The sequence below is a fragment of the Rhinolophus ferrumequinum genome, chromosome 21 (genome assembly GCF_004115265.2).
Source record: "Rhinolophus ferrumequinum isolate MPI-CBG mRhiFer1 chromosome 21, mRhiFer1_v1.p, whole genome shotgun sequence".
Lineage (NCBI taxonomy): Eukaryota > Metazoa > Chordata > Mammalia > Chiroptera > Rhinolophidae > Rhinolophus > Rhinolophus ferrumequinum.
This window is the reverse complement of record NC_046304.1, coordinates 42,497,869-42,619,764: the sequence shown is the minus strand read 5'-3', so window position 1 is coordinate 42,619,764 and position 121,896 is coordinate 42,497,869. Positions and strand designations below refer to the sequence as shown.

The 121,896-nt window shown below is 47.1% G+C and overlaps 4 protein-coding genes across 10 annotated transcripts in view; 3 read left to right on the top strand and 1 right to left on the bottom strand.

Moving 5' to 3' along the window:
• The first annotated feature begins 508 nt into the window (after window positions 1–508).
• On the top strand, window positions 509–80,137 carry ERN1 (endoplasmic reticulum to nucleus signaling 1). Of its 4 annotated transcripts, none has more exons than XM_033089933.1 (23): window positions 509–761; window positions 14,714–14,792; window positions 24,942–25,062; window positions 42,599–42,632; window positions 43,633–43,705; window positions 46,994–47,066; window positions 49,450–49,572; window positions 52,665–52,766; window positions 53,614–53,875; window positions 55,153–55,231; window positions 56,268–56,433; window positions 60,353–60,468; window positions 62,922–63,113; window positions 64,569–64,836; window positions 65,595–65,685; window positions 65,979–66,168; window positions 67,041–67,140; window positions 67,392–67,591; window positions 70,800–70,947; window positions 72,029–72,156; window positions 74,218–74,341; window positions 74,793–74,860; window positions 75,543–76,334. In XM_033089933.1, exons 6-23 carry the CDS (start codon window positions 47,063–47,065, stop codon window positions 75,753–75,755), a joined length of 2,574 nt encoding a protein of 857 aa, XP_032945824.1. In that variant the 5' UTR covers window positions 509–761; window positions 14,714–14,792; window positions 24,942–25,062; window positions 42,599–42,632; window positions 43,633–43,705; window positions 46,994–47,062; the 3' UTR covers window positions 75,756–76,334. The 4 variants fall into 4 exon arrangements, with proteins under 4 accessions (XP_032945824.1, XP_032945820.1, XP_032945823.1 ...); XM_033089932.1 differs by lacking the exons at window positions 509–761; window positions 14,714–14,792 and adding exons at window positions 7,988–8,117; window positions 9,169–9,314; XM_033089929.1 differs by lacking the exon at window positions 14,714–14,792 and having other exon boundaries at window positions 540–761; window positions 75,543–80,137.
• Window positions 80,138–89,290: 9,153 nt separating this feature from the next.
• ICAM2 (intercellular adhesion molecule 2) lies at window positions 89,291–101,809 on the top strand. 2 transcript variants are annotated; one of them, XM_033091121.1, is made up of 5 exons: window positions 89,291–89,477; window positions 96,498–96,602; window positions 98,386–98,652; window positions 99,841–100,161; window positions 100,843–101,809. In XM_033091121.1, the coding sequence occupies exons 1-5, from the start codon at window positions 89,471–89,473 to the stop codon at window positions 101,028–101,030; spliced, it is 888 nt and encodes a 295-aa protein (XP_032947012.1). In that variant the 5' UTR covers window positions 89,291–89,470; the 3' UTR covers window positions 101,031–101,809. The 2 variants fall into 2 exon arrangements, with proteins under 2 accessions (XP_032947012.1, XP_032947013.1); XM_033091122.1 differs by having other exon boundaries at window positions 89,299–89,477; window positions 100,944–101,809.
• An 89-nt stretch (window positions 101,810–101,898) lies between these two features.
• Window positions 101,899–104,377, bottom strand: PRR29 (proline rich 29). The gene is made up of 6 exons (XM_033091123.1): window positions 104,294–104,377; window positions 103,889–103,964; window positions 103,624–103,730; window positions 102,442–102,665; window positions 102,234–102,304; window positions 101,899–102,039 (listed from the first exon to the last, which is right to left on the bottom strand). The coding sequence occupies exons 1-6, from the start codon at window positions 104,351–104,353 to the stop codon at window positions 102,011–102,013; spliced, it is 567 nt and encodes a 188-aa protein (XP_032947014.1). The 5' UTR covers window positions 104,354–104,377; the 3' UTR covers window positions 101,899–102,010.
• A 7,459-nt stretch (window positions 104,378–111,836) lies between these two features.
• Window positions 111,837–121,896, top strand: part of SCN4A (sodium voltage-gated channel alpha subunit 4) — a 43,508-nt gene continuing 33,448 nt past the window's right edge. The window contains exons 1-2 of one of the 3 annotated variants that reach the window (XM_033091018.1): window positions 111,839–111,890; window positions 112,014–112,072. The gene's annotated coding sequence lies outside the window, so the exon portion shown is untranslated. Of the gene's footprint in view, window positions 111,891–112,013; window positions 112,073–115,304; window positions 115,358–121,896 lie in introns of those variants that run through there. The other 2 variants (XM_033091019.1, XM_033091020.1) reach the window with 2 other exon arrangements.

The window sequence follows — 121,896 nt, the reverse complement described above, 5'->3', positions numbered from 1 at the left end:
GCGCAGCTGCAGCATCTGGAGGACCCCAGGGCTGTGGACTTGTCACCTGCTGGGCGCAGGGCAGAAGCGCCGTTTGTTGGAATCGCCTGCCAGCAGCTGCCCCTCGCTCCATAGGTCGCCGTTGATTCCACCATGGCGGGAAGACGAAGCGGGGGGTGGGGTGGGGGGAAGGTTTGGGTGGGGGGAAGGTTTGGGGAGGGGAGCTTTGGGCAGCCGTGACCGCCAGTCTCTTGGCCTTTTCCCTGATCAAATCTGACGCAACCAGTCCGTCAGCGGGGTTAGTGGAACCGCATCGGGGAAGAGGTGCTGCCGCGTGGTGGGGCTACCGGCTTCCCCCCGCCCTCGGACAAGCTCAGCGCCCCTAGACGCGGGACGCCTAGGCCTGGTCCTTCGGTCCGCAGCCGGCGCCTCGCGACCCGGGGCTAGCAAGAGGCCAGCACCGCCCTCGGCCCCGCCCAGGTCCCGCGACGGCCCCGCCCCTGGCCGGCCACGCCCTCAGTCCCGCCCCGACCGGAAGGAGCACCGGCACCGGCGCTTAAAGGGTCGGGAATGGGGTTGCCTCCACTGCCTAGTCAGCTCTGCGTTCGCTGAAGCCCGGCCACCACCGCGCTATCGTCGCGGCGCCCCCGCCCCGTCCTCAGCCCGCCTGCCCGCACCGCCCCCCTGAGCCGGCCGGCGGGGCCCGGAGCCAAGACAGAGTCCTCGCCATGCCGGCCCGGCTACTGCTGCTGCTGCTGGCGCTGCTGCTGCCCGGCCCCGGGGTGAGTGACCGGGGATCGTGGGGTGGGGGACATCTCGGGGCGGCCGGGATTCAAGCCGGGAGCGGGCGGAGGCGGACCCAGGCCCGGTGCGCCCCGGCGGAGGCTCGGGCTGGGCGTCGGAGGCGGCGCCCGGCGGGGAGCGAATGCCTCCTGGCCGGCCAGAGTGGCTGCTGCTGCGGCCAGCCCCGCCGAAGCGCACGCCACCCGAGGGGCCTCGTGGGCCAGCGCGGCTGTCACGGGCAGCGCCTCTCCGGGCCTCGTGCGCAACTCTGTCGTCCTGGAGGCACCTCGGGGTCTCCAGAAGGCCCAGGACCCTTGGGAGGCCGCCCCACCTGCCGGACCCTCCCCGTAGGTGGGCGCCGACTCTGCCTGGCGCTGGCGGCGGAGGAAGGACTGAAAGGGCCGTGTAATCTACAGGAAGGGAATGTCTTGCGTTTATAATCCTTGTTGGAACTTTTAATATGAGAGAACTTTGGGAAACTAATGCATCCGGGAGAAGGAAGGCATTTTTACACAAGAGCTTGATCCCGCATACCTGCCTTGCAGGTTTCTTGGAATTGCGAGGCAGGAGGCTTCCTTTTGTGCACCAGCAGTTCGTTAAGCAAGTTAAGCTGTGGGAATTGGACTCTTTTAAGACCCCATGTGGGACAGCGGTAAAGCCGCTTCAAAACTTTACATGAAAGACTCTTCTTACGTGAGATCACTGTGGGGCTGTCGGAACCTCTTTTCATCCTTTTCTGGAGAGAAGCGCCTGGTTTATATTTATTTGACTATTTAAGACCTTTCACTCAGGTTATGGATTTTGGCACCACGGCTGGGAGGACATTTTGTGGACAGCCTTGGCTTTTTTTTCTTCTGGTTAGAAGAACCTAAACTAGCAAGTGGTTTTTTAACAAATGTATCGTTCAGGATGTGGGTATGATACATTGGTGCAGGTTGTTTAATGACCTCCACTGTGTACTCTTTAATGTAGGATATCATGTACCAGGTGTCCAGGTGGAGAATTGATGTGTGTACCAGAGTACCACAGCGTGAAGTCTTTGGATGTTATGCATTTTAGGTAAATAATAGTCCGTGCTCTTGGAGTAGCAAGGATTTGGAAACAGCTGGAATAATATGTAAGGCTACTTTTGTCAAATTCAGGGGTTTTTTTTAAAGGAAAATTTGTGCACACTTTACAATAGAACTCATGTAAGTGACGTTTCTCCTCTAATTTAAGGGAAAAAAACACTTTCACAACGAGGGTCAGGTTTTGAACTTGAACACTACATCCTGGATTGGTTAACTGCTGCCTGGCATTTGTTCACACGGAAGAGTTTAAACAGAAAGACCAAACGTATGGCATGAAAGTTGATCATTTTGAATCATGAGGGCCAAGATGTATATGGTTTTATTTGCCACATCTTTCCATTTGCTGTTTTTTTCGTTGGATTCTAGTGTTTTAGTTATTGAATAACTTAGGCTTAAAGAGTCAACAATAACTATTTAGCTTTAGTTAGGACTATAGCTTCAGTTCATGTAAATATTTGCAAACTGTATTTAGAAATCCAGACTTCTCAGAATTCATGGTAAAATATTCCAGACCCTTATCAAAAGGTTATGTTTTAGTGTAACTATTTTACAGGTAAAAGTTCAGAATTTCACTCCCAGAATTATCTGCCAGTAAAAATTTCAGCCCCCAAACATAGTGAGAATTTTTATTCGAAAACTAAACAAAACCCATTACAAAGTGTGCAGTTAAGCTGGACAGCAGTGATATTACTATGTAGAATAATACACTGGCTGTAAAATCAGACAAACCTGAGTTCTAACTGGTCACTTGGTAGCTGTGCCCTCAGGCAAGTTATTTTACTTCTTAGAGACTGTGTTTCTTGATATGTGAATTCCTGATAAGGGGATGGCTAACATACTAACGTGCCTGAAAGCACCTTGCACATCATAGATGATAACTACATATTCTCCTTGTCCCCCACCCCCCCACAGGTGCTTTTTACTCTGTCATCATTTTTTATACTACGTATCTGCAAGGAGCATGTTACGATGCTGTTTCTTTTTGTTTGACGAAATAACTAGTAAATTGGAGGCAATACATACTGTGATTTTCTTTCAGTATGTGTCTGATTGAGCCAGACATTGATTTAGCAGAGGCCGAAACTCTAGGCTACAAGATCAAAAATGCAATAACATCAGTGTTATTAGGGATGTAAGGTTGTGTTTTGTTAATCCAGAATGTGCTTATTTAGTCAGTGAGTTTTTCCCTCCTTCCTCGACCTGGGTCTTATACCTAATGTTGGTCTGTGTTCCATCATTGCTGTCGCATCATCACTGTCATGTAATTCTCATTTTAAAATGTTTGGGTTCCACTTTTCTCCAGTACCAAAGAGATCTGTAGCCTGTGTGGCAAACTACTTTTCTGCAGTTATAATATATACAATTCCTTTTATTCAGCCCCTGTTTGGGTTATATTTATTTGTTTATCTTTAAATTGATAAAAAAAATTGTCAGTTACAGTTGACATGCAATATTGTATTAGTGTTAGGTGTATAACTTAGTGATTAGAACCAGTGTTTTGGGTTTAGAGTGGAATAAAAAATGTCTTAGAACTCTAAGGACCATGCGTGTACAGAAACACTGAGAATATTATCTGAGACATGAGTCTTAACTAGACATGTCCTCGCTTATCATGTATGCTGATAGTTACCAGCTGCATGAATTATCCTAATAGAAGATATCAAGTATTTATACTCAGGCCACGAGGAGAATTAAGCTCATGTTATCAGGGCTGCTAATCATGAAATGAGACTGTAGTCCACATGTGTATTATTACATTAACTCGCCTGTCCACTTGGCTTTCCACAGTCACATATCTTCTAGGAGCACAAGAGAAAATGTGTATGAGATTTCAATGGCAGACCAATATAAAATCAGTGGGCTATGTAAAGATTTCTTCATGTCTGGACAGAATAGCACCACCTGCATGGGCCTGGGGGGTATAGTTATTTTGCCTGTCTTATCTTTTGATTCAATATCATATACTTTTTTTATAATGATCAAATGTTCTTCCTAAAGAGATGATATAGAGGAGAAAAGCCTAATGTATCATTTTAATGGATTCAGTTTTCATTATGCACAAATAACTCAGGGCCTGTAACCTAGCAATGATTAGAGTGTGATGCTGGCTTAAAAAATAGGGACAGTGAATCATAGTCTGTGAATAAGAAACATGCTTGTTGGCTATATTTCCCAAAGACTGGGGATTTTTTTTCTGTCTTTATCTTTACCTACATCCCATGTTTGTTTTCCTGCAGAGCAACACATTCTCAGAGATATTTAAACGAGTGCAACAGACCTAACACAGACTGGGAAAAGTAGAATTTAAAAAAGCAATCATAAGCTCCTCGCTTGCATTCCTTTTTTAAAATTGAAGTTACGTTTAGACAGTTTCTGTATCACTTCTGATTATCTTACGATCTTTGTTCATGTACAAACATACAACAAATACAACAGTGTAAAAATATGTGTTCTATATTTTTGTTCAGGTTTTGGGGTTTTTGTTGTTTTTTTCCCCACAGAATGTTTCCCATAACCTGTTAGGAAATATTCCGAGTATGCCATCACATTTGATGTATGCTCACTTTTAGGAGCAATTTAGTAAACCATCATCCATGGCCAAAGCATTTGAGCCTTCTGTTCCCAGCCCCAGGTTGGGGCCTGGGGTCATAACTGACCAGGGTTCCCTTGGTAATAAGCCATGCTTTGCCTAGTGATCACCCTGCTGAGACTACAGGGGTTGTTCCCAATTTTTCCACTATTATAAGGAAAGGTGTAATTCCCTTTTTTTTTCAAACCTTGTGCGTGTATGATAACATGGGAAAAGTTTTGTATGATAACATGGGAAGATTGTTTTTTTAATCCTTCAAAGTAATCATATTCATTGTAGAAAAGTTAGAAAGCGTAGAGAAGTCTAAATTTACAGAAAACAACAAACCTTTAATCCTACTACCCAAATATTACCTCTGTTAACATTTTAATGGCTTTATTGAAATATAATTCACCTATCATATAGTTTACCCAATTAAAGTGTACAATTCAATGGTTTTTAGTATATTCACAGAATTATACAACCATCACCACAATCAATTTTATAACATTTTCATCATCCCCCAAAGAAACTCCATACACATTAGGTGTCACTCCTCATTTCTCACAAACCTCCGAGCCGCTGGCAACCACTCATCTACTTGCTGTCTTTGTAGATTTGTGTATTCTGGGCATTTCATAAATGTGTAGTCTTTTGTGAGTAGCTTCTTTCACTTAGCATGTTTTCAGGTTCATCCATGTTGTAGTGTGTGTCAATGCTCATTCCTTTTTAAAGCTGATAATACTCCGTTATATGGTTATACCACATTTCGTTCATCCATTCTTCAGTTGATGAACATTTGGATTGTTTCCCCTTTGGGGCTATTAGGAATAATGCTGCTATGAGCATTTGTATACAAACATTTGAATGGCCATATATTTTCATTTTTCTTGAGCATATATACCTAGGAGTGGGATTTCTGGGTCAGATGGTAACTGTATGTTTAACCTTTTGAGGAACTACTCGACTGTTTTCTAAAGTAGCTGCAGTATTTTACATTCCCACCTGCAATCTCTCCACATCCTCACCTAGTGGGTATGAGGTGGTAACTCATTAAGATTTTGATTTGCATTTCCCTAGTGGCTAATGTACTAACATCTTGATATATGTCCTTCCAGATGCTTTTCTGCGCACAAATTTGCATAGATAACAATATTGGATGTTTTAAAAAGCACAAAACTAGCCTTAAATTGGGTTTATGATAGCAGTTTTAAAGTAAACTTTTCTTTTGGCAGTGAGGATTTTAAGTCAAGGGAAAGTAGAATGTTTAGATTTTATTTTGCTTACATTTTAAAGACGTAAGTAACCATGACAGTCTCTTGATGACACCTTATGTACCTAAGAGCTAATATTTTATTCTAATTTGTTAAATAACTTATATGCAGGGCCCTTGGTCTGCAATGGTTTCAGATCAGCTCTCTGGCAGGTGTGGCTCCCACGAGCACCCTGAAATACCTCGGGGTAATCTGAGTTTGGTTTTGAGGGTAGCCTACCTCCTACAGACAAAATCCTTTCTATAGTCGGCTGTGGGGCCATTTACAATTTTGCCTCAAGACTGTTCCATAAATCAAGAGTTGATGCACTGCTTGTCCCGTTGGAGGCAGCTGTTCTTAAAGCATACAGCTTGCCCCTACAGATGTTTTTCCTTGGAAGGTTAAAGTACCACGTGACAATAACATAATGCCTTTGGTGTGTTTTGTTTTGTTTTTTTCCCACAAACATACCTAAACTTATTCATCCAAAGGAATGTTGTCACGTTCAAAATAATCACCCCTTCAGGATCAATGTTTATCTCAAACAAGTCAATCTTCTTACTTTTGAGTATTTCATTTAAGAATTTATTTAATTTATTTAATAATTCAACTTTAAAACACAAAAAAAGGAACCCTAAAAAAGCAAATATTTACTTTTACGCCAAAATTCTTACACAACTTAAAACATTTCCCAATTACCTTCCTATCTTTGCTTGACTATAACTTTTACACTGAAGTTTTGATGAAAACTATTCTTAGCTTGATTGCACAATTTACTGAGGACGCTTGGATATCGTTTTTTGTGTATTTCTAAAAACCACCTAAAGACTTTCTACCATGTAGCAGATTTCAAAAATATATTCTTTGAAGGGAATTTCAAAAAAAATCCAGAAATATTCTGAGTAACGGGAGCATACATGGATAAATGCCTCCCAGGGTCACTAGAATCCGAGTAGGTTAGACAGCTAGAAGAGATCTGGCTGGTCTAATCCCATGAGCCTCAGCATTTTCTCCACCCCAACCCCACATAAGGAACTGGATGCATGTCAGTCAGTAACAGTGGGAGCACATTAGAACCTTCCAGGGTGGTGTTGGGGGCATATGCCTCTCTATTTCAGTCATCATCTTCCCCTCCCAAGTTGAAAAAAATCACTGCCCAGCTCTGTTCCCCTGAGCAGACAAATGAGGAAGTTGAGGCCAGAGAGGGTCGTGGAACCTTGGACCTGTCCAAGGTCATGCGTCAGTGGCGGAACGGAACCTTGAACCTAATCCTCCTGCTTCTCTTTGATGAGCAGCCCCCGCAATGCTTATGTTCTGATGCTGTTGTTAGAACAAATCCGTCCAGCTTCCCCAGTTGCATCCTGAGGAGGTGACCCAGCCATGTTGCAGCTGAGAGATGGGATTTAGAGAAGGACGGGGAAAAGAAGAAAGTAGATTTGTAAGCTTCAGATAATGCTTTTGGATCTCCCGCAAGAGTTGTGGCCTCTTCCCCTTTGTTTCAGGAGGAGAAAATGCAGCTTTGAGCAGGAAACACTGCCTTCACCTGAGACTGTCCCTCAGCGACACTGACTCTTAGCTCTGGAGCCAAATCCAGCAACGATCATAGAGAGTAGAGATGAAGAGACCTTTAAACCTAATTCACAGTTTAAGCTCGTTTCTTTGCTTGCGGTCTAATAATATCCAAGCAGGTGCTTGTTTATCAGTAAGATCTCAACCAGAAATGTTTCTGAAATAGCAACCCTGAAACTTCATGTCTTGAACCAAACCTTTAACCAAAGCTGCTCTTCCATAGTACGGTCACAGCCTTCCTCAAGGAATCCCGAAAAGATGGAGCTCTCTAGTTAGCAGGCCTGGCCTGGGGTGCTTGTTTGCCTTTGCAGGGTCCCCCACGTCCCAAGTGGTTCTGGCACCAGGGAATGAGTCTGTTATTGACAGGAGAACGACAGTGGACCTTGGACCCTGAAGGGACTCAGGTTAGCGTAGGTGGGTCTCAGAAGAGTGTAATGAGGGGGAGAGGAAGGGGCCAGGACGGTGCCTTGGGTGGGGGTGGGGGTTTCACTTCTCCTGCTGGTTTGTCCTAGATGGCAAGGGCCCTGTCTTGCTTATCTTCTCATCCTCTGTAGCGTTTGGCATGGTGAATTGGCCATACTCACTGTAGTGGGCCCTCAGCAAATATCACTGGAATTCTTCTTTGAGGCTTAAGACCAATAAAACAAGGAGATGTTTTTATCATCAGGCAAGTGGGGTGTGGATTTTTTTGGAGGGGAGGCACATGTTGCGTTAGCTGTAATCTAGCTTCTTAAATGGGATCTCATCAGTGGTGTTTCTTTCCACAGAATGAGAGCAGCTTCCTGGATATCTGCTTGGGTGGACAGGACCCATAGTGTGTGGTGCCCTCTTGACGGGCTCCTCATATCAGTAATGAGATTAATTTTGACATTGCCAAACCCCAGGAGATAAACGGTTTGTGATTATTCCAAGTCAGTTTCAGTTTTCACTCAGCATGATGTTTCACAGTTAAATGAACCCTCACTCAGGGTTGTCCTCTTATGTATTAAACATGATTTCCCTAGTTAGTAGACTAATTTATAATTATAATTCAAAACCACCCCTTTCTCCAGTGGGTTATTTTCCCCCCTCTGTTTCCGATGAGGATAATTGTTTGTCTGGGCCGCAGGAGTGTTTGTCATGGAAACTGAAATTTTTTCATACATTTTCTGAACAAACAGTGCTGTCAAATCCCCAGAAGCTGACATTGTCATTTGATCTCCAGTTGGGTCAGAGGAGTTTGTTGCTCAAACTAAATCAGCTCTCTTTTCTCTTCAAGCAAATGGCCCATGACTCCTGAGGGGTTTCTAGGAGTGAGAGAAACACCTGTGGAGAGAGGCCACAGCTGCAGCTAGGAGTGTGTGACGAGGCAGTGCCTGTCAGCCTGGGCTGAATTAAGTCACCTTGAGTCACCTGGGGAGCTTTTTAAGAGCCCTATGCCGAGGCCCCACCCCAGGTGAATGAAATCAGAATCTTTAGGAATGGAGGCTGGCATCCTTTCTTTTAAAAACAATTTTTTTAAAGCCCCAGGTGACTAATGTGCAGCCAGGTTGAGGCCATCAAGTAATTCCTGTGCCTTAATCCTGGACAGAGCAAATGTGTCTACCTGTGCGCCGGTAATCACAGCCCTGGACCAGACCGGAGAGAGCTTTTGGCTCATTTTATAGAGAATTGGGATCACTACATTCTGCTGGTTAGCAGCAGAACTGGAACTAGAGAGCCTAGCATTGTTATTATTTTTTTTTAATATGTTGCCCAACTCTCAAAGAGCAAGTAATTCCAGACAGATGGATAGTTTTTCTTTGAGTACTAACTACTGAAATTGCTTTTTAAAAATCAGCTTTGACTGATAGCTGACCTTCTATTCAAATACACTTTGAATGTATTTGAATTATACAATGTTTATAGAATTATCTAAAGTTACACTTAGGCTTACTTATTGTTTTTGCCTTCTCCATATATTAAGAGGCCTAAGGAATGAAAACAATACAGCATCCTGGCGGGTGAAACCATCATCCGAATTTTTGTCACCAGAGTGAAGAAGCCAAGGGGCCTGGGTATTGAAGAAATTTGTGGGAGAAGTTCAATACTTAAAGCACAAGAATGAAGCATGTAAGCAAAAAGGAACTTTCTTATCAGGGTGAGAGTGTGTATGTTGGAAGCAAATTGTAGGAGGGGACAGTTTGTGATACTCTCCTTCCCCTTTTCATGTGAGAGCTGGATATCTGTCAGCCTCGCAGCAGGCGCACAGTTGAAAGGTCTGTCGGCAGAACACAGCGCAGGACGTGGCTAGTCAGCTGTCTCAGCCACTGGACTAAATTGTTACTCAAAGAATCCTAACAGCTGGTGTAGAAGCAAGAGGAAACTCACTTGAGTGTCGCATTGACGGCTGGATCAAATCTAAAGCTCTTTGGGGACCGTGTTGCGAGACGTCAGTAGAACTGGAAAGTCGCTCTTTGAAGTCAGCCTCTGAACAACGGGGTTCGGCATCTGACCTAACAGACCTGGGTAAACGTGGGGACCAGGGCTGTGTTTCCCCACGGAACTTGATGCTGAAAGGAAATCCCAAGTGGCAGCTCCAGTTCTGCCCTCCTCGCATAGATAGATAAGCATAGTTTGTCATTGTAGCTGTTTTGAAATGTAGATTATAGGCAGTCTTTTTTTTTTCATACACGCTTTGACCCATACAATAAAAAGGTAGTGGGAGAGGAGAGATGAGGCGGTCGGTACTGGCCAGCTAGGAAACTTTGGGCAAATGAGTTATTTCCTGTTTCCCCATTGGTAAAACTAGACCATGGAACTAGCAAATCACTTACATGGGCCTATTTCTAAGTGTCTTCCCAAATTAGGAACACCGTTTAGGTTAGGGGATTCGTCCCCAGCTGCAGCGCTTCACGTTCACCTGAGTGGCGGAAGATGAGCAGGCTGCTTTGCTTTGAGCGTCCCAGCTCCCTAGCTCCTGGATGTAGTGATTCCCTCTGTTCATCCGTTCATTCATTCACCAGTTTTATCGAGTATATATTATATGGCAAGCTCTGTTTGAGGCTCTTGGGACACAATGAACAAAACAAAGACTCCTATCCTCATGGAACCTACATCTACTTGGCAGAGACAGATAACACATTGTGATAAATACACACAGAATGTGAGAAGGTGATAAAATTCTATGGAAAGAAAGAAAATAGAGCATAGAGCAAGGGAGACAGCGGCCTGGAAGTTGCCACCATAATGAGCTGTGATTTCATTAGGTATCGCTTCCCTGTCCTGTAGGGCCCAGCCAATGTGTGGGGCCCTCCCTGACCAGTGTCCTGTCCTAGATGAGAGCCCTTCCCACCGGCCCTCCCCGTGGCATCGCATCTCTTACTGTTGGGGTTAATGTGCAGGTCTGTACTCCAGTTTGTTTCTCATCCAATCTTCTGGAGGACTGGTGTTGACAGCTCACATATGATTGACAATCCTGAGCAAATATGAGATCTTGAGTGTGACTGTTGTCAATTCTTAATGACAACATAATAAGGGGAAATTGAAAGTTGTGTCAAGGAAAACTCAGAAACCCCTAGGACTCAGGGGAGAGAGCCAGCAATTCCTTGATTTTTGTGATGCCTCTTCTCCCAAATACACATGTGGTATATACAGTAAGTAACCCTTCACTTAACATTGTCAACAGGTTCTGGGACTCGAAGCAAAACTGTGCATAACGAAACCAATTTTACCTAGGCTAATACAAGCAAGAGTTAAGTTTCTATGGCGTCTCATCAGTGTTAAAATAAAACAACATTATTCGAGGAGCTGCTTGCTGTATGTATGTATTTTTTACAAACAAAATTAGATTTTTTTTCTCATTGTGGAAGTATTTATAAGAATCTCCAGATAAATTCAAATACTGCCAGAAAAGTGTAAACCCAGTTTCAGGGAATCTCCGACCTCAGGCACCACCCGTCTCTGAACAATCCAGTGGCCTACTCCTATAGTTAGTTCTGTTAGGGTTCATTTTCCACCTGCTGTGGTCTGGTTTTGCAAAGCAGAAAACGGTTTCCTTTACACATAGAGATTAACAAGTTTATCTGTAGTTTTGTTATTCAGCTGACTGGGAACCAAACCACAGTTGCTTCTAAAACCAACCCTAAATCATCTTTCTTAGTCTGATGGGTTCAGTACTTGGAAATCTCTGGGGCTTACGGTACCTGGGTAAAGTGCAATCACTTATCTGATTTGTGGCTTGGAGAAGAGTAGAGACCTCCCTTTCAGTTTAGGAGTTGGTTGGTTTTAGAGTCTATAGCATGTTCCATGTTTCCCCGAAAATAAGACGTAGCTGGACCATCAGCTCTAATGCGTCTTTTGGAGCAAAAAATAATATAAGACTCAGTCTTATTTTAATATAGTATAAGACTGGGTATAATATAATATAATATAATATAATATAATATAATATAATATTAGACCAGGTCTTATAATAATTTTTGCTCCAAAAGATGCATTAGAGCTGATGGCCCAGCTACGTCTTATTTTTTGGGGAAACACGGTACTATTCTTGGGAGTCACCTACCTCCTCCCACATAACATTAGTTGATTTCTGTGGTGTTTCTACCCCCCCACCTCCCCACCCTGAATCTTAAAATGAGTCAGATTGTTACTAATTTCCAGTGTTGCAATATTTTAAGATAAGTGGAGACACTGGGCTGTTGAAAGACCAGGATTGAGTGTGACTGTGTCCAAAGGTGTTGAGACTTCTGAGCTCTCTCACATTCTTGGGTGGGTTTGGCATGTTTTGACTGGTTGGGGCTAAAGCCTGTGGAGAGATGGCAAATCATGGACCATCACACTTCTGAGCTAAAAGCCATATCCAACCCCATCTTCTTACTTTATAGCATCAGTTACTTCTGCTGGGAGAAATTTAAGGACTTGCCCAGAGCCTGAATCAAGACACATAGCCTGTGTCCCGTCCATCTTCTTTTAACTTCATTCATGACCACCCCCCCCAAAAAAAACACACATCTGATGAGCATGTGCCAGGCTCGTGGGGATACCTGAGGAACTTTGGATTTTTTTAACATGAAGTTTTGAGAGGATGATTAACAGGCTTTGAAGTTACACAAACACAGGATAAGCCAAGGAGTGCGAAGAAGGCCTGAGCGGGAAGTGTGGGCTCAGATCGTAGGGAACTGCTGTGGGCACGGCCTGGGCACACTGCCAGCTCAGCCTTCAGGAGGCATGGTCGTGGAACCTGCCGTCTCCCCTTGGGAAGCACTGTGTCTCTGCTAGGTGGTAAACTCCTTATGGGCAGGAGTTTTATAGGCCTTACACAGAACAGGACCGTTCTTCCTGTGTATCTGTAGGTTAAAAGAGAGTCCACCCTAGAGAGGGAGGGTTGAAATAAGTGAACTAGCAAGTAAGTTAGACATGGAAGAGTCAGCCAACAGGAAGAGGTGTGAAACAGGGAGTGCCTGGAAGAGATTGATAAGTCCTTCATATCCTTGCCAACCTTCTTGAGTAATATGAAACCGTGATCCAGAGACTTACTTTGTTCTATATGGTTAGAACCCCCATGATTCTACCTATTGTAGCAAAAATAACCTGGAACTGACTCTGGGTCCTGGGGAGAGGCACCCTGGGAGAGTAAAAAGCAAGGAGGGGTATGTTTCAGTCCTTGGGCCTTCAGAGGGAACTTTCTGATCTGTGCGTGGTGGCTGGCCAGAGAAGTCCCTCAGACGAGGGGGCTCAAAGCAAGACCCCTTGCGGTGGAGTTTGTTCCTCAGGCCACATTTCATCACAACAGGGTTATTATTAAACTCTCCCATGAAGTTTTGGTGTATGATGCTCATACTCAGCTGTAAGTCAGCCAAGCAACACCAGTCTAACGTTAGAATAAATTAAAACACCAGAGAAGACTCACCTAGGGTGTGAACACAGATTGTGTTCGATATATCAGCCCTTCACCTTAGAGGACTGTTTTTTTTCCTCCAGGTTTGCTTTACATCAATATGGACAGCACACCTTCCTACTTTTTCTGTAAGCTGCATAGGTCAAAAGACACGTAAAGAAGATTCTGATTCTTGTGACCCACTCTTCGTGAGGGCACATTTGGTTTCTGCCTGCGTCCCCAGCCCCGCCTCGTCCCATTGTCCCCTCTGCTTTCCGCAGCAGCAGTGGCCCACCAGCAAACACAGTAAATTATCGTCAGTCCTAGGGCCTTTGTATAGGCTGTTCCCTCTGCCCAGGAAGGTCTTCCCTTTCTTCCCCCCTTCCTATAGATCTTAACTCAAATGTCATTCCTTTCAGGAAAACCTTTGACACAGTAATCCCTTGTCCCCCCCAACATAAGACCAGATCACCTTCTCTTGCTATGCTCTCATGGTTCCCTGTATGTCTCTGTCATAGCACTCACTGCAACTTGTCACCCTATTTGTGTGATTATTTGACTCCTGTGGTTCCTGTAAGTTCCACGAAGACAATAATCAGATCTCTAGTGATTAGATCCTCATGTCTTTCACAGTTCTTGATTAATCATCATAATAACTGACACTTACATGGCGTTCACAGTATACTGGGTACTGTTCTAAGAGCTTTATGTATATTAACTCATTTAAATCTCCTAGCAACTCTTTCAAATAGGTATTATTATTATCCCCATTTTTTACGAGTGAGAAAACAGAGAGGTAAGTGACTGCCCAGGGTGGTCTGGCTCCAGAGTTCACCCTTCTAACAACCACATTATACTGGCCAGGCACTACACTGAAGCTTAACAGATAAATACTGAGGGTGCCAAAAAAATGTATACACATTTTAAGCGATGTTATGTATGTCTTATTTTTCAAAGTTTAATTGAATTACAGTAGCAATGTGTCGTATGATGCTCGCTCAAAAGATGGCTTTAATCATGTGACAGGCAGGACAGTCAAAGAAAATGGCAGAAGGTTGTCATTTGAGGAGCTCAAGACCATTTTGAAGTGGTATTTGAAATTCGAGAATGTTGTGGAAGTACAGCGACAATGGAGGTGTGAGTATGCAACAGAACCTCCAACACACACGCCTAACAATTGCACGCATTCGTGATAACGTTTGAGAGGCCTGGTACTGTATGAAGAGATTGAAACAGCAAGCACAGTGATACAAGTGGACACTTGGTCGAAGTTGCTTAAGCGGTAGTTCGCCGTAATCAGAAGTGTCTGGACGCTGATGGGAACCACTTTGAGCACTTCTTGTAATTGCAGAAGTCAAACGTGACTTGTATTCATCTTTTGTTGTTGGTATATATTGAATATTACAATTTTAATACGGTTTTTTTCCTTTCTTAAAATGTGTACATTTTTTTGGCACCCTCTGTATATGTTGAATTGTTCAGCATCATCAGAAAATGAAGGGTACTATGTAAGTGATTTTCCAGATAATTCAAATACAATCCCAGCACATAAAATGTCCTGTTTGGTGAAAATCTTTTCAACAGTTATACTCTTCTTCCTTCTTAAACACCACAAACCAAACATATTTTAACCTTTTCTTAATTGTTCCAGATTGTCAGCAGCAGCTGTTACATTATTGCCATCTGTCCACGAGGGGAAGAGATGAGGAGCGATTGAGGTTTGAGTCACAGTGAGTGGATGGTCAGGTTTTTGAGTTTACTTTCCACTGGTGTCTTTGGCTACCACCAATTTCTTCAATGAAATGATCTTCCCTAATAGTTACATAATTTTTTGAAAAATCTTAGTATTAATTTTGTTTCCTCAGCAATTAAAGAGATTGCTATTCTTCAGTTTTCAAAAGAAAAACCAGATTTGGAAGCTTAGCCACTTTGCCCACAGTTCAGAGGCCCATGTAAGCCACTTTTCTGACCTGGAGAGATTGACAGTAAGCGTGCATGACCTCCAGACCAGGCAGACGCCTGACCAGGATGGTGAGTGTAGGAAGAGCGATCCCTGGGAAAATGGAGCCCTTTGGCAGCAGAGTGTGTCCTATAAAAGCACTTCCCCTCCCCCATCCCTGCCTGGGCAGCCATTTTTCCTTTCTCAGGAGAGAGTGCTGTTCTCCTTGGTATCTGAAAGGGCTTCTTCCTTGAACCCAAAGGCTTGGTATCTCCTTTTCAGGCATTCTTTCCTGCCTCTGTTTCCTGCCTGCCCCTTGATAAGCTGGAGGAAGCTGCGTTACTTGATCTTGCTTCGTGCTTGTTTTCGACGTCCTCGGTTTTCCCACCACAACTCTGTAGATTTGGTTGTGCCAACACAGCCTTCCTTACAGTTTCTGAGGCTTTCCTGTCTCTGCCCAAATGTGTGAGAATTGCATGGAGATGTTTACATTTGCCTCTCAGAGGAGTCTGGGAAATAGAAACCTATGCTGCAATTATGGAAATCTGGGGGCATAAGATTTTTTTCACACGAAAACGTCGATATTCCGAGCCGCGTGGCCTTCCTATTTTGTGAGCATCAATTCCCGCGAAGTGAAGCCGTCATGGCTGACGGTGTGCGGCTCGTCAGTGTATGGTTGGTCATTAAAATGGTCCTTGCTGTTCAAAGGAGTTGTCTTGTGCTAATCAGTGATGTACGTTTCCTTGGCATTGGCATTGAAAGAATGACTCACTTCATCAAAGGAACTGGCAGGGGCTACTGTGTCGTCTTCATCAGCAGCAAAGAGCTTTTCTTTTTTTTAAGCCATTAGAACTGAGCTGGGATAAATGTGTATGGCAGGAATTTTTTTTGTGGTGGCTAAGGCTGTGACTTGACTTTCTGTGGTGTTATTCCCACCCACTTAGATCTACAGTGGGATCTCGGGACTTTTTACCCAGAACATTTGTCTTTTCAAGACCCCACCCTGTATAATTTGCAGTGCCGTTTGGTACGTTGGGTGTGTATGTAGAATCTATAGTTTACATTTTGGTCTCATCCCAAAGATCCTACCCCCGCCTGAGAGCCGAGTGCTGATCTGCCCCAGCAGGATTCAGAGGGGAGCTCCAGGCCTGAAGTAATTTAAGGTTATGGTTCTCAGAGAACCATGATTTAAAGTATTGAAATTACAGTTTGGTGTAGTGGGCAAAGGACCAGACAGGGAGATGGAGACTTTGGGTCCAGTCCTGTGTCTACGGTTAACTGTGGTGCCTTGAGCAAGTCACTTCACCTCTCTGGGCCTTGACTTCCTGTCCTGTGAATGAGGGGGCATAGGTACAGTGATCTCTTCAGCCCTTTTCATCTCTAAAATAACCTATCTCAGAAGCTGTAAACAGTCCTACTGTTTGATCTGGGTCATAGGGAGCCATATGGACTTCAGTGACTCTCCAGCGAATTGGAGATGGGAAGGCCGTCTGGTGGACTGGGCCAGTAGGGAAGTGGATAATCCTCAAATGGACTTCAAACAATGGGGATTCTGGCTAGGGGAAGTCAGTCTGGCCAGGTATCTCAACTGCAGGCGAATTGCATAGTGTTTAACTTCTCTTATAAACCCTGGCAACATCTGGCAAGCGTAGATGGCAATTATGTCATAAATACAGTTGTTTGTAGATAATTTTTATTTAACTAGAGCCTGTATCCACTTTCTACTTGACCCTTCCATTCCCCTCCCCCCAAAAAAGAATTCTCTGACCAAGTGTAAAAAGCAAAATGGACAGTTTCAGATGAGTTGCTATTATCAGGACTGAAAAATTTGCTATCTAATTGAGTCTTTTTTTTTTTCCCCTTGGGGTTTTCATATCAGGACTTCCTAATAGTACTTTTAATTACAGATGAATATATGTACTCGAATGGATCAAATCGGACTTCTTATAAGACTGATAGTCAGGAATTTTTAGTCTAAGTCAGACCTTTATTAGCGTAGTTTGTTTATGATGTTACTTCCTTAAGGTAAGTGAGCTAACAGGTTTCTCGGTTTTTATAGACCTAAACGGACACTCTTTCGTTTTAGTGAAGACAACAATATAATTGTGGCAATCCCTGCCTTCTAAATCTCAACCTCTAAATGACTGTGAAAGCTTGAGTTTTAGTTTTCATACCTACAAATTGCTTAGGGACCTTCGGGATTTGATACCACCTTCAGCACAAGGCTTGCTTTCTTGACCTGTGTGGTGAAAGGTTTCATGGAACACCTTTCATGCCCAAATGTATTTCTTCCTCCCATGGTGCCAGTATCAATTGATGGCAGAGGGACCATGAAGAACAAGGGAACTGCCAGGGGATTGAACATGGACACGTAGCCTGGGGCCCCAAACCCAGTTTTGGGGAAATATATTCACGTGTTGTGAAATTAGCATACCTTTGTGCTCAGGAGTAAAGTGGACTTACGAGGAACCTTTTATCAGACCATTGAAGGAGTAGTCTAACTGAAGAATTGTAACTGTCTTGGGTGGTGGTTAATTACACCACACACACGAATTGCCGCAAATACTTAGTTTAGCTCTCTCAGTTGCTTCGTTTGGAAACCACACAGTGCTGTTCAGTTAGGCCTTGCCCTTTACTGCTTCTCAACCAAACACTTGACTCCCATCCAAAGCAAATGACGTGGTTACCTTTGTTGACTTAATATCAGGAAACATAATAGCCAGTGGGCTGCTTAGAAGGAACTAGTCTATGGCTGATGGATTGTTGCTGACCTACACGCAGATGGAGGAAGTATTACAGAATTTGGAATGATTCTAGTAGACTGCAATCATTAAAACATAGGCACAATTAAACAAGAGAAGTCTCTTAATATCACCAATGTTTTAATTCTGTTCTTAATAATCTTCATCCCAATTCAGTAGACAGAAGATGAGACACAATGAGTTTTCTGTGTCACTGTGTACAGATGGCTGCTTAGACAAGTCTATATTTGGGGAAGAGTACTTTACTGTTGGATCAGGTGTATAAATGAGATGGGGGTTGGAGAGCAGGGTTTGATTAGGATAAAAATCTTTGTTGTGTCGGTCGAATCACGCCTTTACATAAGATCCCTTCAGAGGGAGGCCTTTGGGAGCTGCTGGTTTAGCCCCCTCTCCTGAGCGGGATAAGGCGTACACTTCTGTGGGCTGTTTTCCGACAAGAGACCTTTATGTCGTGGGTGTGTGTCAGCATTTGCTGGGCACCAATTTCAGTCTTACGCTGCTCTGGTGAATTCTTGATGGTTGTTTTGGCCATCACTGGGCACAGTCTTCTACCTTGTGATCAAGTGGCATTAGAATGACAGTACTCTGCTGGGTACTTTTGTAAAGAAGCCAGAATTGCAAAGAGTCAGGCTTTGTTGGACTTTATAATCTGAAGTAGACACAATTGCTGCAAATAGAAGAGTGGAAGACACATGTGCCCTTTTTAAAATATCGTTTAGTGCCTGCCAAGGGACTGTGTCTCAGAATGCTATTTTGAGGTGCTTCCTGCTGAATTGACATATTAATGCACAAGTTGACTTGATTTTTGTGTGAGTGTGAGAAGCGCTATAGTACTGGTATCCCATTATGCCACACCCGGAAGTGTTTTACTGATATCTCTTAAAATCAGCTCATCTATCCTGTGGTTTTCACTAATTATAGCCAGGGGAACAATGAATGCCCTTCTCACCTCCGAGGAGTGTTACTAAATTAATAATTATAAGCTCTGATTCCTTAGCACATTCTAATCCTTTTGAAATCTATTCCACATTTGGTGACATGAAGTTTTAATTGTTCTCAAGATTTTTGTGTCCTAAGTCCTAGTAAAACAAAATACCTTGGAAATCTTTCTTAGGTAATCCTTCTTTCACTTGCATACTTGTTTTAAGTCTTACCTGTAATACCATAATGTGCAGTATATTCATTAACCAAAATGAACTCTGAAGTCACTACACCTTCCTTTTACCTCTGTGGCCACTGCCCGGTAGATTTGAGCCCTGGCAAGGAGCCCTTGCACAGCAGAAGGCAGACTGGGTGTTGATGGCAGGCTGTAGGTTCCAGGAATTTACGGACATACTACATTGTGTAATAATATTCTATGGAAACATGCAAATATTCTTGCTAGAGTTATAGTTTAGTTTGGAGGAATGGTTTTATTAATCTTAAATAAATAAAACTAAAGTTAGGATTACACAATATAACACTAATCCATTGAACATAGAGGAAACATTATTTAAAAACAAACAAACAAAAACAACCTCTGAACAAATCCTGGAAATTGGTGTGTTACTCCTAAAAGAAAAAAAATACCATTTTTTTATTAGCCAGATTATTGTATTCTAATGTTATTATAAATACTGTGGTCTGTTGGAGTGGAGGTAGGGGAGGGGGGAACATTCACAGAAAAGATTTTTATTTTAACTATTTGTACTGTTTTTACTTACCCTACTAAACTAACACTACAGTATTGCCATATAAATTTAACTTTTGGAGATGTTCCATTGGATTTGACTTGATCGATTGGCAGGCCGCCTGAGAAGTATATGGCTCTCCTGTTCACAGTGGTGGGTCTTTGTGTGTGTGTGTGTACACCTTTTTGGGGGGAGTGCGATGCATCAGTTTTGTAAATAGAACCGATAAGCTGTGTATGAGACACGCGTGTGCATGACACTTCTTCCCACTCACTTGGAGATGAAAGGTCTGTGCTATATTTATTAACCTTATTTCTGACCCTTGTTATTAGGTAGTCATTTAACTGTGGACCATTTCTTGAAACGTGTGTCCGAAATTTAAGAATTGTGTTTCTCTGGTAAATGCAGCATTCCTGAAAGCCCTGCTGAGGAGCAGTGGGCATTCCTGTGTTCTGCATCTTAGAGGGAGCTGGCAGTGTGCCTCGCGGCTGTTCTCCCTCGAGGGCCGGGGGTGAGTGGAAATGAGCAGTCCCTCCAGTGACAGACGTGGCAAGACACCAAGGCCAGGGGCTTTGCTGGTGGTTCTCCAGCCACTGGTGAGCCGCCTCCTGGCCTGCCCCATCCCCAGTACTAGTTGGAAGTGGGGGGCTTTTGTTAGAGGCTGTTTCATTCATTTATATGTGGCTTAACCACATACCTGTCCCTTGTCCATAATGCTCTTTACCGGTGACTTTTTCTAAACAAAGATATTTCAGAACTCATTTTAGAAAAGTTTTTTTTATTACCTGAAATATAAGGAGTGGAATTAATGCACGTGCAACTAATAATTAGCTGAGTTTAGAATACTAGAGAATGAAACTGTCGGCGACTTAACTGTTAATCATCTGTGTAAGTGGTTGGTGGTCGCTTCCAGGTCTTTATGGTGAAGGCAAAGTGAGCGGAGCATCTTATGAACCGGTGTAGCTGCCGGACTCTGTGAAACCTTGCTTCATAATCAGAACATTGAACATGAGGATCCAGCCCCAGGGTGGTGTTTGTTCTCATAGGTGGGAGTCTCTTGATATCCCAGCTGAGCAGGCCTGCAGTGAAGACTGCTTTACCACTGCATCAACCGAAGTGAAATAAGCTGGTTTGACCAGCAGCCACTGCGCCGGCACCATCTGCCCTGAATTGCCAGGCTTCATTGCCCTCAGGCTGGACGTTTCCAGAATTGTTATCTCAGGATCACCTCGTGCGAGAGGGTGTATGTCAGCCTTCCATGCAGACCAGTTAGCAGATGGATGTCTCGTTTTAGGCTAGGCTAGACTACCCGCCATTACCATTCTCCCCTCCCACGGTGCTACTGTGCTTACTTCTTAGAAGTCACCATCGAAGCCAGGAGTATATATGCCACTAGCTAGAAAAATGGGTCAGATTTCCAGGTAGTCAACTTGAAACACATCTGGAGAATCAGCATTTTCTTTCCACTTTTCAGGCTCTCTGGAAACTAGTGTGTATGTACCTGTAGGTCCTGTTGCCATTTCATCCATCATAGAGAAAAGGGAGCGCTGACGACTGAAATGGCTGAGTGGAGGTAATGTGCAAGGTCATGACTGTGACGCAGTGATTTTAGATGTTCAGGAACAAATAGTTCTCAGCGGTGCTCAGTATCACAAAAGGCATCTAGAAGCTTATTTAATTCATGTGAGTTATAGCAACTATCTTTGAAGGCAAGCATTTTCATGCTTTAAAAAAATGCCAAGGTAGAGAAATTTTGTAATATGAATTTGCCTTCTGAGAGAATAACACTGTTCAGAGTGGCTCTTGGGCCATTCTAATTTGAAACCGCCAAGAGCCTTCAAAAAGGAAAAATCCTTCGGGTGTGATAGGGTTTGTGACATCACTGCGGATGTTGTGATTAACTGTCAGTGCTCTCAGTTGCTAAATTCAACGTCTAGCCCAACCTGGTATTTCTGAGATTTTTTTAGATGACTATGTTACTTATGTGATTAGGATTTATTTCGATTCACTGACCGACCATAGACAATTGCTCTTCCTGTGATTTCCAAGCTGCTCAGACAGGCAGGTAGCTTTTGTTTCCACACGTAATGAAGCAGCACTGATATATTTTATTAAACATTAGCCCTTTTTAATAGTTACATTGTGTTAAGATATCTTTGGGGCATTTAGTTCATTCTAATTGTACTGTAGGGTTTTATGACAGCAGCAAAACTCTTCTGTTCTTGGATATACACATCTTACCGGAGACCTCCGTGTTTCTAACTCAGGTCCCTTGTCTGCTGGACGTTAATGATCAAAAGTGGGTGAGTTGCCTAATGTCCTGACACGGAAAGCGCTTTGCCTGGAACTTAGGCGCTTGTCGAAGCTTCTTTATATTCCAGCTTCTCTCCCACCTGCTAACTTGTCCATCTCCTTCCTGTTTTATGAAAAATTCATTGTAGATTACATGATCACATTAGAGAAAACTTAGAAAATAGAGGAGAAAAAGCTAGTGCTATAATTTTGCACTGTAATTTTTCCTGTGTATGTATTTTAACAGCTCTGTGTGCACGTACGTGTGTATGTTAGGACTCGATTGCTTGTGAGCCACAGAAACCTAGTTCCAACAAGCTTCAGCAAAGAGGGGAATTTATTGTAAGGATGGGGTGTCTCTGAGCCAAGGACAGGAACTTGGTGAGGCCTGAGGAGCAGTGGAAGGCAGGCTACACTCTCCCAGTCTTTCGGCTGTGGTGTTTGTTTGTTTGTTTGTTTTAATGATTTTATTGGGGAAGGGGAACAGGACTTTATTGGGGAACAGTGTGTACTTCCAGGACTTTTTTCCAAGTCAAGTTGTTGTCCTTTCAATCTTAGTTGTGGAGGACACAGCTCAGCTCCAGGTCCAATTGTCGTTGCTAGTTGCAGGGGGCGCTGCCCACCATCCCTTGTGGGACTCGAGTAGTTGAACTGGCAACCTTCTGGTTGAGAGCCCACTGGCTCATGTGGGAATCAAACCGGCAGCCTTCGGAGTTAGGAGCACAGAGCTCCAACCGCCTGAGCCATGGGGCCGGCCCCTTGTTTGTTTGTTTCAGTCTTCTTTCTCTGCTTCTGCCTGTCTTTCTCTCTAGCATCCAGTTGTTTTCCACATGGAGGAAAACGTATTCACAGAAATCGCCCAAGTTTAATTTCTTATCACGTCATCCATCCAGAGAGTGCAACGTGATTCTTTTGTGATCCCAAGACCTATTGTACAAAATAGTGGTTCCTGGGGTTACTATTTGATGGATGGAGGGGGGCTCAGCAGGGATTTCCACCTCTTGGCTCCAGGCATGCATCCATCTTCCCTTTTTATTCATTCAGTCCCCAAACTGCCTCCACCTAACATAATCCTGCCATCTCACATCAAGCTGCAAACCCACCCCCTTTCTCAATGGTAGACAGCCTTAAGTCTCATTTAGCTGCAGCCCCAGTGGTCTTGTCATAGGGCCACTGTTCTCCAGGCCAGGCGCTCTGGGCGATGTACTCTCTTCTAGTTCAGGTGTGACAAGGTCCAGGAGAGGCTTGTCACCATCTCTTCCCTGGGCGTCAAAATAGTTGTAACCACCCCCAGAACAGTTGGTGTACATAACCTCTGGATTGCCAGTAGGGCAGGTACCACCCTTGAGGCTTTTATTTTCCTAGCCAGGTCAAAATAAGACTGATTTCTTAGTTCCAAAGATGGAATTAAAAGCACACTCTTCCTCCTCGAGCTTAAGTCTTTACCCAGAGAATAGACTCAGCAAGCAGTGGTGAAGCTTGCTGTTGTTTCCCCCATTCCGGTGAGTGGGCCCTGGCTGTGGGTAAAGTAAAGGCCAGGCACAGGCAAGAAGAGATGAGAGGAGCCAGGTTCTGGCAGATGCTTCGCCCCCTCTGCCAGTTGGTCTGTACCATGGAAGAGGAAGGCAGGCCCTGCAGTGTTTGTGCTGCCCCTTCAAGTTGCCCTGGAGATAGCGACTGGGCTTTCCCTTCTAAGGGGTTAACTAGGTGACATCCCAGCTCTTACCAAGAGTGAACAGTATTTGGGGGTCAGGCTCCCATGCACAAGTAACCCCCCAGTCTTTTAGGTTCAGTGCTAAAATCCAACCATATTTTTAAAATAGCATTTGTGTCAAAATTCAAGCTGTCTCAGTATAAGCAAGTTGGGCTGTTTTTAATTCAACACCTACAGGGACCAGTTAATTTGCGGGGCAGTATAGTGACAAAGGAAGAGAAAATCTCAATACAAGGTGGCATTACTGAATGTCCCCATCCCTCAAAAAGATGGTCCTAGGAAACCTTACCAGCTATCACCTGCACGTGTGTGCAGTGCACACACACACACAAACACACACACACACACACACACACACACACACACAGCTATTCCCATGGAAACCATGTAGATGAGGGTTCAGTTCCTAGCAAAGCTAGAGGACAGGCAAGCAAACAAACAAAATCTGTCCAGAATAAATATAAATACAGTGTATATTAAATTTTGGATTCTGTATTTTTCATGTGATAATGTATATAAGTATTTTTCTCTATTGTAAATTTTTCCATGTGCTATTTTCTTGATTACATAATAGTCCATTGAGTGATGTGTCATAATTTATTTCAGCCATTTAGATATTGGAAATTCAGATCTCTCTAGTTTTTTGTGTTTATAAATGGGATGTAATGAATATCATTGTGCACAGAACTTTTTTTTACCATATCTGTAATTTTTAGGATGTAGAAGTAGAATTACAGAATTAAAAATATGAACACTTTAATGCTTTCCAGAAAGACTGCACTGAACTTATAATTTTCATTGCCACCAGGAATGGGTGAGAAAGTGAATTTCACTATCTTTGGCTATTTTCTTTAAAAATATATGTTTTTAATTCATTGAACATAAAAGGTACATTTTAATTTAAACTGTATTTTGATTATGAGGAGCTACTTAGATTATATTTTTTATACATTTTCTTTTATAACGTGTCTCTTTTGAAATCTTGGTGTTTAATTATCATATATACTCTTTATCTGAGAGCTTTTTTCCCTATTTTGTTTTAAACATTGTCCCCTAATTCTTTGCCTTTTAAAATTTTGTAAGTGCATAGGGGTATGTGTAGGTATGTTGGCATTCTTTTCTATCATGGAGTCTTGCAAGGTGACCAGGTTTTAGAAAGTGAAATATAACTAAGAGAAGGTCAGTATACTTTCTCCCTCTATTTCAGTGGAGGCTGCTTGTGGATTATTTCTAAATCCATGTGTTAGGTCGTGATGTTAGGTCATAAACCTGTCTGTTTGCAGGAGGGATGACCACTTAGATAGAATAAGGTGACCTGGGTTCTAGTCCTGACTCAGCTGTTGTCTAGACATGTGCCCTTGATGGGAATTTAAGCTCTCCAATCTGAGTTTCTTCATCTGTAAGGTGGTGGGGTTTAGAATATTTTGTGGTGGGGGGTGGTTATACACGCCCAAGGTGACGAATCCTGTTGACCTTGAAGATGCTTCTCCATCTCATTGCAGATTTTTGGAAGTCCCAGCACAGTGACACTTCCTGAAACCTTGTTGTTTGTGTCAACCCTGGATGGAAGTTTGCATGCTGTCAGCAAGAGGACAGGCTCAATCAAATGGACTTTAAAAGAAGGTAATTTGGATTTGGTCTGTGGGTGAGGTGGACATTTTGCTCAGCTGCTTCTGAAGAAACATATTCTAGAAAGAGAAAAATAGTTACACGTTATTTAATAAAATAAAAAAGGATAATGGAGTCAAGGAAAGGGAATTATACTCAAAGGGTATGTTTACAGCTTGAATTGTGATAATTTGCTAAGTGCATCAGTTGAAGAGGCATATTTTCTTTTTTTTTTTCTTTTGCTTCTGTCCAGATTTCATGTTTAAATGGCTCTAGGCTTTTCTGTTAATAATTCTGGCGTGGTGTTTACAAAGACATGCTGCATTGAATTTTTTTTTGTTAAATTCTGATGATTAGATTCTTGTAATGACAAAGTATATTCTCTAACCACAAATGCCTCATTTGTTTTTATAGAGGCTGGAATAATTGAGGGCTGTAAGATTTGACATTCATCCAAGTTAGCTACTTTATTGGTTCTTTACATTGAAGGAAGCAAAAGACTGAGCTTGTTTCTCATTTAGCAATCTCCCACACTTCCATTGTGTGATCTTGTCTTCCTGATGATAGTTAGAATAGAGTCCTACAGCTGGGAAATTGTATTCGATTTCCCAAGTGATCTTTCTGGGTAAGGCCATGCAAGTCGCAGGATTTAGGTCTTTCAGTGTCATCCTATTATTCTGTCTAATAATAATCTCATTTGGCTGTAGATTGAGGTCTGACCGGCATGTTCTCTTTCATCACTAATCTGTGACTCATTATTTTCATGAGCACAGCAAGTGTTTTTCCTTCCTTAATAAAATGTTCCAAAACAGTATTTTAGATGGAAAAATATGGGCATGTGTCAGAACGTCACACGTCACTTGTCAATACGGCAGCAAACCTAGTTACCATCCATAGATGACGGCAGCTTGGGTACCACAGGCCGTCCTGCCTCACCTGTCTGGGCCCTGCTTGGATCAGCAAGAACTCTGAGCAGCTGAAAGGACCAGCTCTCAAGAATGATCGACCACAAGAAGACGCAGAGCTGCATTTTGGCATTGCACTACTGGCTCCCAGAATGCCATCTGTACCGTCTCTCCTTCATGTTTTTAAGCCCTTTAATGTTTTTAAAACAGAAGCAGCGTTGTTTGAATTTCATAATTTCTGATTTCATCCAAAGATAGAAATCAGCAAGTCACAAAAGGATGGTGACTAACATTTTCACTGTTGAGTGTTAAGGCTGTTCCCTCAGTTTCAGTATTTCTAAGGCAGGGCACTTTTGCCCAAGTCACTTCATTCTTCTGCTTTGCTTTTCCCTGCGTGTAGTGTTTTAAATTGATCTTCTCCAAGACTTAATTTCTACAAGTATCCTCGCTGTATCTGGCAAAACTGTGTCCTGCCTTATTTGATACTTAGTCGGACATAAGAGTCAATCTGTTCTCCCCCTAACTTAGAGCTTAAAGAATTTGCCTCCTTTTTACTTCATTTAACACGTGTTTACAGAACCTAGTCTGTGAAAGATACTGTATGGGGCACAAAGAAGAAAAAGATAGTCCTTGCCCTCAAGGAGCCCATATTCTGGGAGAGAGAAATGACAAGTGCACAGAAATTCCACACAGAGCAGTGTTGTAACCACCTCAGAGAGGTGCCCGGAACTGCTGGGGAGGGTACAGGAAAGGCTTCGTGAAGCTGGGGTGTTGGAGCTGAGCCTTGGTGGGTGGATTGGGTTTCAGTCAGGAGGAGTGAGTCCTGGAAAGGAGCAAAGGAGACAGCAGGGCGGAGTTAAAAGACACTTAAAGGAAGAATTAGAGAAAGCGCATTAAGGTCTAATAATTTCAAGTAATATTCAATAGGTTCTAAGTCTCGTTTTTCTGAGAATAAACTGGCTTATTTTAGAGAAATTCATCTCTAGCTATCAGTAGAATCTCTCTCTCCATATATATATATATGTATGTTTTTTCCCCTTTCTTCCGCCTCCCCCCCCCCCCCCCCCACATTCCGGTTCAAACTGTTGTTTCTCAGTCTAGTTGTGTAGGACACAGCTCCCTGGCCCATGCGGTATTATGAGCCTTGCACTCCCCTCGGCTGAGGCAGTCGGTCGCCAGTTGTTGGCAGCTCACAGCAGCTCTTGTCAGCTGCCAGCCGCTCACAATGGCTGCTGTCCACTCACGCTGGCCACTGGCCGCTCATGGCAGCACACGGTAGCCCACGGCAGCACTCAGCAGTCCGCAGCAGCTCACACCAACCTCTGGCTGCTCACGCCAACCTCTGGCTGCTCTCGCCAACCTCTGGCTGCTCATGGCAGCCCAGCTCCAGGGAGAGCTGTTGTTCACAATCTTAGTTGTAGAGGGTGCAGCTCACTGGCCCTTGTGGGAATCGAACCAGTGACCTCAGCATTAGGAGCACCGCGCTCCACCCATCTGAGCCACCAGGCCGGCCCCAATATATATTTCTATGCAAAGATTACAGATGGTAATGCATGGAGACCCTGAGTTTTCAGTTCAGTTTTAATCTTGCAATTATAACTAAAGATTTCAAAATTGGTATTTCTAAACCATGAATATGTCAATATATTATGAAGGTATCCAGATATTGTTCTAGGCCCTGAGGATACAACTAGTGAAGGAAACAGACAAAGTCCTTCCCCTCATAGAAGCTTTTGATCCTAACGGGGAAACTGATAAGGAAACAAATGACACAGTGGTTGTAAGAGCTATGGAGAAAAATAAAGCAGGGAAGTGGGATAGGGACTGCCAGGTTGCAGGGGTCGGGGGTAGGTGGGTTGCAAATTTAAACAGACATGGCCCCACTGGGAAGGCTTCATTCTGGAAGAACTCAAGGAAGGAAGGAAGTCTTTAGGCCGAAGGCATAGCAGGGGCAAAGGTGGCATGTGCTTGGCATGGCTGAGGAAAGGCACAGACATCAGAGCAGAGTAAGTAGGGGAGGAAGGAGAGTACTAAGAGACGAGCGGGGAGGGCCAGTCATATAGGGGTGCAGCGCTCCCTTTACATAATATTTATTATAAAAATGCCCCCACTACTGTCCTGAAATGAAATTTATAGACAGTAACCTACATACACACACAGTTTTAAAGAGCAATAAATGTATTACCCAATTAGTAATCTGAAGTAATAGGAAAGTAATTTTTAATCACGTATACGTCATTTAACATGCAAATGTTGAGACACATACTGATCTATACGGACACTCCACCCCTCAGTGAGTGCGATGTCTGTTAATGCAGACAGATAAAAATGCAAACGAGGATACCCAATACCTATAGTGACTGGGTTTCCAAGATGGTGAGCAGTTCTTGATAACGTTCCAAACAAAAGTACAACCTTACCTGACTTAAGACAGTAGTCCCATTCTGAGAAGATTCAGTGCATAAAATTATACAAAAAGTGCCTTTGTGCTTTTAGGTGAAGCACTTAGGTTGTAGGCTCTGATAAATATTAAAAGTTTGGGGCCCCTGTGAGTGATTGCAAGAGCATCAAAGCAGCCTGCAGATACGGGGCAATCTTAGGCTGTGCAGGGCTACCTAGTGTCCCTGGCCCCCCCATACTTAGTGCCTATCTCACCCCCACCCAATCCCTGTGAGCACCAGGAAATGCCCTCAGACTTCCTGAGCACTGCCCAGCGAGCCGTGCGCCCCCAGCCCTCCATGGAGACCACTGGTATAGCACCTGGGGGCTGGTATAAGGACATTGGCTTTTTGGAAGCCATCGCAGGTTTCTGAACAAAGGAGTGCCATGCCCTGGTGTTATGGACTGATGTTTATGTCCCCCCAAAACCCAATGTGATGCTATTTGGATGTGGAGCCTTGGGGAGGTGATTCAGTTGGATGAAGTCATGAGGGAGGGACCCCATGATGGGATTAGTGTTCCTATGAGAAGAAAAAAGAGACCAGAGCTCTCCACCATGTGAGGACACAGAAGGAGCCTCTCTGCAAGTCCGGGAGAGGGTTCACACTAGCCCCCAAACATGCTGACACCTGATCTTCGACCCCTAGTCTCCAGAACTGTGAAAAATAAATATGTGTTGTTTAAGCCGCCCGGGTTGTAGTATTTTGTTGTGGAAGCCCGAGCTGACTAAGACACCTGGCCTCCACTTTACAGGATCAGCAGGTGCTGTGTTGAGACTGAGCCGATGGGGCCAGGAGGAAGCAGGAGACCAGGCAGAGGCGGCTGCACCAGTCCAGGCAAGGGAGGCCGTGGGCCTGGGCCTGAGTGGCAGCGGGGAAGCAAAGCGAAATGCAAGAAATGTGCCAATGCAAACAGACACCTTTAACTCATCAAATTGGGGTTCTGCAGAATATATACCTGTTATTCCATCTCATGGTTTCCTAACTGTTTACTTGTTTCAGGGGCCAAAAAAACAGGGAGCTTTTTTTTCTTTTTTTCTTTCCACAGAGTGGTTTTGGCAGGTGCTTTTGTTCCTCACCCAAACATGTGTTGCAGTTCCCAGAAACAGATTTCTTACACCATCGTGGCAAACTGCACCTAGTACAGAAAACGAGTTTTATTTGTTTTCAGAAACTAATTTGAGCTCTGACATTTTATGCTAGGTATGATCTTTTTGAGCTGTGATTTTTGTAACTGGAGCTACACCACTGTCTGTCTTTCTCTGAAATTTCACTAGTGAAGATGGCTGAGTATGTTTTATTTCTGCACTTTCAGCCCAAAGGCAAACTGAGAACGTTGCTGTCATGCTTTATGTTAGATTAGTTTTTCAAAGCCTGCTTTGGCTCGCTGGGGTTGAAAGGACTTTCTTTGGTATTACCGGGACTGGTTTAGGGCTTGGTGCACTCAACTTAAAATTCTAGTTAATGCTGACTTTTGACACTCGAATCTTCATCAAACTGCAGGTTACTCTTTACTCCCATCCCCTTCCATGGCACAGAGGACTGGGTCTTAGAACCATTCTTTACTAATCATAAAAATATGTTAACTGTGCAACATGGCTGCTTTCCCAGCCAGACGGGCCCCGAATCCTGAGATGTCCCTTGAATGGTTGATATTCGAGAGGTATCTCATGAGGGAAGGATCAGAACAAGATTTGTTATTTGAAATTGGAAGAAAATCTTTCCATATGGGTTACCCCTTCTCACTGTGCCTCTTCCCATAGTTCCGCCTGGTGCTAACAGTCACGGCCCACCCACTTTGGAAAACAGAGGGATTGATGCTCTGTTACTTGATCACCAAGTCCTGGCATGTAGACTGAAGAAGTGTCTCCCAAATCGGGCTCCTTGTCCCTGTCCCTCTTGCCGGTGCCTCTGCCAGGCTCTTGACATCCATTTCCCCGATGAATTCGGTAGCTCCCTGACTGCCAGCCGTCCCTGCTGCCTCTTGTTCTCCCATTCGCCCACCACGCTGCCGTCACGCATGCCCTCTGCAAAGACCAGCTGCATCGAGCTGCACCGCTGCTCCAATGCTCTTGGTGTAGTCTAGAGCAGTGCTACTCCGAGTGTGGTCTGCCCACCTGTGTTACCTGTCCATGAAGGGAGAGGAAGCATCATCCACGATGGGTTGGAATTGTCAACCAGTGGTCCTTCACCACCGTTAGTTTGAGAAGCACTGGTCCACGGGGTCAAATCTAAGCTCCTTAGCATGCATGCAAGGCCCTTCAGAATCCACTCTCTCCCACCTCTCCAGCCTCAATCCCGTTTCTCCCAGTAGGTACCCCTTGTGGCAGCCACAACTTCTCTCCAGGCCTCCCCACCAGCAGCCTGCAGTGTTGGTCAGGCGCCTGTTCATCTGTTAAGACCCCCTTCCCAGATTACCTCCTTGACTCCTCAAGCAGGGTGAGCCCCTTCCTCATCTGGGTTCTGGAGGCACTTCGTTGAAGCCTCTGTTACGGCACTTCCTCCTTGTGATGGGAATTGTTGTTTACCTTTGTCTTCCTGCTGAATTTCTAACTCCTTGAAGGTAGGTGTCTCTGGACAGACAGGGATGCTCAGTAAATGTCTGAGACATCTAACGCTGACTGGGGCCCAGAACCCTTCTGACTAGACATCTTTCAGGAGCCCTGAGAAACAGATGAAACCTGACTTTGCCTCCTCAGGATGCGTCATCTGTCACTCATACCATCGCCACAGCAGGCCAGTTCCAGTTTCTGATCTTGGCTTTTTGTGACTTTTGCAGGAGGTTTTCTCTCCTGTCCTTTAGGCAGTGGGCATTTTGCTCAGAAAGAGTCAGAGTTCTGCCTTCAGAGGTGTGATGGGAAACAGGGGAAGTTGTGAAAAGGGATGACATTTCGTTAATAGTTCTAATCTGTTTTAAGGAATGTTCTAGGCTTAAGATATGCATCACCACCTTGCGGCCTCGTGGCTTACGCACAAGAAAAGTGGTTTTTTTGCTGTTTGTTTTGGAGGACTGAAAATTAAGTTTTGTGAGAGAGGATATGAAAGAGGCCTGTTTTGCTTTTGAGTATCTTGAAAATGTGTTTTCTCTCTTTCTCTCTCTCTCTCTCTCTCTTTTTTTTTTTTTTGTATTTTACTACTTACCATGGAAAATTCTAAACATATACAAACATAGAGAATTATATAACGAACCCTCCTGTACCCATCTCTCAGCTTCAGAAGTCACCAGCTGGTACCAGATTTCATCTGTACCCCCATTCACGTCCCTCCCTCCTGGGGGATTTGCTTCAGAGGAATGCCTCCCACATGGTGGAGGGAGTCTTGTAGATAGCAGTCACCACACATAGTAGCACAGGTTTCAACTCCAATGGGTGTTCTTTGCAGCATTGCTTGGTATGTATCAGAATATGGTTGTGAATGTTGAAGTACATGGATAAAATACCTCTTTTTTTCAAAAGATTTTATTGGGGAAGGGAAACAGGACTTTATTGGGGAACAGTGTGTACTTCCAGGACCTTCTCCAAGTCAAGTTGTTGTCCTTTCAGTCTTAGTTGTGGAGGGTGCAGCTCAGCTCCAGGTCCAGTTCCTATTGTTAGTTGCAGGGGGCGCAGCCCACCATCCCTTGCAGGAGTCGAATGGGCAACCTTGTGGTTGAGAGGAAGCGCTCCAACCTACTGAGCCATCCGGGAGCTCAGCAGCAGCTCAGCTCAAGGTGCCGTGTTCAATCTTAGTTGCAGGGGGCGCTGCCCACCATCCCCTGTGGGAGTCGAGGAATCGAACTGGCAACCTTGTGGTTCAGAACCCGCTGGCCCATGTGGGAATCGAATCTGCAGCCTTCGGCGTTAGGAGCACTGGAGCTCCAACCGCCTGAGCCACCAGGCCTGCCCTAAAGTACCTCTTTTGGCTGTGACGTAGTTACTTGTCCTTTTGTTCATCTTGGGATGATGGTGCAAGGCTTGATGGCACCCCACCGCTTCAGAAGGCATTCTGTGGACTTAGGCCATCCTGACAAGCATTTGGTTCTGGGCCATAGCATTGGATTGCCTTATCCTCACCCCCCTCTTAATTCCTTCACGACTGATTATAGCATTCAACGTGCGTTTTCAGATCTGAGTTACGTCTGCCAGAGCGAGGATGAAGAACCTGGTAGAAGTTGACTGTCTTTAGTACGGGCGGTTTTCCAGCTTACCTTGGCATCTCCCCAGGATCAGCTTTGTCCAACATGACGTTTGGTAACTTGGAGAGGTTACCTGCAAGAAAACCTGCTGCATCCTCTCCCAGTTCTGATGAGATTTGGATTTTTGAGAAGCTTTTGATTGAATGTCCATTTTAAAATGCTCTCCTCATGAAAACTGAAGTCTGAGGAACGTTGGAGACTTTATACCCTACAATTTGGACCTAGCATCTTTAATGGGAGTGTTCAGGTGTAGATTCCAGAAGTACCTTTCCTCTGGAGGGAAGAGTGAGCTGCCACTGGGAAGAAGTATTCCCTCCTCAGTTCACTTACGCTCATGAACCATGTTTGGGAGACTCAAGTTTTGAGTTAAGGGAGGGTGAATGACCTTGTTTCTACCAGTAGTTTTTATAAGAAAACAATAGTAGAACACTAAGCGGTTTCTTGAGGAAATGGCGGTTGTTTATTGTATTCAGACTAGCCCATCTCGTGTCACTGTCAGCGAGGATTACAATCTTCATGTCCTTTTTATCTCATTCCTTTCTTTCACTCCATTTTTCTGATCAGGGCTGTTTTATTGACATTTTTCCCCTTTTTGGTTCCTGACCACCCATCCTTTGTGCCCCAGCCCCAGCCCACTCTGGCTCAGGCCATCCTACTGGGGTTATGGAGTTGCCTTCCTCACTACCCTTTATGAGTCCTTCTTTTTCTTGTTCACTTTGCACCCTGATACCTGGTTCTCTAACCTTTTTTCACAGGACTTGTATCGCATTGCTCTCTTTCTCTCAGGAGCCTGCAATCACTTCCTGGTTAGTGCTCTACATGCCACATCACAGAGTTTTCACAGCTTTCTTCTCCCTCCATGGTCTCGCTGCCTACAGACCAGCCCCATTGGCATTCAGAAGGAACATGTCACCCTTACGAAGCCTGTGTCCTCATTCCCACAGAGGAAGTGACGGGTCTTCAGTCATGTTGTCCTGTCACCCCTACACATTGGGCCAGCCTCTTTTATAATGTCTTTCTCCCCTGAGTACACTAGCCCTCATAGATTTCTCTCACCTAGGAAATCCTGTGGTACCTGTGGCATATACCACATGTTTCAGCCGTTCGTTATATACTGTTTCATGTAAGTCAGCTTTCTAAGCTCTTTATGCCACACAGCGTGGAACAGAGAACAAAGCTGATGGTAGATGTCTGACATTTGTTTTTGAGATGTGTTTGATAATGACTCAATAGATAATAGATAATGACTAATAGATGGGTTCTCATCCTCTTCCTCAGAGAGAAAGGGAGGGAGAGAAAGACGAGGCTCTTGAATATTTGGTATGGCGGAGGTTTACAGGGAGCATAAAGCAGTTAGGACTTCATTTATGGCCTTTTTGTCCTTAAATACATTTCAAAAGGGTCAACCCAGAACATTTCAAATCACCTCTAGAGGTGCACCTAGAAGGGGCTGGTTTGCAGAATTTCTAACTGCTGTGACATCTTCCTTGGACCTGGAGAAGTCTTCCAGCTGGAGAGGCTGCTGGTTTTAAGTGCGGGGTGTGTAGAGTCAGTAGACAGTTGTGCTCCGGAAAGAAGAGGCAGGTGGAGCAGGGCAATAAAGCCAGTGCTCATCTAGATTCCACCTGAGCAGCAATGTGTTCCAGAACTATCAGTGCTCGTCTAGGGAAGAGAACACAATGATCTTAGAAGGTTCCTGGAGCTCCATTCAGATGGGCAAACTGTTCTTGTGGCTTCTATAATCAAAGGGATCTTGTTCCTTCCTACGTGGAAAAAAAGTCTGCCTGGAGCTGCCTCCAGAGAGGGGCCAAGCACCGATTGGAAACAGTTTAAACTTTGGTTGACTTCACCAGAGACATTTTTCTGTTTTGCTGGCTTATCACCCCCATGCTTTCCCCAGACCCTCATCAGTGCTGATAAGCCTGTGTTTTGGAAAGCCTGATAGGGTACTGACGGGTTCCTTCACGCTCTTCGAGTACATTTCCCTTTGGTCTCTCCACACCCTGTGATATTGTAGGTTCAGGCTGTCAAGTTTTACACTACAGGTGAGAGCAGGAAAAACAGGCATTTTTTTTCAACCTGTTGGAAAGGGTTTCCTTTTTCAAGGTTCTCTCTCTCTGTTTTTTAACTTTTCATTTGAGAAAAACTTCATACACAAAAGGAATGAGAATAGTATCACGAAACCGTCGTGTACCCAGCTCCCAGTTTCAGTAATGATCAATACATTTCAGTCCCCTTCCCCCACCTCCATTATTTTTAAGCAAACGCCATACCAGGTTTTCCATACATCTAAGTAATTTTTAAATGTGAGTAACTACATAGAGCTATGCTTGGGCATCTCTTTTTAGCTTTTATCATGTAGGTTTCTGTGTGGAAAAGTCCTTTTTATTAAGAAAGACTTATTTGAATGACTGTAGTCCACCTACAATATTGACTACCTTAGATTATTGACTTTCTGTCATTCTGCAGACAGCATTCCCTGCTAACTACAAGGGGAGCAAAGACGTGGGCAGCAGTCACACAGGATTTCACTCTCTGATAATTCAGTACATAAGCTTTCTGTACTTTTCTGTGTATATTTCACAGTAAACAAAATAGATGGTCCCTGACTCTCAAGTGCTTAAAATCTAATTCAGGCCCCAGTTTTTTGAGAACCAAAAAGGCCACATGCAATTAAATATAATATCTGTCCCTTGTGAAATGTTTCTTAAGAACCTACCGAGTGCAGTGGGCGGTCAGTTTCTGATTTCCTGGAGAAGGAAGCATTTGAGCTGACTCCAAAGGTCAAGCAGATTTAGGTAGATGGAGATGGGACGGGTAACGGTGAGCACAGGGGCCGATGTGAAAGCATGGAGGGAGTTTTGAGAAGAGATGTGATCAAAAGATGATCGTGGAGAACGGGGCTCTGGTTCTGCAGAGCCTCGAATGCTTAGGCCTGTGGTTCCCAGTCCATTCTGAGGGGCCCCAGGCTGCCACAGGGATCTCAGGCACTGCACCTTGTATGAACTTGAGAGGAACGCAGCAGTGCTCCCCAAGTACCAAACACCATGCAGGAGGTAGTTTATAGTTTCAACATTGCGCTGCTTGTCCTGTCAGTGATGTATCTTGGCCAAGCTGAGTTTTTGGCAGTTGCTGTAATAAAATTCAGATACCACGTGAAAATCAGTGTAGCGCGGTAAGGAGGGTGGCGGTGTCTAATCTGATTACAAGATTTGGAATACGTGCAGCCCCTGACAGATACACACATTCCCGTTAGTAAATTGTTATGGTTAAGAATGAAAGAAACCTGTTTCTTTCCGTTTACATGTATTAGTATTAGTATTTACATGTGGCTTACGTTGTTAGACCCTAAATACTTCGGTCATTTGGACCTAACTGCTTAATAAATGGAACTGTTAGTATTTCTCTTGGCCAAGGGCCCTATGAGGAAATTACTGAGACATTAAGGGTACTGCAAACCAAGAAAGCTTGGGAACCTCTGACTGGAACCACAGAGATGGAAGGCATGGGAGCCATTGTAGGATTACGTGGAGGAAAGGCGGGAACAGATTGGCCTTTGTCATCCCCTGCAGGCAGTGGGTGGAGGGCATATTTGAAGGGCAGAGATCTGACACACGGAGCTGCCTAGGAGGCTGCCGGGTAGACCCAGTGAGAAGTGCTGACCACCTGATTTTGACAAAGGAGATGAAAAGGAGGACTTAGATTTTGCGAGCTGTTTAATAGATTGAATCTTACAAAACTCAGCATCTAACTGAATGGGAGAGGTTAGAATTACGAGACGGAGAGAGTCAAGGACAACGCAGTTTTCAGGATTGTACGACTGGGTAGAAATGGAGCCAACCAGCCCATGTGGGGAACGTAAAGGAGCCATTTCCGGGGGATCTGACATCAGGTGGTGCTACCCTTGAAGCAGTTGGCAGTGGGACTGGGTCATGGGCTCCACAGGAGAATGTTAGCAGATGCCACGTGGAGACCCAATGAGAAGGATTTACAAGTGTTTGTTAGATTGTCACTGGAAATTGGCAGTGGCAGTTTTGGTCTTATTCTGAAGGTAGGGGCCAGAGAGCGGTGAGTTGAGAAAGGCACAGAGGGCGAGAAGGTGAAACCCAGGACCCAGAGCAGTGGATTCCCAGTGTGGCGCAGATCAGAAGTACCTAGCACTCGTCAGAAATGCAAATTCCCTGGCCCCACCTACAGAATCAGCTCCCAGGGGAAGGACCTAGAAATCAACACTTCAAAAACTGTAGGTAACTTATACATTGCTGGTGGGGATATAAAATAGTACAGACACTTTGGAGAACTGTTTTAGTTCCTGTCAAGTCAAATGTAAACAGTGTGGCTAAGCTACTCCTACATATTTTCACAACAGAAATGAAGATATATGTCCAAACAAAGACATGTACACAAATGTTTATAGCAGTTTTCACATTTTCCAGCCCCAAACTAGAAATAACCCAAGTGGCTATCAATAGATAAATAAATTGTGGTCTGTCCATAGGGCAGAGTACTATTCAGCAATAAAAAAGAACAAACAATGATACTTCTGTGGATGAATTTCAAAAACAGGATGCGGAGAGAAAGAAGCCAGACACAAACGAGACCCTACTGTAGGAGTTCCCATTTGTAAGATTTCAGAACAAACACAATGAATTATTGGTGGTTATAATGGGCCTGAGTCAGGGATATTGCATCCAAAGGGGTATGAGAAATGTTTTGGGGTGATGGAAATTACCTACATCTTGATTGTGAAGGTGGTTACATAGATGTGTATGTTTTACGAGACTCATGAAACTGTACACTTAAAGTGGATGCATTAGGAGAAAAAGGAGAGCATGTGCAAAAGAGAGAGGAAAGCCCAGAGATTTGGTGTGCTTGTAGGCGATGGGGGAGGAGTTAGCTAGCCAGAAGGAGGACTTGAAGATCCGTGGAGATGGGATACCGCTTGGGGGCTCCAGAGGGATGAGTGTGAGAGATCTATTAATATGAAGGTGAAAGCATTGTCCTTTTATAGAGACGTGAAGGGAAAGGTGGAGTTGGGCAAACTTGGAGGGTGGAGAGCAGGAAGTTTCCGAGTGCTCCCTCTGTACCACAGGAGGCTGGGTTATGTGTGGAGAGAAGGGGACCTTGAGGCAAGGAGTGAACGGGGAGCGGAGGCCAACCAGGAAGTAAACTTGTCTCCTATGACATGGGGCCCACCTGGCCATGGGTATATAATGGTGTCTCCAAGAGCGATTGTAGCATTTTTCTCAGCCGTGCTCTGAATCTGGGTGGAGGAAAGGGGATTGCTGGGTACATTTTGGGTTGATAGAGCATAGCTGCCGGATTATTTATTAGAAGTTATCAACGATGGCTCTCTAGGCTGGGCAGGAATAGAAGTAAGAAGGAAACAAATATATTGAGCACCTCCTACGTGCCAGGCACTGTTTTAGATGTTGGGGAGATAGTAGACAACAAAAGATAAATCTCAGCCCTTAGGGAGTTCACCGTAGCTAGAGTTAGACATTAAATAAAATACATATACTTCAGAGGTGGTAAGTGTCATGGAGAAAAACTAAGCAGGGAAGAGGGTAGGGAATCCTGCGGGGTAGGAGGTGATCATGGAAGACCTCTCTGAGATGGTCCCATTTATTCAAAGACCTAGGCAGAGGAAACAGCCGATGCAAAGGCCCTGAGGCAGGGGCAGTTTGGCAGCATTCGAGGAATAGAGCAAGGAGGAAACAGTGGGAGAGTATTCCAGGGTGACAGGATGGGTGTGGAAGGGTGAGGTTGTGTGGGGTTTGCCAGGCCACTGTGTGAACATTGGCCTTTACTGAGTGAGACAAAAACCACAAAAGGATTTTGAGTGGCAAAGTATAACCTGATTTATCTTTTCAAAGGATCACTCTTCTCTGTGCCAGGGCACTGACTTGAAGTCTTGACAAACATCTAGTCCTTACTTAATCCACATAGAGATGTCCCATGAGGTTGGTGTTTGTTATTATCTCTCTCTCTCTTTTTTTTTTCTTTACTGATAAGGAAATTGAGGCTCTAAGAGATTAGGTAACTTTGCTAAGATCACTCAGCTGGTAATTGGCAGAGCTAGGATTTAACCCTGGGTTTGTCTGATTCCAAAGGCCATACAGAAGAGGAGAAAAGGGGGCGCTTGAAAGACAAGGGGTTCCCACATGTTGGAGTGGGAAACAAAAGGATGGCGATCCTTATAGGAATAGACTGTGGAGTTTGGCAGCTGATGCGGTGTGCTGGGGGAAATGAGTGTCAGCAGTGGACTGTGAAGCCTGCCTGTCTTCTAGGAGAATAGGGGTGCTGTTAACAAAATGAGGTCATCTGGAATAGAAGCCAGTCTGGGGTTAAAGATAGAGGGCCTGACTTTGGGATGGAGGTGCTGGCAGAAAGTAGTGGGAATGTCCGGTTGATCCAGAAAGAAGAGATCAAGAGTTGGGGACCTAGACTCTCCCCATTGCAGTTATGGTTCAAGCTGTAGAGATGGATGTGCTCTGTGGGAGAACTTGGAAAGCTTCTCTCTTTGGGAGTAGGGAGTGGGGAGGAAGGCAGGAGATAGATGAGAGAGAGAGAGATGGGTGAAAAATCAGGCAGTGCAGGGCCACAGAAGCCAAGACGGGGAGAGATTCCAGGGGAGGGGTGAACCGCCGAATGGGAAGAGGCATGAAGGGGGCTGCCTCTGACGGAGTGGCCTTGGGCAGGAGGTGCATGGGATCCCTGTGGTCATGAAGTCGCAGAAAGGGTAGGGCTTTTGGTGCCGATGGACCGAGACGCTAAGGCCTGCAGCTCAAGAGGGGAGCCCAAGGCAAGAGTCCACTGGGGCCCAGCACAGAGGGAGCAAGTATGAGTCTTACAAGAGGATGGGGTGGAGAATAAAGGTGAAAAAGTATTCATGGAAAATAAAAATTTACTTCTTTTGGAGATAAAAATATTTAAATTTTTACCGTTATGAACTTGGACAAAGGAAAGATGAGAACATCTATTTTGAGTCATTTCTGTCTCAAGTTAAAAAAGACCATTAGATTAGCACAAAACAGTAACAACGGGTGTCACATAAGCTCACCTGGTTTCTCCAAGTGTAAAGGTTGTGCCATTTCAGGCCTGAGGTGGACCCACTGGAGGAATCGAGTCAAGTCCAATGGCTGCTCCCCGGGGCACCGTGACAGGTTTGTTTCTTCCCGTGTTAATCCAGGAGACCAAACACTGATTTCAGCTATTTTTTTTTTCACTCTTCTGATATCCTTTCCTTTACCTAGAATAACAAATATTTTTTCATTTGTGAAGTAATTGCTGGAAATACCTCATTACTGTGCCCCTTTTTCCTTATCAGTCTCCATATAGATAGAGTGGCTTATTTCATAGCTGTGTTTGTTTATATTCTTATAGTTAGGCCAAGTTTCTTTTCTCATGGCTGATTTTTTTTTTTTTTAAAGCAAGAATCTGGCCTGTTCCCATTATTAAATCAAAAACAACCACCTATTTTTTTTAAATGTTGTATGATTTAATTCATATGAAATTTTAAATGGGAGAAAATTATATATGGTAATAGAAGTCAGAATTATGGTTACCTCTATGGTACAGGTAGTAGCTAGAAGGGCAGAAACAACCCCTTCTTTATGTTGGGCTTCAGTGCACCTTTTCAGATGATGCTGTTTACTTTTATTTTGCTGACTTTCCCAATATCTTTAACCTGTTATATTATGGAACATTTCGAGTATATGTAGGGAGAACAGTAAAGTAACTCGCCAGTGTTGTCACTTCCATCTTTAAAACAGTTGTGACAGGCTGCCATTCTTTGTTTCATCTCTCCCCCCATACAATTTTTTTCCGTAGTACTAAAGCCAATCTCAAATTCAAGTGATTCTTTGAGGGGGAAAAAAAAGCCGTTTGCTCCCCTCTATCAGAGGTGTCTTTTAATAGTTGTGCTATTACGTGGCCTCCAGGCTTGCAGATGTTTATCCCAGGGACCTTATTTTGCTGAGTGGATGGGATGCTAAGATAATCAGAACGTTCCCCTACTGGAGTTCATCTCCTCCTAAACCTAGAAAAAAAGCATGGTTCTTAAACACTGGTGTAGTTGTCCACCAATCCTCCTCTGGCTCCCGCAGACGGCCTGTGTCCTAACTGGAACCTTTCTGGTGCAGGACATTTTGGGACTTCAAGGCTCAGTGTCAGGTAACCAGTGGATAAGCTCTAGAAAACCAGGAAAATCTGCACCTGAAGACGAGTCCTTGAGAGTGAGCAATCGCTGTACAACAAAGATAAGCTTATGAACAGAAATCGAAATCCTGTTGGTCTCCATGTCTTGTTTCTGGTGAATTGCTAGAATTCGGCAGCGTCCTCTTCATGTGTGTTTACCTGTGATACTTTTAAGTGGCTGAAACGAACAAAAAAGATGCCCTCTCGACCCTTGTTGTCTTTGGAAAATGGCATTCTTGCTTTTCCCAGCCTGCAGGGCTGCAGGGCTGCGTTGAAGTAACCGGATTGTAATCACACCTTGACTGTTTCAGTAGGGTGAGTGCTGCGTGCCCTGATTTCCTGTCTCTTGCATCAGTCTGTTTGTGAGCTTGTGCAGAGAGGTGATTAATGGGAACGACAAACATGCTCACTGACTGAAAGTTCCTCCTGTTTCCTAAAATGTTTTTGGTTTAATGAATTGCTTGTTCGCTGCCCACAGACCACATGCAGTGTTTGTACTTCTGTTGTGAACAACTTATGCCTTCATGTAGGAGCTGGGCTTATAAAGCAAAGTCAACATATTATGATAAGGCTTGAAAGAGCTTTCTTTGTCTGAGAATCCCAACTGACTGGGAGAATTAGACAGCTGCCTGTCACCATAAGCAGAGCTGGTAGAGCCTGGAACTCTGTATCCAGAATCTTATCACAGTATGTGCCATCCTTTTCCCCGTCTTTGAAGTTGAGGCCTGTGTGGCTGTTCAGCCCGTGGGATTTTGATTGCTGGAAATACCTCATTACTGTGCCGTCGGATGCCTGTGGATTTTATTAGCTCTGTTCTAGCCATCCCAAAGAATCAGTAGCGTCCTCTGGATTTGTGCCCAGGAGAATCTAGGGAAGAAGAGATTCTGCCATTTTGACTGAGAAAAAACTTTTTCCCAATTTAAAAAGTAATGCCCACTCTTGTAGAAATTTGGGGAAATATCAAAAAGGTGGGGGAGTCGCTTATATTTCCAACAGAGGTAACTTACAATTCATATTTTTTTACCTCTGCATCTAGTTTTTTCTATGCCATTGAAGATTTTCACCTCAGCTGCAATAATACTCTATGTACAATGTTATCTTTTCTCCTGAACGTAATAGTATAAAGATTTCAACATGTTTTTAAATTTTATAAGCCCTTTTAGATTCCTTAACTTTCTGCCAAATGGACATTTCATAATTTAACCATATTATTGAATAGTTAGGTCATTTGTAATACTACTGTAAGCATCTTTGTACAGAAAGCACTTTCCTTATTTTGTGTTATTTTTATACTAGATTTTATAGAAATGGAATTAGTGGATCAGAGGGAATCAGGAGAATGAATGAACACTTGAGGACCCTAAGATACCACGTTGCTGCTCCAAAAGGGTATATCCATTTACCACCCAATCAGATTCTCATCAACAGCAAAATTGATTCTTAAGCCACAGTTTTGCTTTTCCTAATGGGAATATCTAGTACCACTCCAAGTATTTGGCAAAGTGTTGACTTAGGTTTTAAAAGTCCTTGATGTGGCAGGTAGCACCACTATGACCCATTGTCTACTGTGGGTTGTGACTGGTTCTTCCTTGTATGTCCATCTCCAAGTTATCTGCACGTTTCTTGACAGCAGTTCCATTCTGCTGTCAGTTCTTTCTCCAGTCTCAGGGACAATCACGAGAGCTTACATTTGTACCTCTGTGTGTGTGTTTTCTAAAGTACCTTCACGTACATTAGCTCACATAAGTAAATTCCTAAATTGGTCCTGGGGACTCTCTGGGAATCTTGCTGTTTTAGAGTCTGTCTGATGATGCTTTTGTTGTTCTCTTGCACAGATCCTGTCCTGCAAGTTCCAACGCATGTTGAAGAGTAAGTTTGCTGATTTGCTTCAGTACTTCCCTTTAAGTCATTTTCTATATTACTCACTATTTATGAAGCTAGTTGCTGGGAGTACATATATGTATAAATTTAAGGGATAGTGAGAATGATGGAGGCATAGAGAGTCTTACAGGTGCTACAATAGAAGCCTGTGTTGGGGAGATGGTAGTCAGTTCTTTGGTGGGGGGAGGCAATGGTATTAAAAAGGCTTATTTGAGATGGAACTTAAGTCGAGTTTTGAATTGAAGCTTCCAAAGTCCTCAGGAGAGCCTAAGGGTTTAGATCTCTCTCCCTCTTTACTGAGTTACACCATGGAGAGGAAACATGAACGTGACCTACTACTAGAGTATGTGTGGTAGAATAAAAATTGGATAGCACCTGTAAAAGCCTCAAGTGATGGTACATCCTAAGTAGAGAAAAGATTCATCAAGGGGTTTCTGAGTGGCTAGTCATAGTCTTGAGCAGGTTAACTTTACCAAAGATCCCCTCACATCTGCTTCATGGGAAGCCACTGACTCCTTGACAGGTTCTTTCTGATGCTAGGCTTTCAGAGTCTGCTTTTATTGCCTCTGATTGAAAAATAAATGTTTGTTGAACACTAAAAGTAAATTTGTTCGACCTGTTTATGTGCTATGCCATGGTATTAAGTATTAATTATTGAAGTTCTGTACTCAATTGACTTGGAAACTGAGAAGCAGATTCACTTATTTTACCTTCATCCAGAGTGATTTTATCCCATGATGATATATTTCCTCTCCTACGGTGTTTTACTATTTTTCCATTGCAGGTTGCTTTTTTCCACTCAAGTATGGTATATACCACCACAGGGATATTGTATCTGTGGCCATAGTGAGAGAACAGTGGGTAGAATTGTGTTACACCCACACATGCACACATCCCACTTTCCCCTTCTCCCTTAATCATGGCATTGATGTTTTGTTCTGTGCCCTGGGCTATAATTTATCATTGATACTTATTGCTTCATTTCTAGGCCTGCCTTCCTCCCAGATCCTAATGATGGCAGCCTGTATACACTTGGGGGCAAGAATAATGAAGGCTTGACGGTGAGTGTATTTAGCTTCTTCGTGTACTCCAGCGGTTCTAGACCTGTGATCCTCAACTTTTGCTCATTGAGATCACCTGAGAGCTTAAAAAACATTTTGTGGGATTCCAATTCCTAGATGTGCATTTAAATGGCAGCCAGAGTTCAGAAACATTGATCTAGACCAGCAAGTTCTCATGGCCCAGCCAACACACTGGAAGGGTATACTTCTTTTAATAACAGAGTTCACTCCAACTAGTGATTCTCAAATTGGTGTTGGTAGGGGGGTAGTTTGAAACACTGTTCACCCTCTAGCAGACATCCCCTTAGAGTGGGGCATGTGGTACCCCATTCCCATCTCCATTTGAGAATCTAGACCTGTGGTTCTCCACCTTAGTTAGACATTGTGATTGTAATAACCTGGAGAATTCAAAAACTACTGGGTTTAGGTTCCAATATCAAAAGTCTCTATTTAATCGATCTAAGTCATCAGGATTTTTAAAAAGCTCCCCAAATAAGAGAATTTAAAAACAGGCCCACACATATGATCACCTGGTTTATGACAAAGGTGACACTGCAGTACAGTAGGGAAGGTTGGTCTGTTCAATAAATGATATGAGTCAATTGGGATATCCATATGGAAAAAAATGTTGATTCCTACTTCACACCAGATACACAAAACTCAGTCCCAGACAGATTACACATCTGAATGTGAAATGTGAAATAAAACTTTGAGGAACAAAGTAGCAAACATCTTCATGACCTTAGAGTAGTTAAACATGTCTTAAATGAGATACAAAACAAAACAGAAACACCCCACACTAACAACAAGGAAAAAATTGATGTATTGGATTATGTTAAAATTAAAAATTTTTCTTCATTAAGAGAAGCAGGCCACAACGTATTTGCAATACACGTGTCCAACAAAGGACTCATATTCAGAATAGATAAAGAACTCCTATGGATTATTTTAAAAAGGCAACCCAATAGAAAAATGGCAAAAAAAGATATCCAAATGCTCAGTAAGTATATGAAAAGGTACTCGGCTTCATTAGTCATTAGAGAAATGCAAATACAAATCGGGATGTCATACTACTGTCCATGCATAAGAATGGCTAAAATGAGAAAAATGGAAAAAGAAAACAGGTATTGTGGGTGGGGAGCAACTGGAACTCTCATATACTGCTGGTGAAAGGGCAGATTGGTACAACCCATTTGGAAAACTATTTGGCAGAATCTGTTACAGCATTATGAGCCAGTAATCCCTTCCTAGGTTATGTGTGTAAGTGTTTACCAAAAGACATGTACCCAAATGTACTGTGGCTTTATTTATAATAACCAAGCAGTGAAAACTGCTTAGATAGCATCCATGGTAGATGGCGCAAATATGGAATAGTATATACGGTTTAGTAGTCTACACCGATGAGAACAGTCCGTGACATGGATGAATCTCACCAACATAAGTTTGGACAGAAGATGACAAACAAGAAAGTCTACACAGTGAATGATTCATTTCTATAAAGCTCAAAGACAGGAAAAACTAGTCTTATGATATTTTGAAGTTAGAATAATGATTGCCCTGGGGGATCATGATTGGAAACGAGGGCAAGAAGTGGCTCTCGGAGTGCTGGAAACGTTCTGTTTCTTCATCTGGGTGCTGGTTCCATGGGTACATTCACGTTGCAAAATTTAACTGAGCTGTACACTTATGTGAGCTTTCTGTTTGCAAGTTCTGCTTCAGTGGAAAGTTTAAAAAGTTTCCAAGTGATTCGAATGTGTAGTAGCTAAGGTTGAAAACCCCTGGTCTAGGCTCTGAGTGGCTTGTGAGCTCTAATTTGTGTATTTTAAAATGATTTAGTGAATACCTGTGACTGAAACAGATGGGAAGGGAAGAGTAAGCCTTGTGTAGAGGAGCTTGGGTTTCCCCTTCAGCATTTCCCTCCAATTACGAGAGCCTCCACTTCTGAAACCCTTTGTTAGCCAGAAACGGGGTTGAGCAGTCTGTATGCATTGTCTCATTTGAGCCTCTCAGCAGCCCCCAGGGATGTAGGTGTTGTCCCCATAGTAGAGGTGTGGAAACCATGTCTGGAGAGGTGAAGGAACGTGCCTAAGGCCAAAACTTCAAGTGTTGGACTTGCGACTTGAAGAGCTCTCACTTCCAAAGGATGCTCTGACTACCACCCCACGTGCCTTCCCGCGTTGTGGTTTAGAAGCTCCAGGAACAGCGTGTTTCCAGCTTGGGCCCTGAATTGGGAGGCTCAACAGACCGCACAGGACTCCAGGCTGGAAGCCTTGCCATGACTTTCTGATTCTCAGAACCATCTGGCAGAAACCCAGTCATTACAGCCTCTCTGTGGCATTTTCCCTTTTCTAAGGCTTAGTTTAAATGTTGGGATGATGGGAAAATCCACATGATTAATTATTTAAAGTTCTGTTTATTAGAGCTAGGAGAAATTTTTTTCTTTCTTGGAGAAAAAGGTGGCAGTGCAATAGAAGCAGGTATCTATAGAAGAGTTTCAAGAACACAGAATGTTCCAAAAATAAAATATACTGAAACAAACATTCACCAGAAGAGCTCGTCAGATGTCAGCTGTAGACTCAGAAGAATCAGTTTTTATGATGAAATGCAATTGAAACATGTGGATGCTTTTGAGTTTCTTTTCCTGGCACCTATGATACTTCCTTTTAATACCAAAAGGTTCGATTTTCTTCTGTTTTTCAGTAGAGAATTATTTACTGACGAGAACATCAAAACTTGTTTTCCACTTCAACCTCCTGTGTTGCCCACATCATGATGACTTCTCCTTTTTCTCTAAGCTTCAGCTGGGCACAGAGGTTGCTTCTCTTCAGAATTAATCTCGTGGCTCACTCCCACTCTGAAAAGCACTGACATTCTACTCAGTCTAGCTGGCTCTGGGTCAGTTTTCCAAGACAAGAGAAATCTACCTGCCCCCCCTTAGAATTTCAAAGATTGTGTAACTCTCCATATTTATGTAAGTCTTTTCAGAAAAGGTTGGTGTTGTCCCTAGAAGCACTCTGGAAAAGAGGCTTGGAGGGGCCCCCTGGAGTTAGTGTTTACAGCGCCAGGGACCCAGGAGCTGAGGGCTTGTCCAAAATGTTTCTGGAAGCCTGGGATGCCCCTTCTCCTTGGTTTCCAGTTAGGAAAACTCCCATCTACCATCAACAGTACTTCTCTCTTTTTAGTAGAGTTGGGTAACAGAAACAGACTGTGCCATAGAATTGTAATAATTGCACAAGACTTGGTTAACTTATTTTTTCCTGTGCCTTTTTTTTTTTTTTTTTTTTGAAGAAACTTCCCTTTACCATCCCAGAGTTGGTACAGGCATCCCCATGCCGAAGTTCAGATGGAATTCTCTACATGGGTAAGAGTTCCTGTTTTCACTGACACTTTGAGCTCTGAAATGAGCTGAAATGAGCCCCAGAACCTGGGAAAGTAGTGTGTCTGAAGGAGAGCTGTGCAGTCACCCCCTCACCAACCCTTCTGGGAAAGGTCTTTCTTGCATCGGTTACACTTGTTCACGCCAGGATCAGCTGAACCATTAAGAAAGGGTTCCCCCCACTTGGGAACAGACGTGACACCATTAATATGGTTACTCATTTAACAAGCTTTTAGCTGCTGTGTTGACCTACCGCTGCCATTTACAGATTACAACACACCCAGAAGCAATTGGATGAAATTTAAAGTGAATACAATAGTCTGAGCCAAGAAAGGGAAGGGGGGGGGCGATTAATTATAGGGCTTTCTTAGTATTTCCTGCTATCAGAATATTGGATAAAAACAGCACTTAGCAGCTTGCCTAGATAAGCTGCCTTCATACCTACAGGGGTCACACCTTTCAAAGCATCAGATCTCCTGCTTTTCTTTTACCTTGTTGCTGCCAAAATGTCGATAAAAATGCATTTGTAACACAAAGGAGAGCTGTATTTATCTTGAAATCGCAGCAGTAATAATATCCTGTATTTATACAGCAGCTTTCTTTCTGAGGAACTGGAAGTGCTTGCTGCCTATTCATGCCTCGGGAGCTGTATGCATATTTCTGGGCCTCAAGTGCAGGCCGAATGTTAAGTTAGGGACCCTGGGCTCTTGCTTCCTTCCACACCTGGAGAAGGAGGAGCCCCCACCCCCCATCCCAGCCGAGTGAATTGAAGGAAGTGATCAGCACAGGCTCTCTGTCTCCCCTGGGCCACCCCCCAGGCCCACCTGAACACCTTCTGACCATCTGTGTCACTCTTTTTATTTGGTCTTCCAGCGTTTGCCAGCGATTCATCACTTATGGTGTATTTAAGATAACTGTGTTTCCATTATCTTTGTGTGACGCCCTCTTAAGTGATTTCATTGAGCATATTTAAAAGCGTGGCAGTTGCCGAGTCCATCCATTAAAGTGGTAGCTGGGTTATGGAGAGTATAATGGTCCTGGAAGTAACCAGAGGGATGCCGTGCCGGATGGAAAGGGTGGAAAGGGGTCGTGGTCACAGCTTTTTCTGATGTTTTCACTCTATCTTCAGATTTTCATCATATTAGGATTTTGTTGTTAGGAACAGAAACATATGATCCATGGACAAGTTTCACACACGTAGCCTAGACACGTACGCTACGTCTGTTAGAACTAAGTGTAGCTTTAGCAAATTCGAATGCCCTGTGACCTCCCTGGTGTCTCAGTACTCTGCTTCCAAGAGTCTCTTGAAATATCCTGTTTCCCCGAAAAGAAGACCTAGCTGGACAATCAGCTCTAATGCGTCTTTTGGAGCAAAAAGTAATATAAGACCCAGTCTTATATTATATTATTATATTTGATTTGATTTGGCTTGATTTGATATTAAACACCCAGTCTTATATTATAGTAAAATAAGACCTGCTCTTATATTAATTTTTGCTCCAAAAGATGCATTAGAGCTGATTGTCCAGCTAGGTCTTATTTTTGGGGAAACACGGTAGGAAGCTTGGCCAATAAGTTAGGAAGATACAAGTGACCAGAGGCCATGCCTTACAAAACAGAAATGCGGACGTCATGGTGACTGTGTTGACCTTCAGATGGGAGGCCATGCTTCTGACTCATCACTGCTGGGATGCTGAGATGTATGTGCTACAGATGCATATTATCTTTGAGTGTTCCTAATAGTTTGTTTGGCTGTGCCGTCCACCTGTTCATACCTTATAATCAGCTGAGCCAGCTGAGAGTTGTAGCCTGTGGCTGGGGAATAGTTTATTGGTGGGGGAACAGGCCGAGATAATTTTGGCCTCATTAGCACCAGGTTGCGACCAACTCCACTGCCCTGTACCAGCTAATTAGCTATAAATAGTAACTGGGGAGCCTCTTTTCAAGTGAGCTTATTGGTAGGGACATTGAGATACCTGAATGGTGATTAACAGAGAGAGGAACCCCTGGGTACATTTCTGTGTTCATATAGATTCTAGTTGAAGGGACAAGGGTGACCCTTTACAGGCCAGACTTGTAATATTTAAGGCCACTAACCTAAGCAATAAAATCTATGAGCTTTTAGGTTTGGATAAATGTTTATACATGATTATGTTATTAAGTTATTAGACCCAGTGGCCCAAGAAGTTTTATTATCGCCACATGACCATTTACCTTGTCACCCTCGGAGCGTAGAAATGTCTTCAACATCTTAAGAATTTCGGCCTGTCTCTCCGCACAGAGAACATCTTAGGCTGCTCGTTTGGCAGTGATATTTTTTTCCACAGGACGAGTGTAAACCACTGTGTGTCCTTGTGACCTTTCTCAGGTAAAAAGCAGGACATTTGGTACGTCGTTGACCTTCTGACCGGGGAGAAGCAGCAGACTTTGTCATCAGCCTTTGCAGATAGTCTCTGCCCATCAACCTCTCTTCTGTATCTTGGGCGAACAGGTAAGAAGGAATCTTTTATCATGTACAACCTGCCTGTTTCCAGAAAGGACCTGAAGTAGCCTCTCCATGGGTCTCTGCCTCTGGGCTTCTTTCTCTAGAAGGTGGCCAGATCTGTCTTCTCCAAACACAGATCTTACCACGTTGTTCCCCTTTGTAAGACACTCCCCTTCCCCAGGGCTCCCCATGGCCCAACGATCACAGTCCAAAATGCACACGGCCCTCAAAGCCATGGAGCCTGCCACCTCTTCCACCTCCTCCCTCGCTGCGTTTCCCTCACTTCAGCATTTTCCAATCAGGATTATGTACCTGCAGTCCCCAGAATAAGCAGTGCTGTTTTTAAGCCTTGGACTAGTGGGTCCCTGTCTACCAGGTGTGTACGTTTCTGCCTGTCTGGCCCATGTGCTCTCTTCCTCTACAACTCTGCTCCCTCGCAAAGTCTCCTGTCTGTGAAGCCTCGTCCCCAGGTATAGCGGCTCTCCCACTGTCGGGGTGCACACAGTTGGACGGGCCTCTTGTAACGGCCATGTCACCGCCCATCACTGGCCCTTTCCAGCATCCTCAGCCCGCTCCTCTCCACGCCACATTATCTCTCTTCCCTTTTCAGACTCTTCTTCTAAACACTCGTCATGATATATTTCTAAATTGCATTTGCCTATTTCCCGCCTCCCCTACTAGACCATCAGTTTCCTGAGGGCAGGACTTGGTTTTGGGCACCTGCCGACACGTAGCAGGTGCTCAGACGTTGGAGCAAGTGGGTGGGCAGATGTGAGCCTTTCATTGCAGGGATCTGCCGTATTCATCGTATGTGTGCAGCTCCTGACATCTACCAGTATTCCATAAAAATTGTGGAACGACAGCTGAAATAGAGCTAAAAGGGGAAGCAAGAAAATATTTATAAGGAAAAAATTATAGCAAAATCCTAGAATGAAATCATTATGCTTGAACACTCGATTTAGGTATAAACATTCAGGTAGCCAAGACTTTTTAAAAAAGAGACAGAACCTTTCAAGTGGGAAGTGGTGCTTTTCTAAGAATGAATGAGACGTATTTGGGGTCCCGTGGAAGCTGGCCGGGCTCTCCTGTAACTAGGGGGCAGGTCTTTATGGTTTCAGTTATCTCTTGCTGCGTGCAAACCATCCTAACTTACTGGCTTCCAACACCAGCATTATTGCTCACAATTCTGTGGATCAGAAATGCAAGAAGGGCTCCACAGAGACGGATGGTCTCTACTCCTCACGCTGTTGGCTGATATCTGGGACCTTGGTTCGACTCTACACAGATAGCCTGGACTTCTTTACATGGTGGCTGGGTTCTCCTCTTGAGTAAAAGTGGACATTGCAGTGCCTCGAAGGCCTGGGCTCAGAGGTTTTGGAACCTCACTTCCACTCCGTCTGTTGGTCAAAGGAAGTCATGAGGCCTGCCCAGAATCAAGGGCTGGGGAAACAGACTCAGCCTCTAAGTGAGAAGACCGACTTGCACGTCACAGAGACGGGTGGTGGTGGTGGTCGTTTCAGACCTTCTACCGCAGTCCTGCCTCTGACTGCAATAGCTTACAGCCCCCCTCCCCCATGCAGAATATCCTCATCCCTCCCCAGGGCTCCCAAAGTCCAGTCACAGCATGAATCTCAAACTCCAGCTTCTTGTGATCTACCGCGGGTACGAAGGTGGGCGAGGCTCCTGCACCCCAGCACCACCGTGCAGTGGTGAGACAGACAGGATAGCGGCAGCAAACATTCCCATTCAAAACGGGAAGGCATGAGAGGCACGGGAAGTCCCGGTCCTTAGGGATCTGGAATCCAGCCAGGCACCGGTTTTCAGGTTCCCCTCCTCTGAAGGCAGGGAAGATTCCTCCATTTGGGCCTGGTCTTGCCCTCTGGGATTGGTGCCCTAATATATTGTTCTCAGCACCTCTTGATCCTACCCTCTGAGAAGTCCTGTCTTTTCTATAAAAAGTGGTTAGTGTTTTGTAACTTTCCCAATCTGTGTCTTGTCTATTGAAAGTTGGGAATCTAGAGGCCTTTGGATTTTGGGGGTTTTGTTTTCATTTTGAGTGTCTCTGGTCCTTTTAGTCCATACTGATAATAACTGCTTTAAAAACTTTGTGGACTTCGCGTGTGTGCAGTTATTGTCTACTCCATTGTATTAAAGCCGTCCCCCCAAATCTCTCTACTTGGTGTGTGGACAACACTCTTACGGTTCTTAGAACCCTCTTACCTAGCAGAGGGTCTATGAAGCACCACCTTAAATTTTTCTGAGGTCTCAAAAAAGGGTCTTACTGCCTTAACCTTGACTTGATCTTGACCCTGAGGCCATGTTTTACTAGTAGCACCCTGGACTTGATCTTTGCCCGAAGGCCATTGTTTACATTGAGAATCTTTTCCAGCTGGAGTGTCAGCCCGGAACCCTCTATAATTCCTCTGTGTTCAGCTTGAAAACTGAGTCGTTCCTTCCTTCTTTAACTTCTGTATCTTGAATTATGTCAGATGCAGTTCAGAGAAACCATTTGGCACTTTCCACATTGTGCCTAGAGATCACCTTAGCCAGATTCACAAGTTCACTATACTTTCTATTTTCCAAGTTACAGTAAGTAGTAGCCTTACTAATTGTGTCACTACTACATCACCTTTTTAGCTTCCAATAGCAAGTTTTCTTACTGCTCTTTGTCTCCATGGCGACCTTCCAGCCTCCATCTGCCACCTGGTCCCAGTCAGTGCCATATGTTTTCGGTTTTTATTATGGCACCTTCCCACTTGCAGGTACCAATTTCTAATGCCAGCTCTTGATTGCTATATGAGAAACTACCCCGAAAGTTAAGTGGCTTAAAACAATGCCATGATATTGCTCAGGATTCTGTGAGTCCTGAGTTCAAGGACGCAGCAGTTGGCTTGTCTCTGCTCTGCATGCTGTCCGCTGGGTTCCCTCCTGTGTCTGAGACTTCAATTTCCCATGCGGGCTCTCTCTTTCCACATGGATGGCCTGGACTTTTTTTTACAGGCAACGTAGGGAGGATTTGTCTGTTGTAAGTAGGTGAGGTCAGCACCTCAGTAGGTGCCGTGGCCCCTCTGGTAATGGGGCTGGCGTGTGTTCTCCAGAGTACACCATCACCATGTACGACACCAAAACCCGAGAGCTCCGGTGGAACGCCACCTACTTCGACTATGCGGCCTCGCTGCCTGAGGATGACGTGGACTACAGTAAGTACCCCGGGTGGCTTTGCAAGGTCGGGCAGGTCTTGTGACCTGTGAGAAAAACGATTGTTCCAGAAAGCTGGGTTTTCTTGAAGACACCCTAAATCACCAGGTTCTGGACTCTCCATGGACTTACAGTAAATGCTTCATCAGTCAGGTGCCGGGGTGAGAAGTGTGGAGGGGAACCCAAGTAAGATGGTGGTGAGCTTAGCCTGAAAGGAGGGAGGACACATTCTGTTGAGTCCCTCTGTGTCACAGAAGGAATTTACTAGAGGCCCCTGAGAAGCAGAATTAAACATCAACTTGTAACATTAGCAGCTCACTCCCTAAATGTGGCTCACCCCCAGTTACTTCTCTAGTAAACACCCCCCAACTCAAATGAAAACTAAAAACTAATTTTGCCAATTTTAGACACTGGTGTCTAAAAGAGGGACAGAAGCCCCCTCTGGGGTCAGATGTGGCCAGCGCCAGTGGTCAGCTCCAAAGTCCACTTCAAGTGATAGGTTTGAAATGATTGCTGTCAGATGCCAGATTCAGAGGCCTCTCCACTGGCTCCTGCCTCCGCAGTGTGTCCGCTCACTAACTGAGTGGAATTTAAGAGCACCACCAAGTAAATGGCCTGCGAGAGGCTGGTCCTGTCTCAGGTTTATGAGCCAGGCAGCTCGCCGTGTCTTGATATTGTAGAACCGGAGCACATTCACTGGAAACGAGTGAAACTGTTCGGAGGAGATCTGAGAATACTCCAGAAGTCTCGGTTCCTCTAGCTATGTGGCTGCAACTTGCCAGGAGAGTAGAGGATGTGGTTGCAAGATGGGGTGAGACTCGACTTGCTTTGTTTATCTGATCTGTACAGAGATGTCCCATTTTGTGTCCAATGGCGATGGGCTGGTGGTGACTGTGGACAGTGAATCTGGCGACGTCCTGTGGATCCAAAACTATGCCTCCCCAGTGGTGGCCTTTTATGTCTGGCAGCGGGAGGGCCTAAGGAAGGTGATGCATATCAACGTCGCTGTGGAGACCCTGCGCTATCTGACCTTCATGTCTGGGGAGGTGGGGCGCATCACCAAGTGGAAGTACCCCTTCCCCAAGGAGACGGAGGCCAAGAGCAAGCTGACGTGAGTCGGGGAACTTGGGGAAGAAGAGGGCAGCTGTGACCCTGGCATCCTGGTCCTGCTGCAGTGTGGCACACCATACACTGAAAGCCAGGGCTCAGGCAGACAACTCTGAAGCCGTGAGGAATATAAAGAGCCTAGACTGGCTCATTCCGAAACCTTAGAATGTAAGAATTGGAGGGTACCACATGGCGCTTCAGAATTCCTGAATTTAAACTGAGTTAAAATTATGGTTGGGGGCAGGAAAGAGATGGCTGGTACTCACAGTACAATTAGGATATATCTCAGGTGGTGAAATACATAAGGTGTATTGATTTTTCAATTTTCGTGTTTTCTAAATTTTCATTGTTAAGTTACATTTGTTTTAAAAATCAGGAAAACAGTATTATGGTGTGTGTGTGTAAGACCCAGCAGACTTGCGCTGTTCACCCCCACCTATTAATAGGTCATTTAGCCCTGCTGAGCCTCAGTTTCCCACTTTACAGAGCTGTTGGAGATGATCAAATAAGGCAATGTATATGAAAGTGTTCTCTGAATTGCACACCACCATTCAAGTGTAAGGTATTTGTTGAGAGGTTTCGAGAAATTAGTAGACCACCAGCCCCAAATTCTCTATTGACAATAACCAAAAGAGTCTGGAGATGCATCCCCCGCATTTTCACACTGACACCCCAGACAGAAGCCAAACCCCACCCCCTCCTTGATGTGCCAGACAGAGCCAGACCACCTGGCTGGGGGACTGGAAGTCTCACCCAGTTTAGAATTTTTTGTGCATCCCTTTGCTTTAGGCATCCAGATTAGAGCAGCTGGCTGTTTCTAAGGGCTTCAGTAGACCCTGTAGACTCCTTAAGAATCGCACCGTGCTGGTGATTCTGGTGTCAGCTCGGTCGTCAGAGCATGCTGGTCAGGGCCATCTTAGAGACTTTGTGGTGGTTACCAGCATTCAGTCTCTCCCAGATGATCATGGCACACCGTCCTTTATGCAGGCCGTTGTGGGGTGGTCTAGTGCAGCCCTGCCATCTGCAGGTGAAGAAACCAAAGCTTGCAGTGAGGACACTTGTGTATGTTTTCGTAGGCAGTGAGTGGCAGCTGGGGCCTGCAGTCTATTTCTCTGGCTCCCAGGGGAGTATCCATACCTTCACCCTCCAAGAATGCTCAGGAGTCAATCTGGTTATTCCTCTGGGTGGTATTTGGGACTGCGATTCTTCTCCAGAAAGCCCCTTTTTGTGGGATCCAGAACTTAAATGACTGTGGAATGCATGTATCTGTTTTTCTCCTAGGCCCACCCTGTATGTTGGTAAATACTCTACCAGCCTCTACGCCTCCCCCTCAATGGTCCACGAGGGGGTCGCCGTTGTGGTAAGTCCACTCTGCGGGGCTCACAGATGTAGCCTCCTAAGTGCTCCTGTTCCATTTTTACAAAGAATGACTTTGAATCACATACATATAGACATCCTGTTGGTTTAAAAAGCAAGACACAGATCTTAAATCCTCAAAAACAATTTCTACACATACCACCTTCTACTTGAAGGAGAGCTCCATGACAAAAGCAGCTTCCCTAACCTAGGAAGCCCTGCTCATTTCCCTTCGCTTTTGTGTTCAAGTCTAAACTGCCCTTTGTAAACACCAGTTCACAGCCCTCCTCAGCCCCATCCCACGGTGCCCTCCCCACACACTGCTGGTGTCTAACCAGGTGCATCTTTTCCCTCATTTCCAGAAGTGCCTTGTTCCTCTTTCTTAGCCTTTGTCCAGGCTGTGCCTCACACTTCAAATGCTCTCCCTTCTTTCTTTTCCCTACTCAAATCCTTTTCATCCTTTTGTGACCAAGCCTTATTGGTTCTCACCAGCCTGCCTCCCGCGCTCCATCACTGAGTGTCTGAGGCCTCATGATCCTGGAAGTTCCTTTTGGTCCTTACAGTGTTTGAGCTGTCTGGTTGGCATCTCTTACCTTTCCAATGAGTTGGTCAGCTGCTCTGGTGAGCAGGGCAGCGCCTGCCTCCGTTGCAGCTCCAGCAAAGCCCGAGCCAGCACTGGGCTCGGGGCTGGAGCTCACTCCCCATAGTCAGGCACATGGATTGTGGATTGGTAGATACCCACACATTCTCCTTCACTTACACTGCTGCTCACAGTAGCTGCTTGGAATTTCACACACACCCTTTCTCACCCAGTTCCCAGACATCAGAATTTAAAAAGATATCCATGTGAAAGACAGTTATCACATCCTGAGGGAGGAGCCCTCCTGCCCAGTCTTAGGGCCTTTGTGTCTTGCTATGACTGTCATGGCCCAGCCCCACCTAGAGGTATGGCAGTGCCTAGGTGCTGAGGACAGCCCTAGGGAAGGTCTGCTCACCTGGAAGGCCTCGCCCCCAGGCCTCACCCCATTCTTTCTTCACAGCCACGAGGCAGCACTCTTCCTTTGCTGGAAGGCCCCCAGACCGAAGGTGTCACCATTGGGGACAAAGGGGAGTGTGTGATCACACCCAGCACGGACCTAAAGTTTGACCCCGGGCTCAAAGGAAAGAACAAGCTCAACTACTTAAGGAACTACTGGCTTCTGATAGGTGAGAGTTGGTTTCTCGTTGCCTCAGGTCACGTGCTGCCTCCTGGTGGGCAAAGCTGGCCTTGCTGGTGACAGTCAGCCACGTACTTGGTTCACGTCCCAATTGATCTTTCAGACCGTGAACATTTTTAGTCCCACGGGAAATTAACAAGATAGCTGTGTTGTCAACTCAGTTTTCAAAAATTGTTTAAATGATGTTCCAAAATTTAAGTACAGTCATGTGTTGCTTCACAGTGGGGATACGTTCTGAGAAATGGGTCGTTGGGCAAATACCACAGAGCACTTACCCAAACCTGGATGGCACGAGCCTGTACAGCATGTTACAGCACAAAGCAACACGGGAGTAAATCAAAGCACAAGAGAAAATGACGCTATCGAGAGATGTATGAGGCTGCTGCCGGTATAACACTGCTTTCATCGAACTTTTTTTATAAGTAGAAAGGATACACTCTAACGGATGCTGAATATATAAACCAGTAACACGGTCGCGTATTATCAAGTATTATGTACTGTACATAATTGCATGTGCTAACTTTTATGTGACTGGCAGCATAGTGGGTTTGTTCACACCAGCATCACCACAAACCCGTGAGTAATGCGTGGCGCTGTGACGTCACGATGACAGTGTCGCTAGCTGATAGAAACTTTTCAGCTCCATTGTAATCTCATGGGACCAGCGTCATATATGTGACCTGTCATTGACCAAGACGTTATTATGAGGCACATGACTGTGATGTCAACTTTGTGCAATTACCTGACACATCGAATGTCTGTTATGTGCCAGGCATTGGCGCCAAGCACTTTTGAATACAACTGTCTCACAACAGCCCTGTGTGGAGTAGGCACCCTGGTCATTTCCACTTATAGTTAAGGAAACTGAGGCCATTTCTATGGAAGAATTCACTCGGAGTTGATGTGGGCAGGAGGGTGGGGTCGGGGGGAGAGGGTTGAAGACCAGGAGGGATTGAGGGTGGTGAAGAGTGAAGAGGCTGGACCCGGGTCAGGGAGCTACGGCAGAAACCACGAGTGTATGCGGGGAGGTCCCTTTTCCTTCTCTTCTGTTGCTGTTGCCATCACTAATGGCCCTGGAGCAAACGGGAGACCCTGTGAGCCAGCAAGATAAGAGATGATACCCCAAAGGCAAGTGAGTGTGACAAATGAAGGCAGAGATGAGAGGAGCTGTGTCTCTGGCAAGTGTCTCAAGTAATTAAAGCAGGACAGAGTTTTCTGGAATCTGATTTGCCCTTCCTGTGCCCCCACCCCAATTCTGCTGCCTCCCACCCCCAGGGGTGGGGATGCAGCCCCAGGGGGTGGGGTGGGCAGGAGGGAAGTGGGGGTGCCTGAGTGTACAGGGGCTAGTGAGATTTCTCCTGGCCATTCTCCCTCTTGGCGCTCTCCGTTGACTGGTCCCTGGGCAGAGAGAGGGCAGGGCTGAGGGTGCAGGGAAAAGGGTGTGGGGCAGCATGGGAGAGTATGGGGCCCAGGAAGCCACAGGATCTTCTGAGCAGTGGCATCTGGATGGGGGTGTGTGTGTAACTGGGTGTTGTGGAGAGGAAACTGGGTGTACTGGAACCCTTATCCTTCCCTTTGGAGCTGTCTAGGTTTTTTTCCTCTGTGTTCTATTCCTTGTAGACATTTCTTCGTTTCGTTACTGTTTTTACTAAATACTGGGCAAAGGAGATGACAAAATATTCTACATTTTGTTTAAACAGAAGTAGTTTGGAAAACATGCATGAATGGGCCCTTGGTAAAGGAAAAAAATAGCTGATGAGCAGAGGCCACTGAAATGACAAGGCTACTTAGTTTTATGTACCACTTAAGGAAGACAGAGATTGCCTACCAGTGGTTAAGTGAAACAAACAAACAAAAAGTAAATAAAAATTTTAAAAAATAGATAAAGAAAGAAGTGAAATACATTATTGGAAATTAAGGAAAGGTGTATGTAAGACTATAAAACATGGATAAAAGTCTTTATGGCTTAGTCGCAAAAATATATCCTTTTAAAATCGAAAGGTTGCCCAAGTAAGAAAATTGAAAAACCCAACAAAGCATAGAGAAGTAATTAGGGAAGCATTTCACAGTTCTGAAGGCCCTTTTGAGGGCCTCCAAGGCCCAGCCATTTCTAAATAAGGCAATGGGACTACTTTACAATCTTTGTGTAAACTGGGGGCCACAGGTAAAAGGATATGTCAAACTGTGTCCTTTGATTTGCTTTTTGTGGAAGAAATTAAGGATATACCCATATCACATTAATCTTGAAAATAAAATAAGTCCACTTAGCTTAAGTGACATGGTCTGGGTGGCCCCAGGACAGTGACCCTAACCTGGAGTGCTCTTGGCTTCACCTGGGAGCTTTGTGAATTCAGTAGGTCCAGGGCAGGGCCTGTGCTTTTGCCCTGGAGTCTGGACTTAATTGATGATGATTAATAGATAGATAGATAGATAGATAGATAGATAGATAGATAGATAGATAGATACATCGCTAAAACCAGGTACTGTTTGTACAAAAATGTTTCGGGATCTTATGGTTACGTTTGTAGAACAGTTCATTCAGAATGTGAAGCATGATATTACTAACAGTCCAGCTCCAGGAGAAGCCTGTTTTATAAGAAGAACTATAGGAGGAAGAGGAATTCGGGCTAATCACTTCCATGGCAGACTGTTGGTAGGTGCCCTACCGGAGGGGCAGGACGTGGAGCACTAAGAGCGGGCATAGGGGTGAGGGCTGTGAGGGCGCTGCAGCACAAGGGGGCACGTTGAAGGGCAGCGCAGTTTTCTCGTAGAGCGAAGGTCTGTTAGTGAGCCTGAGAGGTACCAGAGACACTCACGTTTAGATCCCTGGGTCCCACCAGCAGCTGTGAGTCAAGGGTCTGAAGCCATAGACCACACGTGAGGAAATCCTGCTGCACAGCAAAGCATGTCTCGGAGTTCTTTGGCCTACAAGGGACAACTAGTGGCAGTTCAAAACAAACTTAGGTTTCCCTTAAAGAACAGTGTGATGTTGTCGATAGAGAACTGACCTAACGAGGATTTTTCCCGATCAAGAAATGTACATAGCTTGGACTACGTCTTGTCATAAAACCTTCATAGGTTTGGGAGAACAGCAGAAAGATCATAGTGAGATGCGATCTGTTCTCAGTGAGAAAACAAACAGGAACGTGTGTCAGGGTGCTGACGGCCCAGTGTGAAAGATGAACTGGCTCTTTCGGGTGGTTTGTGGAGTCATTTCGTTTTAGAGCTAACCAGATTACCAGGCTGTATCAAATCCTTATTTTATTCAACCTTTTCTGTCTTAACAGTAATTTACGCACCACAGATGCTCTCACCACATGTGTAATGAGCACTAGGTATCTTGAAATACCTAGTGTAGAGAGCAGTGAACAAACGCTGAGAGAACCGTCACCCCTTACCCTTCTTGTAAATATGTCCTGTTGCACTCTCATGAATCACTTACCACTTCCCGGGTTGGAAGCTCACATTTAGATAACAGGGATAGAGCTCCATCTGAGCAAATTGAAATACCAAGATGGGAAGTAATACCTTTAGTGGAGTGATGTCACAAAACACTGAAGGGAGAACTTGAACTTGAAATGAAGCTTCATAATGCTTCAGCAGCGGGCAGCCTACGTTAGGAATTAGCTACACAAATCTTGCTCTGAACGTATACCCGACTTCCTGATCCCTCGCATAACAAGGATGCTTCTTACTCCTCAGTATGAGACTCAGAATACTATAGACCTGCCATTAAGTAACAAAATTTCTGTCTTGATGAGATTTTTCTGGTAACTGCCTTCATATCCTCTCCCTTTGCAAAAGTGAGTGTTTGCATTTGTGGACCCACAATGGGTCACAACTGTTGCCTAAGCTGAATCACCGCTGGGGACGCTGTTCTCATGAAAGGTTTTGTTTTCCTCTCCTAGGACACCATGAAACCCCGCTGTCTGCATCTACCAAGATGCTGGAGCGATTCCCCAACAACCTGCCCAAACACCGGGAAAATGTGATTCCTGCTGACTCAGAGAAGAGCTTTGAGGAAGTGAGTGGGGAAGTGAACACTTGGTTACTGGCTGTCTGTGAGGGGTTGCGGGAGTGAGGTATTGAATGCCTTTAGAGCTCGCAGTCTACTCCGGAGGGAAGAGGAACGCACAGGAATGCATGGTAAACCACAGCTGCTAAGGACTGAAGGGGAGGGAGGGGGTGCGATTAGCAAAGGCTGTAGCAAAGGCAATAGGACCGAATGGTGGGGTCTGGCCTGGTGGGACGGAGCCAGAGGGCACTGAAGGGAAGAGAACAGCAGCATAAAGGCCTGGAGCTGGGACTAACCCTGGCGTTTCCAGCTCTGAGGCTGAGGAGACAGGCCTGACCAGATCCGAGGCTACCAGGCAGGGAACAGTAGGAAAAGAGATCACGTGGCTACAGAGGAGCCAATCTACCAAGCCTTGAACAAGCCTGGCAGCAGAGCGAAGTTGACCAAGAAAGGAAGTGGGGAGACCTGAAGTTCTGGGAACCCAGGAGTGGCCTGCTTTGGTTGCTTTGTCCTGGCAGGGACCCAGGACAGCCGCAGATTTGGAGGTTGGGCAGCAGGGAGGCCTACCCAGGTGGTAGCTGCCATCAAGTTCTGCCCTGGGCTGCCCTGGGGAGGTAGAGTGGGCTAGTCAGGGTCAGCTGGAGAGGGATGGCCACTCACATTAGGATGATGTGAGGGAAGTTTAACACAGTAGACAGTTCCAGGTCATCCCTTAGCACGCTCCTTTGGCCTGAATCGCAAGTGGAGGGAGTGGAAAAGGCAAGACCAGGAGCCTAGAGCTTCATTTGAGGCTATTCAGCGGCCCCAAAGAACTTGACCTCATTCTCCTCCTTCGGTGTCATCTGCTGCTGGCTTCATCAGAAGGCAGGGGAGACCATTGCCCTGCCCATATGGGGCAGCTTTCTGGGGCACAGAGCAGGTAGAGAATGCTGGAGAGTGGCTCTGCAGGAGGGGTCGGAGCAGGCCAGTGTGTGTGTGTGTTCTGGGGGGGAGTCCAAAGGCCACTCGGCCTTGGCAGCTCCTGCAACCCTGCCGGGGGGCCGGAGACTGAGAAAGAGGCCTGAGCCATGGGCAGGGTCAGAGGAAGAGAAGTTTGGCTGACTGACGTGGAGACCACGGTCACAACAAATTCACTTTAGAGATTTAGATTTTATCCAGAGTGACAGGAAAAGAAAATCACATGGACGTTTAGGATCCCAGGGCACAGTGTCTGTGTTCTCCCTCATCTGTGGAGGTAGCCGGGTTGGGGAAATGTATTGAGTCCTAAAACAGTGATCTTGTATAGCATTGGTGCCCTAAAATCTTGATCCGATTTTGGTTTTATTAAAGCCAAGCATATGTATTAGTAAACACTTAGGATATAAGAGTATAAAAAAGAAAACAAGACATTCCCCTTCATCTAAATCCCAGAGATGACCACAGTTGACATTTTCATATTTAATCATCCAATCTTGAACAGAGTCCATTAAAAGCCCATTAAAATACTCTGAGGTGCATTTATATGGTAATGAGACTTATACCGTAATTTTTTAATGAACGCACTTGAGCATATATAACTAAATGAGTGTTGCCCTGGCACATGCGCAGCAAACATTCCTCAGCTGTCAGCCATACACCCCCATACACAGTAGGAGGCGGGCAGCTGAAGGCAGAGAGAAGGGGCTGTAAGTTGAAGTCGGGGGCCATGCATGAGAGGTGTGAGCACTTGGGGCATGCCCTGCCTGCTCCTGCGAGGAAGCTGTGTTCATTTCATTGGGTAAACAACGCACAGCTGGAGCACTAGAGGCTGGAGAACGAATCGGAGCGTTTTTCGAAAATTCTTCTTGAAGTCCCAGAAGCTTGGGCAGAAGCTTCACTTTTATCCAATATAATTTTGAGCTTCTAAATAAAATTTTCTTTAACAAAGGGTTCTGATGCTTTTCAAAAACTTTGAAAAATAGTGAAATACTTGAATAAGTTATTTTGTTTTTGGAGTTACACTGAAAGTTTACAATCAACATAAGTCAAAATCTTAAAAAAAAAAAAAAAGCTGATTTATTACTTTATAGCTGTGTGTGTGCTCGCGATTTTCCTTTTTCATGTGAAGTAGTATTACCAAATTGACTACCAGTCTTTTCATCAGCTTTTATACAGATGAATTCACAGTGTTCCCAAATATTAAATCTGCCATCAAAAGAGGGAGTTTTTGCCTTCAGTGAGGACTTTTGAAAGAATATAGGCTCTGAAGGCACTTTCAAAAGCATTGCTCTGAAAACTGGTTTTGAGTAATGACAATATCACAGCATACTTCATCTCAAGGCAGTCTCTGACTAAGACAGCGATTATCTGGCTTTGTGATCTTTGGATGGGCTTTTAAAAATCTGACACATTTTACAGTGGAGTCAGTGCTTCTCTTGATTGTTTGGCTCATTTATGTCTTGCTAGAAGTTGTGCAGTGATGTAGCCACTCTCTCCCACGTAAGGTTATCCACCTGGTTGACCAGACTCCAGTGAACGCGCCCACCACCATTTCTCAGGACGTGGAGGAGAAGTTCACTCACGCCCCCGCCAAGCCCGAGGCCCCCGTGGACTCCATGCTCAAGGACATCGCCACCATCATTCTAAGCACCTTCCTGCTCATCGGCTGGGTGGCCTTCATCATCACCTACCCCTTGGTAAAGCTCAGCCGCTTCCCTTTGCCCTCCCACATGTTTCTGAACTTCTGCGCCCGTCACCTAATGGCAGTGAGGCTGGACAAAAACCACAATAAGCAAAAACATTTCTTTTCACAGTTAAAAGTCAGTACTTGCTATCTTCAAAAACATAATTAAAGAGACACGAGGCGTCTCAGGAAAGGACAATCATGTACCTAGGTCTTACAGGTTAACTGCAAACTGATTTGTAAACCTTGTTCACAGATCCTTTTGAATTGTCATATATATAAAAGAGTATGTGTGTGTATATATATATATATATATATATATATATATATATATATATATATATAAAAAGAGTAGACATAATAGGTGAAAATCTACTTTTCTCCCTTAAAAACTGTTTGTTAGAGATATCAGCCAGAGTAAAAAAGGCAGCACGGTAATTCCTTCGACTTTCTAATTGGAAATAAGTGAGCTAAAATTATGTAGTTGAGTAAGTTATGAGTTGGATAAAATATTCTAGAGGAATATTCCTTCGTCAAGTTGCTCAGAGCCCTGAAATGTTATCACCGTCAATCACGAGTGCTCAGGTAGCTCATGTCCCATATAGCAATAGGAATGATAAACCCTTTGCGGCACTTTTCAGCATTTAAATGGGTTCACTTGCATTGTTTTGTTTTTTACCTCACACTGTCCTTATTATTTATCTTCTACCCACAAAAGAAGAAACTGAAGCTCTGGGAAGTGCAGTGGGTGGCTGGACACTACCCGTCCCTTAAGTCACCTTCCCGAGCCTGGGTAGTAATAGTCCCAGATAGTTCTGCTTTGAATTATGACGGCTTGAACTGTCAGAATGAATGAGAGGCACGGGGGTTGTGGGGAAGACAGTGTGATGAAATGGGGGGAGTGGGACCTTGGCTGGGCTCCCCGTGTCTCAGCCCCACTCTTCCGCTCCCTGGCTGTATGTTGTGGGACAATGGCTGCCAGGTTCTAGGCCCCACCTGCCGTCTCTGCCTCTGGATTGCTGATGGTCTGTGTACTACCCTCTGCCAAGTGCAAGGCGACAGGACACAGGACGCCGGTCTTACCTGTATCCACCATGCTCTCGAACACCTGGTACCCATTCTCCCGGCTTGGTTTCACTTTTGTAGCAAGTCCCAGACTTTCGTAAGAGTCCCAGAATTTTAGAATTTCAAAGCGACCCCCTCCATCTGGCCCAGCCCTCCACCTAGGACAGCAGCCCTCTTCTGCTACCCCTGCCAAGCCCCTCTGTGGGGGCAGTGGGCTATCCTAGCAGCTCTAACTGGCAGAAAGACCTCCAGTCATAGAATGGATTTCACTTCCTGTGCCTTCTCCCTGGTCTCATCCCATTCTGTGCACCTGCTCCCTCTGCCACAGGGAGCCTCCTTTCCTGCCTGCTTGTTTCCCCAGAGGTCCGGCTACACTTCTCTGGATATGTGTTTCCCTTCCCAGAGCATGCATCAACAGCAGCAGTTCCAGCACCAGCAGTTCCAGAAGGAACTGGAGAAAATCCAGCTCCTGCAACAGCAGCAGCTGCCCTTCCACGCACCTGGAGACGTGGCTCAGGACACCGAGCTCCTGGACTCGTCCGGCCTGTACTCAGAGAGCTCGGGCACCAGCAGCCCCAGCACGTCTCCCAGAGCCTCCAACCACTCGTTCCACTCCAGCAGTTCTGCCTCCAAGGCTGGCACCAGCCCCTCCCTGGAGCAGGACGACGACGGTAAAGCGAGTTGCCGTTTGGTGCTGTTTTCTCTCCCATTTGAACATACCTGAGAACCACAGAGCACCATGGCCTTCCTGGTAGTCTTCCTGGGGTCATGAAGAGCTGTTCCCAAGGGTTCACTGTGTCCCTCCCACGCTGGGGCCCGGGTTCACCCCATCCCATGGCTTCTCCCCCTCACAGGGCCTCCTAGGAGCCCCCTTGGCCTTCCCTCTATCTTTTCCCCACAAAGGCTGCTGACCAGAGGGACGCTGACAGTCTGTTTTGAGAGCATTCCCAAGGCCAGCTGGGGCCAAGGAAGAAAAGGCAGCTTTGATTCACTTTCCTCTGGGAGGTTGGCTCAGGCCGGTTGTCAGGGCCAGTGTTTAGAGGGGATTGACACAAGCTGGTGCAATAGACCTCAGAGTCCTAAGTGTCAAGATGGAGGTACTGTGACTGGCTCTTCATTCACACGTCCACCGTCGCTACGCGAGTGTTTCAGGTGCAAATCTGAGGTGCATCTGTGGAGAACCCCTATCTTTGGGAAGGTGTGAGATATTCGCTCTCACAGTAGGGTCAGAGGTGGGGGGCGAGGGCAGGGGTAGGAGGAGGCCCTTTGCACGGATGGGGAGCGGACCCAGTAGCTCTTGCCGACAAGTGGACGGGGTGTAGACCCTGAGATGCCATGTCTCCCTGTGAACTCGGGAAGCTAATAGCCATTCTGACCTCTTCGGTTATGTTTCTTTAAAACAACCTTTTTTTTTTCTGTTTTGTCCCAGATGAGGAAACCAGCATGGTGATGGTTGGGAAGATTTCATTCTGTCCCAAAGACGTCCTGGGCCACGGAGCGGAGGGCACAATCGTGTACCGGTGAGTGGACTGGAGGGCGCTGTGCCTTCACCGCCTCAGGTGGGAGTGCCCGTCGGCTCGCAGGCAGTGGGCCAGGCTCCAGGGGCACCGCAGGGTCACAGAGGTGACTCGGACCTAAGAGAGCTGCCTCCGTGACCGCAGGGCTGCCTGACGGTTGGTTGGGGCCCCCAGGGCTGTGAGGCTGATGAGGTGGCCGCTGCGTCACAGGAGGAGCGCTGTGGGGCCACAAGTCTCCTCTCGTTTCCGCCACCCGATTGGCTCCTCCAAACCCAAGCCTGCTCCTTGTCCTGCAGGGGCATGTTCGACAACCGTGACGTGGCAGTCAAGAGGATCCTCCCCGAGTGTTTCAGTTTCGCAGACCGCGAGGTCCAGCTGCTTCGAGAGTCAGATGAGCACCCAAACGTGATCCGTTACTTCTGCACGGAGAGGGACCGGCAGTTCCAGTACATTGCCATTGAGCTGTGCGCGGCCACTCTGCAGGAGGTGGGTGCCACGTGGTTGCGGTCACCAGTGGCTTTGCCATCGCCACTGCAGCCTCCCTTCTCCCAGCAACTGGGGCATGGCTTGGGGACTGCCGACCTCTTTTTATTTGTTTTGTTAACTTTCTATTGAAGTTAAAATGCACTCATTTTAAATGTATAGTTTGATACATTTTAACAAAGTTACATATGCATTTAATCACAATAAAACACAGAGCATTTTTGTCACCCCAACTTTAACTGGGTGGTCCCCTCATCCTGCCCAGGGCAGTCTTTGGTCGTAGTTAGTTAGCATCTCTGTCCCTCTTGGCCTCCAGAAACCTGGCCCTTTCTTCCTCCCAGAGCTGCTCAGGGTTGGTGTGGGCTTAGGGATGCGTCCTCATGACTCGAGTCCTTAAGATCATCCAGTAAAACAAATTAAAAATACATAAATAAAAAGATCATCCAGTAAATTCCTTTTGCTCAGTTTCCAGCTCACTGTGAAACTGTTTTAGTATCATTTGGATTCACTCGTATTTATACCCGTATGAAGCAATGAACTTGAGTTTCTTACTCTTTTATCTTTCTCATTATAAACTAGTAAATCAGAGCTTTTGTTTAAGTTAGCCTATGACTTGTAGCCTATGACTTCTAGGAGAAAGTCTGCTGGAAAATAAGGATTTGGACAGAGAATGTTGTCCGTAAAACTTCTCATTTCTTTCTTAAAATATGATCAAAGAAAATGAGCTGACCCAATACCAAATGTTAACTAAAGCAAAAGCTACAGGCAGGATTTTTCTAAATAAACTTGAATTCCTTTATGCCAAGAGGAAGTGCGCTGAGGGGCCAAATCCTGGGGTGCCATGTGCCGTGACCTCACCATTGTGTCTCTGACAGTACGTGGAGCAGAATGACTTTGCCCACCTCGGCCTGGAGCCCATCACCTTGCTGCAGCAGACCACCTCGGGTCTGGCTCACCTGCACTCCCTGAACATTGGTGAGAAGCTTCTCTTTGCCAGGCTGCGGCCCGGGTGGGGTGACCAACTTGCTGAGGTGGGCCTTGCCTCTGTTGAAGCTCTTTGCTGCATTGCTGGTGTGCATGTGGTATAAGAATTGGAGGAGGACTCACACAGTTGAAAACCAGAACGTTTAGACGCGGCAGCAGGTCCACTGGCAGTCTGAGGAGGGCATACTCCCTGTTGTAGAAGGTCCGATGTTGCTCGTAGCTAATCCGGAGTTCTGTATCAGTTCACAGAGACCTAAAGCCCCACAACATCCTCCTCTCCATGCCCAACGCACATGGCAGGATCAAGGCCATGATCTCTGACTTTGGCCTCTGCAAGAAGCTGGCAGTGGGCAGGCACAGCTTTAGCCGCCGTTCAGGAGTGCCCGGCACGGAGGGCTGGATCGCTCCAGAGATGCTGAGTGAAGACTGCAAGGAGAACCCTGTGAGTAATGAGCACAGTCCTTTGACAGCTGCAGAACCAGCCTCTTCTTACATCTTCAGGAGGAAGAGCCTCCAACTTCAGGACTTGGGGCTGGAGCACATGTAGCTAGAGAAGGACATTTCTTTGACAACGAGCACACTGCTGGTGCTTTCCATATTGTTTGATGTTCAGATGAACAAAAGGGATGATGTGGATAATTGTCAGGTTTTTTTTTCCTGCTCCTCCAGTCGCTTCCCCCCTCACACTATTTTGGGAACTCAGAACTTACATAAGGTGAACAAACTTCCGGTTTTTCTTCCTTTTTTTTTTTTCTGTTTTTATATCCCCAATTTTTTATTCTGAGAATTTTTAGACATACAGAAAATCAAAAGAATGTTTCAGTGACTACCTTAGTATCTCCACCTAAATTCAACATTTGTTAATATTTTTTACTCTATCTGTTGCTGAACCATTCGAATATAAGAGGTAGGCATCCCAGGCCTTCACTCTTAAATACCTCAGCCCCTCGTCCCCAAGAACAAGTACAGTCTGCTTCTTAACCTCCATACCATTATCACACTTCAACAATGAATACTGTTTCATGATCTGTAATGTTCAGTCCATATTCAAATTTCCCCACATGTCTCTCATAGAGCTGGTTTGTAAGCCAGGACCCAATCAAGCGTCTTGCATTGCATTTGATTCTCTCTGCTTTAATCTACTACGGTCCTCCTCCTTTCTTGTTCCCTGATGGTGACTTTGTGAGGAGCGCAGGCACTTGTCTGTAGAATGCCCCGTTTGGGATTTGCTCACGCGTTTCCTCATGATGGTGTTTAACTTGCCTGTCTATTCCTTGTGTTTCCTATAAACTAGAAGTAGGTCTAAAGGCTCGATTAGATTCAAGTTAAATGTTTTTGGCAAGAACAGTCCCAGGACACAGTGTCAGGAGGCATGAGATGGCAGGTTGTACCATTATTGCTGTACCCCTCTAGTGAGGCCAGCTTGGCTCACCTGGTATAGGTGGTTACCACTTTTCTTTCCTCCGTAAAGGTACCTTTTCCCCTTTATTGTTAGTGCTCCATGGGATGAAACTTTGGCACAGTGTGAGTATCCTGTTTACCAATAGTCCTTCACCCAATGGTTCAGCATTCATTGGCAACTCTTGCCTGAGTCACTTAATTCAGTAGAAATTCTTCCGCATTCATTAGCTGACATTCTTCTGTAAAAAAGAGCTTTTCTCTTTTTTTACTCCCCTTTCTATTTTCTTCTTTTTTTTAAATCATTATGGATTCACGGATTTTTAAAATAGTGTTATAATCAGTATAGTCCTTTTTTTCTCTTTTCTTTTTGTTTCTCCTTTTGATACTCAAACTATTCCAGATTGGGCCAGCGGGAACCCTTCAAGCTGGTGTCTGCATCCTTTTGCTAAGAGCCTATTCGTGGTTCAGCACCTTGCTGTTTAGCACAAGACGTCAGAGGATTACCTGATCTAGATGGGATCAGCCAGCCTACAATAGATTAGATACAATAGAGCCCTTTATCCAGTTCCCTGGGGACAAGCAGCTGGTCAGTTCATCACAAAGACAGTTACAATGAAGAATCATAAGAAAATACATACACACCTTAAACATTTCATTTTAACTTAAAGCAAATCATGTGATTCGTTAAATAATAGAAATCTTTGATGTATGTCATGGTCTTTTCTTTAAATTTGGGTCCAACTGAATGGAGTGGTTCATTTCCTCTCTTGCATAAAGCTCACTCCCCTGCCGCTTCTGTGCCTTCCAGATTGAGACTTAGACATTTCAAATACTTCCTAAGAGCAGAATCCTAACTTTTAACTATTTATGTCCCAGCCCCTTACACTTGAATCTCTCACATCTAATTCCACAGCAGTTTTTGTAGCTACTCCCTCTCACTGTTTCCGAAGATTCAACCCACCTCATACTTGGTGGCCCTCATATTTTATCAGATTGTGAAATATTTAAATTTCAAATGTCAATAATAAGTTTGGGGAAGAACATAACTTGAGCATAGAGATGAGCTGTGGGAGCAGAGGGACCCAGGCTTGCAGGACAAGAGCCCCCCAGCTTCAGTGGTATGCTGGGGACATCGGGCAGCATAGGCTGTGGAAAACGGGACACGTTCATGATACAGCGAGTAGGTACTGTGACAGGGTAAGGGCTTCCGCTGTGGTGGGCTTGTTCCTGCTGTCTGGAATCTGTCAGCCACCTCGGGAACATTCTGATGAGGTAGAATAAAGATGATTGGGCTCGCGGATTAGAAGACCTGAGTCTTGTGCTGGCTCTCGCGATCCGGCAGTGACCCTGGGCTTGTCACTGAACCTTTCTGTCCATGTCTTCATCTGGGGAGGGTGACACTGGCTCTGCCCGCCTCATGGGGCTGTTTTGAGGGTGAGTGACAGTACAGGATTACAGGCGTGCTTTCAGCAGTCTGGAAGGTGACGCGCTCCTGGCTTTCTCTCACTGGATCCCCACGTGTCTGGTGTAAGCGGTGGAGCCTAGCAAGAGGGACCCAAGCTGTGCTCGGGAACCACGCAGTGTTGCACCCTAAGTAGCAGAAGCTAGAAATCACCCCTTTCCCTAAAGAGCAGCCCATCTGTAGACAAGGAATGGTTTCATGGGACCAATGAGAGGTATAAGATAACTTCAAAAATGACCTCACCGGAAATTTGTCAGGTAATTTCTTTCTGAGGCTAGTTTTGAACCAAAAACTGTTTTATTCGTTTATTAACGATGTTTTCAGACCTGTCATATGCAGGCACCATTCTAGGCCCTGGTGGTACAACAGGGAAGCAAACGCACAGAAATCCCTCCCTCTGAGGAGTTACCTGCTGGTTGGGGAGAGACTGACTCGCTGCTGCGTAGAGCGCTGGTTTAAGTAAACATTTTCACATATTAGCACATTTCTTCTTCACAACAGCCCCATGAAGAGCCTACCATTGTTCTTCTCATTTTACATCCAGGATGCCAAGGCACAGGGCGGTCAAGGGCTCCCAGCTGGCAGGTGGCAGAGGCAGGGTTCCAGACGGTCGGCTCCAGAGCCCACGTTCCCTGGTGCAGCCTGCAGGGTGCTCAGCACTGCTCTGCAATTGCCCCGCTGGTCCCCCAAGACACCTGCACCAGGAAAGAAGTAGCAGCACTCACTCCTCTGCCGCCGGTGAGAAGGCCTCCCCGGAAGGCCTCTCACACCCTCCGTTTCTTTTCAGACCTACACAGTGGACATCTTCTCTGCGGGCTGCGTCTTTTACTACGTGATATCTGAGGGCAGCCACCCTTTTGGCAAATCCCTGCAGCGGCAAGCCAACATCCTCCTGGGAGCCTACAGCCTTGACTGCTTACACCCCGAGAAGCACGGTGAGGGGCAGCAGGGCGGGAGGGGTCAGGAGCCACTCCTCAGCTGCCCGAGTGGCCCCTGCAGGCTGGCATGGTGCTGGCTCTGTGTTCCCAGAGGTACTTCTTTCTGGCTGCTCACCTGTGGGCCTCACTGAATTGGCGACTTGTTCCAAAGCTGGTGGAGAGCTGGGAAGGGTTATCCTTGGAGCACCTCCCTCAAAGCCAAGAAGCTCTCAGTTTCCTTCAGGTCACCCAGTTAGCTGTGTGACCTGGCCAAGGCCCCCTTTGGGGACCTCTGTTTTCCAGCTTGTGACTTTAGACGGTTAAATAATGTGAGGTCCCTTCCTGCACCGACATTCAGGAAGACACACAGTCCGTGCTCCATAAACTGGACTCTCATGTTTGCACCAGCAGTCAGCGAGTGCAGACGGCGCTGGGAACAGCCAAGTTTGGGCCAACCTCGCTCTCTAGGCGTGGGTGCAGCGAGCCTTCCTTCCTGACTTCTGGGTTTCCTGCGTTATAATTGGCCCATGACACCCCAATGCCGCCTTTTGAAAAACTTAAAACTAACTTTTTGTTTTGCTTAGATGTTAATTTTTCTTATTCCCTATAAGGAAACAGATTAGCAGACGGCTCATACTTCCATTATACAGTGATGAATGACTGCTACCAATACATTTGTTTATATTATTCCAGTCGTCTACCTAGACATGTCTACGTATTTTTATTTTAAATGGGGTTAAATAGTACATACTATTTTGCAACATTCTCATTTTTTAAGTTCGTCTTAAATATCTTTCCATGTCAATTCACATTCAGTCAGGGCGTCATCTTAATGGCCCACAGTCCAGTATGCGGAGGTGCGGCAATGTCACCCAAGTCTCTGGTACTGGGTATTCCAGTCATTCCTTCTTACAAACTCTGTGATGAGGACTCTCCTTATTAGCTGAAGTTTGGTGCAAGCTCGTAATTGTGTTACTGGAATGATCTCCTGTCAGTGGGATTTTGAGTCGGAGGGCGTGCAGATGGTTAAGTTTGGGGTATTTCATTGTGGCGTTAGGCTGGTGGTAACGAGTCACGTGTTTCTTTTCCTCCTCTGTAGAAGATGTCATCGCCAGAGAACTGATAGAGCAGATGATCGCGATGGACCCTCAGAAGCGCCCCTCGGCGAAACACGTGCTAAAACACCCGTTCTTCTGGAGCCTAGAAAAGCAGCTCCACTTCTTCCAGGTAGACATGTTTGTTTTCTTTGTCAAAAACCTCCGTTTAACTTTTTCCAGACTTTGAAAAGATAGCAAAGAACAAGGAATAAAAGAAATGATCCATAATCCCATAACCAAGAGGTAACCAAGGCTGACATTTTAATATATTTTCTTCATAAAATAATAAAGTGTGATTAGGATCACACTGTATATCCAATTTTGTATCTTGCTGTTTTTTTAGCCTTATATAATGTTTTAGGTATTTTGCATGTTAAAGTTCTGAAATTTTAATGATTATAGTATTCTATCATATGGATGTGCCATAATTTTAAAACTCTATGTTATGGGAACTTTCAAATGCACACAAAAGTAGAGGGAATATCATGAACTCCCATTTAGCCGTCAGCCAGCTTCAGCAATTACTAATTGAACCTCTGTTCTCTTTCCTCCCTCCCCACTCCAGGTTATTTCGAAGCAAATCTCAGGCGTCATACAATTTCGTTCAAGTTTCATACATTTAAACATTTATTTATATTGGATTTTTTTTCCATCCTCTTACTCAAGCTTTGCCCAGATCTCTTTCTGCTTACGATAAATTCAGAAAATTTTAAATCATAGGATCAGTGGATATGAATTCCTTAAGCACTTTGGCTGTTTTAAGGCTTTGTGGGATGGCCAGGTGGCTTTGGGGAAAGACGATGTGTTTGTCAGAGTCTTTGCTGGTATGAGTTCAGCGTAACTCACCCAAATGCATCTTACCTAGAGTGCCAGCTTTGAAAGCAGGCATGCAGGGGCAATGCTTTTCCTCCTGGGTCTGGGCAAGAGCGGAGCTTGGAGTGAGAGGTGGCCATCACATTATCCTGGAATCTTGACTAGAGTCTTGGCCGTGGTGATGCCTCCAGAATGTAAGCTCCTTGAGGGCAGGAACGTTTGATTTCTGGGTTCATGTCTGTGTCCCCACTGCCTGAGATGCAGTCTGGCACATGGCAGATGCTTAGTAACTCTTTGCATGGATTGGAAAGGGAGGATTTAGCGCCATTTTCTGTGGCCACCGTGGTCTGTATGACATTAGGATTGATTGCTGCTGCGCTCCATAGTACGTCACATTAAAAGTCTGAGGTCTGATGTCTTCAAGGGACTTCGGAAAACTAGCCAGGTCACTTGGACAATGACAAGATTTGAAGATAAATAAAACTCACACAAAGGGACCTTGGCTCACCACGGGTTAGGATTTAAACTCATAGTATCTCCAAATCATAAGTCTTGTCAACACACCTGGCTTCCGTCTCTATCAACCAGCTTGTACTGGCTTTGCAGCTCAGAACCGTGTGTCCCCTAAGTTCACAATCTAGTCCCTCCAAGATTTCCTCTAGCAGTTGCAAGTTAGAGGGTCAGCCAGGAGGACTTCACCTTCATCAGGGAAAGAAAAAACTGTGGGCCATACAAGGCTGCTTAATGTTAATGTGTATGGGGCTCACCACTCGGGGTCCTCAGCTGCCAATGGGCCTGTGTTCCTGGTGGGAGCTCAGAGAGGCCAGTGCTTGGCATGCATCCCACAGGGGCCTCTGGAGCCCACACTCTTGTCACCAGTTTTCTGCCTCTGAAAGGCTTGGCTGCATCTGTCTCTTCTAATATTCAGATGAGGAGTGACAACCTTCCACCAGTTATGGATTTGAGCATGTCCTGTTTCAGTGGGTAGACAAACAGCAGAGGTCGCAAATCAAAACTGAACTTTTGTAGTTGTTGTCTAAGACAGATCGCACTTGTGGCCATGTGTGGCATGTGTGCGTGTGTGAAATGTGGGTGAGGCGCTCGGGGTCTGTGGACAGGTGTGCATGTGTGACACCTCTCTGTTGTGGAGCATGGTCTATATGGCCGCTCCCCAGTGAGCAAGAGACACAGCTCCTCACAGGGGAAAAGTTAGCGGATATGGGGGCAGGCAGAGTGCTTGCTGCCCAGCTCTGAGGCACTTCAGCCCAGGCCTACAACACATGTAGCAATGACCACTGTTACTTGGTACCAGTCCTCCAGCTCCCAGCTTCACTCCACACTGACCGTCATCTGTGGTCCTTGTTGATTTCCCTCCCAGGACGTGAGTGACCGAATAGAAAAGGAGTCCCTGGACGGCCCGATTGTGAAGCAGCTGGAGCGAGGCGGGAGGCCTGTGGTGAAGATGGACTGGAGGGAAAACATCACTGTCCCCCTCCAGACAGGTGACCACGCAGAAGCCCCTGGCATAAATGTTGGCAGAAACGTTTCAAAAGTTGCAGCCATTTGTAAGAGGCCCTGGGGAAATGGCAGCTCCAGGCTGTTAGGGGTAGAAAACCTCAACCTCAACTTACGGGGTTGAGGTTTTCTGTGGGTGTGTCTGGTTTAGATACAAATCTGACCATTACACGGATGTGTGTTTCATTTTTGTCTCTTAGAGTGACAGGTCAGTGGTAGTTGCCGTGCTCTTGGTGATTATTTTTGGTCGTGGGTGCGATCAGGCAGTGGGATGCCAACGAACACTGCCCTGAGGTTCAGGCTGGGGGACATGTTCCTGTCACTATGAGTATGGAGTTTTGTTGCATTTCAGTCTGATCATTTAATCCCAGGAGCCCCAGAAGTTGTTTTCTTTTGAAATGTGTTCGTTACATTGCATTCCTTCTTCTTCTTCTATAGATCTGCGTAAATTCAGAACCTATAAAGGCGGCTCCGTCCGAGATCTCCTCCGAGCCATGAGAAATAAGGTGAGGGCTGTGAACCCGGGCGGGGGCTGGGCGGCAGCAGCACGGCCGTCCTCCTTCTCTTGTCCATCGTCCGCAGGTCCTTTCATCCACCCTGGAATTCTGACCTTGCCGAGGCGGGGAGGCATTAGCCGGACTTGACTGCTTTTTATCCTTAAACGGGTTTTCTCTTCAGGGCTAGTGAGGTGCAGAGTTACCTGGGGAGCAGGCTTTCTGATGCCGGTGTCCTTTGTGGTCTCTGCTGACTTGTGTGGTGCCCTCTACCTGCCTGATGCAGCGCCGTATAAACCCCCTCTTCAGCACCCTCGGGGCACTTGCTCACACGCGGCCAGACTCCGGTACCTCAGGGCAGGGGCCCCACTTGTGCTCTGGAGGGATCTGGGGTGCTCTTGGCCTGTGCTGTCAATGAGCAGCCGTCACACAGGCGCAGGCCCAGACGAGTCCTCCACGCCCATTGGGACAGACACTTCAGGCAACTTTATTCCACTCGAGGCTTCCAGAAATCTCGCTGGGTCCCGACCATCAGAGGCCTGACCAGCCACTCTGGCAGGGAGGCTCCTCCCTGCTCTCCCCACGCTGGGCCTTGTTCAGCATTCTATCTTCTTTGAATAATAAATAAAGGATCTTTTACCAGCATTTCTTGGGCTTTCTAACTGACAACCCTCTGTGTCCGCCCTGTTTGCAGAAGCACCACTACCGGGAGCTCCCCGTGGAGGTGCGGGAGACCCTGGGCTCCCTCCCCGAAGACTTCGTGCGCTACTTCACGTCGCGCTTCCCCCACCTCCTGTCACACACCTACCGGGCCATGGAGCTGTGCAGCCACGAGAGGCTCTTCCAGCCCTACTACTTCCACCCACCCCCGGATCCTCAGCCCCCAGTGACTCCAGAGGCCCTTTGAACATGGAAGCCTCCCTTCTGGTGGCCCCAGCTGTGACTGAGGGCCTGGTCTCTACCAGCCAGAGCCACTGAGCAGGAAGACCAGGCTCCCAAACCCAGTGCCTTGAGCTGCCTGTTCTGCAGCCAGCAGAGGGTGCTGACCCTGGGAAGTGTGAGAGGTGACCCCTCCTGACCTGCGGGAAGCTGAGAAGAGGTTCGCCCTGAAAGTTTTGCCATCAGGGAACATCTGCAAAGAAGGGCTCGTCCCGGAGTCAGTGAAAGGAGCACCCTCTGCCTCCTCATGGATAAACTTGCTTCAAACTCACATTTCTTTTTAAGGTTCCTGTTTGATATCAGCCTAAGGGCCTTTAAGGAAGAGAAAGGAAGAAATCCTAAGCTTTGCCTGCTTGCTGGGACCAGCAGTCTGAGATGCACTAAGTGCGACCTCTGCTGGAAATGGGGCTCCAGAGGCGAGGGGTGCGAGGAGAAGGAAGAGCATGTTCAGAGGGTGTCGTCCCTTGGGCCCGGAGATCACGATCACACATCACAAGTGCACCCAAATAGCCCAGATTCCTGTAACCAGTGTTTCCTCGGGGGCAGCGTTGGGACAAGTCAGCGTCTCAAGCTGGAAAGTGAGGCCATGTCTGCAGGTCTCGGAAGTGAACAGGACACTCTATTCTGAAGCAGCTGTGGCCCAGTGCACCGGTGGCCTGAATGGTGGCTTTTGGTGGCTTTGTGCCCTGGATCATTTGGGGATGTTTAAGAGCATTTGGAGACAAGAAGTGATACATTCCCTGGCCACGAAGGAGATCAGCTAAGACCCAGCCAAGGACAGGCCTTCAGGACTGGAGGGGAGCAGGCCAAATGGGTCACAACAGCCACCCGAGAGAGCCCTGGAGCCAGCAGGATGGGTCGGGGTTGGGAGCCAAAGCCAGTCACCACACACTTCATAGGCAGGATTTTATGTTTCTCTTGGCAGATTTTAATAACTTTATATTTTGATCATACTGTAGAATGCTACATTAGCACAAGTAAGCTCAACTTAACTTGAAGCTTACTCATGAAGAAGAAATTCAAGATATATAATACATCTATATGTGTGGTAACAAAAAATCCCCATCCCTTCCAGAAAGAGTGTTCAGATTTAGAACATTCTCTAATGCTAAAGAGTAAAACTATAGCAACACTATACACATGTATAACTTCAAAGTAATATTCCCTAAATTATGTCGATACCATGTTATTTTTTCCCCTAAAATTAATATAATTTTTAACCTTAGTTTCAACCAAAAATTCCTCCATCTTTACTGAGAGCCTTAGAGGTTAAATGCAGTCAGGGTACCGTGTCAGGAAATGTTTTCTGTGTACTTTCTCCAGCTGGGGGAACGGTTCATTGCAGTTCAGTCCTACGTGAACTCGGAGACTCCACTCAGGAGTAAGAATGTTACTGTCAAGTTTTACTAACTGACAGAAATCACTGTTTCTTGTTGTGAGATGTTTTCTGGTGGAGTATGTGTGTGAGGACTGCTCATCAAAACCTCTCGCTCTGCCTTGGTGGAATTCAGTTCCCTTCCTTTCATAATGCCTAAAGTCACTTTTTGTCCTAAATATTATCCTACATCTTGAACCTCGTCATTTACCTCGTTTAGACCTTGGAACCCTGGCATCCTTGGTTGGCATCATGGGGTCTTGTATGTGCCACACTATTCATTTTTCAGGAATATGGCCAGACAGGTTTCTTTTCTCCGCTCTGATTGGCCTGGGCCAGCCCCGTTCTCCATGTGACTCTGCAGGTCACTTTGCTGTGGGCCTGAGTGGGGACAGCCCGCAAGACGGTCAGAGGTAGAGAAGGTGCCATGAGTGATGTCACAGGACTATCAGCTTTCTGTGCTGCCTCGTCACTGCTGAATGCTCTCTTGGGAGAGTAGCCAGATCATGTCTAGCTGCCCAGTATTTGTCATCTGTCTGTGTTGGCCCAACCTGCCTGCAGGACAGCTTGTTTTTTAAATGCCTCTTCTGCCTATCAGATTCGTTCCTAACCACGTGACTTTCTCAAACTCATTTATTCAACATATTGTACCTAAGCACTTACCATATGAGCTAGGGACACAGAGGTGGTGGGCAAGATAGGCAGAACCTCTGCTTCATAAGCACCTATAAGTGAAAGAGACAACAAACAAATACTAGTTCTATGAAGAAAACCCAGGGAGTGCAAAAGGGCATGCAGTTGGGGTTTGCACCTCTTCTGTCCTAAAGCTGCCCATGTCCCAGGACCCATTGGCTCTGATCAGGTTACTCGATGTTCCTCTTTCCTCTGTCCCTTTTCAGAACCCACTCAACTCGTCAGTGCTTCGGGTGGTTTGAAGAGGTCTTGCGTGGGCACTTGTCATGAAAACACCCTGGTGTCCTTTGGTTTGTAGAATTGGGGTTTTCTGTTGTGCTCAGTCCAGTGGAAAGGTGTCTGTCTTTGCTGGAACAGGGTTCTGCAGCCGTGTGCATCCTGTGTCAGCTGAGCTATTTGATCTTAAGTGTGATTCCTGGAAGGCAGTGTAACTCTTAAAAGTACGCTCCCTTCATTTTTACAACAGAATTTTGTTGCTTCTCTTAGGAATCCTGAGGACACTATAATTTACTTAAATCTTATGTTGAACCTTGTATTGAATCTGACTTTGGCACACCTGCCAGAATTTCTCTTGTTACTTCTTGAAACTTTTTAACATCAGCTTATAAAGAACTGCACATGTCACTAGGCGTCAGAGCATGTGCCCTTTGGGGAATCATTGTTGTTACTTGATGAGTCCCTAAACTATCCAGTTGCCGACGTAGAAAACCCCGGGTGCAAAGTGTCTTCTCTTCCCCCTCGGTCTCAGTGCAGGCGTCATCCTACAGTCTTTCCAGTGAGACATCACCTGACTCGTTACGTGTGTTATATTGGAATGCCCACACAGGTTAGTGGGTCCAGCAAAGCATTTTCTTCCCACCAACTCAGAAGAAAGGTCCTTATCAGAGTGAACCCTGATCCTTTCGGGAAGGTTTGGTGTGACTGTGATTCATTTATCTTTGCGCTTCTTTCTCACTGCAGTACAAGAGATGAGTCGGTTGCCGATCTGACCTCTCTCACAGATGTGGGGGCATTGGGTTGGGGGGCTTTCTCCTCTTGGCTGCTGTCTTCTCAGAAGTTGGACTCGGGCCAGCTTTGGATTTCCCGAGACTGTCCCCCTACTCCATCTCTGTTTATCGGGTCCTCAGTCTTGAGGTCCTCACGGAAGGGGCGCTGGTTCTACTTCCGCAGCCTTCAGTGCCAGGAGGAGCTGGAAGACAAAGCAGGGCACACCTGTTGAACAGCACCTTTAAATTCCCTTTAGCTTTCTCTGTGCTCATTTCTGAATTCCCTTTTCTTCGTATTGCTTTGGCCGTTCCTTCACCATCCTGGAGCAGTCCTTTTAGTTGAGTTTGACCAGGCATTGGCCTTTCCTGGAAGGAAGTCAAAAGGTATTCTCTACAGATGAACCAAAACTCTGCCCTGCAGGGTTCGACCATTATCTTTTAAACCAAAATGTCTCCTCTTCCTGTACTTTATGAAACAGTGATTCCCCTCGAGTAACTCTGGTTCTGACTTTTGTGGCAGCACAAATCTTTTCCCTATTCGTTGGAAAACCACAAAGAACCATCTGCAATGAGCCTCCCCCTGGAGCTGCCTTAACCAACAACTCCGGCCAAAGTCCCCACCCCCTCTGCTCCTTGTACGTTTGGTGGGTACAGTATTTCTTTTCAGTGTCCCAAAAGCTGTGACGGGGGTGTCCCCACTTACGAAGAAAGCATTACCAGTCAACTCTGCAGCATTCTCAGATGCAAACCTTATGTAGTGTTCTTATTTATTTAACCTATTTATATTTATTTAATTTTACTCTGAAGTATATCCAGTTACAATTGCACTTGCTTAAAGCACATCAGATTTGTTTTGGACAACACCCCTGACCATTTTAAAACTGGAAAAGGAAAAGGTATACTGTATCCTCCCACAGGATGGACGCCTTACAGGAGTTTTGTCAATAAAGGGTGAATATTTTGGTCGTGGTAAAAACGTTAAGTTTTAAGTGATTCTTTTAAAAGAAAATTCTGTGCCATTGTGTCTTCTCTGTGGATGATTAATTGTTTAATGTGTATGTGTTAATTGTGTGATACAATCCTCTTTGTGGAACCTAAAACTCCTCTTTGTAGCTTTATATTTTATAAACTGCCAGATTGTACAATTTTTATGTGTATTTTTAAAGCTTGATGATGTGAGGATAATTATATAAGTTAAATGGCCTATTTTTGTACCTCCTGTACAGTTTTATAATTCCGCTGATTGATGATGGCGTCTTATGTTGAGCCAAGCACAAATAAAGGTAGTTTTAGATTTGGAAGCCACCTTCATTTTCTTAAAAACTTCACCGCCACTGTCAGACCAGGGCTCGTTCTCGGCTGTCTTCCTGGGTAGGGTTCTGGATGGTGAGGGTGAGCAGCTGGCTCCACTGGTGGGAAGGTGGGTGGGGGTGCAGTTGCCTGTTGGTGTCCACGGCAGGGAACGGGGTGGGGGAGCGGGGGGAGGCGGGGGAGAGGCTGGAATGTTCTGCATGGTGGCTGTTTGTGAGAGGAAGTTCTTTAAACACTGCAGGAAGTCCTCCAAAGTATTGACTTGGGCTGAATTCCCGGAAGGTGGCCGAGTTGTCACAGGCATGCCTCATGGTGAAAATTCGGCGCCAGCAGAGTTTGGGGCATGTGTATAGTGAATAGGCTATTGGACCAAGAAATCTAGGAGGAGAGAAAACCCCTGAAGTAACTCAGGCAACACAGTGCTGGGAAAGTCACCCCCTGAGCATGTCAGAAGCACGTAGTACGTCATTCCACACACCCAGGAAGGAGCTCAGCAGCCAACCTGGTTGGATTTTAGGATCCTGCCATCATACTTTCTCCTTTCCCTGCCCCATCCCTTCTGGTGAAATCAGAGGCGGCTTCGTTTTGTCCTGCACCGCCAGGAAGGGGCCACTTAGGACGGAAGGACGCCGAAGGTCCACCACCAGCCCCTTCCCCCACCTCAGTGACACCAGGAGCGTCCCTGAGAACCGTGGACACACACACACACGGACACACACACACACACACACACACCACAGCACTGCATCCTGGACACGGCCACATCTAAGGGAGGGGCTGCAGGACGCTGTTGGCGCCGGCTCACTTCCTGTCACCTGATACAACAGCAGAGCTATTAAGCCAGGCTTGTGTCTTGGTCTTGAATTGGCCCAGGCCATGGAGGGTGGCAGCTAATAGCAACTAATAGCTGCTCTGAGAACAGAGAGGAGGAGGCCAGCAAGGGGTTGAGACGCTGGCAGGGCTGGGGGCCATGGTTCCAGGGCACTGCAGCAGGGTTTGCTGCCTCCACACTGGGTCAAGGTTGGGCTGCAAAGATGGTTTCTCATGGTGTCTGATACATTTTATCAGATGTATGTGGCATGTGTGACACCTGTATTCCATCAGTGAATGCACCTATTTGTACTCTTCCTGTATTTGTCTCATTTGTGCTAGACCCATACCTTAGCTTCAAGAGAACATGACAACAGCCATCCTCACAGCCCTGCTTGCCTGCCCTCCCTCTGGGCCGTGCCCTGTGCTGGGGCATCTGTGCCCTGATCACTTGGCCTCATTCCTCTCTCCCTCCAGACTAGTATTTTCCTCAAGATCGAAAACATGTACCATCTTTCACTTTAGTGAGAGACTGACCACACCCTTTGGCAAGGCTAAAATTCAGTTCATGAGCCTGTGCCTGGGCCATTCAGCTGTGGACAGAGGAGCAGGGCTGGTAAGAACATGGCAGCTCCTGGGAAAACATCTTGAAAGATGGCAGGGGTTGGAGGGGCCAGTTTCCAGAAAGAGAAGGGCCAGGGCCAGCAGGGTAGTAAGTGAGTAAACTTGGCCTCTGAGAGGGCTGGCAGGTGAGACCGCTCAATGCTCTATCTGCCCTCTCCTCCCTCTGCCTCTCTGAGTCCTCCTCCCCCTTCCCAGGCCTGCTCGGTGATTTGGATGAAGCCACAGAAGTGCTCATGGAATTGCCTGCAGGTGACACAAAGCTGGAAAGAGTGAGGAATCACCGGTGTGGTTCATGACTCAATCAAGATTCCGCGATGTCAGGAAACTGGAACGCTGAGTCCAAACCCAAAGGATGACAGGAAGCCCTTCCTTCCTGCCTTGATATTCATGCTGAGGCTGAAAGTGGAGGGCAAGTCTTGGAGGGGCCTTCACACTGTTCCAGACGTTTGAAGAACCCAGAGCTGCTGGGTCCTCAGACATATCCCATGATGAAGAACTGGCTCAACTCTCAACTCCAGAGGATTTAGGCTGGACTAGGGGGAGCAGGGTCCATCAGGGCAGAGCCAGCTCCAGGAGAGGGCACGGCCTAACAGCCTGAGGTGCCCACAGGCCAAAGGAGGCATTGCAAGTGAGTGAGTGCGGGCTTAATTACCCTCCTTAAAAACAGTCTCTCGGGTTCCCAGCTCGTGTCATCCTGACTAACACTTTATGCAAAAAGTGTCAAGGGAAAAGGCTATTGCACTGCCCCTGAAAGGTGGAGGTCAATGCCGAATCGTTTGTGCCTTTAGCGCTAAAATATTCATGCTCTCAAGATGATCCAAGGGGCAAAGAGGGATTCTCTCCCTGCCGCTCTGTCTTTCACCCCACTTCTCTGCTCTCCCCATCAATGAACACCCTGTTTGACCTGACAGTTACCTGGAGCATAACTGAGCTTCATCATTTTCTGATGAGACAAGGAAGGTGAGAGGAGCAGGGCAGTATCACATCCCCCCAAGGCCTTCCCTCAGCACCAGGGGGTCTGCTGGGTTTGCAGGGGTCTTTTCCCAGGGGTTGGGATGTCCGCGTTGGCAGGGAGAGTATGGAGGGTGTGAGGGGAAGATTTCCTTTCATTAACACCCCTCTCCTTAGAACAATTTTAGGGAGAGTAGAGGGGGGACAGAGGGACAGAAAGGGGATAATTTACACCAGGCCCCATTAAGAGCTGAGGGTCTGACCTCTATTCTGTGAGGCTCAGAAGCCCACCTTCTTCTCTTGTGCTGCAGAGGGAAGAAACCATGGGATAAAGGACACTGGTGAAAAGAAAAAAAAACACACAGCTATTGCTTAGCAGAGCTGCTCTTCCCCTTTCAACATGTGAGCCATGTTTTGTCACACTAAGTGGCTAGTGGCTGTTACAAGGGGTGGGAGCCCAGGCAGAGAGTGGAGAACATGTCAGTTGAAAAGGAAGCCCTCTGAGATAGGATTTGCTGTAAACAGTGTGACAAAAACAAAGCCCAGTGCTGTTGTTTATTTGTATTTCTTTTGTTGTGTATGTATTATTTTTTATTTTATTGTTTTTTAATTTCAGTTGACATACAATATTATATTAGTTTCAGGTGTACAACATAGTGGTTAGACATTTATATAACTTACGAAGTGATCCCCCCGAGAAGTCCAGTACCCATTTGACCCCATATATAGTTATTACCATATGATTGACTTTATTCCCTGTGCTGTGCTTTGCATCCCTGTGACTGTTTTTGTAACTGGCAATTTTCACATCTTAATCCCTTCCCCTCTTACGACTTTTAGCTAGGCCAATGGTTTTCAAACTTTGACCATATCAGCATCATGGTTTGGAGAACTTGGTAAGACCCAGGCCCTATCCTGCTTCCACAAACCTGGGCCTCTGCATTCTTTAACTTCCAGGTGATTCTGATACACCCAAGGTATGTCAGATTGATGTAGGCTTCAGTGCTTATAGAAAGGAAGGCCATGAAATCATCATCGTTAATGCTTTGGTGTGTCTTTTATCTACTAAAAACAAATGATTTTCAGTTTTAAAATCCAAATTTGAATGATACTATATATGCTTTTTTTGAAACTTCTGGTTGTCACAAGCCAGTCCCTGGGACTGAGAAATAGCTGGTCACATCCAATTCCATGGCAAGGTGGGTTCTCCCACCATCGCAGGGTTAGAGCAAGAGCTCATCTGGTTTCTTTAGCTACTGGCCCCCTGAAGAAATGTGGCCAAACGCTCAGTCAGGGACCCCACCCCCAGTAGAGTGTGATGCATGGAAACCTTTGGGAGGTCTCATATACTTGTTCACAATGACATGTCTACATGTGGGTCTTTTCACTCATTATGCTGGACATGGGGAGGACACTTTCAACCCAAAGGCTGTATCTTTCTGCTTTGAAAAGTTCGCTTGTGTAATTTGAAAATAATTGTCTCCCCTTCATTTTTCTGTTTTTATTTTCTGAAACTCCTAACAATAGAGTGTTGGAACTCGGTTTAATCCTCCGTGTCACTTATTTTTTATTTCTTATATTCCACATGTTGATTTTTATTCCTTCTGGAAAATTTCCTGCCTTTATTTTCCAAATTTTCTGTGACACTTCTCTTCATTTCAGCAATCATTTTTCATTTCCAAAGGCTCTGTATCCCTGTCCCTTTCTTATGGGGAAATTAATATTTGAGGATACTAATTAGATTTTTAAAAAAGTAGTCTTCAATTCTCTGTATTATCTCTGTATCTTTGGGGTCATTTTTTTTTTTAAGATTTTATTGGGGAAGGGGAACAGGACTTTATTGGGGAACAGTGTGTACTTCCAGGACTTTTTTCCAAGTCAAGTTGTTGTCCTTTCAATCTTAGTTGTGGAGGGAGCAGCTCAGCTCCAGGTCCAGTTGCTGTTGCTAGTTGCAGGGAGCGCAGCCCACCATCCCTTGCAGGAGTCGAACCGGCAACCTTGTGGTTGAGAGGACTCGCTCCAACCAACTGAGCCATCGGCAGCTCAGCTCAAGGTGCCGTGTTCAATCTTAGTTGTAGGGGGCGCTGCCCACCATTCCTTGCGGGACTCCAGGATTTGAACCGGCAACCTTGTGTTTGAGAGCCCACTGGCCCATGTGGGAATCGAACCGGCAGCCTTTGGGGTTAGGAGCACAGAGCTCCAACCGCCTGAGCCACTGGGCTGGCCCTTTGGAGTCATTTTTGTTTATCTTGATCTCTCTTTTCCAACTTGCAGATTTTCCCAAATGTCTGGTGATGCTTGACGGGTTATATGTACTCAAAAAAGAGGCAAGAAAAAGCTGATTGAGGCCATGTGTTGGTGAGTAGAGCTTGTCAGCTGGTGAGCCCTGTTTGCAGTAATCATATAGGGGAAACCTTAAATGCCAGAGTGCAGAGGTCTCAGCTCTGGGGTTCTTAAAATGTCTTTGGAGAAGAATCCTCTGATTGTTGGCCTGGGGATTGATGACTACTGTCTGTCCTTCTGCATCAGGGATAGGGAAGGGTCAAATGTTCTATGAACCAACTTCTAGTTAATTTCAGTTCCTACAGGTCACTTCCAACTTCTGCCATCCTTCCCTCGGTCTCCAAGTTGAAACCTCTCTCTGGTTCTCTGGGGAGTTCTGCCCTACTCAGCTGTGTCTCATTCATGCATCACTGTAGGCAGAGGGAGGCAACTGGCCTTGGCTAGGGCGGCAGCTGGCAGAGGAAACCTGGCCTACTGAAGGCCAGCGTACTGAGCGGGCACAGCAGGTACCGAGAGGGGACCCTGGGGAAGTTGGCCTTGAGGTCCAGACTAATGGAGGGAGACAGGGATGTGGACGAAGAATATTCTGGAGGTAGAGCAGTATTACCTGGAGACAAAGTAAGAGTTGGCTGCCAGGGTGGGTGCTGGGGTGCAGGTAGAGACTTCTGTCGTTGAGGAAGCGAGTGGAAGGCTCAGGTGTAGCTGGTCCTGGTGGACACTGGGGTGGCCAGGATGATAGCAGAAGTTAGAGGGTTAGGAGTGGGTAGGAAGACAGAGCCAAGTCGTCCGTGAGTCCCAGGTGGGAGAATGGCCTTGAGATAGGGAGGATGAGGGATGTGGGCAAATGTCTTTCCAGTAACACAGGTTTCCAAGGGCAAATAGGAGACTTTGAGCCCAGGGAAGCACTAACCTGAATATGGGGAACAACTCAGGAGCCAGTGGGAACCGAGCAGCTGTGTACCTCAGACTGAGGAGGCCAGGACTCGCAACTAGGGTGGATTCACTCGCTTTCTGATTCGGACTGCAACGTATGGGAAGGAGCTCAGAAGAGAGAAGTGACCTGGGGCCCCAGGAGGTCCCTTGACTTTGTCAACTGTCGAGGCCATTTTCTACACCCACAGAGGAACTGAGACAGTTCTCCATTGTTTGGACAGAACCTGGCCTGGCTGGATGGCCTCCACTTCGGCTGGAGCAGCTGTGCAGAGACGGGCGGGGGGTGGGTGGGTGGGTGGGGGGGTGGAAGGCCAGTTCAAGTCCCAGAACTAATGTGATGAGGCCCCATCACCACCGCTGGGTCTGGACACATACTCTAACGGTTATATTTACAGAAAGAATATACAAGTAGAACCATTTACAACTCATAAACACCTGGTAGTATCTAATTCATGTTTAAAAACTAATCTATAACTATACTTAAATATTTCTTAATCTACATTCAGGCCCCAAAAGAGAAAAGCTTCACAGTCAAAAAAAAAAAAAAAAAAAAGAACCCCCCCACCCCCCCCCCCCCCACACACACACAAAAACTCATATATCTCTTGGGTTTTGCCTTTGCTTTAACAACCCAAAGGCCTGCCTTTAGCATTTTTCCTAAGGAAACAGTTCAATTTCCCATCTGCTTTCCTAGTAAAGCATCTCAGTTTATTCTCCCCTTTACAGTAGAGGTTAAAGGAAGAAAAGGGAAGCTGGCTACCTTGTCATCCACGTTTTCCAGAGAGAAGGTACTCTCCCTTCTGTGAGAGACCCTCTCAGCCGCTCCCTCCCTCAGCTCTTTGGCTGTTGGATGTTTCTAGATAAATTTGCTGCATCTACATCGATCACCCTTCTTAAAGACAGTCTCTCAGGATCCCAGCTCATTTCCAACTTGCTTGTGATTATAGAAGAATGCGATATCGACCGCTGCCACACTGCCAAGGGAATATATTATAATTGTCGTGCTTTTTAAACCGGGTGGCAGGATGCTGGCTCATTTTGGCCACAAGATGGCGCCGGCGTGCAGCTGCTCTTCCTCCTGGGCCTCCAGTGTCCAGTGTCCAGTGTTCACCTGGGTCAAAAGGCATGGCTGGCTCCTCCTCCCCACTCCACAGGGTGGCTCCATAGGAGATGAGGCTGGGATCCAAGAAGAAGGCCAAAGGGCTTGGTTTTATAAACAACTCAAGTCCTTCACAAGCCGGTAGTTTTCTAAGTAATGCATAGTCACAAACTTTTCTCATTCAAGGATTAATATACAACATTATGCACAGGCTCCTTGTATGCGGATGATCTTGGGGTCTGACATTCTGTGGATTCATTCAATAGTCAAGACGCGTACTAGGGTGTCCTTGAGCACAGCCTACAAGGACACAGGTAGGTGCGTGTCTAGGCACCAGCAGTAACAACCACCATGAACTTGGTTGAGTGCTTACCGTGTATCAAGCTCTGAGTCAATGTTTTACAAGTCACAACATTTATTCTTCCCAGAAGCCCTTCAAGGGGGACTCTGAGGTGGATGAGAAGGGCTTAGAGCTTCATCCTTAAAATTAGGATCCCAACCTAATCTCTGCTCAGCCCCTTGCTGCTGCGTGCCTGCTCAATTACTACTCATCAACTACTCAACTCAATATGCATGCATAGTAAGCATGACAGAAATGTCGGCTATTACCTTATTGTTACCCCATTTTACAGATGAGGAAACTGAAAGTTCAGAGAAGTTAAGCAACTTGACCAAGGTCACACAGCCAGCAAGAAGCTGAGCAGAGATTCAAACACAGGTCCTTGTAACTCCACTACATCAGCCTGACCCCACAGTCTCTGTCACTCAGTCTGGTCCCCATCAGGCCAATGAGCCTGCAGCCCACCCTATGAAATGCTAGCCCTCCAAGGGCCTGTTTTACAAATCACAACATTTATTCCTCCCAGAGGAATTTCCACTCCAAATCTCTGGTTTCTACTTGTAGTTGTGATTACCTTGACGGTATTTAAATTAGGAACAAGTTCTCATTCTTGCTAATAGAGTGTGGTCCCACTACCAGAAACATCAGCATCATGTGGGAAAATATGTTACTTATCCAGCTGAAGAGGTAGTTCATCCGGACAAGCAATATCTACTGTTCTTGCTTGGGACCATCAGCTCAAAGTCTTCCAAAACCTGGCAACGAGCTTGTCACGTCATCCTGATATAACTTAGCTACTTCGTCACTTCATCTGCTGATGTGGGCGATACAGAACAAAGAGGGAATTCTCTCAACCAACCCCTGATCAAGAATTTCTTTCACCCTAAGCTAACCCTCACCTCACAGCACAGACAGAACAGCAAACATCATCTCGTATCTCTCCTGCTCAGGAGAATGAGACCAAAGGGGAAATCTCCTCAACCCCTGATCACAACACAGAAATCACCTCACATATAGGAACAGATAAAAGCTAATAGACAAAAGCTCACATCAACCAACGAAGGCAAATTTTCTTCAACATCTTCCTTACACCAGCATACGACAGGAAGACTCCAAAAATAACTTCTGTGAAGAAACTGAAATACAAAAGTACCAAGAGAGATTGTTCTAGAATAATCCAACAGATCCTGAGAGTTCATGGTGTTCACTGTCGTGTTAGTCCCTGACGTGATCTAATTTGTGACTTTGCTAAGCCAGTTTAAATGGTATGTGCTGTGGGGCTGGCCTCTGGGGGCACCAACCTGCGGGTAAGCCTAGCTGGCCGCCCAGAACCCACCTCTGCACCCCGCTTTGATATTTTTCTGCCTTTTGGTACGAAGTCACTCTGCTAGGGTAGTTGTTTTTTGTTTTTGTTTTTGTTTTTAATTGCTAGGAGAGGTGGTAGATGTGAAAAGATCTGACTAAGTAATTAGACATAGAACTACCATATGATTCAGCAATTCCACTACTGGGTATGTACCCCAAAGAATGGCAGGTAGAGACTTGAAGAGATATGGCACACCCACATTCGTAGCAGTGTTATTCACAGTAGCCAAAAGGTAGAAGCAACCCAAGTCCATCAACTGATGAATGGATGAACAAAATGTGGTCTATCCATACAATGGAATGTTCTTCAGCCTTAAAAAGCAAGGAAATGCTGACACACGCAACAACATGGATGAACCTTAAGGACAATGATATCCTTACCTCAGTGAAGTAAGCCAGCCACAAAAGGACAAATACAGTAGGATCCCACTTACATGAGGTCCCTGGAGTAACCAAGTTCATAGAAAATAGAACAGTGGTTGCCAGGGGCTAGGGGGAGGGGAGTTAGTTAGTGCTTAATGGGGACAGAGTTTCAGTGTGGGAAGATGAAACAGTTCTGGAGAGGGACGGTGGTGATGGTTGCACAACACTGTGAATGTACTAATGCCACTGAACTGCACACTAAAAATGGTTAAAATGGTAAAATTTTATGTTGTGTATATTTTATCACACTTTTTTTTCTTTTTTCTTTTTTAAAGGAAGGAGTGAATTGTAAATGAGGTTAGTTTGAGATGAAAACCTAGCACAGGAAGCACGTGACTTCTGAGAAGGGGAAAAGGGGAGAAGCTTGAATTAACATACGCATAACCTGAGAGCAGCTGCAGCACGAGTTTCTCATCCACCTGTCACCTCTCAAGGTGCACTGGACCCCTGGCCACCCCTCCTTCCCCAGCACAATCACTCCGCTTAGCAGATGCCAGGTAAGGTCACTCTTCTCACATCCCTCTTGGCAGAGTGGAAAGGGTTTGGGACGGAGTGTCAAGGCCTCAGTTCTAGTCCCGTCCCCTACCTGGGCCTCTAGGAAGCACCAAGGTCAGAGGTTCCAGAGTTCCTTCTGGCTGGCTGCTCCCAGCTCCATGAAGCTCCTATCTGCTGTCTCTGAGTCCACGGGTCTTGTTTTCACTGTTATTTCCTGTTTTTGGCCTCCTGCTTCCTCTTGCTCTGTTGTCCCGGGACAAATTTAGAAGTGTGGAACTGCCTTTTTTTATCCATGGGCCCACATGGGTGTGACTTGGGCCATCTTAGTTGGACTGGAGCTGATATGTAGGAGAAGGGACCGCCTACCTCTGGGGATTGCATCTGGTGTTCATTCATGATGAGTCTCACTCCGTGAAATCCTCTAACTGAGGGGAACTTTCCTAACCTACAGCTTACGTTCCCGTGCAGCTTCCTCTTCTTTATAGGCATGTAGGACTTTCTCTTTTCCCTTTGTATTCTTTCTGTAAAATGTAATATGTGACATATGTGTACATTACATATACAACATGATAATATCATGAACAGCCCTGAACCCACCACGCAACACAAGCATGAAATTCACTAAATCTTTCTTTTTTTTTTACATTTTTTTATTATTAGATTCAGGTATGCAAAACAACATAGTGATTAGACATTTACACGCCTCACGAAGTGGTAACCCCAACAAGTCTACCACCTATCTGACACGGTACATAATAGCTATTACAATACCATTAACTAGATTCCCTAGGCTGTAGAAACGTCACTAAATCTTGCATCTACTTTTGTGCTACTCACTTCCCACCCAGACATAACCACCCTCCCAAATTGTGTATTTATTGTTTTCTTGATTTTTTTTTAGTGCTTTATCATAAATGCATGGCTATTTTTATTTTATGAAACAGTTATGTAACATTTACTGTGTGCTAGGCACTGTTTTAAATACTTAAAAATATTAGCTCTTGTGATTTGTTTAATCCACACAACCCTGTGAGGAAGGTACTATTATTGATCCCATATTACAGAAGAGGAAACTGAGGCACAGAGAAATTAAGTGACTTGCTCAAAGTCATACAGATAGTAGGAGGTAAGCCTAGGACCTGTCTCCTGGTTTCTCTAAGGCATATATCTAAGAGAGGAATTGTGGGTTATAGGGTATAAGAATACTCGTGCAGCTTTACAAGATAATGCCTGATTATCTTCCAGACAACTAATATACCCTCTCACCAGCAATTATAAGAGTTCCCATTGACCTACAACCTCTCCAACATTGGTTCTTGTTAGATTTTTTTTTAACTTTTGCCAATCTGGTAGATATAAAATGACATCCCATGGTGGTTTTAATTTAAATTTCCCTGGCTACTATTGAGTTAAATCATCTTTGCATTGGTTTAGACATGTTTTCTTTTCTCTGAAATATTTGCATGTGTCTTTAATGTAATAAAGCTGTCAGTCGTTTATGATTGGTGATTTTGGGATCTTGTTTAAGAAATCCTTCCCTGCCCCAAGAACAAAATACTATATTTTCTTATAAAAGTTTGTAAAGTGTTCTTTCACATATACGTCCTTAATCTAGATGGACTTGACTTCTACATTTGGTATGAGGTTAGGATATATCCCCTCCCCCTCCCCACTTTTTTTCCTCCCTATAGTTAACCAGTTGGTCAAGAATCATTTATTTAAGAGACCTTCTTTCCCCCAATAATCTACAATGCTGCCTTTGACACGTGTCAAAGTTTTATACAAATTATTTCTGAGCTCTTCATTCGGTTCCATTGGTTAGTTTGCCTACATCTACACTAATACCATATTTTATAATAAGTCTTAATATATAATAGAGCAAATACTCTCACTTTATTATTCTTTAGGGGTATTTTGGTCCTTTTGCTCTTCCATATAAGTTTTAAAATCAGCTTTCAATTTTCATGGAAAATCCTATTGGGAGTCATTAGAATTGTACTGAATTTGTAAATCAGCAAAGGGAGAATTTATAGTATTGAATCTCCTATTTATGAGCATGGGCTATCTCTCCACTTATTTAGATTGTATTTCATGTCTTTCAGTAGGTTTTATAACTTCCTACTATAGGTATTATATATGTTTTGCTAGATTTATTCCTATTTTTGTGCTATTATAAATGGTGTGGTTTTCTAATTATACTTTTGTATGTTACTGGTATACACCAAAGTAACTTATTTGGGGCTATTGATTTTATAGTTGGAAGCCTTCCTAAAAATCTCTTATTATTCTGAGTCACTTGTCTGATCATTCTATTAGATTTTCTACCCAAGGAATCATATCATATGAAAATACTGATGGTTTTGCTCTTTACCCATCCTTAGGCCGTTAATTTCTTTTTCTTTTTCTTATCTTACTGCACTGTCCAGGACCTCTGGTACCATGTTAAATATAACAGAAGCAGAGGTACTGGGCATCCTTGTCTGGTTCCTGATTTTAAAGAAAATGCTTCCAAAATTTACTCATTAAAAATGATACATATGTGTAAGCTTTTTCTAAGTTCTTTTTACCAGGTTAAGGACAGTTCCTTCTAATTTGCTAAGAGTTTTTATCATTGTGGGGACAGAGCCAGGAGTGCAGTTTCCAGGCTCTCGCCCTCACGTGGAAAGGTGCTGGCTCAGGTAGTAAATGGCCATCAACTGTGATTGGATGGCCATCAGCTGTGGCTAGTTGGCCGTCAGCTGTAACCAGTGAGCCACTGGCCACTAATGTAACTGTTGTGGCTTCACTAGCAGAAAATGGGGGCTAGCAGGAAGATGGTGGCTGAGCTAGCAAGAGCGGATTGCAGTTAGCAAGTGGGGTTGGTTGTCAGAGAGAAGTGGACAGCAGGTTGCGGATCGTGTGGCTTCTGCTTCCTGTGTCTCCAACCCAGCCGCCAGCGAGAATATAGTGGTATGACTCCCCTATCTATGGCTCCGTGGGTGTTCCTTTTTGGCCTCACCATGTCCTGCATTCTTATGTGGGGAGCAGGAGCTGAGACCCCGCAGGCCGCCCCGCACGACAGATGGCGCAGCGAGCAGGGTACGGTGTCGGCCAAAGCTCTCCGAAGGGCAATGGAGCAGTTTGTGCCTATGAACACTCAGTCTCAGGAAGACCAGGAGGAGCAGCTGCCCGAGAGCTGGACCCCCGTGGAGGGGTGGGAAGATGTGGACTGTTCCCCAACCAGCAGAGGCCGGAGAAAGCGAAGGTTGTTGCGGCCCTGTGAGCTGGGAAGTGCTTGCTGAGGCAGCCCGGATGCAGGACTTGTAGTCCCAGGAGGAAAGGCTTGCTGAGTCCTCTGTGGGAGCTGAGGGTGAGGTCAAGGTCATCCCTCACCCCCAGGACAGCCCTGGCAATGACTATGGACTTGCCAGGGAATGCCACTATGGGAATGGACTATGGGGAATTGCCTTCCATCCCTAATTTAATGGACCGCTTGATTGTTTGCTTGGGGACATACACCATGTAGTGGAACTGGTGGATGTTTGCTTTTGTGTCTTGACCGACCACCATCGAGAATATGTAAGCACCTTGACTGTGAGTCGCTGTTGTTCCAGCACGGTGCCCTGAGAGGCCCAGAGAGAGTGGCAGTGCCCTGAGAGCCCTGGCTGTGTCCAGGAAGTCTGGCTGAGCCCAGAGAGAGTGGCAGTGCCCTGAGAGACCCTGGCTGAGCCCAGGAAGTCTGGCTGTGCCCAGAGAGAGTGGCAGTACGCTGAGAGGCCCTGGCTGTGTCCAGGGAGACTGGTGGTACCCTAAGAAGCCCAGGAAGTCTGGCTGTGCCCAGAAGGACTGGTGGTGCCCTGAGAAATCCTGGCTGTGCCCAGAGAGCCTGGCTGTGTCCAGGATATTGCATTCACCTCCAGGCTCCTCGCGGAAGACGCTTGTTGCGTAGATTGTGAGACGAGACCCTGTAGGGGTGGAGTGTGGGGACAGAGCCAGGAGTGCAGTTTCCAGGCTCTCGGCCTCACGTGGAAAGGTGCTGGCTCAGGTAGTAAATGGCTATCAACTGTGATTGGATGGCCATCAACTGTGGCTAGTTAGCCGTCAGCTGTAACCAGTGAGCCGTTGGCCACTAATATAACTGCTGTGGCTACACTAGCAGAAAATGGGGGCTAGCTAGCAAGCGCGGATTGCAGTTAGCAAGTGAGGTTGGTTGTCAGAGAAGTGGACGGCAGATTGCGGATTGTGTGGCTCCTGCTTCCTGTGTCTCCAACCCAGCCACCAGCGAGAATATAGTGGTATGATATGACTCCCCTATCTATGGCTCCGTGGGTGTTCCTTTTTGGCCTCACCATATCCTGCGTTCTTATGTGGGGAGCGGGACCAGAGACGCTGCATGACACCCTGCATGACAATCATGAAAGGGTGTCAAATGTCAATTCTTTTTTTCTGGATCTGTTGAGATGATCTATGTTTTTTCTTCTTAAATCTGTTGATAGAAGTTTTTAGTTTGAATGCCTTCAGAAGCAGAGCCTGGAACAAGGACTAAGGTTCAGGTAGGTTATTTGGCAGGTGATTCCAGGAAGCAGGGAGAAAAGGAGCAGGGAGACTGAAACAGGGAAAGGGGAAAAGCCAATTTAAAGAAGCGTGATTCATGACGCAGCTGTAGGCAAGGGTACTCAATTCTGTTGGGACCTCTGATAAGCCTACAAGATACCACCCAGAATTGCCCACTGGAAAGAAGGAGGCTGGAGCCCATATCCACAGCTCCTGTCCCCTCAAAACTAGGGTATTTTCCCACATGTCTGGGAAACACTAGCCCTGAAGAAGACCGTAAGGCAAAAAGCAAAAAGAAACCTGGTATAAACTTGAGATGGAACACTGGCAATATAAGGTCATTCTCGCTTGCGTGAAATTATCCACTGTAGGTACAGCTGATATTAGAAGAGGGCAGAAACGATGTGACACAGAGCACCCAAGTTTACTATTACCAATGTAATAAACAATATTTATAGGTTTCTCTATTGTTAAACCACCTTTGCACACCAAAGATAAGCTCCACTTGGATGTGATGTCTTACATTTTTTATACACTGCCAGGTTTGGTTTGCTAGTACTTTTCTTATATTTGTTGCATCTATATTCATGAGTGAAATTGGCTTCTAATTTTTCTTTCTCATCCTATACTTGTCTCATTTTGTTATGAAAGTTGCACTGGCCTCAGAAAGAATTAGAGAGTGTTCCTGCGTTTTCCATTCTCAGAAAGAGTTTTTATAAAATTAGAATTATCTCTACTTCAATTTCTGTAAAACTGTCTGGACCTGGTATTTCTTTGTGGGAAGATTTTTAATTACTGATTCAATTTTTAAAAATAGCTATAGAACTATTTGGTCTTTTTATTTCTTCTTAAATCAGGTTTGGTAAATTATATTTTTTCTCGTATTTGGTCTACTTTGTTTCATATTTCTTGGCATAAATTATTTACAATCTTTTAAAATTGTGACAAAATACACATGACATAAAATGTACCATCTTAACCATTCTTTTTTTGTCTGCTTCGTTATTTATAGTTGAGAGATGTGTATTAAAATTTCTTGCCATGTTGGTGGGTTTTTTCTCTTTGTAGTTCTTTGAAGCCAGATGCTTAAGAACTATTATAACTTCCTGGTGAACTGACTCTTAATTTAGGTACTCATTCTATTCCTCATATTTTTGTCTTAAAAGTCCTTTTAGTCTGATATCAGTAGTTGTGTTAAGTACATGGTTTTGCGACCAATCTCTAAAACATACAAAATAGAAACGACCCATTAAACAACGCCCCACTTCCCCTCCCCCCAGCCCGTGGCAACCACCATCCTTACTTTCTGTTTCTATGAATTTGTCAAGTCTCCTTTTTAATCTGTTAGTTATGTTCCCATTTGCATTCCTAATAATTATTTGGCCTCAGCAGCCAAAGAGAAAGCCATGCCCTCCCCCTGCCCTCCCAACCCAGGAGCGAGGTTGGCCTGAGCCTTAAAAACGCTGGGACTTCCCTTTGAAAAGGCCCCATCTGGGGTTCCTCTGAGAAAGCTAGAAATCTTGCTCCCCTCCTCCCTCTCCTAGGCCCCGCTGGTCCCAGGGGCTTCTAGCTATAACTGGAGCATTAGAAGGCTGGATGTGTCAGGATCAAAAGCCTCCGGGCAAGGGCTTCCCCACCCTCTCACCTGCTTCTGGGGATCCCTGCAACAGGTAACAAAGCCTTCTAGAAACACAGCGCAACTTGTCAGGCACTAACCCCCTAAACCAAGGCTCCCTGCCTGGAGTGGGTTGTGGAAAACCCCAAAAGCCAAATCCCCACCTGGAAATGGAGGCTGGGGATTTGGACTACAGCCAGACTGACCCCCATTACCTCTGTCTGTGTCTGGGTTGCTGGAGACTATTATGGAGGCATTTCCTGAGGCTGTGGGTCTGAATTTGTCCCTGTGACAACTGAGTCAGAGACAGGTTGAGGTTGAAAGCTGAGCAGGGTGCTAAGGTTTAAGTACACTTGTGCTGGGCAGTTAGCCAGAGCACCTCCAATTCCTGCCCAGATTTCCCTAGAAAAGCCCAATTCTACCCCTGTTCTGGACAGGTCCTGACTTCAGATATTCTCTTCCCAGAGAGGATGCCAACAATGTGTCCTATGAAATTTGGGGTTCCCCAGATCCAGGACTTGTAGGCCTCACTACCGTCTGTGCCCACACAACATACCAGAATCCTGTGTGCGTGCATGTCACACACACATGCACATGTCTGTCCCCACCGGGACACTCATCACCACCACCCTGGCCCAGCACAGGAGCATGCCTGGAAGATCAGGTCACGGCTTTGCTTATCAGCAGCTTTCCGGATTCCTCTGCCTGGATTCTTGCAGGCCTGGAGCCCTGGGAGTCCCGCCTTCCATGAGGCTTTCTGAGGTCCGCTCATACAATGAGAGGAAATGCGGTCATCAGCTCCCATTAGGTGGGAGGTCCTGGGCTGTGGTTCCAGGCCACCACTCCCTGACCTGCACCCTCTGTCTTTTTCCAGGCAACCCTCGGCTCTTCCCCGCGAGCCTGTGGACGCTACTGGAGATGGCCCCTTATGGTTGCTGGGGCCTGCCCGTGGCCCTTCTCACCCTGCTCTGCTGCCCAGGTGAGCCAGTGCCTGGGGTTACTGATGTGGCAGGTGCCAGCCCAGAGGGTGGCCACCTGCTCTCCTGACTTTAGGTGGGGGAGGGGGTGCTGGCCCCGAAGTCTCCAAGGCTTTGAAAACAGTAGCCACCTGCCATGGATACTGTGCCAGCCTGGCTTCCCCGTGACCCTGGGCATTGGGTGGGGGTCTTGGCCTTTTGGACAACAGGCTGAACAGGCCCCATAGCTTCATGGTGTGTGCATGTGGCAGGTTGTAGAGAATAAATGGTGGGCCGGGTGGGGGCCTCAGGAGGTGAAGGGATGCTAGGGTTCAAGAGAAGGTGAGGGCATGCCCCAGCTGCTCTGCAGATGTGGCCTAGGGAACAACAGGGGACAGCAGAGGGCCTCACCCTCTGGCTATCCTCAGAGTGAAAATGAAACCTCTTCCAGTGGGTTAAAGAGATTGTGATGGAAAATGCCACCATGTGCCAAGCATTCTTGTTTTGGACAACATGCAGTTGCTTTTAAAGCACTATCTCATTGAACATTCACACCAACACTGTGGGAAAGAGATTACAAGCCCATTTCAAATATGAAGAAACAGGCTCAGAGAGAGAAAGCAACTCGCCTAAGGTCACATAGCTGGTACATGATGAACTCAGGATTCAAATCTAGCTCTATGTACCTGCAAAGCCCCTGTCTTGCCACTTTGATATGTATCACGATCTGAGGGCTGAGTGAGGCATGTGGGTGTAGTGCTAGCACAGCACACAGGCTGGGCCCAGCTGTTGGGATACAGAACCTTCTTAGTCATTGCTGAGTTGGAGGTGAGTGCTGAGGGCTCAAGCGTCACGAGTCAGACTTCCTGAATGTCTGTCACAGGGCTAAGCACAATGGGAAACAGGACCCTGCCTTCTAGAAGTTCCAAAACCGCTAAGGGAGAGTCAGCACAAATAGTACAAGGGGTCATTTGCAAGGTGGTACCACTTCCTTTCTGACCTCCTCCCCTGCTTTTTCCTCGCTGAGGTGTTCCTTAAACACAAGCACACTCCTGACCCAGGGTGTTTGAGCTGGCAGTTCCCTCTCCCCGAACACTCTCCCCCAGGTATCTGCAGGGCTCACCTCCACCACCCTCGAGTCTTTGCTCAGATGTCCTTATTTCAGTGAGCCCTGTGCTGACCACACTGTTGAAAATGGCAAACCCACCACACTCTCTCTGTCCTTTCTGAGGCACTTACCACCATCAGATAGGCTGGATACTTCACTCGTTTATTATTGTCTGTCTCCTTCACCAGAATGTGAGCTCTGCAAAGGCAGGGTTTGGTCTGCTTTGTTCACTACTGCAGAGCGTAGGACAGTGCCTGGCACATAACACGTGTTCAGAAAGTATTTGAGGAAGAAAGGAAAGGAGGGAGGGAAGGGTCGACCCCAGGGCCACGGCGGCTCAGAAGACACAGTCCACCTCCATCTTAGAGCAACCTTCATAGAAGAGGACACGTTAGGGCTGGGCCTTGAGGGTCGAGTAGGAACCCTCTTCGTGGGGATAGAAGACATACATGAGACTAATCTGGAAGTGATGGACTGGAGGAAGGGCAACCAGAGGCAGGGAGACAGCCCAGGGGCAGCCTCCTCAGTCTAGATGCAAGACAGTAAAGCCTGAGCAAGGGTCCAGGGTCAAGGAGCTGAGGAACCATCCCTGGCCTTTCTTCTTGGGCCCCTCCCCCTTGACCAGACTGCCAGTGGGGGGCTCTTCCATTGGGCAGGGCGGCAGGGACATTTGCTGCCCAGTGTTTCTGGTCTTCCAGGGTCTGGGGAGAAGACGTTCAAGGTATACATGTGCCCAGAGGAGGTAGTGGTGAAGCGTGGAGAGTCCCAGAAGATCAACTGTAGTACCAGTTGTCCCCAGCCTGAGGCCGGTGGTCTGGAGACCACCCTAAGCAAGGAACTGCTGCATGAGCAAGCTCAGTGGAAGCTGTTCTTAGTCTCCAACGTCTCCCACAACACACTCATGCATTGCTACTTCACCTGCGGCGGGAAACAGATGTCCAAGACTGCCAACGTCAGTGTGTTCTGTGAGTGCTCCAGGGTCCCTCCCCCAGGGCAGAGGCTGTGTCTACTGAATGGCTGCAAAGCTATTCTGTTACTGCCCCTGGGTGCTTCTGTCATGGCCCCCACCTCCCTGCGCTCCTGGGGTGACAAGGAGCAGGACCCAGGCCATGGCCTCAGAATCTGCTCATACTCTTCCCTCGCCGCCTTGAACCTGCTGGCAACCCTGGTTTTGAGGCTTGCTCAGAGGAGGGCGATCCAAGCAAGGTTGAAACAAATCTAAAAGTCCTTTCCCACGCGGTACTCAGTCTCCTCCCAGCTCAGTGGCGGCCCCATCACTGGGACATCCCCGGGATGAGTAGCGGGACACGGTCAGGAGGGCTGGCATGCTCCCCAGTGGTCCCTTCACCTCTTTGAGAGACAGTTGAGGAGCCACCAGGTGTTTTTATCTTCTCCTGAGAGCCCCTGGCAAATGTGGGACCATCACACCCACACATCTGCCCAGGAGCCATGAAGACCTTCTGGATAGGCCAGGATTCTCTCAACATCTCAGCACCAAGGGTATCACTGGGGGTCCTCCCCATTGTGACATCAGTGGATCAAATGAATAGCAAGGTGTCCCAAATCCAACATATCCTGGGGTAATGGAGGCCAGGTATTCTAGTTCAAAGGGGACTCCAGGCCACCGCCCAGGGCCCTGTTTGAAAAGGGATGGAGGTGGCTGTGAGCCTGATCCTACATAACTAAGGCAGGTAACTCCAGCCCCACTGCTTATGTGACAAGCGCACAGTTCATGGCCCAGTTCCAACAAGCACTCCTTTCTAAGTCTCTCTGAGCATAATTACCCAAGTGTTTCATTTTTGAACTTTGTCTTCAATTTCTGGAGAGGAAGGAGGCAGATCCAAACATTTATGTCTTTCTAGTTGGCTGTACAGTTTCTGGACCTTCTCTTTGTCAACACCTGACCACCTCCTCTCTTGTCCATTACAGAAAACATCATGTCTGTAAAACTGCCACCCAATACATCCTTCCCTGTGCACTGCTTCCTTCTTCCTCTCTTTACACTGTAGAGCAGGCCAGGCCCCAGCCTACTTCTTCTTCCACAAATTTAGCCAGAGACCTGAGAACACTGGTAACGGGATAGTCTTGGCTGGGTAGGTCTGCTGGGATTGCACCCCCATCCTGGCCAGACCTCCCCACTTTCTCCCCTGCAGACCCTCCAAAGGAAGTGCTGCTGAAGCTGCAGCCCACCTGGGTGAATCTGGGCGGATCCTTCACCATTGAGTGCAGGGTGCCTGATGTGGTACCCCTTGAGAAACTCACCCTCACCCTGCTCCATGGCAACAGAACCCTGCACAAGAAGACCTTTGCGGGGGCGACAGCTGGCCTCCAAGAGGCCCTAACCATACATAACACCACGGCTCACAGGGAAGACGGCAACCACAACTTCTCCTGCAAGGCTGAGCTGGACCTGAAGTCTCTCGGCCAGAGCAGCATTTGGAAAGTCTCCGAGCCCCAGATGCTCAAGGTCCATGGTGAGGGGGAGCCCCCCCGGACAGAGGGAGGGAAGGAGAGGGCACTCATTTTTGGCCCCTGGGGGGGAATCAAAACCTTAGTGCACTCTCTGCCAGCTCAGGGGCCCCACACTGAATCCCGAGGGTCCCCTCTTCCTCTCCCTCTTCCCTAAAGCTCTGTCCAACTCCCCAGCATCCAAATCCCCCGTGTGGACCCGGACTAGTTGTTTGGTCATTCCTGAGTTGTGTGCTCTTGACCAAGTCAACCTCCTCCCTCTGGCCGTGGCTCCTCTCTACAATGAAAAGTTTGACCTAACTGACCCCTAAAGTCCCCTGGAGCTCCACTGTTCTTTGACTCTTGATGGCCAAGGCATTCTCCGGAGAGTTTGGTAGCTCACTCAGCTGTGCCCAGGGAGGGATTGGCCTGGACCATGCCACTGCCCGGGCCATGGTGTCCAGCAATCACATGCTGATGCCAGGGGATGGTGGTAGGGGGACACCTGCCCTCACTGTCTCACAAAGTCCTGACTGGTGGCCTGGACCCCGGCTTACCTTTCCCCTAGACAATACAGCATTTGCCACTCATCTCTGCAACTGTAGGACGGACAAGCGTGGGTGGGGGGGTGCGTGGGCCTCCACTCTCCCTTGGGACCTGGCACCCAGGACCAGAGGACTGCTAACCACTGTCCCTTCCTTCCCCAGTGCCCTGGCCAGACAACCAGATGGTCATCATCATCACAGTTGTGTCAATGCTACTATTCTTATTTGTGACATCCATCCTGCTGTGCTTTATCTTTGGCCAGCAGTGGCATCAGAGGCGGAGAGGCGTCTACGGGGTGCAAGCAGCGTGGAGGAGCCTGCGACGGGCCTACCGGGTACAGGCTGCATGAGCGGTGTGGCCACCACCACGGCAGCCACTGGAACTCAGTGTGGCTCCTCAGGGTTGTGGTCCAGCCCTGGCTGAAGGACTGTGACAAGCAGCAGAGGACTTGGGAGAACATTTCTTTTTCTAGTCTGAATACAAACAGCTGGACTTAATCCTGTGCCTCAGTGTCTCCTCCTGAGAGAACACTCAGTGGCCGGGAAGGTGACGCATCAGGCCTGGATGTTCTCTCCCCGAATGTCTCCTTGGCATCCCTCTACCCACTCCTTCACAGGGGCCTTCCAGAGCCCCGGCCAGCTCAGGCCTACGGTACCCCCAGGCTGACCAGCCCAGGCACCAGACACCCACCCTCATTGGGCCCTGAGTGACAAATTCCTCCAGCGGGAGGGCTAGAGAAATGCACCTGGTCTGGCAGGGAAGGGCAGAGACCTTCTGTTCCCACATGCGCCTCCAGGAACTTGGGCCACTCCCTGTCGGAGCAGGGCATGGCCAACAAAGCCAGCTTCCTGGGTTGAGGGTGGGGGCCCGAAGGGAACTGGATCAGCTCCAGGACCCTCCCACTCAGGACTCTGCCCCATCACTCTGGGCCTTTAGAGAATTGTGGACAACAAAAGCAGTCCTCTCACCTCCTGCTCCATTATTAGGCCAAACGGAGACCCTGCAGCCTTCCCAGAGAGAGGGGTGAGGGCAGGAGGTCTAGGGTGTTCTCCTGGTGCAGGCAAGAAACAGTGGGGCAGCATTGGGTTTTCATGTGGTTTCCAGGCCCTTAAAAGTGCTCTAACAAGCTCTTAAGAGGTCAGATGTGTTCAAGGTCTTCGTGGTGTGGCGATGGGACTGATTCACCGGGAGGAGAGGGCCTGCTTGGTGTTGAGGTGGGAGAAGGGCTGCCAGGCGTGGCTGCAGACACTACAGGGGTACTTGAGGGCTCCAGGGCTGTCGCCAGCCTTGCGGTGAAGCTGGTGTGGGTCCCTGGGCCAGCGTCTGTCTTCATGGTAGGCTCTCAGCATCATAATAGTCTGCGGGGAGACAGCACCTTCATCTTGACTCCCTCCTACCTCAGTGGACCCCAAGGAGAGAAAGGGAAAGGGACAAGCCAATTGCCTGCAGAGGTGACAGAGGTAACCCCCCCCCCAAGGGAATATGACCCTCCTGGCCTCCTGACCCATTCCTAGGCCTGGGCCCTGATGCCCACCCACCCACCAGCCCCTACCTGAAGCCGGGGGTACATCTGCACCCACAGTCCCTGTGGCACTGGGGGGTGGGGGTGGTGGCACAGCTATACTGAAATGGGGACAAGAAAAGAAATAGCCCCATCAGAAATCGCCTCTGGGGTTTTACCCACAAGTATCTCTTTCCCACCCTCAGCCCCAGAACAGGGCCCTGGCAGCACCCAGAACCCCCCTCTCCCCATCACTTACACCCCCCTTTTCCTGGTGGGAGGGCGGGGCTGAATCCTGGAGGCATCCTGCAAGTGGGGCTGGTGTGGGGGAGGGGAAAGGAAAGGCACTGGCCAGGATAGCAGCGGGCCCAGAGTGGACTCCGGGCAGGGCAGGTAGTGGTGGTGGAACTCCAAAGGCCCTTCCTCCCAGCCTTCCAGCTTCTCTTCCTCCTCACACTCCTCCTGCTGAGCCTCCAGATAAACCTGGAGATTGTGAGAAAGGAGAGGGAGATGGTGGTACACGATCGGGACCTCCCGACCCCGACTCCTCCGTTGCTCTAAATTGTTTCTCCAGAGACACATCATCAAATGGCTACCGTGTGAGCATTTACTACATGCAAGCAAGGCACTTTGGAGACATTTATTCCTTCTTTTGCAGGTGGGAAAACTGAGGCTTAAAGAGCTTGAACAATTTGTCTAAGGTCACCCAGCTAATAAGAGGCTGAGCAGGGACTGGAAGAATCCAGGTGTGACTCCAGAGCTGGGGTAGGAGTCCAGCAAGCTGCCCCTGGCCTCACCCCCGGGCTTGGAGCCACCTATGCCCCATCAGTGAGGTGGGGCACTCATCCCAGGGCCCCCTGAAGGCCTGGGTTTGAGGGGCAGCAGTGCTCCTGCCAGCCTGATGGTGAACATACCCCTCACCTCCTCCAACCTTCAGAATCCTACCTGGTTTTCAAGAGCTGGTTCTAAGGCCACCTGCTCCTCCAAGGAGCTTTTCCTCATCCCCCAACCAGGTGAGCGCACAGGTGGTGTACCTCTCCTGTGCCAGTCACAGCCAAAGCTGCCTTGTATTCACAGTCATTCATTTATTCATTCACTTGTTCAACAAACATCAGTTGAGCCCCTGCTAAGTACCAGGTACCCTGCAGGCCCACGGTACAATGGTGCTGCTCTGCTGGGCCTGCAGTCCAGTGGGAGGACACACTGCAAGGACCCCTCCTTGTAAACAAGACCTGAGTGATCTGGATTTGGGGACCCCCACCATCACCCGGTGGAGGCTCACATGGGGCCTGGCACATAATAGCTGCCAGACAGATGGATGCTGGGCGGCTTCCCGCTATTCTGTCGCCTGGTCCTTTATCTCAAGAGGCTACCCCAAATGGATCCCCACCTCTGGACCTGCCCGCGGCGGGCCCCAGAGACCCACCTCTAGCCCACGCACCTGAGGGAGGCGGGAGGCCAGTGTGGGATTGAGCGCAGCTGCCAGCAGGCGACTCATCAGCAGCTGGTGCATCTGCACGTTCTGGAACATCATCAGCTCCAGCAGGTCTAGGGGGCAGGGGTTCAGCAGGCCCGCTCCAGGCCTCCCCACACCCTCTGTGTCCCCCCCACACACCCAGGTCCAGGGCGCCGAAGGGGTGGGGGGTGCAGCTCTGAAGCCCAGACACTGTGCTGGGGCAGAGAGGGAGGGAGCCTGAGTCTCTCACCTTCTTTGACACGACCCCGCTGCGGAGGTGGAGGTGGGACGGTCCACTGGAGGGGCTGCAGGACGGTCACCCAGGGCTGGGGGAAGGGGAGACTCAGTCAGTCTAGGAAAAGAAGGGATGGGGATCCAACCTCCGGCCCTCTCCTGCCCCCTCTCCCCGTCCCCGCGAGTTGCCCTCCTAACCCCGTAGGGACCGCGTTCATCCCTCTGCGCACCCATGGCCTCCCTGCCAAGTCTCTTCTCTCTGGCTAGGATCGCTTTCCTCATCCTCACCACTCCCTCCAGAGTTCGCCACCTCCCACCCCACACCACCACCCCCTCCCCCCCAGGGATGGCTCTCCAACTCTGCCATTGCCCCCAAGCCTCCCAGGTAAAGGTAGGCTCTGCTCCCAGGCTCAGCCCTCACCGTCGGGGCAGCACTCTGCGGTGGGGAATGACCCCAGTTCCCTCCACTCCCGGAGGCCATGGCCGCTTCCTTGGGTCAGGGTTACCTTGGCGACACCGGAGACGCCAAAGTGTCTCACGCATGCGCAGATGCCCGGCTCCAGGTGCCTGGAGCGTTCGCATTAAGTCGCCACCTTCTGGTCTCCTCTCTCCACCTTGGAGGACACGGGATCCCCAGGACCTAAACCCCAGGAGGCCAGTTTTTCTCCCGAATGTCCACCTCCAAGCCCCCTGCGCCGGGGCTGGGTATCACAACTCATTCCTCCCGGCCACTCCCACAATACCCGACGTCGCGGGGGCCTGCGCTGGTTAAGTTGAACGAGTGAGTGGCTGGGGAGGCCGACCCTAACTCAGACAAGTTTTCAGGTCCCAAAGCTCAATTGACTGGGATAATGAATTAAGCAGGAATAGAGAATTCTGCTCGGCCAGAGGAGAGGGGCAGGTGAGTGAGAATGGCAGAGGATCTGCTCTCTGCCACTCTGAGACAGGGCCGTCCTGCCAGCCAAGGGTAGTTTCTGGAGCAGACCCTGGAAGGAAACACCAACCAGGTTCAGAGAAAAGGCTGGGGGGTGGCCAGAAGCAGGTGGCTAGCCCCTTGACTCCCTGCTTTGTAGTTTCTTGGTCCCTGGTCAAGGTGAGCCACTGCTGGTCAAAGGTGGAAAAACCTGGGGAATTTCGCAGCAGTGCCCCATATCGTTCCTCCTCCTGGAAAAATTACCAAAGCATGCATTCTTTGACAGGAAGTTATCAAGGTCGTCTTTGCTTAAGAACAGGTGAGGGCAGAGATCTATTCTGGGAGCTGTGAACATCCTAAGACAGACCCTGAGCAGCAGTCAAGGAAAATCCGGACAGGAAGCTGGGATTAGCACCCCCTGAGTTGCCCTTCCCCCACCGTCCACTTTTGTTCCTGGCAGTCCTAGTGTCTAAAATCAGAAAGACCATTCCCACCTCCTCCTTTGAGCCTTAGGCCCCGTCTCCAGGGGCGGGGGCCTGTGGGAAGTAGGCTAGCTGTCCTTGTGGGACTTACAGCTTCAACAACCATCAACAAGCTGAGATCCAGCACTGTGGTCACAGGCCTTTGGTGAGTGGGAAGGACCCAGAGGTTCGTCTTTTCATCTCCACCCTCATCCAGGGAGAAAGATGAAACCAAGCCCTGTGCTCACCATCAGCTACCTCCACGGAGGAGGTACCTCGCCTGTGTGTGCAAGGCACCCTTCTAAACACCGAGACACAATAGTGTATCCTTGCTGGTTCCAGCATTGTTGGGAACTGAAAACACACCCATGAAACGAGAGCATAAATACAAGACGGTGCAAAGTGCCCCATGGGTGAGACATACCATGAGAGATCATGGAGAACTGCGGACTCCCTCACTGAGGGGCGGAGTTCTGAGGGAGGTGGAATCCCTTGGGCTGGGGCCAAGCGGTGTGAGAGGGAGAGGGCAGCCGAGGCTGGGGACACAGCCTGAGCAAGGACGCAGATGCAGGAGTGGACAGGCCCTGTAATGATCCAGGGTCAAACTGGCTGTGCTGAAGGAGCTGGGTAGAGAAAAATTCCAGATACAGGTCAGACTCCACGGCCGAGTTATGGAATTAGTCTTTGTCATGTGGTTAATGGAGAGCTCTTGGTGGGTTTTGAGCAGGAGCGAAATAAGGGGGCGCCATGTGCACAGCCATGTTTTAGGGAGATTCATCTTGTTCCTCATATCTTTGTTTGTGTCAACCAGAATTAGAAGGAACAAATGTCTGATGGGGCTGTATCTTCCAATGGAATAGAATTCAGCCATTGACAACTGTGGTATAGAACGTATCTATTGAAGTGAAATTACTCCAAAAGAGTTAAGCAAAACAATCAGGAAGTATAATAAGAGCTTAGTTCTGTTTTAAAACTCGTGTGTGTGTGTGTGTGTGTGTGTGTGTGTGTGTGTGTGTGTGTAGGTGGGACAAATACAGAGAAGATGTCAGGGCCCGCCCACATCCCCCAGCTTTCCGGGGTCTCCTGCAATTGGTCCCTGCCCTCACCTACAGCCTCTCCACCTGGGGCATTTTTTGGCCACAGGTGGGGTAGGCCTGAAGTCATCCCAGAAACAACCCGGAAGCATTAAGGGATGCTACCACAAATTCAAAGGGTCCACTTGCCTGCGCTGCATCCAAGCCAAAAAAGGGACACGAACAGGAGACTGCAGCAAAGAAAGTAAAGGTTTATTTAAGGAATTAGCGCCAAGCCCAGACACAGGTGAGCGAATGCTTTAAAAAACCTGGCTCCCCAATGGCGTCTCGTGGCTAGGTTATATATGGGAAATATCATTAATCGTGGTTGCTGTGGGAGCTGGGGTCGTGGGCTCTGCTGATTGGTGAGACTAAGGCAGGGGCAATTGATCAGGACCTCAGGTCCTGGTGTCAGTCAGGCATTGTTTTGTCCGGTTCCCAGGGGATGTGGTCTGTGGGGCCATTCTGCTTTCCTGAGTTCAGAGTTGAAACATAACTGAGGCCAAGACGTTATCTTTGTTTGACTAAAACCTTATTTTAGTTGGTGGCTTAGTTATGGTATGTAGCTTGGTCGTGGTGGATAGAGTGAAGTTTTGTTCGTAGGTGAGTTTGCCGCTGACCAGAAGCTCATGTCCTAAGGGCTTAGTAATTTAAAGGAGTGGACATACAGTATACGTACAGGAAGGAGGATCTGGGCAAAGAATGCAAGGGAGTCGTAGAACCGTCAAGCTAAACAAAGCTAGCTGGGGTTAAAGCAAAATGAATGCTAAAGAAATGAAGTTCGTGTGTGGTTATAGGGACACATGTTGATGAGCCTCTCCCCAGCCTCCTGGCCTCAGTGGGGCAAATCTGAGGGGTCCTCCCCACAGTGTCACAGTGATCCCCAGGGCCTTGTGCCCCAGTTGTCCCAGCGACAGCCCACTCATGAATGCACACTCCACTGGCTTTTCTCCTCTTTCTGTCTCTTCTCCACTCCCTTACAGTGCTTCCTGGGATTTCCTTCCAAATAAACTACTTGATCCCAAATCCTTGTCTCAGGCTCTGCTTTGGGGGAATCCAGACTAAGAAGACACCAGCCTCCTACTTTCTCCACGTCTGTCCCCAGGCTGCTGAAAACTCCTAGGAAAAGTTCTTCTAGTAGTTCTGGGATAAATTTATGTGTGGTGAAGTGAAATACTGAAATGAACATTGAAAAAAATTCATCTGGGACTATAACGGTCAATGAATTAAACTGAGGCAAAACGGGAGGCAGGGAGGCCTCCACCCTCATCTTTTTAAAGAAAGCCCAGAGCTGGCTGGAGGTGGTTGTGGAAAGAGGTGGAGTCAGGAAGAGGTGATTTTTCCAATACCTCAGCTACAAGACTACCTGTTAACCCTATGTGAAACTTGTTGGAAGAAAGGGCTGAGGTGAAACCTATCCAGCTTCTATTCAGAGTTCTTTGTCAAAAGAAACTGAAGCTTTTTCTGAAAACCACACACTTATCTGCCAGAGCTATCTTTTCTTACAGAAGTTCTAACATCAGTCCAACAGTGGAGGAGGTTGAGTCCCTGGCTACTTGCCCTGCCTACTATTGTTTTCTTTGAGGCACTGAACACTCCACCTGTTTCCTTTTCATTTTTTCTCAAAGGGGACTCTTGTTTGCATCTTTGGTTTTTTTCATTTTGAGGGTTGCTTTTTTTTTTTTTTTCTAGTGTCCCTAAACAATATGTACCAAAAGCCCTCCCTGCTGCTTTGGTAAATCTATTCCTGGGACTAAGCTAAACATCGGAAAAGATTTCTAATCAAATGTGTTCATCACAGTGTTATTTTTAAAAGTTGAAAATTGAACATTACCCAATGTCTATTAATAGGGGAATGGTTGTATAAAATCAAGGGAGTTTATTCAAAGACCATGAAACTGAAAAATGAGCCACCCCCCTCTTATCCTCAGAAAAGGAGAGAAAAGGACCCTTTCTAAAAATTCAAGTGGAAATTTCAGTATTAATTTGGTACAAATGAAGTGCCGAGCAGAGAGACAAACCAGCAATGGGCCCTTTTCTTGGGTTCAGTTCCTAAAGTGGCACAAATTGGAAGGAGCTAGAATATGAGGGTTGGAGGAAAGGAGCTAAAGGCAAAATTACATGATTACCCAGACGTGTGTGGAGAAGGAGCCTTGAAAACACAACAGTAAAGAAATTACTTTTTTTTTTTTTTTTTTTTTTTTTGCTTGGAGGCTCTGATGACGCTGTTTCTGCAAATCATGGTCATCCTTGTGAGCTGTGGGGGGGGGTTTGTCCAACAGGCCCTGGTGGTACTTTGGGGACTTAGGTCGCACCAGTGAGATGCCTTGTGATGAGGACCTAGATTCAATCAAGCTGTGGGATGGAGCTCAGAGCCCTTCCCTCCCTGGCTCCCTGGAATTGGGGTGCCACTGACCATGGGGGAGCACAGAAAGTCATTCCAACCAAATGACTCAGGGAAGAACCTGACTCCTCACACTGGGCGTTGGGGGGTGGGACCGGATGTGACAAGCCTGTGGGTCAGGGCAGGGTTTTCTGAAAGGTGGTTCTATTTTGCAGAATTCTTTTGTTTATGGGTGACTGAAACTAAACCTAAACTGGCTTAAAGAAAAGGTGTGTTTTTTGGTTCCTGTGACAGGAAAGGACAGGGATGAACCTGGTCTGTAGTTTAACTGGCTTAGGAGTCAAAAGGTGTTTTCAAGTCCTTCTTCCTTCTCTCCCTTTCCTTGACTCTGTGTGTGCGTGTGTTGTTCTCGTTCCCTTCTCCTTCAGCCTCTTCCACTTGGTGGGAGACACACCCCAGGCACCTTCAGACTTCCTTCAGTTACTCTAAACAAGCTTAGAGAACCCAGAGGAGAGAGAGATTATCTTTCTTTTGTATCAATACATATAAATATCCGGGGAGGACTACGATTGGCCCCCCTTGAGTTAATAGCCAGTTTTTGGACCCACCGCTGGGGGCAAGAGGATGGGGCAGGGTGGCTGTCCTGTTATCAGCAGCCCCACCAGAATCACATATTTGGCGTGGGGGAGGAGCCGTCCCCCAAAGGAAGGAGGAAAATTGTTATCGAGAGAGGGAGATATTCATTTTCCTTGGGCTATGGAAAAAAAAGTCATACATAACACACAGCTATTTTTCCAATCAACCCCATCCCTAATCCAAAAGACACCTTATGCAAATTAGAAAAATTAGCCTCTTCCTCTAGATGTTTTGCTACCATCTGCTAGGAAAGCATCATCTTAAATACACTCATTTATGATTACAAATGTGATTGGTGCCCAGAGTTGTGCAGTGTGCAATTAAATACAACTGAATGCAGCAGCCCCGCCTGTTCAAATGCTATAATTCCCTTCAATTACTTCAATCCCTCATTAAAGAAAGTCTTACCCCGTAGAGCTTTGGGCCCTGGCAAGGCAGAGACCAAAAGGGCAGAGCCGTAAAGGGAATGCCAGCTGCCTCCCACCACTTCTCCCCCAGACCCCACAGACAGGGAGCAGTGTGCTATCAAGGGGACAGTGACCAGGAGTTCCAGACAGTGGTCATCAGCAAAGAAAACTGGAGCTGCACAGGGCCAATTTGAGTGATGAGAGCGACCCCAAAGAGCAGCTTGGGAAGGATATGAGACAAAACGTTTGCTTTTCCTCTGACTGCTAGAAGCAGCAGATTCTTGCAAAGAAGCCGGACAGGCAGACACTGGATCACATTAGCAATAAAACTACATGGAAAGTGTTTGTCAGAAAAGGCAGTGAGCAAAGCAGGATAAAGAACAGCACCGACAACACCGAGCTCACACCACGAAGACACACCTCTGAGGCAACGCTCCCTGCAGTGGGGTGTGGGAAGTCCCGGCTTGGTGGGGACTTCTCAAACCACAGCCAGACCTGGCCCGCAAGGAGGGCTCCACAGTGCTGAGACTGTGTCCCCAGAGAATCGCTGGAAGGAGAGGCGACAGAGGGTCACTCCTCCCCAGGCCTCCCTGTGCACTTCTCAAAGTCCACTCTGTCCTGGACTCAGCTCAGCCGGGGCTCTGGTGGTCAGAAACGACAGGCTCAGAGATGAGCATGGGAGACTGGGAGAGTGACACAGCGAGCTTTGGGGGACAGGATTCTGGACTCACCCAGGGATTCTCATGTCGGCCTGGCACAGGCACTGGTGGGCAAGCTGTGAGATGGGGCATTTCACAACTGCTCCACTAGGGGTCATCACAGTCCCAGAGTGGAGGGGGAGGAGGGGGAGTAAACCAACCTCATCCCTCTCTCACCACCTCCCCTCCCCAAGCTGTGAGTGACAAATATCTAGTCAATGGGGTAAGGGGAATGGGGATAGAGAAATGACCCTCAAGACAGCCGCGTGCTCGTGTGTGTGTGTGTGTGTGTGTGTGTGTGCGCGCGGTGTGGTGTGTTCGGGTGTGTGATGTGTGGCCCCTACTGATAGGCATACACTTGATAAAAATCTAGTGACCATAGGTACACATAGGTGGCCCTTTGCAATGTGGACAGGGCCATATATGTGGGTGCAGACAACTGCATGGATATAAGTAACATGCATAGAAATGCATGAATGCATGAGTATAACTGCAGGTGTGGGTGTGTGTTCACACAGATGTAGACTTGATAAAAGCCTGGTGTCCATGATGTGTGACATTTGTGTTCATCTGGCAGGAGAGTGGACAGGGCCACATGTATCTACCATGTTTCCCTGAAAATAAGACCTAGCCAGACCATCAGCTCTAATGTGTCTTTTGGAGCAAAAATTAATATAAGACCCAGTCTTATATTATTTATATTATATTATATTGCATTATATTATATTATATTATATTATATTATACCCAGTCTTATGTTAAAATAATACCGGGTCTTACATTAATTTTTGCTCCAAAAGACGCATTAGAGCTGATGGTCCAGCTAGGTCTTATTTTCCGGGAAACACGGTAATAATACATATGTATAAATTAGCCTGATGTGAGCGTTAAGTGTGTCTGTGGGTGTGAGCAGTACACGTGTGTGAATGAGTGTAACAGGCAGCGGAAGGATTTGTGTGAATGTCTGAAGGGTGATTTACATGTATGGCTGAGAGTGTGTGAGTGTGTGAGCAGTAGTGTGGGGAGGCGCGCACATGAGTGTGTACCAGAGTATGTGTGCGTGTGAGAGTCACTGTGTGCCACGGGAGTGCTTCTGGAAATGAATGTGAAAGATTCGAGTATGAGAATGAGTTGTGTACGTTTGTCATGGAGGGAAAGCAACTGTGTGTATGAATTCATACGTGTGCCCCAGTGAGCGTGCATGTGTATGAGTGTGAGTGGGCGAGTGTGTCATACTCTGTCACTCCTGGGTCAGTGGGCCCCAAGCCAAGGCGGTCCCAGGCTGAGCTCAGAACACACCCAGTGAGGGAAGTGTGGCTGAGGCTCCCACCTGAAGATTGGCCCAGTCCTCAGGTTTCACTCATGACCCTGTGACATCAGCAGCAGCAGCTGTCCCCGCCGGCCCGGCCCCCCCGTCCAAGTCCCCCAGCGTCCCAGCCCCAGCCCGAGGTGGGCACGACAGCAATCACTCCGCTCCCGTCCAACAGTGAGTACTGCGCCCCTCCACACCCCGCCTGGACCGGGCACCCCAAGGGCAGGCCACCCCAAGGGCAGGGCACCCTGGCCCCAAGCCCAGCCTGGCTCTGAGGAAGTCACCACTTTTCTCTAGGCACCGCTGTCCTGCCCACACCGGGCCCTGCTCTGCAGCTGCCCCTGCCGAAGCTCCTGGTACCTTGACCCTCTGTCCCCAAACTTGCCACCCTCTGCACTGTCATCTGCTCTCTGTGCCCCTGCTTGGCTGGCTATCGCTACCCACAGCAAGGGTCCTCACTCTGGTCACAAATGGCCCAATGGCTAAGGCTCGGCTCCGGATGGTCATGGGGTGACCCAAGGGACAGAGACTGGACTGTGTTTCTTCAGGAGAGGACAGTTGAGGAACCAAAACAGTGACTCTGCTCTGCCTATTTGCAGCGGCTCAGAGGCAGGGGTGTTGGGGGGAGGAGAGCAGCAGGAGGCCGGGTGGGGGGTGGCGGGCGGCCTCTTTGCTCTGCTGAAACAGGAATCTGTGAGATGCCAGCAGAAGACTCTTCTCAGGCTGTGCTGCCTGCCCATGCTCTGCCCACCACCCTGCTTTTCTGGCCAGCTTGGGGCACAGTGGGGCTCCTTTCATGGAGAAACCGGGAAGGGGAGGGGGCCAGAGGAGTGACCCCACATAGTGGCCAGAAAGCTATGGGGCCTCAGGAGACGGAGGGGACTCAGGAGACTCAGGGCCAGGTGGGGCAGGAAGGGGGGCAGGGGTACGGTGCCAGGGCGGAGCTGGGCACCCAGGACACTGGGAGGGAGGGTGGGCAGTGGCTAGCCGAGAAGGTAGAATGGTCTGAGCAGAGATGGGGGAAGGCATTTGGAGGCATTTGGAGCTGAAGGGCGGAGGGGACGTGAGGGTTGTCGCTTACCAGAGAGGGGCATTTGTTCAAAAGTTTGGGAAGTCCCATCTACAGGGCCCTGAGGGTGGGGGTGAGGGCTGTTTGGGGCTCTCCAGGAATGCACTAGTGTGGGAGGGAGGCCTGAGCCTCTTCCCACCCCACTGGGGTAAGTACAGTGTCCCCCTGCTCCAGCACGGGGTCAGAGCAGGCGGCCAGGTCAGATGAGGGCTCATGGAGCCCCACTGTGGGAGGCGGCCCTTCAGGTGGGGACTAGACATGTCCCCCTCTCAGGGGTCCTGCACAGAAATCAATCAGCCCGCAACCAGGGAAGGTTAGAGCCCAAAGGAACCTTGAAGGCCATTTAATGCAACCCCTAACAATGAGCCAGCTTGGGGAGAGGAGCTAGAAATGAGTTTTAGGCCAGTCTGGCTAGTGTGGAGAGGAGAAGAGACTGACAGAGAGGTGGGGTGGAGCCAGGGGTGGGTATTGTTGTCACTCATCTATGACCAAGGTTGTGACTGTGCCTGGGGCCCTGAGTTAAGATAAGGAGACCCTGGAGGTAGCAGTGGCTGGATAGAGGTGTGAAGGGCTGGGGATGGAGGCAGAGAGGGCTGGTTCTTCCAGGACCCTCCAGATTGTTCTGGGGTCATCCCCAGTCCCCTGTCTGTAGCTGGAGGCCTCACTCTGTGTGGCAGTGGTGTGGGCAGTTGTGGTCATAGTGCTAGTAACTGAAGCCATATCACCTGCGCAGACAACACAGGGACCCAGATGTGACCCAAAGGTCCATCCTCATCTCCATTCCAGACATCTCTCAAGGGATTGGCTGGAACTTGAGCAGGGTTTGGGAAGGTAATTAAGGATCCTTCCTTCCCAAGTGGCCCCATCCCAGCCTGGTCCTGCTTGTCATTTCTGGTTGGGAACCTGCATGCGGTAGGGGCTCAGGACTTGGGGTCACCTTCCTAGCTCTAGGCTGGCCTGAATGTCAGGGCTGCCCAGCAGTTTCCTTTGCCAGGGTTTCTGTTCCCCAACTCCAGGCCCAGACCAAGGGGAGCCCTAAGTTGGATGTTGAAGGCATAGATCTCTTGGCCAGAGCTGGGGATGGTCCTAACGAGGTCCCTGCCTTTGGGAACAACTCTGGCCACCAGAACAGAGAAAAATGTAGATAATGGCAGGAAGGGGGTGGGGTTTGGAGAAGGTTCCTGGGGAGGCATAGCCAGAAAGGAGAGAAGGGACTGGATGTTCCAGGGAAGAGTAGAAAGACTCTCCAGGTGATAGGAGATGAATTGAAGGGAAATGAAAAATCGGAGCCCGAGGCCTCAGAGAGCAGGTAGGGAGAAGTGAGGGGGTGTAGAAGGTGGTTGTACAAGTCTTCACTCCCTTCACTCCTCTTACCAGGAGAGCTCAGGCTCAGAGGGTCCTGTCACTCACCTGGGGCCACCAGCTAGTAAGTGTCCAGGACAGTGGCCAAGACCACCACTCTCTGGGAAGGAGCTGACCGGGGCGCAGGGCTGGTGGGGGCAGAAAGCTCATTCCTGAGACCTGGGCAGAGGGGCGGCGGGGAGGCAGCAGATTCCTATGGGAGCCCTAGGGTTGTGGCCGGTGTCCCCAGCTCTGCAGTGGCCGAGACAGGCCAGGGCTCCTTGGGGCTCCACCAGAAGGCGCTCATGGGGCTGGGGGATCCCAGGCCTCCCACCTCCATTGCCTCAGCCCCAGGCCTTTCATGTGCTCTGGCCCCCATTCTGCCTCATCAGCAACAGCTATTTTTATTCCCTGCAGTTTTCAGTCAACAGCCCTTGTTGGGGGGATGGGACAGCAGGAGGAGAGGGAGGGGCTCCGGGAGCCCACGGGCTATGCCCCTTCAAGGCCAGGCTGCCCCCCTCTTGACAGGAGCCCAATCAAAAGTGCAAAACCACAATATTCACCAACCCCGCTCTCTTTTTGAACTGGTTTATTAAACCCCCACCCTATAGGTGCTGGAAGGTCATGGTCCAGTTCAGACTGGGATGGTGACACAGCTTAGTGGTGAAGAGCCAATGTCTCTTTCGGGCTTCCAGGCTCAGTTTACTATGTAAATAACCCCTGGCAAGTTACTGACCTTCTCTGCGACTCAGTTTCCTCATCTGTCAAATGGAGTGATAACAATAGGATCTCGGTGAGGATTAAATGAGCTCCTGACCTGTGAGGTGCCCAGATGAGTGCTTGGCAAGTAGTCAGCTCCACACAAGTGTTAACCAGTCATTAATTATTGGGGCTGTGACTCTGAAATCAAAGTCTTGTTTTTGGCGGGGTGGTAACAGAACAGGAAGGAGCTGTGAGAAGGTGGGGCTGCCCAGGAGGAAGCAGGACGACCTTATCCAGCACTGGGCGCCCTGCACAGCTGGGAGGGGGTGTATTCGTTTTCCTATGAGATCTCCCTTATGAAAAGGCGGCAGAGGGTCTGCACTTGGCCTATGTTGCCGTGAGGGCTGCGAAGCAGAGTCCATCCGGGCTCACGTGTTAGTAAGATCTGCCGGTGCCTCCTGTCTTTTCTGAGGCTTGTGAGTTGTCGATCAGCCTACTTTTGGAGAAGGATCTTTTACCAGGGTCGTTGGTGAGTAAACATCTCTGGAGCCGTTTCTGGAGCTAAGCACAGTTCTTCGGGCGAGTGGCAGGGCCAGGCTGGCTGAAGGGCCTTTCTTGGGGGTTTCAGGTCATAGGCCGAGGTTCTGCAGGCAGCAAGAGGGCCACTTGTCCTAGTGCTGGAGACCATGACCCCAACTCGCAGGGCCAGGGAGGGGCCTGGGGCCCGGGCTCAAAGCCTGCTCTCCGCAGGTGTTAGGGGTGGATGGAGCAGGAGCCATGTCGGCCCTGGAATTCTCCAGGGTCAGGGTCACTTTTGCACGGTCCCCTTGTTGGCATCTTGGTGGACCCAAGGCAGGAAAACGGCCTGTCTGCTGTGGTCTGGGAGGAGCAAACGTGTGGGGCGGAGAGAGAGCAGAGGCCGAACAGAGGCCAGCATTTGCAGTGTAGACCCAGGTAGGAGCTGGCATGAGGGGTGAGGGATTGGGGGAGGCAGCCCTGTGTGCGGGGGTGGATCTGCCCAAGGGCGGGTGAGGTGGGCTTAGATGTGTATGTAGCAGAGGGTGTACATACACAAGTTTTGGGGGACATCCATGGAGTCCAGGTCACCATGCTTGGGGGCTCCTTAGAAGTTGCCGAGCCCAGAGGGCAGGAAGCCCCAGGCCCGGGTGGAACTAATCAGCCTCCCCACCCTTAGGAGCAGCAGGGAAATGACTCATAGAAGCAAGGAGTGTGTGTGTGTGTGTGTGTATGTGTGCGTGTACACAAGAGTGGGCTGCAGAGGGAGTTCGGGGGCGTATGAGGGTGGATTGATACAAATAAAAACCAAACTTGGAGGAAAGCTATTTCCCAAACTATTGACCTGTAATCCCCACCACCCACAGCTCCCAACACAAGGCCCCAGGAGGCCTGAGCCTGGTCCTGGCAGGGCCTGTTGGATACCCACCCCAGCCACACCTTTCCGGGGCTTGACTCAAGATCTCTGACCTGCCCTTTGAAGAGGTCAGACAAGTGAGGGTCAGCCCAGCCCAGGGGGCAACCTGGATGGGACCTCCACCTGGATGTGCCCTGTGCTGGAGGAGGGCAGCCATGCTGAGCCCAGTTCTCCAAAAGCCTGGAGGGAGACAGTGTTTGTAGTAACAGGCATGTGGATCTGGCTTCGAAGAACTGTGTTCAAATACTGGCTCTGCCCCTTATTAGCTAGGATAACGAATGTACTTGCAACACTGCCTGGCACGTGGGAAGCATCAAATGAATGTATCCATGACTGCTTTTCATCAAGTAATATTTCTTAAGCCTCCACCTCGTGGGCCTGCTGCGCATGTCAGCAGGACGGGTAAATGAGCTGAGATTTGGGGGCCAGAGGAACCAACACCTTCCTCCTGTCTTTGTCTTTCCCACGTTGACTGAGGGCTGGAATTCTACATCGTGAGATGAGATCCATTCCTCTGATGTAAGGCTGAGTCTTAGAAGGAGAAACCCATTCTCAGGACTTTACTTCTTCTTTTTTTTTTAAATGCTTGGTAGTCTAGGATGAGGACTCCCTTTTGTTTTGTTTTGTTTTGTTTTAATTGGGGAATGTTGGGGAACAGTGTGTTTCTCCAGGGCCCATAAATTCCAAGTCAAGTCATTGTCCTTCAATCTAGTTGTGGAGGGAGCAGCTCACTGGCCCATGTGGGAATTGAACCGGAAACCCTGCTGTTCAGAGCTAGCGCTCTAACAAACTGAGCCATCTGGCCGCCCCTCAGGGCTTTGCTTCGGGGAAGAAAGGGCTTCCAGGGCCTACAGATGATCTGGGAGGGGTTAGTGGGAAGGGGGGCACTGCTCACAAAACCCAAACACAGCCCATCTGGGTTTTCATCAGGCCGCTAGCCAACTAGAAGTACTCTGGATGGAGGGAAAGGGTCAGGATTAAGAGGAAGAGAGACAAGTTGGAGGAAAACTAACCAATGTTCTTAGAGAGTCTTTGGGAATTGACAGAGAACAGAGCAGATTGTGGGGGAAGGGATTGCCAGTATATTCTAAACAGGAGGGCAGCCTTGGCATACAGTAAGTACAAGATAAATGTGACTACCGCTCTCATTCTTACCCCTTAGGGAAGACAAATCATCAAGCTGGTTGAATCAGATGCCTAAAAAGGGGGTGCTTGTTTTGACCCAGTGAGCCCCACATAGAAAACTGCAGTCAGCACCAGCCCACCCCTCACCCAGGAGCACCACATGTGACCCCAATTGTTTCCGGAACCCTTGGGGCTCCTGAGTGTCCGGAGGTTTCTGCACTAGGCTCCAGGCTCCAGGCTGCCCTCCAAAATCTCTTGGAGCAGATTTCCTCTGCAGAGAGTGTTAGACCAGGAGGGGAGGGCCACGCGGGGGACTTCCTCCAGGCCCCTGACCTGCCAAGGCCAAGGCCCTAAGTGCTGACAGACAAACAACACAGCTACCCCCTTCGCATCCCCACCCCCACCTCCAGCCTGCCTCAGCTGAGAAAAAGCTGTGACTTGAGATCTACAACTAGGGGGACCTGGGGATCCGTTTTGCATTCTTGGAGTTGGGCCACAGTGGGAATGTAGGAATTTGGGAGGTAGGCCACCCGGACGTCCGATGCTTTCTTTGGCCAGGACAGAAAAAGTTTGGAGCTGTTTCACTCTCTCAGAAAGTTCTGAGTCTGAGCCCCCACTGCAGGTGAAGCGTGAGTAGAGGTCTCTATTGGCCACATGCAGCTCTGGGTAATTTTGCTTCCAATCCACAGAGAAACCAAACAGCCAGACACTAGTGGGTGACCAACAGCTTTGCTGGAGATGAAGAATATGCTTGACTGGCAGGAGAGATGATGCCTGGGACCTGAGCAGGGCCTGCAGCCTACCCACCATCTCTCCATCCTCAGGGATGTTCCCCAGAGTGAACAGGAAAGGCTGTGAGGCGCAGGGCACATCTATCCTCCATCTTCCAGGGGAGTTTCTCATTGCAGCTTTTCCATCCTAGGCTGGCAAAGCATGGCTGAGGCCTCTTGGAGGATTTCAGGTTGATACAGTGCAGCGAGGTGGGTCCCTGAATGCTTGAAGGACACTCCTTGAAAGCATAGGTATTCTAGGAGAGAAGATTCTAGAAGCATACGGTGGCAGGAGGGAGGAGGGTAGTGGTTCCTGTCTGGAGCCTTGTTTGGCCAATAATTTGGGACAATCACAATCACAGACACTCAGCTTTGAGAGATGGCCTTGAACTGAGAGGAAAAATGAAGATCCAACAGGCGTTCACGAAAGACTGGAGGTGGTGAGATGCAATGAACAAGGGGAAATCACCATAGTCCTGGTAGATGTAAAATCCTACACCTGGGTTTCTCTTAACCTTGCATCCCGAAACCCTGCTATAGTCATCACAGGAGGTTTTTTCCGTCAATTCTTTCATATTTCGTACATAGGCAATCATGTCATCTGCAAACAAAGACAGTTTTATTTCTTCTTTCCCAATCAGTATACCTTTTATTTCCTTTTCTTATCCTATTGTGTTAGCTAGAACTTCCAGAACGATGTTGAAAAGGAGTGGTGAGAGGCGATATCCTTGCCTTGTTCCTCATCTTCGTGGCAAAGTTTCTGGTTTCTCACCATCAAGAACTGTGTTAGTTGCAGGTTTTTTGTAAATGTTCTTTATCAGGTTGAGGTAGTTCCCTTCTAGTCCTAGTTTGCTGAGAGTTTGCTTTTTGTTTTGTTTTTTTTAAGTCATGAATGGGTGTTGGATTTTTCAAATGCTTTTTCTGCATCTATTGCTATGATCATGTGGCTTTTCTTCTTTAGCCTATTGACGTGATGAATTACATTAACTGCTTTTCAAATGTTGAACCTGACTTTCGGGTTCATAGTGTATAATTCTCTTTATACACTGTTGGATTCTACTTGCTAATATTTTGTTGAGGTCTACCTGGCTTTAAAAGAGAAAAATCAGTTGCACAGTTTATAGTATGGGGAAGATCTAATGTGACCAAAGTTCGTGAGACAAAGCTCCAGTGGTGACTGCAAACTCCACCTTGTGAGTTGGCTGCTGAAGAAGCAAATGCCATCTTGGGATGAATGAATACAAAGGGTGTCCAGGCCAGAGAGAAAAGGCCTCTCTCTCTGTGGTCAGACTATATCTGGAATTGGGTGTTCCGATCTGGCAACCCCACAGAGAGAGACAGTGCTGGGCTGGACTTACTCCAGAGAATAGCCACCTCACCCTCCAGCTCCTAACCCTTGGCTCCCTGCCTGCAGACAGCTGGCCCCACCTGGCTCCCTGACTCCCGACCCTTCCTCCCTACCCCCCCCAACCCTGTCTGCGCACCACCTCCAGTCCCTCAAGATGGCCTGACTTTACCCACCACTTCCACCCAAACTTCCGTTTCAACAGAGGTTCCGATGGGCTTCTCACTTACTAAACGGGCTCTGGCCCTGGTGCCCAGGGAGCTGGGTTTTAGTTTTGGCTCAGCCTCTCATTTATCACTCTCTAAAATTATCTTATTTGCTTCCCTATTTATTATCTGCCTCCTCCCTCTGGAATGCAAGCTCAGGGAGGACAGGGACTTTGCCACGGCTAAATCAGAGCCCAGCGTGGAGCAGATGCTCAGGAAATGTTTGTTGAATGAATAAGTGTGTGATCTGGGGAGAGTTGCTGTTCCTTTCTGGGCCTCAGTTTCCCCATTTGTAACATGAGTGTGTTGGATTCATTGATCTCTCAGGCCCTGACAACTCCAACTTTCTTGAATTCAGTGGAGTGAAGTTGCCTGGAGACCCCCAACCCAGGACCTTAGCCGCTACATCTTAGGAACAGGGCTGAAGCCAGAGTCTGATCTCTGGCTGGTAGAAAGAGGGATCAAGCTGTCACACTAGCCCCTTTACTCCAGGTTGTGGCTGGAGGAGCCACGTGGAGATCTGCGAGCGTGACACCCAATTCATGATGTGGGGTACTGTCATGCTTGTCCCCTCCAGGAAATCACCATGCATACTTCCCAGGTATCTTTTCATTCCTCCACTAGTGCCTACTGAAAACAACACAGCTTGTCCCATCTCTTCTAGATACATTGAACAGGTGGGCAGAAGGTATCTACATGCTGGCCCACCCCAACCCACCAGCCCTGTGAGGGGCTCTCCAAGGCTGTAGGATGAAGTCCAGAATTCTGGGCCTGTCATTGAAGGCCCTGGCCCAGCTGCCCAACCCACCTCCCCCAGATTCCTAAGCAGATTCTGTGCCCCACAAATGTTGACACCAGTGTAGTTCCTTACGTCCTGCCTCTGTCTTTGCTCTGGTTGTTCCCTCTCCCCGGAGTGTCCTTTCCCTCCATTTCCCTGTGTTCATAACCTGCTCATCCTTGGAGGCCCAAATGAAAAGCTACATCTTTTCTTCCCTGACCTGTAAGTAACCACTCATCCACCTGAACTCCCAGAGCACAGTCTCCTCCCCTCTTTAGAGCAGGCATCACCTTCTCATCTCAAAGTTACCGTGTTTCCCCGAAAATAGCACCTAACCAGAAAAGAAGCCCTAGCATGATTTTTCAGGATGACATCCCCTGAACATAAGCCCTAATGCATCTTTTGGAGCAAAATGTAATATAAAGACCCAATCTTATGTTCGGGGAAACACAATACATATGCCCATGTCCACCTTCTTCCCCACTTTCAGCTCTGGGAAAGGCAGCATGTCCAACTGGTACGCCTTTGTGTCCTACTCAGGGTTAGCTCAGCTTCTGGTTTATAAACAGGATGGATGGGTGGATGGATGGATGGATGGATGGAATATATCAGAATCCCTTTTTATCCCTGGAAAGGTCTGTATCCAAACCTCATCCACTCGTTCTTTCAGCAAACACGTATTGAGTGCCTACAGTATGCTCAGTGCTGGGACTGGCTATGGTGACCTAGACAGGCACAGTTCTGGCTGTCTTGGCATTTCGGTCTAGTGGAGGAGACAGACAAATCAGTCAAATAAACAAGCAATTACCAGTTACGATAAATGATGTCAAGGGAAACACAGGGGAGCTGTGATAAAGTAGAGGAGGAGAAACCCTCTTGGAGAAGAGACATTTGAGTTTAGACCAGGGCAGAGAAGGAACGTCCATGTGAAGAGGGAGGGGACAAGATCTCTGGGGAGAGCAAATCCCAAAGGTACGCATGATCCCAGTGGTCAAGGAGCTGGAGTGCGGATGGGCGACTGGGGCAGAGAGAGTAGGAAGGAGAGGTCAGGAGACAAAGCTGGAGAGGTGATAAGGGCTGGCTCACCAGTGTCCTTTAGGCCACCACAAGAAAGGTGTTATTCTAAGCGTGAGGGAAGTTACTGGAGAATTGAAGCAAGAGAAATAACATGATTGGTTTCTTGTTTTTAAAAGATCACCAGCTGCTTTATGGGACTGGTTTGGAGGGACAGGACAAAAGCTGCCAGCAGGAAACAGGCTGTTGCAAGAGATTATTGTGATACGGACCAGGGGGAAAAGGTGAGCTTAGGGATATTTTGGAGATGCTATTAATAGAACTTTGGATGGGCTGGATGTGGAAGATGAGGAAAAACAGAATTCAAAGAGACGCCTCGATTTTTTTTGACTTGAGAA

Coding starts and splice junctions, on each gene's coding strand:
- ERN1 (XM_033089929.1), top strand. CDS start 708: ATGCCGGCCCGGCTACTGCTGCTGCTGCTGGCGCTGCTGCTGCCCGGC. Junction 762..24,941: donor TGCTGCTGCCCGGCCCCGGG/GTGAGTGACCGG, acceptor ATCTCATTGCAG/ATTTTTGGAAGTCCCAGCAC. Junction 72,157..74,217: donor AGCAGCTCCACTTCTTCCAG/GTAGACATGTTT, acceptor TTTCCCTCCCAG/GACGTGAGTGACCGAATAGA.
- ICAM2 (XM_033091121.1), top strand. Junction 96,603..98,385: donor CACCCTGCTCTGCTGCCCAG/GTGAGCCAGTGC, acceptor CTGGTCTTCCAG/GGTCTGGGGAGAAGACGTTC. Junction 98,653..99,840: donor TGCCAACGTCAGTGTGTTCT/GTGAGTGCTCCA, acceptor TCTCCCCTGCAG/ACCCTCCAAAGGAAGTGCTG.
- PRR29 (XM_033091123.1), bottom strand. CDS start 104,353: ATGGCCTCCGGGAGTGGAGGGAACTGGGGTCATTCCCCACCGCAGAGT. Junction 103,965..104,293: donor CGCAGAGTGCTGCCCCGACG/GTGAGGGCTGAG, acceptor CCCTTCCCCCAG/CCCTGGGTGACCGTCCTGCA. Junction 102,666..103,623: donor TGGCCTCCCGCCTCCCTCAG/GTGCGTGGGCTA, acceptor CACAATCTCCAG/GTTTATCTGGAGGCTCAGCA.